The 144179-nt window shown below is 37.3% G+C and overlaps 1 protein-coding gene across 3 annotated transcripts; it reads right to left on the reverse strand.

Moving 5' to 3' along the window:
• Positions 1–35689: 35689 nt before the first annotated feature.
• FBXL4 (F-box and leucine rich repeat protein 4) lies at positions 35690–100785 on the reverse strand. 3 transcript variants are annotated; one of them, XM_063097437.1, is made up of 9 exons: positions 100687–100785; positions 86080–86197; positions 84849–85432; positions 75230–75575; positions 66672–66916; positions 59636–59849; positions 40413–40484; positions 37044–37356; positions 35690–36074 (listed from the first exon to the last, which is right to left on the reverse strand). In XM_063097437.1, the coding sequence occupies exons 2-9, from the start codon at positions 86131–86133 to the stop codon at positions 35911–35913; spliced, it is 1992 nt and encodes a 663-aa protein (XP_062953507.1). In that variant the 5' UTR covers positions 86134–86197; positions 100687–100785; the 3' UTR covers positions 35690–35910. The 3 variants fall into 3 exon arrangements, with proteins under 3 accessions (XP_062953507.1, XP_062953508.1, XP_062953509.1); XM_063097438.1 differs by lacking the exon at positions 86080–86197; XM_063097439.1 differs by lacking the exon at positions 100687–100785 and having other exon boundaries at positions 84849–85379; positions 86080–86153.
• Positions 100786–144179: the final 43394 nt, after the last annotated feature.

The raw sequence follows: 144179 nt of genomic DNA on the forward strand, positions 1-144179 counted from the left end.
CAGTGGTTAAACTTTGGTCTTCTAATTGTTTTATTTTTTTTTTTCTAACATAAAGAATATAACCCAGGAACTTAATGGTGTATGCATAAACTATGTTTCGTAGCACACAAATACCCACATGCATACATAGAATATCTCCACTTGGTAGACTGGTTTTGTTTTCACTGGCTCATTTTGTTTATCGAGTCATATTTAGGGTTCCACACCCTCTTCTCCCATAATTTATTACAGAAAATACCAGTTTGGTTTGGACAGCTTTTTCCCCCTCTTTCACTAAGGAAGCCAAATGAAGTGAAAAAAAAAAAAATGCCAATTTTAATCCTTCCTTTCTCCCCTTTGTTAATAGTTCTAAGTGCATTTTTGACCTTATCTTGATGGAAAACGGTTAACTACCAACACAAAAGACTCTACTGGGAAGTGTAGGTGAAAAACTTAGCTCTATTGAAAAGAAATACCATTAAACTGTGATCAGTTAAAATTTTAAAAATAATCAGCACAAAAGGGCGCTAAAAGGGAAAACACTTTTTATTAATCTTAAAAGTCGGGGGCTTTTTTCTGGTTAGGAATTAGATAAATTTTTATTTTAAAAAATTAAATTCTTATTACCATAAAATTATGGTTCAGCATCAGATTAGCATTGCACTCAGTAGTTAAGGTTTTAGGAAATATGCTTTATATTGTCTTTTCAAACACATGTGATTGTTTCATTTTCAATGTTTTTGCAAGATAAATGGTGACTTATAATGGGCATATTTATTTGCCTGTATTTCATTTCCCCCAATGAATGTCACAAGGAGATGGTCACGGAGCTGCTTCAGGGTGCATCACGCTGCTTGTTCCTGAGGTGTGGGGACTGGTCTTTAGTGAAGCAATCCAGAGCAGGGCAAATAGCCAATGGTAAAAGGAGGAAATGAAATTTCAGATACTTATTTCCAAGTAGGTAAGGTCGGAAGCTGGAGTTCAGGGGATGTGTCTATAACTCCTCTAACTCTCAGGTTTACTAAGATGGAAGTTACCACTGAACCTTACCACTATGTATATATGTTTAATATCTGTCTTTTGAAATGCAGAAATAGTTTAAATGTTTCTTTGTCTATTTTTCTTTTCTTTTCTTTTTTTTTTTTAATGCTACCCAGGGAAATATTTTCATATCATTTTTAAGTGGCCTGCCTCAATGTATATTTATTTCTTTTGAAGCAAAAAGGTTCTGGAAACTGTTTTTCTGTAGCTTTAAATGAGTAGGTAAGCAAAATCTATATGGGATGTAATTTTTTTGTTCAGTCTCTTTAAAAATACTTTGTTTTGGTACATTTGGTTGTGCTTGTGGGGAAAATAAAAACGCAGAGATCCTTATATATTTATGTTAAAGTAATATTTTATTATCTACATAAAACAGAAATGCACAATACCTTCATAGTTTGTTCTAATTATTGAAATATCTTTATTTTATTTTTAAAGATAGTGCCAACTTTTAAGGGGGAAGAAACCATAGACCTAATACTGAGTTGAGTTGTGTGTGAAACACTTCCCTTCCTTTATACTTCATAAAGTTTGGAATAAATTTTATGCATATCCTGCCAGGTTTCATGTTGATAACTTTCAGAGGTTTTTTTTTTTTTTTTTTTAAGAACTTGAGACTACTATTCTGAATCACTTTTTTTTTTTTTTCAAAAATGGTAATTCCCAAATCTTTCAGTCACTATGCATACAGCATTAAATTTAAGTGGTCTTTGGATCTGAGCTATAATTTGTTTCCCATTTCAGGGTCTGACAAAGAGATGTTTGCCCCTTTTAACCCTATGTAGATATCCCTGCATCTTCTTTCCAGGTTAACTGTACCTCATCAAATTGTGCTGTTTTGGAGAGTGTCAATGGAACTAGATGGACTTTAATCTCTACCCACATGTCCTCACGTAATTTGGGATCTGCAGAAAAGCAGGGCTTAGTTAGGGGATTATTCTTCTTAATAATTAACAAATATCTTTCAACAAAGAGTAACCCTGATAATATGCTATAAGTGTGTTTACCAAATGATTAGAGGTAGATCCTATATAATATTACTGTTAGGTTAACAGAAAAAAGATGGATTTTGCAATGGTTTGTACAATAGTGTCTGTTTCTCATCAGGCAGACAAACAGACTCTAAAACAAGAAAAGAAAAGAAAAACACATAGAAGAGACTGGAGCCGTAAGGCTAATAACAGATTTTTTCACACAGTCTTAGACAGAACACTACATTTACCAAAATCAGTTTTAAAGTTAGTGAGAATTCCAAGCAGTGTTGGGTTAGTTTACAAGTTTGCTGATGTAAAGTCCTCCTTGGAACATCTGTTTAAATATAAATGTCCCTTTTGAGAGGTAGTTTCTGGGCTTATTACATCTGATCATCTTTTCTAACTCCTAGTCGATATTACATGGGTCCCAAACAGATTCAGCCAAATGATCTTATCAATAGTCTGAACGAGAAGTGACAGAAAGAAGAAGTGTTTTGTGACCACAGACATGCTGATGGGTAAAATGTTTAAGCTGGGTATAGATTTGAGTTCTGGGTCAATATCCTTCTCCACCAAAGGCAGAAAACAAGCAGCATCTGCCCTCTGCAGGGCATTTTAGTGGACCTTGAGAAGGCATTTTTGTTCTTAGCCATAGGGGCCACTGACTGGAAACTATCACATGTTAAACAGATACACTGTGGTTTTGACCCATGCTTACCATTCAGATCCTAAGGCTACTCAAGATAGTTTCCACACCAGTTTAGGAATGAATTACACACTTAAGGTGCAAAACGTTACCATTGCCACTGGGAGAAATTTGTGGAGCAGCTATCCCTAAAATGTTGGCTAGCCACAACAAAAAAAAAAAAAACCCTTTATTTTCTCTAAAGACAATAATAATGCAGAATATGGCCATCCTGAAAGAGCTCCTGTGTTTTCTTTAAATAAGTCACTTTTTAAATTTATAGTATAAGATGAGGGAGAAACAATCATGTGGGAACGAGTTATGTGAAGGTCAGATAGAGGGAATGGCCACAAATAATATTATGCTTGGCACTTCTAAACATTCTCAGTTCCCACGAAGTAATCTCCTTTATATTTCAGATGGCAGCAACAAAAGCACTCTTCTCTTCCCTTTCCCCTCCTGCTCCTACCAATGGAGGCCACACACTGGTTGGCAAAATTTTCTGGTGAAATAGCTTTGATAAAGGCACTCATTTTTCTATCTTATTTTTCCAAATACAACTAATAAAGAGATGCAACAGCAATAATAGGGGAGAAATGGCATTTGGGTGCATTGGTATCTGCACAGTGTGTCTATATGCTGCATTCATTTGCCTTGCATTTGCCTTATTATGGAAGCAGTTTGGGTAGTGCTGGGGAGTGGGGTGTGATTATCTCTTTGTTGATTTTTCAGTCAGTTCCTAGAACTCTGTTCTAGATTCTATTGAATTCCTACTCAAGTTAAAGAATGAGGCAAAGAACAGAGCTTGGACAGAAAAAGAAAGAAGGATGATGACGTGAGGGTCAAAGGTAAAAGTGTTTCTTTGGGTTTGCTTGTACATGTCAGTGAGTAAGGCAAAGGGACAGTGTTTATTTAAAATGAAAGAAAAAGCTGCACCTGAGGCACTATGATTCTTGACAATATGACTAAATAGGATGTACAGATAAGTTTTTAGGAAAGTTTACTTTTTCAATGAGGCAGTCTTTTAGCAGGAGACAGATAGTGGTAGGAAAGAACTAGGGCTTCTGCTACCCATTCACTCTATCTGGTTCTGGATGGGAAACAATACTAAAGTGTCAGGGGCCTGCCACCCAGCTAGCAAATCATGGAATCAACTGGCTCCTGTATGCAGAACTTGGGCAATTGTTATTTCAATGCCCCCTTATCTGCAGGCAGGCATGAGAATGCCAGAAAATGGCTTAGTTTTCTTTAAGGCTTTGCTTGGTTACGGAGATAAAGAAACAATCAAAATATTTTCACATTGTTCTGGTGGTGTTTGGTGGAAAGCTAGGAAATTTGTTTCCTTCTTTAGAAAAAGTTAATTCATTTCATCATGTAGTACATTTCCTTTACCTTAATAACACCTCTGCTTGGCTTAGCTGTTAGAGGTTTTAAACACAGTATCATACCCCATCTAAACAACCCTGGCCTCCCTTATTGTTCCTAGAACTCTGATTGTTGGTAACATTAAGATGTATTTCTTTCTTTTTCTTTTTCTTTCTTTTTTCTATAAAAGGCTGAAATGTTATTTAATACACCAGTAAAAGTGCATATACATCTTAAAGTTTATTCCTTCCACGTCTTTCTGAGTTTTATGGCTCTTTGTCTGGGTTGGGGGTGGGGGTGGACTTCCACATGCGGTTTGTGCGTGAAGCGCTTGGGCTCTGGAGTGGAGTGTAGTTGGCGGCGAACAGCTCTCGGCTCTCAGAATGGGGCGCTGTCATCTAGAAAAAAGAAAATAAATGCCCCACAAAGACGTACTTGTCACCGATTTTAGAAAGACAGGGGAGCATTAGGACCGCATCTGAGCGATATGGAGAGGATTTTGACTGTTATGAATTGTATACGATTAACTCTCGGTGTGCCGAACGACAGCAGTAGGAAACCTCGCTGTGGAGTACATTTGAATCTGCGTCTTTTTAAATTTGGGTTATATATTTTTACTTCCACCAGGGTTCCCTCTGGGTTTGTTGTTTAAAAAAAAAAAAAAAAAAAGCCACACACCAAAAAAATATGGCCATGGAGTTGGGCAGTAGAGTGAGAAAAAAAAGTTTCTTGTGGGGTTGTAACACAAAGTAGCCATTGTAAATCACTGGGCTTTAAGGTTTAGGCAAATCTAGGCAGAAAGTGTTGAGAGCTCCTTCCCTCCTCCTGTTAAGAAATCTCATTCCGTTCAGAGGAATTTTTGTGACCTTTAATGTTCCATAACACATGATTCTGGACAGAATTACTTGACATTAATAACTTTTTGTTGATGCTGTTCCCCTAACAAATACTCCTTCAAGTTGTTGCATCGCCCGGGCAAGGCGGGCGAGTGTGCTGTGGGCCGCCGGCATCTGCTGGCAGCTCTGACGCAAAAGAGGCGCCCTGGCCTGGCCGCGCGCCCCGCACCTCGGGGGAGCCCCAGCGGTCCCCAGGAAGGCCCAGACGGCCTGGCTCGACGGTGCAGGGAGGGCAGAGAAGTGACTGCAGCCGGCCATTCCCGTCACTCCCAGCTCTGGCCTTCGCTCCGGGACTCTGCAAACAGTCCCTGAGTGCCTTCTGGAAATCAGGGATTCTCTGTGGCTCCCTGGCTCCGACGCCCGGACTCCCGGGGGAAGAGTCGAGAGCTCGGACGTCGAGGGCTATTCCACCTCTTCCCCTTCCCAGGGAGGCCCTGGGTGGCGTGGACAATAGGTGGATTCGCCCATCTGAGGCTGTGAAGTTGGAGGTGAGGCGGTGGTTAGGAGAGCAGATGCCTCGGGTATGGCCGTCTTCCCAAGGAAGCGGGATCTAGACGCAGGAGTTGGCAGGGCCTCTTTGGGGGCGCGCGTGTCTGAGGCAGAAGTGAGGTGGGGCGGTGGGGCGCAGGGGTGACAGGGGGTCGAGGGCCCAGACGAGAGTGAATCTCCTAGCTTTCTGCCTGCCCGGCTTTTCCGCTTGACTGTGCAAAGTCGGGCCCAGGACATTGCTCCCGCATGGCAGAAGCAATCTTGGGAGACGGTGCCCCAAGAGAAATAAGGAGAGGAAGCAATGCAGGAAAACTGGGGAGGAAAAGGGGACAGCTGTTTGGGAAGTAGAGTAATATGGGCTTTTCCTGATTTGGGGGGAAGGGGGGCAGGGAATAAGGAGGACAAACGAGAGTTGGGGAGCAAGTTCTGAAGCATGTTCAGCTCCCACCCATCAAACTTCTGGCTTTGTGACCTCAGCTCCCTGCCTCCAGTGGAGAGGAACCTACTGTCTAATCGCCGAAGCATGGAGGAAAAACGAATGTCCAAATCCCTGGCAACCGAACACTCCCTGCTGGGCCTAAAGTCAATTGCCAGCAGAGGAAAGTCAGGTCCCCGGAGAAGGGAACCAGGGAGCCCCACTGGGCACGCTGTCATCCATCCCAAGCCAGACCTGAGGACCACGAGCAGTGAGGGCCGGCGCCCCAGGACTGGAGGCCTGGCGTCCGTCTCCGCGGGTTGGGCACTCGTAGCGCTGGGGGACGCCCCCCTTAATCCTCTGAGGCCCCTGAGAAGAGTCTCCCCGTGGGAGGAAGTCGCTCCGCTCTTAAAAAGCCTTGAAGACCGGCGCTGGGAGTACTAACTCGGCCTTTCGCCTCCTGCAGGAGGTGAGGCCGGGCAGGGGACAGCGGCGCTTGGGATCTGGGATGTGCGGGGGGTCGCGGGGACGGGAAGCTGACTGGGGAGGAGTGAAAAGGCGACCAAGGGCAAAAGCAGCGGCTCCCGCGGGGCGCAGGTCTGTGCTGGCGCCGGGCCTGGCCTCTGCCGGGCGCGCCGGCACCTCCCGCTTGTTCCTGCCGCGCCCGCCCGCGGCCACTCACCGAGCCCGGCGGCCAGCCCGGGCGGGGTCGCACGCAAACAAGGATGCTTCTATTTACTCGCCTCTGCCTGTGGATTTCTAAGACATTCAGCAGGCACAATCATTAAACTAATTTGTATTTGATTGTTTGGGCGGACGGAGGGTAGTTTTATTGCGCTAAGCATTCAAGCAGGCACGCATCGCTGATTACCAGTATACATTAAATAAAGTTGTTTGTACACATTGTCTTACCACATATAGGCAGAGGCTTATTATTCTAATTACTCTAATTAGTGCATTGAAATGTTTTCTACTTGATTTGAGGAGACAGTGATTAGTTCTATTACTTCTTTTAACTCGTATTTTATGGAAAACTGTTGGTGCATGTTCAAATTACTTTATTTGCCCCTGGAATATAACGCTGACCCAAACGCAGTGAACTACACGGCCCTTGCGGGGCCCCAACTTTGATGTGGGCCTCGGCTTCGAAGAGGCGTCTGCTCTTTTCTGTTTCCCTCCCACCGGCGTAGCCTTGTCTCCCGGCGCCGGGCCCGCCGCCCCCGCCCCGTCCTGCACCCCAGATGCGCGCCCCGCTCTGGCCGAGCGGACGTGGATCCAAAACCTACTCCGAGGCGGCATCGCGGGCCTGATGCCCCGCTAGTTCTCCGGTCTGATTACTTTTAAAAGACTCCCTTAAGCATATTTTCCGTGAATCTGTTTCTCGAGCTTTAATGTTACTATTAATTGATAAGATCAGCTCATCAAACATACTATTTCGATAGGGAATTGTAATTAAAACCTTAATCCTGTTTGAGACTTTTTTTTTCCTTTAAATTCCTTTTTCTTACGGAAGGGGTGCAAAGTTCACTATAAAAAGTATTATAACAGGGAGATTAATTCATTATCTAAATAACAATCTTCGCTATTGATCCGACGTACTTTCCGCCACCTTTTGTGTTGGTCCGGGAGGCCCTTAAAAAGGAGACTATGGCAAAGCAGAAGATTTGGACCGAGACTCGCAGACTCCGATCGACTTGGAAAGCGAGGGGTCCGTAGATCTCCCCCCTTAGCTACAGTCCGAGGAGGCTTCCGAGGTGGGTCCCGGCCGGCCCTGGGGATGCCACCGGGGAAGCGAGTGCCAGAGCCTCGGGCCTGCGAGCTGGGCCTCCTCCGCGGTCCTCTCCCCTCGCAAAAGATCTGTGCAGTCCTAGGTAAATATTCGACTGGGTCTGCTTCTACTGTAATATTTAAACTCGGATTATCCCGTCTCTAACTGCGCGCTCCTAACCTTTGCGGGTGGCTGGGACGTAATAAATCCTGGCGGGGTCGGGGCGCTCTTCCCGCCCGCCGGGCCCTGCCCCTCCGCCTCCCGCCCGCCGGCAGCAGGCAGCAGAAGCCGCGCCAGAGCGAGACCAGCGCCCCCCGGCAGCTGACGGCCGAGCATCCGGGACGCTCGCAGGCGGGGGACGCCGCCCTTTATCTCGCCCGAGGAGTCCCCAGGGGCTGCAGATGCAGAAGGGCAGCCCCGCGGCGCCCCGGAGGAGAACGAGCCCGGCCTCCCGGGGCGGCAGCCCCAGGCGTGAGAGGGTGCGGAGGGGGCAGGGCCGGGAGTCTGGGCGGGGTCACTGGTGCGTGGCGGGGCTGGGGGAGCAGACGCCGTGCTAACCCACGTCCCCGCCTCGCACGTCCCCTTTGAAAGAGGTCGTGGCCCTAGTTTGAGAAGAAGCCGAAGAATTTCTGAAGCGAAGAGGACCGTTTGTGCTCCCAGATCAGCTCAGTAGTCCGAGATGTTTCTCTTTTCTAAGAACCCCCCGCCCAACAAAGTCTCTTCCCCCCACGCACGGACTTGTTATGTAACAGAGTCTCCCCGGCTAGTTTAACTGAAGAATAAAGGACACCCCAGCTCCACCCCGCCGCTCCCCTCCCGTCCCTCCTCCTCCCCGCTCGCTTCCCTCAGTGCATCTGTTCTCCCGCTCTTGGGACTTCGCGCCCAGGACGGCTGCAGGCCTTAGCCGAATGGAGCTTTGGCGCCCCGCAGTGGCAGCGGTCAGAACTACTCCTGATTTTATAGCCTAATCCGTTCAAATGTTTTGTTTCAGATCCAATTCTCCTTCCCTCCTCTCCCTCTTCACTCTACGTTCTTTCCCTCGACACCTCCTAGCCAAGCCCTGATGAAGGTGACCCGGCATATGACTGGTACAAAAGTTTCTAAGCGTCCAGTCGTCGGTAATTCCTGACTAAGGATTTAAACGTTTCGCCAGAGGAGACCATACATTCTATACCAGAAAAGTTCCCAAACAAATGTAGAAAGAAAGAATCGCTCTCCCAATCCTTAGTTCCTACATGTCTGAACAGTAGTAGGCAAGTCTTGAGTCTGTCAGGCAGCCCCAGCTTTTCAAAGGCATTAAGACCAGACTATCAGATTAGAAGCCATGGTTAAGAACAGGTAGAATGTTTCAATCAGGAAAAAGAGAGTCCAGTGAATGTTATTTTAACCCAGCCCAGGTTTCATCTGAGACTTCTTCCTACGTAGTAGGTTTGTTTAGTTTCAGGGTTTAAAAGTGATTTTTTTCAAGTGGGTCACTTGAACAAAGAACCATCCATGGAAGAATTTTCCAGAATAGGGAAAACATCCCCCCAGAAACTCCCACCAAAGATATCAGTTCAGCCGGTGGAGTTGAACTTTGCTTCCTTCAGAGACCAGTGAATTAGTCCTCTTCCAATACTATGGGCCATTTTCACCAAAAATAGTGTTTTCTTGTTCTGCCTTTATCCCAAGTAACATCACAAGGACGGGATGAGAGAGGACCTGGACTAGAGTTTGAACCCAGCAGTACTCATGGAAATGGCAATGGGTCTGCAGTCAGAACCCATGCGTTTGTCTACCCCTCTGTGCTTACTAGCCAGCTATCTGGGAGAAGTCCGTTGACATCTCCAAATCTCAATTTCTTCATGTGCAGATGTAGATAATACCACTTTTTAAAATCCTTCCAACAGGGCTGAAGTAAGTTTCAAATGAAATAATGTACCTGACAGCATTATAAAGTGCGAGTCCAGCGTGAAGTGTTACTGTTGCCAACTCCAGTGGAGGCCTCTGCTGTGACTGTCCAACGAGAAATGTTTTCATCTTAACAGTAATGCTACAGCCTTATGTGTATCAGTGTGGGGAGAGAAATGCAGGGACAGTCATCTCAATTGCATTATCCAGGAGAGGCAGCACCGATTCTGATTAACTTTAAATCGGGGCTGCCACTCACAGAACTTTGTGTTCTAGGATGTTCAGGCCCTGGCTTGTAGCTAAAACCATCATTAGAGCCTCCAGCGCCACGCCAGTCATGGCAGCGATTGTAGCTCCGCTGTGATGTGAAGGCTAGCCCAGTACTCCTGCAAACCACTGCATTTCTTTAACATCTTCTAAACTCTCGACGTTTAAAGCGTCCTTCTCTGGGTGTCATTTACCAGTGTAGCAGCCTGCATTAGTCGGAAGAGTCTACTGGGATCACACACTGACAACCAAGCTCACGTACGAAGCAGCAGCAGCAGCAGCAGCACTAACCACCAGCATCCTATCATGAATGGCACCGGCCTCCCCCCGTGGAGAGCTCCAGCGGTGGAGAGCCACATCCAGTCACTGGACTTGGAAATGTGGAGCCCACAGGCGCCCCCCGACACCCGCGAGTCGCCGGGAGGAGCGCTGTGAAGGAAGCCGGTCCCCACCGTGGGGTACCCTCCGCCTCTCGGGGGCCCCGTTCCATTGAGAAAGGCCTTCTGCTTCTCCAAGGGCCCTTCCGCGGGCGGAGGGGGTCGGGTCCCTCTGCCACTTCGGCAGAGGAGGAGTGGCCCAGGCCAGTCCCTCCCTTCGCCTGCGCGTGGAGGTCCCCTGGGGTGCCCAGCCGGGCATGGAGGGAGGTTCTCGGCGTTTCCCGCCGGCGCGGAAGCGGGGGTTCCAGGGTGGCCAGGCGCAGCGGCGCTGTGTCTGTGCGCGAGTCCCCGCGCGGGCGACCCGAAGGCGCGGGCGGGCTCCGGGCGTTCGAAGCGCAGGCGGAGGAAGGGTTTCTCCCGGGGCCGCTCGAGGGCCGGGCATGCCTCCCTCTTCGCGTTGGCAACGCGGAGCCGCCGGGGCTGTCTCCTCAGGAGCTCACGCAGGGCGGCTCGAGGCTGTCGGGGACCAGGGCGCCACACCGGGCGGGGCAGCGGGTCTGGGCATCGCGGGTCCCTTCCCTCCCCGCACCCAAGCAAAGCCACCTCGCGAGACCAGCAAGCGGCCTGGCCAGGAAGGGACCTACGGCCTACGGTCCCTTGCCCCGGCGGCCCCAGCCCGCACCCGACGGCTGTCACCTAGTTTCCTTCTGAACGCCTGGAGGCCTCCGAGGCTTCCCTTGTCGCACCCCACGGGAGTCGGGAGAGAGGGGCGGCTGTGGCCGACTGAGGCACCGAGGGCAGCGCGTCTTGCGGACAGAGAAGGGAAGTCGAGGTAGGAACCCGGGCGTTCTGGGAGCATGCAGGTGCAACACGACCAAAGACTTAGCACGAGGGGCACTTCAGCCCTGTTATGGAAAAGGCCAAACCACTAGGCCCCAGAGCAACAGAACTTACTACCAAGTGCGCGGAGTCCCTGAACCAAGACGTGTGGGCACTTCTCCCTGCACCAAAGCGTGGATAATGCAGGTACGTGAACACACACACGTTTCCAAAAGGTCAGACCTAAGTTCAACGACTGGAATTCTTACAGTGATCAAAGCTAAGAGGGAAAAGTCATTTAGCAATCTTAAAAAAATTTTTTTTAAAGGAAGAAGGCGGCTTTGACAGAAGGAAGAAAGAAGTGGAGTGGGCACTCTAGGTGGGAAGCCAGTGACACATGTGAGGAAAAGGCCGAGGGCGAGCAGGCGTGATCGGCTGCGCCAGAGAGCAGGAGCTGGCGCCCGGCAGGAGAAGGCTGCTGAGGAGCCAGTGTGTGGAGTTAGTTAGGACGGTCTTGAACAAGTTTTAATTAGATTTAAAAGGCAATTAAAAGCCACTGTAGAGGAGACCTGACTCAAAGTGGTGAACGCTGACTCAGGGAAGTCTGAAAAAGGTAGGTACCTGATGGTGCCTGAATGGGGGTAGGGACTTAAAAAAGGAGAGAAAAAGAATGCTGAGACCATGATTACATTTTGAGGGAATCAAATAGGCAAGGATAGAGAGATAACAAAAGAGAATTTGAAGAAATTGTGTTCAGTTTCAGATTGATAGTTTCATTAGTATCTTTTTCTCTCTCTCACGAGTATCATGAAGCCATCAGGATAGCGGATTTTTCAGCAACATTTATCTATTTTTTAATTTCAATTCAGAAAATTTGTATTAAGTCCTCTGCTCTAAATGGTGTCTCTGTAACAGAGAGAATATGAAGGAAGAGAAAATGAGCATAAATTAGAGGCCACACATTTTTCACACACAGTAGGCACTTCCATGGTGTAGAGAAATCTTTATAGAAGAACCAGAGCCAGGCTTCCAGTAACTTCGCAGAAGGAGGCCTGCTTGAGCCATATCACTTCTTTTTTTAATTTATTTTTTGCCACATAATTTTATCCAAATCTTTGTTTCCAATACAGTTAAAGAAAGGAGTCTATTTTAAAGAAATCTAGAAATAAATTAAATGTCCCTTGTTTAACATGTCCAGCCAACTAAAACCATGGGGGGGGGGGGTTAGAATACATTTGTTTATGTTTAATACTACTTTTACAATTAAAGCACAAAAACCTCTCTCAAAGATTTCATACCCTTGATAAGATAGGAATGGTATACTGGAATACTTTGAGTTAGGAAAAAGGAAGGCAATTTGAATAAAGACCAGTGAAATTCTAGTACATTGGTATTATCTTGAATATAGTATAAAGTAATTGAGACTTCCTGGTTTTAAATACAGAGCATGAGAAAAACTGAAAGCTTTTCCTCTAAAATCAAGAACAAGACAAGGATGTCCACTCTCATCATTTTTATTGAGGATAGAACTGAAAGTCCTAGTCAGAGTGATGAGGCAAGAAAAATAAAAGGCATCCAAATTGGAAAGGAAGTCCTCGTTTGTATAGTGGTTAGTATCCCCGCCTGTCAAATTGGAAAGGAAGAATTAAAACAGCCTCTTTGCATATGACATAATCTTGTGTATAGAAAACCCTAAATACCAAAAACTGTTAGAACTAATACGTTAATTTAGTAAAGTTACAGGAGATAAAATCAACATACAGAAATCAATGGCATTTCTATACACTAACAAGTTATCTGAAAAAGGAATAGAGAAAACAATCCCATTTGCAGTAAATCCAAAAAAATAAAAAGTAAATAAAATACATAGGAATAAATTTGACCAAAGAGGTGAAAGATCTCTACAATGAAAACTATAAAACATTGATTAAAAAATTGAACAGGTCCAAATAAGTGAAAAGACAGCCCATGTTCATAAATTGGAAGAATTGATAGTATGAAAATGTCCATACTAACCAAAGCAATCTACAAAATTTGATGCAATTCCTATCAAGATCCCAGTGACATTTTTCACAGAAATTTTTTTAAAAATCCTAAAATTTGTGTGGAACCACAAAAGACCCTGAATAGCCATAGCAATCTTGAGCAAAAAGAACAAAGTCAAAGGCATCACACTACCTGATTTCAAAATATAATGCAAAGCTATAGTAACCAAAACAGCATGTTGCTGGCATAAAGACAGACACATAGACTAATAGAACAGAACAGGGAGTTTTGAAATAAATCCATGCATTTACAGTCAGTTATCTTTGACAAAGGTGCCAAGAACACAAAATGGGGAAAGGACAGTCTCTTCTGAGAAAGATGATGAGAAAATGGGATATCCACATGCAGAAAATGAAATTGATTTTTGTTTATCACACCATAAACAAAAATCAGCTCAGAATGGATTAAAATGTAAGCCCTGCAACTATAAAAATCTAGAAGAAAATGGGAAAATCTTCTTGACACTGGTCTGGCTGGGCAATGAATTTTTTTGGATATAACCCCAAAAGCACAGGGAACAAAAGCAAAAACAGACAAATGGGATTGCATCAAAATAAAAAGCTTCTCCGCAGCAAAGGAAACAATCAACAGAGTTAACAGACAGCCTACAAAATGGGAGAAAACGTTGGCAAATCATACATCTGACAAGAGGTTAATATCCAGAATATACAAGGAACTTAAACAACTCAACAGCAAGAAAACAAATAGCCAATTTAAAAAAAAAAAAAAAAAAACGTAGGCAAAGGAGTGAATAGACATTTCTCAAAAGAAGACATACGAATGGCCAACAGGTATATGAAAAAAATGCTCCTCATCATTAGTTACCAGGGATATGCAAATTAAAACCACAATGAGATATCATCTCACACCTGTTAGAATTACTATTACCAAAAAGACTAAAGATAACAAGTATTGGGAAGAACACCGAGAAAAGGGAACCTTTGCACATTTTTGGTGGGAATGTAAATTAACACAGCCATTATGGAAAACAGTATGGAAGTTTCTCAAAAAATTTAAAAATTGAACTATATGATCCAGTAATCCCACTTCTAGGTATATATCCAAAGGAAATAAAATCAGTATGTCAAAGAGATATTAGCACTCTCATGCTCATGCCGAGATGTGGAAACAACCTAAATGTTCATCAATAAATGAATGGATAAAGAAATTGCGATGTGTGTGTGCATATATATTTATAATGGAATACTATTCAGCCTTTAAAAAGAAGAAAGTCCTGTCATTTGTGACAATATGCGTGAATATTTTGCAAATGAATTAAGTCAGGCACAGAAAAACAAATATTGCATGATCTCACAGGTGCATTCTAAAAAAGTTGTGCTCTTATGATTTATAATGATGAACATGCTAATAATATTGATTTGATCATCACATACTATACACAAATACTGATAGTCAACTCTGTACCCAACAAATATGTATAAATATAATGAAAAACTAAAAATTATATTAAAAGTTGTGCTCATAGAGCAGAGAGTAAGACGGTGTTTGCCAGGGGCTAGGGGTAGGAAGTTGGGAGATGTTGGTTAAATGGTACAAAGTTTCAGTTAGGATGAATAAGTTTTGGAGATCTATTATACATCACGATGACTATAGTTAATAGCAATTTATTGTATGATTGAAAATTGCTCAGAGATTAGATTTTAAATTTTCTCACCACAAAAAAATAAGTATGTGAAGAGATGTATATGTCAATTAGCTGGATTTAATCATTTTATAATATATACATATATCAAAACATCATGTTGAACAACATAAATATATACAATTTTTATTTGTCAATTATACCTTAGTAAACCTGGGTAAAAAAGTAGGCAACATTAACTGACTTCCATATAATTTCTCTTCCTCTTCTGTATTCCACAGTCAATGTAAGTTGATTCTATTTTCCACCTCCTATTTAAAATCAAACTAAACAGAGAACCTTAATTTTTCTATCTTAGAAGCTCCCTAAATAGTATTCAGGAAAAAAAAAAATCTTTACCTGAAAATATTGTTAGAACTTAATATTTGTAGGGAACTTGGAAAACATAAGGAACTATTTTCTGCAACAATTGTCAGAATAAGATTTAGATCTAATTTGTTAAGGAAATTAAAGTTTTCTAGACTCATTTTGCAAGCATGTTTTTCAGATGCAGACATGCTACTCCCACACATACCTCCTTCATATTTTAAAAGATATACCATAAAACAAACCTCTCAGGTGCAACTAAGTGAACCAGAGAGGCTATTGGTCCTGAGTTAGAAGGTGTATGTATACAGTAGAGGAGCTGTTGACACTGCCGGCCTCTCTGCTGTTATTAGTATAATCTCTTAATTTAGAAGGAAGAGAAAAAGGTGTTATGAAATAGTACCTCTTGGGGGGCTGAATTATCAGAATTGTCTGTAATAAGGCAATAGTTTAGAAACCAATAAAAAAAAGTCTATTTCTGAAAGAGCTTCATGTAGCATAGATTTGAATAATATTTTAATTGGCTGATAAATATAAAATAGAAAATTCTTTTCATAATTTGCAGTATTTCACATAGAAAGAAAAATGTAACAAATACAATAAATACCTATATACCTATCTCACAGTTCAAGAAATATGAGAGTACTTCAAAAAGTTCATGGAAAGATTCACATTATATTTTAACTCTATTTTTCCACAAATTTTTGAAGTACCCTCATAAAATGTCAGCGTATTATTCCCCCCTTAGTTGTGGCTCATTGATCACCTTCTCCTCTCTTCCCCACCAGAGATAACCACCATCCTAAATTTGGTGTTTACCATTTCTATCAATGTCTTTATATTTTTACACACATGTTCATATTCTTCAGAGTTTTTCATGATTTAAAACTATATAAATCATATAAAACTTTTGAATAAATCACACTTCATAGAAAATTTTTAAATATCTCAAATGCAAAAGACAGGCAACTTGAATATATGCTAAACTTTCCAGACTTATATAATGTAATATTTTGGTTCAAACGCTAGTATGGCTCTCACAAACCAGTTAGGTTTTCAAAAACCAAAACACTACAGCCCAGAGTAAAAGGCAGAATGGAGAATAATAACAATATTTATGTTTTGCCTTTTTTAATAAGAGCAAAACCTAGATATTTTACTAATTATCAACTTAGATGTGTACATATGTCAAAGAAAATAGACTAGCATATGTGTGTACTTAAAAATAACTGCATGTTCTAATAGTTTCCATTTCAGAAATATTTAATTCCAGATGAAAAGCATTGTTTTTTCATTTTGAGGACTTCTATGAGTATCAAATGGTTCAGAAAGAAGTCTACTGTTAAAAGAAAAACTTTAGGGCAGGCTGGTCAGCTCAGTTGGTTAGAGCAGGTATTATAACACCAAGGTCAAGGGTTCAGATCCCCTACTAGCTAGCTGCAAAAAAACCCCAAAACAAAAAACTTTCATAAATTTTATTTTAACAAATAAAATTTAATAGAGTTTAACTGAGCAAAGAACGATTCACAAATTGGGCAACCCTCAGAACGAGAATAGGTTCAGACTGATTCTAGGGCTGTCATATGGTCAGTAGCATTTATGAACAGAAAAAGGAAAGCAATGTGCATAAAACACAAGTGAGGTACTGAAACAGCTAGATTGGTTACAGCTGGATGCTTGTCATGTATTTGAACCTGGTTTGAACAGTTGGCTGCCCTGATTAACTGAGACTCAGCTACTTGTTACAAGGGTAGGTTACAGTTTGTTTACACATCAAGTTAGGTTACAGTTCACTATATCCAAATAAACCTTTAGGCCAAACTTAATTTATCACTACTGTATGTATCAAGGGGGTTGGAAATAAGAAGATGTAATAGTTTTTTCCTCCACTTATAAATATAAACAACGGTGTGGTAGATTGTTTCCAAAGGTGGTCACAACAGCCTCCATCCTGCACACTTCCTGTAATGAGATTCATCAGTCCTCTGATCAAGTGGTAGAGTTATTCCAACTCTCACCACCAGCCCTACCTAACCAGGGCTAGTCCTTATTTTGATTAAGAAAATACATCCATAGAAATGACTCTATGTGGTTTGCAAGGCTAAGTTTTAAGAGACTTTGCAACTTCTATTTTTGCTCTTTTGGAAATGCTGAGGCGAGAGAGAAACAAGCTGTTCCAGCCTACAACCCAGCTGAACTCGAGTCCAGCCAATCACCTAGTTAATGCAGTCACAAGCGAACATGGGCAAGAAGAACAGAAAAATTGCCCAAGCAATCCACGGGATCATGAGAAATAAATTATTATTATGTTAAGCCAACATAATGAGGTGGTTACAATGCAGCAATAAATAACAGAAAGAGTAATATGAGACTTGCTTTGTGCTATAGGTTTGGCATATTTTGCACCATAAGATCGATCAAATCATAAGAAAATTTTCTTAAAGAAATTTTCATAAGAAAAAGGAAGTTTTACCAGTTCTGTGTCATCGTAAAACTCAACATTTAAAGGTTCTTGGGGTTCCATTCCTGCCTAACTCATAGTCCTTCAAGGTATGTTAAATGTGAGTAAAGGACTTTATACTAGATGAAAATTTTCGAACAACCAGCCCAATGACAGTTTGACACTTATTGCTAAGTGTGTGAGAAATCCTGAACTACTCTGATATCAATATTACTTATAATTGCTACAAGGAGTTTATAATCCAAGGACGCAAATACATACTGATTTTCAGAAGAACAAAAGCCTATGAATATTATGTGTGAGCTGACTCATTTCAAATTCTTAGTTGGAGGAGAATTCAAAGCTAGGAGAAGTAATGTAAGAAAATGATTTAGGGCCACCCATGGCTCACTCTGTGGTGCTGATAGCACACCAAAGCCATGGGTTTGGATCCCATATAGGGATGGCCGGTTCGCTCACTTGGGAGAGCGTGGTGCTGACAACACCAAATCAAGGGTTAGGATCCCCTTATGGTCATCTTTAAAAAAAAAAAAGAAAGAAAATGATTTAGCAGTATATAAAAAAACGAGAAGGTGTGATCTGGCAGAAAGAAGTGGGAATGGTACTTTATGTAGGGAACAACCAGAAAAAACAAAGGGATCTTGCCCTTTGTAGGAAATGGATGGGAGGAAGACATGCTTATAAGAACATGTTTATGGATTCTTTCATTTGCAAGTAATGGAAACTAAATCAAACAGGCTTAACAAACAAACAACACATCCAAATAAACAAAGAAAAGGAATTTATTGGATTATATGACATAAAAATTCTGAAATGACTCTAACCAGAGGAATTAAAGGGGATCATCAGAACTGAGTCTGGCTCTTCTCATTTCCTGGCAGGTAAATTCATTGCGGTGACTAGAATGCGTGATAGTATGTTAGGTTTATAATCTGTACTACCAGGAGCCCCAGATTGAAGAGTTCCACCTGAGGTTCAGAACTCAACTCATCGCCCATCTCTTTAAATAATCACTGTGTGTGTGTGTGTGTGCGCGTGTGCGTGTGCGTGTGCGTGTGCGTGTGCGTGTGTGTGTGTGTGTCCAAGTTGGGGGGGGGAGTGTTCCAATGCTCTGATAACCAGTCCTCACTTTACACACCAACCTCTAAAGCCAAGGAGTTAGCCCCATTCAAATCACATGTCTTGAGAGTCTTAGAGGGGTGTTTTCCCAAAGAAAATCAACAAGTGGCTGAATAGAAGAGAAAAAAAAGGAATACAAAAGTGTTTACTATAATTAATGTACTTTTAGTATAGTAATGCTTATATTTTGAATATCTGAAGGATAAGACCTTAAAGTAAAGGAACTTGTAGAGTTATTTTTCTTTTCTATCTTAGCAACTTAAAGAAATAGGTTGTACCAATACAGTATGTAGGTGAGTTACAAAAGTGAGGATTATTACCAGTCTGTTAACCTACAGTTTCCATCTTTCTTATTGTGTAGATAACAGACCTTCCTAGGAAACCACTTTTAGAAGATTAAAAGGTTTCATCTAAAAAATGTACTTATTTGAAATTCCACAACATTCTTAATGAAAAAAATATTATCTGCATAATTACATTAAATGGCTTCTGGAATATATTACCACTAATGATGCTAATAGAGTTAGTCCAGATGCAAACTATAAAAACATCCATTACCTTTTGTCCTTGAAGGAACTTCAAAAATTGCTTTTGTTCTTGTAAGAAACCTCTTAATTCTGTACTATAATTTCTTGTATTTTGTTTTGTAAACTTTTCTACAGAGCCTTAATATCTCACAAAGCTTCTGAAATGATTCTAAAAATATATCCCATAATTTTGTACTTTTTCTGTGGCCCAATTTTATATGCCATTGATTTAATCAATGTAGTAGCCAAGATATTTAAATCTGATTTTTTTTCCTAGCATGTATTCAGCCTACAGATGTTAGGCAGCTTCATATGTGACAAAAACCATTTTATAAAAAAGAAGTTAAGTTACCATTATTGGTAATACATAAAAGTTGAAAATAGATTTCATCGTGCATCAGTATTATGTTACCTTATAGAACTAAAAAATGTCTGCAGTGATAAAGTATTTAACTTAAAAAAAGCAAAAGCCCTACAAAAATGATGTTTATTAATAAATAAATTATATGCTTATAAGTTAGGCAAGAGTATGGATATAGAAAAGTCTACACAATTAAAGCCCAATGAATGACTAGATCTCTCAGATAAAGTGTATATCATGCAAACTTCTGTTAACTTTGAGAGATTGCATGTCATGGACATGAGTACATGTAAAATGTTTTTAATCAGTTGATAAAATGTCTTTATTTTTCTGTATATAATTTGTAGGTCACAAGATTTTTTGGCTTTGTTGGAAAGTGTATTAGTTAAGACTCTTCAGAGAAACAGAACCAGTAGGATGTATATATGTAGAGAAAGTGACTTATAAAGAACTGGTTCATGTGATTTCAGAGGCTGGCAAGTCTAAAATCTGCAGCGTAGGCTGGAAGGCTGGAGATCCAGGAAAGCCAAAGCTCTGAAGTTCCAGCCTGAAGGGCAGCAGGCTGGAGAAACAGCATTCCAACTCAAGTTCGAAGGAAGTCTGCTGTAGAACCAGGAAGAGTTAATATTGCAGGTGAAGTCTAAAGGCAGTCTGCTAGAGAAATTCTGCTCTGCTCTGGGAGGGCCAGTCTTTTTGTTCTCTGCAGGCTTTCAAGTGATTGGGTAAGGCCCATTCACATTTTAGAGGGCACTCTGGCTTTACTCAAAGTCCACAAATCTAAACACCCAGAAATATGTTTGACCAAATATCTGTCCACCCTGTGCTCCAGCCCAGTTGATACATAAAATTAATCATTACAAGTCCACCCCTTCTCAAGTTGGCATCCATATGCATCTCCTTAAACCATACTTAATCACCATGTAAAGACAAGAACAAGATCTACTTTTACCTAACATGTACAACTATCCTGTGTACAACAGAAAACACACTAACCCTTTTCCCAGAAGAGGATACTAAGTCCTTGGATGATGTTCATTCTTTCCCTTGATATCTCATAACTTAAATACTACAATGTAAAGTTAACAATACTTAAATACTATGAAATAAAGTCAGTGCATCTTATATTACATGATAAGTGGATAAGAGAGGGAAGAAAACAAAGATATTTGCTACACACACACACAAACACTCATAACAACATAATGATGAAATACTCATGTGGTCATAACTGGTATTCATAACTACCTTCTCCCACTACCATTTATATTCCTTTTGCCTTCAGCAAACATATCAGCTGCTTGTGGTTCTTTACCTACTTGAGTGGCCCAAACTTTCGTTCCTGAAGGATCCAGGCCATTAGTAGTACTGCCAGGATGGGGTTGTAATTTTCCATTGACCTTAATCACAGGGCATGTAATACTAAGAGATGACCTAAGGGATCTCCTGTATTGCACACATATACTTCCTTACCTCCATTGTGGAGTAGTAGTTCAATTTCCCCTTGGTATTCAGGATCAGTCACCCCGGCAGCACCATAACTCCCTTTTTTGCCTGTTGATTCAGAGGTATGAGGATCCCAAAGTGGCCATTCCAGTTCTATTAAATTATTGTTGTGTTTCCTGATGGAAGCCTTCCTCTCTTTGGAACTAAGACCTCTAGGCCAGCTGAGTATAAGGTCACAGGAACAGAAGAAAAAAATTTTGCTAGGAGATCACTAGGGATAATAGTGAGTGGTGCTATTCCCATTTCCACTCAATTCCTGGACTGTAAGTCCTGGTTGTAGGAGAAACAGCATCATATATTGGACACTGATTCAGAACATGTACAGCTACCTGGAGAACCTTGTCCTAGCCCTGCCAGGTATTGCCACCCATCAAGCTGGCACTGTAAATTCTCCAAAAGGCTATTCCACTGTTCTATCATGCCAGCTGCTTCAGAATGGTGGGAAACATGGTAAGACCACTGAATTTCATGAGTCTTTCTTGATCAGAAGCAATGCTGTGTGGAATACTATGATGATTCTTAAGGCATTCTGCAAGTCCACAGATGGTAGTTTGGGTGGAAGCACTGCATGCAGGAAAGGAAAATCCATATCCAGAGCAAGCATCTATTCCAAAAAGCTGCCCCTTCCATGATGGAAGCAGTCCAACGTAATCAATCTGCCACCAGATATGGTTATGTAAAAGGTGAGATCTTACATGTTAATTTAGGATGTTTCTACTGGCTATAAAATGGTACAATAACCAGTCAGATTTGGGGGGAGTTGATTTTTCTGTGTGCTAAACATAGGAGATTTCATAGCCTGGAGTCAGGTGACTCTAAATAAATTATCCATCATTTGGAGAAATTTCTGGGTCCACTACTCAGCTTAAGAGTTTGGTGTTGAGCTGAAGTTCCTAGGACAGTGTTACTTGAGCATTAGCCCAAGCAGATCTGAGGATCATCTGACAGTGTACTGGCACATAGGGCATCTCCAGGCACTAGAGCAGGGAGAAAACAGTAATTTGGAAATCTAGGCCAGGGAGGGGGAAACATCCAAATAATTGGACTGTTTTAATGTGGCTCAATCTTATTTCACTAAAATATTTTATACATCTCAACAGCTATTTTTCTTCCTTTGGTTTTCAAAGTGCTTTCAACCTATTGTCAGTTCTGTTCCAGGCAAGCATACTTTATGGCATAGAAACCTCTACTTTAATATATTATTGGCTTTAGAGGACATGTATCAGAAGATGCTGAGGAAAGGATATCCTTTTAGTTGATTTGTTTTTTAATCAAGAAGATTTCCAGTTTTCAAAGGAATTCCTGAATGTTATTACTCACTCCTATACCTATTTCATATATGTATCCCATAAAGGTAAGTGCTCAGTTTTATGAAAATGTAAATCTGGTACCTTTCACCAACATTGATTCATAGTTGGAGTTTCATATTTCAATTAAGTAATTAAAACTTGTTGAAATGAAATATCAACTTTAAATTGCCATAATTTAAAATAAAGTATCACACATAATTGAAAAATAGAAGAAAAAAATGGAAAAAATAGTTTGCAAAAGGGGTGATAAATCTGAAAGCAATAAATTAAAATGACTTTCAAAATAGATGGGAAATTAAGAGAAAATAAAACTGCCTTTAAAAATATTACCTATTTCATAAAACTCAGATCTTAGTAGTCTTGCCTTATACTGGCGACAGGCCAAGATGTGGATAATCTTCAATATTTGTTCAACAAATATTTGAGTACCTACTATGTGCCAGGTACTATTCTAAGCCCTGCAATACAGCACTGAACAAAACAAAGTCCTTATGCCTGTAGAGCTTAAAATTATAGAGGAGGTGGATATAAATGAATACATAATATGTCAAATAGTCATCAGTGCTATAAATAAAAATATAGCAAGTTTCAAGGGCTAGTGATTGCTGGGTAGAGGGGAATATGCTATTTTATTCTGGAGGGTCAATAAGGGCCTCTGTGCACAGGCAAAATTTGAGCAGAGACCTGAAGGAAGTGAGAACTGGAGTGGTGAAGACATGAGGAAGAGCACTCTAATCAGAGCATTTCAGCAAGAAGCACGGGTACAGAGATCTGGGAGTGGGGGTGGGGGGGAAAGCCAGGGATCTCACCTCCTGTAGGTAGCCAGAATAAGGGCTTTGGTTTTTATCCTGGAGGGAGGGATTTAAGCACAGAAATGACATGATCTGACTATGTTTTAAAAAGAGCACTATTGCTGTAGAGATTAGATTGTGGGAAAACAAGGGAAGCAGCAGAGAGATGCATGCAATAATCCAACTGGTAGTTCTAATTTTGTAGTATTTCATTTTGAGATTGAAATATCCTGAATGTCTTTGGAGAATGCTAATACTAATCAAAGCACTTTCACTTCAAAGGAACATTAAAATATTTTGGATTCCACATTTCTAAAGTTTATGTATGAAAATAATTCAGTCACTTACAGAGGTCCAGTACATTAAATGTGGTGACAAAAATAAAAAAATTCATGGAAACAAAATACAAACTCCAAATAAAGAATTTATAATTGAGAAGCATGGCATTAACAATTTTAAGCTGTTATACTAAGTATGTAGTATCCCAGTATATAAGGTTTTCCCCTCATTATTACCAAAATAATTTGTCTACTTCTTAGACTGCTTTGGACACCTGGGGTACTTGTTTAAAATGTAGTTTTTTGGGTTCTATCTCCTATCAGAATCTCGAAGAGCTTGGGGACTGGAAATCTGCATTTTAAACAAGCTCCCAGGTACTTCACTTCTTACATATAATGATGTTTAAACCAGCAAATCTCAGAGTAACAGAAGAGCATTTTAGGGACTTGAATGTTTTAAAGCCTGGTTAGTTTGAATATTAAAATTAAAAACAAGGAGAATCTTATTCTATAACATTATTTCAAATCCATTTTTGAATAAGGTGAGATGAATAGAACTAAAATTTCATTGCTCTGCCATAATTCTAAGAAAAACAATGAGATAAACTAGAATACAAATTGCAGAAGAATATGCTTTGTTAATTATACAATAAAAAGGCATTAGAAAGAGAGCTTCATAGTGAGAATGACCTTGTGGAAAAACTTTATTTCACAGATGAGGAAATTGAGATTCAACATTAAATAACAACTAAAAAGAAGCATAGTCTGGATTGTGGATCCCTCATGACTCCTGCTTCTTCCCTATTGCTTTCATTGCTAAAACCATCAATGATCTAGGAACATTTATATTATATTTTTTTTTTATTTCCCACAGAATTAGACAATAGAGATATTTGAGAAGATCCTTTTATTTTCCAAAAAATGAAATACAAAGAAGAGTCCTTCTAAAAATTCTGAACCTAAACCAATGTAATAGTAATACATTTCTTGTCTTTAAATTAAGATGTTGTTTCCTTTCATATTATTTTGACATATTTTGGCTATTGATAGTGAGCTCAAATATTTGTTGGACATTGCAGTACCTTGGGAGTTATTGTTCAGAATTACTTGTTCCTAAAACCTTTGGATGTGACTTACAATGAACCCTATAGAAAGAGTAGCCTTACTGTCCCATGACTGGGTTTGGCCACATGACTTGTATTGGCCAACACAATGTGAGCAGACTTGATGAGCACTGCATCCACTTAGATGCTTTTCAGTGCATCTCACGTTGCTGCCAGTTCTCTCCCTTCAGTGCCCTCTACCATTAGAAGGACATACCCCAGGTCATACCTTCTCTTTCAGTTGGGGTCCTGGATGGAGTAAACCTGAACCTGAATTGTATCCAGCAGCACAGCCACAGTAATCAACCCACAGGAGCCAACATATCACATGAATGAGAAATACATGCTCTTTAAAACTACTGAAGTTTCCGAGGTTGGTTGTTTCTCATAGTAGCCTAACAAAAGCTAATACATAAATGTTCTCAAATCTCCCAAAGAAAAATATCAAAAGTAAAAATTTTGAGGATTTTAGACCAAGTATCTTTGTTATAAAAATGTGTAAATATCTTATCAATGTGCCTGCAAACACATTAGTGATAGAATGTTTTTATGCAGTTCAAAGCTTGGTATATGATAGGTACATATTTGAATTATGGTCATTTGTGTGAGGAAAATAGGTGTAATGAATCTACGTGACAATTTCATAATGTAAAATTGCACCAACATGAAGGAAGGAAATGTCACAGTTTATCTGGGGATATAATTTTCAAAGCCAATGAAAATATAAGGTAGTTTTTAAAAATTATAAACCCACAAATACACAATGCTGTATCAATTCACATGACTTACATCAGTTTACATCAGCAAAAATAATTTGCTTCTCCTTATAAAGTCTTTCAAAGCTTTTCTTCTTAATATTCTTAATTTTCCTACTTATGATTATTGAATATTTACTTAGAAAAATTATTTTAATTTTATTCTTGCAATGTATTCAATGGCAAAGAGGAATTTCACAGATTTTGAAGGGCCACTAGACTACCACCACCTCTGGGGGAAAGCTAACTACAGCTTATTATGCCTATTTTTCAGAAATTATGAGATCAATGCTTAATAACTTCATCTGTTAGTGGTTACCTGGAACTGTTCATATCAGCTCGAAGGAACAAAGTGTGCACATCTCATCCCAACTCAGCATTGTGACTTCACATGGACAGCTTGAAATCAGCCATGGTGGGAGTACTGACGTGACAAAATTGGAAAGCCCTACAAATCAGGGTTTCTTTTCTCCCAAGAGTTGGCAGTTAAACATTTATTAGTGTATTGCTAGGCTTAAGAAATTTACTTTAACATTTGGTACCTTGATCTTGAAAATATTAAAAAATAGCCCAATTTGTATATGGGGGGAGATTTAAGGCTACAGACTTACAACTGAAGCTAGTGGGTTGCTACAGAGGTTCAGAAAGATGGAGGAATGCAGACTGATGATGCTAAAGGAGCACTTTCTACTCATACTCTAGGTGCTAAAAACTGATGCACCTCAAGTAGGAAATGGACCCTTGATTTTGGCAGAGTGTATATAGATTCAAAAGCAGAAGACACTTTGAAAGAGGCAGAACAGACCTCTAACAGTCTAATAGTGTTCCTCTTTTCTGTGTAGATGCTCATGGTCAGACACACACTGCTGACAGTGAGGATAATATATGCTAGCTTCATACATTATAAGGTCTTTCAATTTTACAAATATTTCTAATTATAAAGACTGAGGAACATTTATTTTAAGTTTTACTGAGTGGAATTATTTCTAGGACTTTCAAACAAAGTTTCTGTCAGCAAAAACATCTCAAGATAATGGCGTGCCAGAATTTGTGTTAGTATTCTAACAGTTCTCTGACTTTGTTGTAATCTTAGCACCAATTTATTAAATATCCTATAGAAAGCATTGCAGAAATGTAACTTCCCACTAAAAAAAAAAAAAGCTTAACAAAATAAACACATACTTAACTGGAGAGACTGAAATAAGTATTGCATGTGTGTGTATATATATTTAACTACACATAAAAGTTATCTATTTGGGAAGAAATGATTCTCATAATAAATTACCGCTTTCCTTCATTCTCAGACTTGTTTTGTTTTTGGATTTTCGGCAGGGGGGTGGGGGGCAGCTGGCCAGTATAATCCTCAGACTTTAGCAAAACAGATGCAGGTAGTGAATTGCTACTACATGTTAAAAAAAATATATATATATTACATATAAACATTTTTTAAATAGTCAATGACTGGAAGTTAATTTAAAATTTCTACTTTTTTCTATCACTATACAACGGATGATTAAAATAGTTTCTGGACTAGAATAATATATAAATTAATTAAAGCAACTTGACAGTAAAATCCTACACACAAATGTAAAAAATCATCAGATGATCTTTTAGGCATTCCCAATGATTAGACTATGATTTGTATTTCACAGAATTTTAGTATACCATAAGTAAACATATAGTCTAAAAATCCAATATATGAATAAAAATTGAATTTAGAAATTATGGGTCAAAATAAAAAGCAACCACACCATCAAAGTATTTGTCAACTTCCAAATCTTCTTAAATATAAAAATATTTTTATTAGAAACAAATTACAATGCAAGGATGTTAAAAGTCACCCTAGTGCATACCTTTCATAACACACTACATAATGCTCTTTAATGGCATTTTCCAAACTGTTCTCTGAAAAACTAAAGTTTCCAAGAGATGTTGGTAGGTATTTCACAGAAGACTGAAAACCATTACAAACCTTAACTTACCCACCTTCACAGTATCCAGTAGCATTTTAAAGACCTCCAAGTTCAGCAGTAAAGAAACCTGCCTAACTTTGTTTAACCTACTGTATACCACGCTTATTTCACCACAGAATTTTTTCTTGGCACATAAACATTTTTGAAAATTGCTCTGAGGGAGGAGAGGGAAAGGGGGATAGAGAAACTGGTAAAGAGGCATGAAAATCAACTACATTGTATACTGATAAGTTAAAAGAAAAAAAAAAAGAAAATTGCTCTGTGGTTATTCGTATGAATTCTCTATACCCAGTCCCCCTACCCAATCTGTGTCTGGCTATTAATATATATTGCCAATATATATATTGACTAAAGAAATAGACGAATGTCTTATCTTGTGTCACTCATTCCATCACAGCTCACCAGAAGTAGTTTGGGCATGACTAAGAACTGTGGAACAACTTAAGAGCTAATTAGTGATGCAGGGATTGGCTTCCACAAAAAGCAAATACGTCATGCTTTATAAGTAAAAGGAGGAAAACACTGTATCAAACTTTGGTTTGTTTTAAGTAACAAACCAAATAAACTTTTAAATAGATAAATCTTAATTTGGGGGAATTATTGAGAAGGGAGAAAGTAAACTAACAGTGTAAACTCAGTGCAGTTTATTTAATTGTGGACTCCTGTAATTTTAAAGTTTAAAATGCACCATACCGATGTCATTTCATACCATGTGGATGGATTGTGAGTGTTCTGCACATAGATGATGGTTCATCTTCCAGGCTTATCCTCCTCTAATTTCATAGGGGATGCAACAACCTATGTATGTACCCAAACCTGTCATTCATTCAGCAGTGCCCTGAAGTGATCAATTTTGAAAGTGAGCTAATGAGATACTCAAGATTATCTTTTTCTTTTAAAGTACAGAATAATACAAACAACAGAAATCACTAGACATTGAACAGCATTTTTATGTAAATATATAATATTTTTTTTTTCTTAAAAGATGACTGGTAAGGGGATCTTAACCCTTGACTTGGTGTTGTTAGCACCACGCTCTCCCAAGTGAGAGAACCAGCCATCCCTATATAGGGATCCAAACCCGTAGCCTTGCTGTTACCAGCACCACACTCTCCCAAGTGAGCCACGGACTGGCCCTCTGTAAATAAAATTTAAAACATCCCAGTCAGTTGTCTGTACAGATCTTCATTTGTAACAGAAAAAGTTGTTTTACCTTTGGAGTATTCTATTCAATTTATCTGATCATATGACTGCTTTGCTTTTAAATTTTTCCTTAAAAGTTTTAAAACTAAGACTTCAGTAATTTACATTACTTTACCAAATACATAAAGATCTCCTTCTGAAAAATGTCAGTTTTGACAGAATTACATTTTTCCTTTCAAAATGTAGTCAAATAAATCGTTAATAGTATTCACATATACACAAATTTAAGCCAAAAATTCAGGCTTACAGGCAAAAATCTTGAGTAAACTTTCTGCTGTGCCAAAGGAAAAAGCTTAGCCTGTATTCATATTTATGAAAAACGTATAAAAAAAAATCATGATCTCTGATTAAGGTAAATGACCCTTAGCAGAATGTTAGCTATTGCCAAAAAGCTATTCTAAGAGCTATGGTTTTACACTTGCAGACTAGTTCCTAGCAGTTATTGTCATTAAGCAAAGGAGGTGACGACAGGCAGTTAAGGGTCATTGGCAAGATTTTCAGGGTAGTTAAAAAGAAGTTCCTCTGAAGTATCAATATCAAATGTGTTAAAGGGGAGAAAACTAGATGCAACGCTGATAAATGGCTTTGAAAATGAAAATTACTGTCAGTAATAGGCATTCTTTAACACCTTAAAGTAAAAACTGAAAAACCATTTATTATTAATATACACGGTAGCAAAAGGTAATTCTTACTGACTCTCCTTGGTTAGTAGTATTACACTTGCAAATAAAGTTTTTAGACTTCAGCTATTCCTGCAAAACACCAAAAAATAAAAATATCTCCGCAACCAGTTTTTCTTTGCTACATATTGGCACTCAAAACTAAGCACTCAGGGAGTTCAAGTCAAGATGGAGGAATAGATGGTCCCCAGCATCACTCTCTCCCAGAAATCACCTAATTTACAACTATAAAAATGTAACATCAGCCAAGCCGGGGCCATTGGAGCTCAGGGGAAGAGGAGGAGAGACCTACAGAGTACATGAAGGTGGGAGAAGCCACGATGAGAGAAAGAAAAAACTGCTCTGACCATTTTGTGCCACAGCCACTTTCAGGCTGAAATTGCTGAGCACACGGAGCAGGAGCTGGCAGAAGCCACAGCTGTGCCCTTCAGATGGAGTTGCTTAGAGGTGAAAGGGGAGAAGAGGGCTTTGGTGGCCCCAGGACAGCAAGACCACTAATAGGGTTCCCGTGGACCCACATAAGAATGAGGAGCCACAACAACTGAAAAAATGGAGCCACTCAGAGGACAGTGAGTCATCTCAAGGGACTGGTGCATGGCCCGTCCCACGGGAAGTGTGTGCAGCATGGGCAGTGGGAGAGACTGGCCCACAGGGAGATCATTGGGGCACAGCAAGGATGGCTGATCTGCCACCCAATCAGCATCGGACCACTCAGAAGACACTGGTCAGGAATATAGAATTGCATGAGGTGCAGTTTGATGAAAAGACTCAGGCCCAGATCAGAGTTTCTACACAACCCAGGTGCACCAAGTCTCTGGAGAGCCAGAAGTACCTAAAAAGTCAACTGTTATAACGTGTGCTGCACAAAAGCCTCCCCCAGGGAACCAGCAGCAAAGCAGCAATTTAGCTAAACCACAGAGCTCAAGTACCAATCCCAACAGGAAGATCCCCCACTTTAGAAGCAAGCAAAGGACAAAAAAATTAGTTCCAGCTCAGACACACCGCCATCACCTCAGGTCTGCCTAGGGATCTGAGGCCTGGCACCAGGGACCAGAGCCCCCTCCCACAACCAGGCACACCACCAGTGCCTTGAGAGCCGCCCACAACTAGGCACTCCACCAGTGCCTCCAGGCACCCCCCCCCCCCAGGACCTGAGGCATGGAGCCAGGGACTGGACCCCCCCTCAACCAGGCACACTGCACCAGTGCCTCGGGGCCCACCCAGGGACCCAAGGCATGCAGCCAGGGACCAGACCCACCCTCCCACAACCAGGCACTCTACCAGTACCTCAGCACCCCCCCCAGACCCAAGGCATGGAGATGGTGACCAGACCCCCCTCCCACAACCAGGCACACAATGTCAGTGCCTCGGAGCCTGCCCAGGGACCCAAGGTATGGAGCCGGGGACTGGACCCTCCTCCCACAACCAGGCACACTGCCCCAGCACCTCAGGGCCCACCTGGGGACCTGAGGGATGGAGCCAGGCTCCAGACCCCACTCCCACAACCAGGCACACTGTGCCAGCACCTCAGGGCCTGTCCAGGGACCCAAGGTATGGATCCAGGGACCAGACCCCCCTCGCACAACAAGGCACACTGCACCAGGCCTTGGGGCCCACCCGGGGACCCAAGTCATGGAGTTGGTGACTGGACCCCTCTCCCCTCAACCAGGCACACCATGCCAGTGCCTTGGGGTCTGTCCAGGGACCCAAAGTATGGATCCAGGGACCAGATCCTCCTCCCACAAGAAGGCACACTGTGCCCGCACCTCGGGGCCTGTCCAGGAACCTGAGGTATGGAGCAGGGGACCTGAACCCCCTGACAACCAGGCACACCACCAGCACCAAGGAGCATGCCCAAAACATCACCTGCATGTGGGTGGCCCACCACAGCCACCACAATAACCATGGCTGCTGCGAAAGGAGCTAGATGCCCCAACCACCACGCAGATGGTCCGCCAGCCACTGGAGTGCACTGACACAAGGAGAGTCACCAGCAGAGATAAAGAAGAGGATGTCTCTCTCCACAAAGCCATTCCACAGAGACAGAAGAAGCATCTGCTCTATGATAATATTGGGGGACCTGATCACACCTCTCAGCATTGGACAGGTCATCTAGGAAAGAAGTCAACAGAGTAACCATATCCTTTCAGAAGGAGAGAAGAAATGTAGGGTAACTAGAGGGGGGAGGGGGGTAATATTAGACAAAGTACATAAAGAATAAGTATGATCTGTACAATAGATATGCTAGTACTATTGATTTGATCAACATATCTCAACCTTGGACCCCCAAAGTATGTATAATCAATTTTGATTCAATAAAAATAAAAACAAACAAACAAACAAAAACCCTAAGCACTCAACAGGAAAGGAAGAATGTTAATCATCTATACTGTGTACTTATCAGATCTTATTTCTGAGCAATTTACATTGAAAGGATCATTTACACTCTCAAACAGGGTCAGGAACATATCTCTACCTATTACTAGCATCTGGGAAGATAATTTACCTTAGTAAAATGCTTAGAAAAATAATTATACAAAAATTTAAGTCAGTTGTCAAAGTTAACAATGAGTCATTTGGCTTCAAATTTTAATGAACAGAGTACATAAATTCTTTCTTGTTATAGTAAACACTTTTGTTTTCTCTAAGACAATAAAATACTGTTCTTCATTTTAAAATCTCAATGGTAAAATTAGAAAGATAACAGTAGAGAACAGGCTTGAATGTAGTTTATAAAATTAGGAATGGTCAAACGTTGATTTACTCGTTGATTTGAAAATACCCTATAGCAGGGGTCACTAATTTGGTCCATAAGCTAAATCCAGTCTGCTCCTTAAGAATGATTTTTACATTTTCTAATGACTGAAAAAAAAAAAAAAGTTAAAAGAAGACTTGTATTTTGTAACACATGAAGATAAGGTGAAATTCAACTTTCAGTGTCCATAAATAAAATTTTATTGGAACGTGGCACACTCATTCATTCTTGTGTTGTCTATTTCTTTCACACTGTAACAGCAGAGCCGAGTAGTCGCAACAGAGACTTAGGTGAGTGCTCTCATCATTTTGCACTGCTTGGCACTCTATAAATTGCAGTGGTGCACTTATAACACCAGCATTTTGATTGTCACACATATTGTCATAAAACAGTATTTCTTTACATTTTTTATTACAAGTGCATATCCATAATGTCAAAACAAGAAGAAGAAAAAAACAGAAAAGTAGAATTCAAGTGACATGTTTTTAAGACACAGGATATGGATTATATTTTGATCAAGTTAGATGGCAAAGCATGGTGTTAACATGCAACGACATTGTATCTGTTCTAAAAGAATACTATGTATGTTGGAATTACCAACTACACACTCATCACAATATTCTCAATTCATAGGAATGCAGTGGTCAGAAAAATTAGAAAATTTTAAAACAAGATATCTCTTCGGCAGAATTAATTTTCAAAAATATAAAATGAAAATAAAACTGCAGCCAAAGCATGTAAAGCCTTTTGCCAATGGTGAAGAAATGTGTCCAGAGTAAACTATTAAATTAGTCTTTTAGCAAGAACAGTTGCTTGATGAACTGAGAACACTGGAAACAAGGCCAAGAGTCAATTAAAACAACAAGGCAAATGACTCTGGTTTTCCTTGGCTCTTGATGAGTCAGCAGATGTTACTGATATTGCCTAGTTATACTTTATTTGATGAATCAACACCAAGGTTGAAGTGACTGAAGAGTTATTTTCTATGAAATGTCTGTGTGAAACAATTACAGACATGAATATTTTCTAAAAAAGTTAAAACATGAATTCCATAAATCTGAAGTAGAATCTGCTAAGATGTGTTACAACTGGTGGTGGTAAAAATACGTAGGGAGCAAAAGACCTCACTGGCTAAATTTACAAAGTTTGTGAAAAATGTAAGGTGTTTAAAGTCTATGGCTATTTACTGTATTATTCATTTGATGCCATCTTTGTGTTTTTGAACTAGTAATGTCAATGGTGAACTTAATTTGCTCTCATAGATTTAACCATCAACAGTTCCATGATTCTTTGTCAGATATAGAAACTGAATGTCCTGATTTGCCCTACCACATAGCAGTTTATTGGCTTAGCACTGGTAGGACTATTGTGAGTTTTTGAGCCCAGGACTGATATTGACAATTTTCTGAAGAAGATATGCCCTCAGCACTATTATGGAACACTAAATGGCTTTGGATTTAGCTTTTGCTGTAGTTTTGATAATGTTTTGTAAAGAACTCGACCAAAAGTTACAAGGCAAAAAAGTGTTTATATGTGAAACATATGTAATTCTGATGACAATATCTTTTGAATTACAAGTAAAATCAAACTGCTTTATACACATCCCATGCTATCAAAAGGTAAGAAAAAAAGCAAGATCACCATTCTCACATGAGTTTGTAGCTCAAACTACACTTCCAGCAGCATTTTTTGGATCTTTATGCAAACATAAATGAAATTTCAATTTTTCAAAATGTATTTAACTGTGCAATTGAGGAGTTTCCACCTAACCTACAGTTGCAAGTGATTAATGTGCAATGTAATAACTAAAAGGTAAATATAAAGAAAACAAATAACTAACAATTCTATCAATGTCTTCCACTAACTTTGAACCCCAATTAAGTGAAATGTTATTCTCCCCCAACGTATTTAATTTTTTTTGTTAGTAGAACTATATTACCAAAAATAAACTGTTCTCAATTATTATGTTTTGAATTTTGTGAATAAAAATTTTGAGGAAATTTGTTCTCTCTCTAGTTATTTAAGTACCTACATAATAATCTTAATCTTGCCTCTTATCCCATAAAGCCTAAATTATTTACTATCTGTCCCTTTACAGAAAAAGTTTCCTGCTCTAGAACCAGAAGACACCCTGGACACTTTAAAGCCAGATGGTCTGAGTTTGTATGCTGGCTCTGCCACTAGCAGCTGTATGATCATGAGTAAATTCCTCAATCTTTCTTTACCTCAGTTTCCTCATCTGTAAATGGGGTTAAGTAATGACATCTATCTTACAGGGTTGTTGTGAGAGTTGAATTAGTAAATAAAAAGCATCAGAAACAGTGCCTGGCACAAACTAAACATTAACCTAATGTTAGCTGCTAGTGTAAGATAAAAGCACAACTTTACACAGCTTGCAGTCAAATTATGTATCTCCCCCCCAAAAGGCCCACTGAATAAAACATTTAAAATATTTACATACATTCATGGATGAAAACAAAATCCCAGTGCATGAAAATAACAATGGAGGATAACCAAGCCCTTTTTCAACTGGCCCTTACTTCTTCCAACATGTTGTCCAACATGATCACCACTAGTCTCAAGTGAGACTAAACACTTGAAATGTGCAACTAAGAAACTGAATTTTTAATTAAATTTAACTAAAATGAAATAAAATAACCACATATGGCTAGTGGCTACTGTATTTATTATACAGACAGTTCTGTAGGATCACTCTAGGGTATGTGGATGTTGGAATATAACATTTTGCCTCTGCATTAGTCTGTATTAGTCCATTTTGTGTTGCTATAACAGAATACCTGAGACTGGGTAACTTATAAAGAACAGAGGTTTACTTGGCTTATGATTCAGTGACAGCTGTATCTGGTGCAGACCTCAGGCTGCTTCTACTCATGGTGAAAGGTGACAGACAGCTAGTGGGTACAAGCAGATCACATGGCAAGAGGAAGCAAGAGAGAGAGGGGGAGGTGCCAGGGTATTTTAAACAACGAGCTCTCTCAGGAACTAATAGAGTGAGAACTCACTCATTACTCCCACCACCTAGAGAGAGCATTAATCCATTCATGAGGGATCTGCCCCATGTCTAAAACTGCCACACTGGGGATCAAATTTCCATATGAGTTCTGGGAGGACAATACATCCAAACTCCATCAGCCTTGAATAGAAAAATGACTTTTATTAACTACACAGTTAACATTAGTTTTCTATTCAAAACAGCCCTGCCTTTCATGCCAAAAAATATTTCTCGTCTACTTTCTTAGTAGCAGAACTAAATCAATTTTTGTCCACCTCACAGCCCTCACTGTAGCTGATTTCTAATTATTTAAGGTGCTGGGGTATAGGGGGGAAAAATGCACACACACATATACATATATAAATGAAATCCACACTTTTTTTATATATACAAATAAAATCCACATATAATTCAGAAGCCTAAAACCTTTCTCTCTGGCAAATTTTCAAGGCATCTGCTTAATAGTTGGAAAACTATTTTGTTTAGTAGTGTACTTCTTGTTCTTGATTATGCCCATATTTGTTATATTGGTATAATCTAGCAGTAAAATGGAATCCAGAAGAAAAGTGGGAAAACTGCAAATTTTCCAGTTGAACAGTTAATGTATCAGCTCGAAAAAATAATCCTAACAGATGGAAAAACAAGTCTCTCTCCCAACTAGCTCTGATAATTTTGCACATATCAAACAAAATACTTGCCAGGTCATAAGGCTTACTAATAAGACATCCTTACGTGGAAATGTGAAAAATAAACTTTATTTTTACATAAACATCATGATACTTTATTGCTCAAAGTATTCCTTTAAAGATAAGTTAAAATGTTTCCATATGATTATTCTATTAATCATATAACTATTAACTAAAGCATAATACCACTGGTTAACAAAGAATATCAGCCACTCATATTCTTGAAGAAAAGTGCTTGCAATATTTTGTGAAAACATGTGCTTACATTTTTTCACAATTTAATGGACAATTTCACATTTTTCTTTCAAATCTACAAATGTCTTAATTCTTACCATTATAAAAATTAAACAAAACCAGCCCCCAAAAAAACCCTACCAAGGGATATGAATTTTATTACAGAATATATACTAAGTCACTGAGTAAAGCTCTTTTTTATGTGCACTTTTGGAAAGCTTGCATTCAGTTCTAGCACAGCTCTGATATCAATCTGTGAACAGAAGGACACATCAAGTAAGGAAAGATCTTTACAAGATTCTAGGAGTTTTCTTAAGGATGCCAGACTTACCATTCTGGTTCCTGTTTAAAAAAACAAAACAAAACACCGTAAGTATAAATTTATATAATGTCCTAATAATGATAATGTCCCTTTAGTATTAACTGTTTGAAAAATACTTAAGGGACCTTTTAAAAACTTAAATGTATTTTTTAAAAACAAAAGATTTCATATTGAAATAGTCCTGTTAAAAACAACTGAATTTTCCCAGCCAATTTGGCATCTAGGACCTGAATCTTGTCAATACTCTACCCACCATCTTCATTCCTACCTCCTACCCTTTTAAATCAGCTCAACCAGACTTTCCTATTTCTGTCACCCCAGTTCTAAATGGTTTTCACATCACATTTGATGTGAAACATGCAAGTGCTACCAGAGTTCACAAAGTACCAATTGTGTAGACAACTATCACTACTGTGGCACTGCTAGCCCCTCTGGCTAAAGTAAGAAGTAACAAAATCTCATAATGTTCCTTGCTGATGAATGCAGTAAGGATACAAGGAATCCCAGAATTGGAAAGGATCTACAACAGATCTGCCTGGTGTAGAAGTAGTCCTAAAAATTAAAAGTATTGGGGATAAAGATTTCACAGCACTCCTTAATCAGAAGTTTAAATAAGAAGCTTTTTTAAAAAATCAAACTTGAATTCATTATACAAACAGCCTCATTTCTTCTTTTCTATCCTTAATAAAAATGCAGAACACAGGTAATGTATTTCTCATTCTTCTAACTAATCCAATAATTAATGGTTATTTAGAACTTTTGATAGGTCCATCCAACTATAGAATTCTGTTTTTGTCCTCAATATTTTACTTAAGTAGATAATATTAATTATTCCCTAAATCAATCTATCTTGTACTTCCTATCAAGTAATCAGGACAAAATTTTTATTGTATCTCAGAAATTTTCTTTTTCCCTTGAAAAAAGTCTGAGATTAACTTTTATGTCATAGAAATAGGCTTGAAAAAATAAATTTACTATTGAATCCTTACCTAATATGTCCAGTTGCTGTAATCTGGTACAATTACTTGCCAGTTCTTCAATGTCTGTGTCACACACAGACCTGTTAGCTGTAAGAAAGAGTTTCTGCAAGTTTGGGAGCTGGCGTGCTAGTCTGACAAAGCACCCGGTGCTGCTCTGCAGAGTGGGGCACCAGCCAAGGTCAAGTTCCTCCAGAAGTGGACACCCAGAAGCCAGTTCTGCTATTCCATTCTCAGTAATACTCTTACATCTCCACAGATCCAGGGTCCGGAGTTTTTTACACTTGGCTCCTATCATGCTAGCTATCACATCATAGTCTTCAATCTGTAAATCAAACAATCCAATCTTTTACATATTCTGCTCAGAAACTCACTGTTTAGAGCAAATTAGAACATTCTTAATCATCTCCTACTGTTTGCTTCCATGTAAACATATCCACATTGTTAATACAGATCTGCCCACTTATCTCACAGATTTGCCACTATTTCATAAAACAGCAAGAGTAATAACTTACTTAAAAATCTATTTAACAGAACTCCAGGCAGAGGATGTTAATAAATTAAATCCCAAAGCAGTCTGATGTCCCAGTCTCTCATGAAGAATCTGAGGATTATGTGTTATCTTTTATGCCTACCACTTTGACCTTGCTGCTGCTACTTGTAATCATGCCTAGTTTCTTCTATTTTATATATGATTAATACATTTTGGTAGATACTAAGATCTTCCTGATACAGGGGTGCACTTGGTAGGCTCTAAAACACCATGAGGAAATGCTGATAGTACTAATAATGATACTAGTTTTGGGTTAAATGCGGTATTTGGGGACTAAATATACAATCTGAAAAAAATTTAGATTATAATATGTTAATCATTGTCAGTTACTAGAGGTGTCTAATACTTCACATGATTACAGAATAAGTCCCTACTAATCAAGGACTGAACATTTCAGTTCTTGGCTTTATATGCTATAATAATGTTTCTTTAAGTAGGATCTTTTTAGAAGTTCATTTGATTTTGTTATAATCACTTATCAAAATTATTACCAGAAGTCAAAAGGAAACCAAATAGTAAACATTTACAATCATTATTTCCTTTTGTTCATTTGTTTTGTTAAAAGAAAACTTTTAGACAAATTACATGTATCATAGTTTAACTGAACAAAGGAGTAATCACGAATTGGGCGGTCCCCAGAAACAGAACAGGTTCAGAGTGACTCCAGGGCTGCCACATGGTTAGATAATATTAATGAACAGAAAAAGGAAAGCAATATACAGAAAACAGAGGTACAGAAACAGCTGGTTTGGTTACAGCTGGGCGTTTGTCTTATTTGAAACTGGTTTGAACAGTTGGCTGCCTGTGGTTGACTGAGACTTGTCTACTTTTTACGAGAGCAGGTTACAGTCTGTTTACACATCACATTCATTATGTCAAGAGAAACCTTTAGGCCAAATTTAATTTAACAGTTTATTCATATTTTCAACAAATATTTATGCAACTACTATGTGCCAGCACCACTCCAGATGCTAGGAACAGTAGTAAACCAAAAAAACACTGTCCATGTTTTTGTGAAAGACATATAGACTAATAAATGAGCAAAATAAATTCAGAGGGTGATCCTTATCTATTCTGTCATTGCTTTCCATTACCACGGATAAAAAACTTTAAATCAAAGAGATGATCAGCCCCCCACCTGACAGAAGGCAGGAGCATGCCTGGGGACCACAGCCCCCACCACTGCCACAAACGGTGCTTTCATATGGGTAGTCCACCACAGCCACCGCCACACCCACTGCCACTGCAAAAGTGGCTAGCTGCCACAGCAGCAGCCATGGCCACCATGCAGGTGGCCCACCAACCACTTGACAATATTGACAAAAGGAGAGTCACCAGAGGAGTCCAGAAAAAGAGGAAGTCTATCTCCTCAAAGCCTACTCCAGAGTAAAAAAAGAAGCAACAGCTCTACCAGATGACCAGACATCAACATAGAGATACTAGAAATATGAAAAAACAAGAAAATATGACACCACCAAAGTAATACAATAATTCTCAAGTGCTAGACTGCATAGAGCAGGAAAACCTTGAAATGACTGAAAAAGAATCTTGAGCAATAATCTTAAGGAAACACAATGAGATACTTGCCTATGTAACAACTTACTAAGGTAAGAAATTGACCAGAGAGAATCTAGTGGGCTCCCAAGATTGCTTCCAGAGACCAGGATGGCCTGAGTCCATACTTGACATTTAATAAGACCTAATCACCATGATTAATGACCATGGGAACACAGATAAATATGTCATTATAAGACGCTTATCTAGTTTACATTGCCAAATCTTGGAGCATCACTGAAACTACTGCTGAGCTCTAAAAAATGTGTAAATGGGATCTGTTTTAGGTCAGGCACCCTGACCACTGACTGCAAGCCTAAGGTAACAGAAGAACTTCTCTGAAATCTTGTAATCATCTTGCTTATTCAGGTCTTCCTACTAAGTGGATGTAAAACTGGAATGGTTTGAGGATCTCCTAAATCTGCCTGTGTTAGAGGGGGGAAGGGGAGAAGTGAAGAGGAATGGATTGCTCCACTGTCAGTTATACTGGAAGATTCATTTCCGGTGAGTATGTGTGTGCATGCACACATGTGCAAATACATGCACCCCTCCCCAAGAATTCTACTGTCCTTTAAGTTTCAGCACTATTTATAAGCTATATAATTATGTAGTTTAGACAAGAAAGATTTATAACTCTTCCCATGAGTTCTCTCGAGGACACAAAAAAAATCATAATTTTAAATATGGAAGGACTTTAAAGCTTACCTAGTCTAACAGACCCTAGGCTTTTGGATTTCACAAGCCAAAAAACTTTCCAAAAAATATGAGTTCCAGTGTAGAGTGTCAATCTTTTTATTTTGCACAGTAAGGACAGCAAAACAAATGCAAAAGCAAATAAAACAAACCTACCTACTATCATCAACATTTTCAGGAAATAATCTCAAAATTTAGAGACTAAAATTAGCCTTGTGAAAAACTTACTAAACTATTAGCATTTGGGGTATGACTGACATCTTACTTTGTAAAGAAATGCAGAGACGTAAATAGCCTGTCTGAGGTAACATTTGGCTTGGGGCAGAACTGAACTCTCCCACCACACTATACTCCTTTCCTTGCTCTTGTAGATAAATAATGTCAGTGTTTCAAAGACATACTCTCCAATTTAAGAAAAATGTTTGAAAGTGAAGTATGAAGTAGTTACCACAAATATGAAAAGTTGTGAGTGGGTATAGGTGGCATGGGTATGAGTGGCATGGTGTGGGTCAGGATAAAATTTAACCATGGGAAGAAAAAGAGAAGAAGCAATTGAGCATAAAGAATTTTCAAATACTTACCATGACACAACTGCCCAAACTGAGGTGCTGAAGCTCTGAACAGAAGTTCAAAATGCTGAGCAGTGCTGTTTGCTGCCATCAGGGACCACATCAAAGGCAAATATGGAAAGTGAATGAAAGTGAAACAAAGAGAAGAGGTCAATTAGACATTAAAGGCTGTCACTGCTTTTCCTGAAATACAGCTCAAAACCTAAGTTACAGATTCCACAAATGCCATTTAATGAGTCCCCAGATGCTCCACCATTGATTGGCTTGGAGTCAAGGTAATCATTACTAGTCTCCATGTTAAGTTGTCACTTTGTATATGTTTTCTCATGCTCTAAAGGTACGTATATTCCCCATGACCTCTCAGTTCATTTCCCAAAGGTAAGCAATTTGAAATTCTGGTTAAAACTGATTAACAAGACAAGCTAAACCACCCTTTCCCCTCACTGTCCCCTGCCCCCAAATACCCACACGGTGCTGGTGACACTCCTGAAGAACAGTGGCAGCTCTGACATTCACTGATCAGCTGCAGCCTGATAGAATTGCCAATAGAGTCACCCCAAATCAGGATTGAGCTGGTGACTTTAATGTCAAAGGATTCTCTTTGCTGACAAGGATACGAACAACCATTGAGCACCTGTCAGTAGCAACGTGCTGACTGAAACTTATATAAACATGTACTTTCCAGTCATGTTCCTGCCATTTAAGCCCATCTATCCTGTGCAATGAAAACGGTCTCACCACTAAAGAAACCCTAAAGTATGCTAGAGTGCTACATAATCATGGCACCTAAAATATCTTTAAAAAGTCATTTCATTTCATGACATGCCTGCCATGAAAAATTGTAAAAAAACAAAAGAATGCAAAATATTCAAATTTCCAGTTTTTCTTTTATGAATTCAGGAGAAAACTATTCAAATTTACATGATAAACATTTGAACTAAATCATATCTAACATAATGAAGAAATCATAGAACCTCTGTTAAATCTGTTCCAAGCGCACAGAGACTGAAACTGAAAAATATCAGTTGAGGTGGGGGATGAAGACTGTGTCAATGACAAAGCAAAACATTTGGCCAAATCCCAGATAAGGTTCTTACTGAGAAAATAATAAAGTATTTCACATAAAGTAAGGTCATTTAAAGCAAAAATAAAATAATAGTAGTTATAACAGGCCCTAGAGGGATATTAAACTTAAGTCTAATTATTTCATTGTTGAGCATTTCTTTTAATTTAAGCAAAAAAAGTTTATACTGATTTTATACTTAAGTTTCCACATAACTTATACCAGTTACAAGACAATCCCATGTAACACTCAGAATGTTCACATTAGAAAGGGTATATGAAGATAAATTAATTTGAGTTTCTCTACAATACTTAGTCATTTCAACTTACTAACAGATAGGGACAGGCCATTAGGTTTTGTTTTATAAGATTTTCCCATGAGCAATATCCAGACCATATTGGAGAGAATTTTTAGAGAAGATCCCATATATCCTTGTGGGTAAGAAATTTTAAATTAAAAATATATACAGACATATACATACACACAGATACATACATGTAACTCATGGAACTTGTTTGTTAATTTATTTTAAAATTATTTACTATGAAGAATCAGATGAATTTCAAACATGCAGACTAGTATAGGGTCCAATAGAATATCCATGTAGCCACCACTCAGATTAACTCTTAATATTTTGCTTTCTTTGATTATCTACTTTTGTAACCCTCCATCTATTTATATATTTCCTCAGAGGTAATCCTTATCATGACTCAGTGTTTAAAAACATGCTTGAAAATTATATAATTTGACTACACATTATGTATCAATAAGTAGCATATAATATTGTTCTACATGGTTTTTATATAAATGATATTATATTGTGCATATACTTCTGCATGTTCCTCATCAGCAATTGTGAAAGATTTGTCCATAAAGACTGTCCATACATACAGCTCTAGTTCACTGATTTTTAATGGTTGTATGATATTCCATTATGCAAACATACTACAACACATATTCTCATTTGATGGATATTTAGTTGTTTACAATTTTCACCATCACAAACAGTATTAGAACAAACATTCTCATACATGCTTCCTGTGTATTTATAGGACAGTACAATATTTCTCTAGAGCACACACCAGAGGAAGAATTTCCAGGTGTTTGGGTATGCTACAAGTTTATTAAATTTTGCAAAATAGGTCTCCTGAATGCTTGAATCAATTTATTCTCCCACCAGCAGTGTAAGTGTGTTAAGTCTCCCCACATTTTTGCCAACATATGGTCTTTTCATTCTTTTTAACATCTGCCTATCTGATGAGTACAGAACAGCATAATTTACATAAGTATGACTGCTAGTGAGGTTAGGATCTTTCATGTTTTCATATGCTTATTGGCCATTTGTACCTCCTGCTCTGTAAACTGCTTAATCATATCCTTTGCTGATTTTTCCACTGGGTTGTTTCTTCCTTCTTGATTAGTAGAAATTCTTTATTTATGCTGGATAGCAATCTTTGTCCATTATAACCATTACAAATATCTTCTCTAAACCTGAGACCTGTCTTTTCACTTTGTTTACGGGATCTTCCGAGATGTGAACATTTTATATTTTTAATATAGTCACATTTATCTTTTTTTCCCTTATTTGTATTCTGTTATTCTTAGTCTATTTATGTTCCATAATTTCTAATTCTTTTTAAAAAGATGTTTTCTTTTACTTCTTCAAACTCTCACCCCAAACCCTACCCTTTTTAAATTCCTCCTTGTCTTAGGGTTATGTAGTTTGCCTCCTTCCAACACCAGGATGCCTAATGAAGGTGTAGAGGTCCTGCCTTGCAATAGCACAGGGTATACTGCAGAACCAGTAGAAGGCATGGCCAATGCCAGGTCACTATGTACTTTTTAGGATATCTCCCCAGGCAAAATTCCTCCTTTCTCTAAGACATCTGAAACCCTGGGATAGCTTGGACAGCAATGGAACACTGCCACCTAGCTCTAACTGATTATCCCCAGGCTGGGACAATAAGATTCTCTGGATACAGTCTGAGATAAATTCTCTGCAGAATCAGTTCTTCTAATTAAAAATAAGAGTAAGACAAAAAAATTTACTATCAAGAACATCATATTAACCTGTGTGGACCTTTCCTTCTTGAAAGCATACTATTGCTTATTGTCTATCTTAAAGATTATAACTTTAAGGCACAATCCTAACAGCATATCCTCCTAATTCACTTTTGTACTAAGAGTCTAATCATATATATCTAGAAAACATCTTATGGAATGGTAGTTGCATTCTTTGGGAGAATTTCATGTCTTAGAAGAGGAATTCATGGCGTACTATACTATCTTACAATAACTTAAAGACTATGCACATTAAATTGGGAATTAGAAAATCATTTAGGTCATTAGAGAGAACTATCATTTTTTTATCTTCACTAAGGAACTAATAAAGAATAAAAGAGATTCATGTTGAATGATATTACTCATCTTTGCTGAATAAGACATACAAGATCAAATGCTGAGACTAAGATAAGGGGAAACGGAGGTGATGTCTAAAGGAAAAAACAATGATAATCTTGGAAGAGACGCTGTGAGGAATGTAACAAGAAGTCAAATAGAGATAAATAAAAGACTGACAGGCAGCATTGAGGTGACCAAGCACAAATTAACACAGTTCCATGGCTTTCTTCAGCAGAGTTCATCAGTGATAAGCCAAAGACTACAGGAGTACCCAGGTTCACAGAATACATGTATGAAATCAGTTTGCAAGCTCTCTAAATCCAGTTAACCTATTTCCTCTGAGAATATCTTTAGAATATTCTTTCTCTATGCTGTTAGCATTCAGAATTAAAATATTGCTATTGATGACAAAGCAAAGAGGAGAAACTATGGAGAAACCAACTCTTCATTTCCAGATATAGAAGGACCTGATTTGGCAGAGACCACAGACTCAATAGTTCAGAGCAGAAGCTGACAAATTACTGCCCACAGGCCAAATCCAGCCCACCACCTGTTTTTGTAAAGTTTTATTGGAACACAAGGCACACCTATGTATTAATGTATTGCCTATAGCTGCTTTCACACAACAGCAAAGTTGAGTAGCTATGACAGCGACCATAAGGCCTACAAGGCCTAAAATATTTATTATCTGGCCTTTCACAGAAAAAGTTTTCCTACCCCTAAGGAGAACAAAACAATTCTCTATAATAAGTATATGCAGTACTTCTACACATCTAGAACACATAAATGGATGAATCAAAGCTATATTATTAAGTAAATTATAAAAAAGGCATTCAGAAATAAAAAGTGAAAAATTTTAGGAACCTTAAGACTGAAGGTTAAACTTAGATTTAATACTAAACTCATTCAACAGAAGCATAGAGTAGTTCGATAAAATTAAAATATAATTTAAATAGTTAGATTTAATAATGCAAGGCAGCATAATCATTTTCAAACAAGTTTGTAATTTTCAAAGACCAACCTTATTTAAATCACTATGGAAAGGAATTCACTAAGGAGTGACTGGATCAACGATAATTTGTTCTACAGAATTATCAAAACATATTCAAGGTGAATGCTGTCATCTGGTAGTAGAACATATTTTCATAAAGAACTAATTATTTTACATTCCACCTAAAATCTACCTACTAATACTGTTCTGCAGCTTCAAAACCCAATGTATAACTAGAAGTAATATATTCAACATCTCTCCACGTCCAGGTAAAGAAGCATAAATAGCTTTTTAACATGGGACCAAACTGGAAGAGTAAATGCATAATTAAATGTCCAAGGAGATCAGATGACACTCAGCCATTTCAGAGAGTAAAATGACAAAAGTAAAGGAAGATATAGCAAAATATTGTAACAGGTTATGAATGAAGAGAAGAGACAAGCTCAGTGTGAACAGTTTTAACTAATGCAATTAAGTAACAACAATTGAAAGCATGCTTACGGGATCCAGATTTTCAACTATCCACTAAAACTCAGAAAAGGATTGTAGATTCTTCCAATCCAAGAGCATGGGATATCTTTCCATCTTCTTGTATCCTCTCTAATTTCTCTCAGCAGTGGTTTGTAGTTCTCATTATAGAAATTTTTCACCTCCTTGGTTAACTCAATTCCTAAGTATTTTATTTTTTTTGGTGGCTATTGTAAATGGGCAGGCTTTCTTGATTTCTCTTTCTGCATGTTCACTATTGGAGAAAAGAAATGCTACTGATTTTTGTGTGTTGATTTTGTATCCTGCTACTGTGCTGAAATCATTTATCAATTCCAACAGTTTTTTTGTAGAGGTTTTAGGCTGTTCGATATATAGGATCATATCATCTGCAAACAGGGACAGTTTGACTTCATCTTTTCCAATCTGGATGGCCTTTATTTCCTTCTCTTCTCTGATTGCTCTGGCTAGTACTTCCAACACTATGTTGAATAGGAGTGGTGAGAGTGGGCATCCTTGTCTAGTGCCTGTTCTTAAAGGAAAAGCTTTCAGCTTTTCCCCATTCAGGATGATATTGGCAGTGGGTTTGGCATATATGGCTTTAATTATGTTGAGATACTTTCCCTCTATACCTAACTTATAGAGGGTCTTTGTCATGAATGAGTGCTGAACTTTATCAAATGCTTTTTCAGCATCTATAGAGATGATCATATGGTCCTTGTGTTAGAGTTTATTAATATGGTGTATCACATTTATTGATTTGCGTATGTTGAACCAACCTTGCATCCCTGGGATGAATCCCACTTGATCGTGATGAATAATTTTACGTATGTGTTGCTGTATTCTGTTTGCTAGTATTTTAGTGAGGATTTTTGCATCTATATCCATCAAGGATATTGGCCTGTAGTTTTCTTTTTTGGTTATATCTTTACCTGGTTTTGGTATCAGAATCAACATAGTGAAAATGTCCATACTACCCAAAATGATATACAAATTCAATGCAATCCCCATCAAAATTCCAAAGACATTTTTCTCAGAAATGGAAAAAACTCTCCAGACATTTATATGGAACAATAAAAGACCACGCATAGCCAAAGCAATGCTGAGCAAAAAAAAATAAAGCTGGAGGCATAACACTACCTGACTTTAAGCTATACTACAAAGCTATAATAACCAAAACAGTATGGTAGTGGCAGAAAAACAGACACACTGACCAATGGAATAGAATAGAGAATCCAGAAATCAACCCACACACTTACTGCCATCTGATCTTTGACAAAGGCACCAAGCCTATTCACTGGGGAAGGGACTGCCTCTTCAGCAAATGGTGCTGGGATAACTGGATATCCATATGCAGGAGAATGAAACTAGATCCATACCTCTCACCGTATACTAAAATCAACTCAAAATCAATTAAGGATTTAAATATACACCCTGAAACAATAAAACTTCTTAAAGAAAACATAGGAGAAACACTTCAGGAAATAGGACTGGGCACAGACTTCATGAATACGACCCCAAAAGCACGGGCAACCAAAGGAAAAATAAACAATATCAAACTAAAAAGCTTCTGCACAGCAAAAGAAACAATTAACAGAGTTAAAAGACAACCAACAGAGTGGGAGAAAATATTTGCAAAATATACATCTGACAAAGGATTAATATCCAGAATATATAAGGAAATCAAACAACTTTACAAGAAGAAAACAAGCAACCCAATTAAAAAATGGGCAAAAGAGCTAAGTAGGCATTTCTCTAAGGAATATATACAAATGGCCAACAGACATATGAAAAAATGCTCAACATCACTCAGCATCTGGGAAATGCAAATCAAAACCACATTGAGATACCATCTAACCCCAGTTAGGATGGCTAAAATCCAAAAGACTCTGAACGATAAATGCTGGCGAGGTTGCGGAGAAAAAGGAACTCTCATACATTGTTGGTGGGACTGCAAAATGGTGCAGCCTCTATGGAAAATGGTATGGAGGTTCCTCAAACAATTGCAGATAGATCTACCATATGACCCAGCTATCCCACTGCTGGGAATATACCCAGAGGAATGGAAATTATCAAGTCGAAGGTATACCTGTTCCCCAATGTTCATCGCAGCACTCTTTACAATAGCCAAGAGTAGGAACCAGCCCAAATGTCCATCATCGGATGAGTGGATACGGAAAATGTGGTACATCTACACAATGGAATACTACTCAGCTATAAAAACAAATGAAATACTGCCATTTGCAACAACATGGATGGACCTTGAGAGAATTATATTAAGTGAAACAAGTCAGGCACGGAAAGAGAAATACCACATGTTCTCACTTATTGGTGGGAGCTAAAAATTAATATATAAATTCACACACACACACACACACACACACACACACACACACAAACCGGGGGGGAGGGGGAGAAGATATAACAACCACAACTACTTGAAGTTGATATGACAAGCAAACAGAAAGGACATTGTTGGGGGGGAGGGGGGAGGGAGAAGGGAGGGAGGTTTTGGTGAAGGGGAGCAATAATCAGCCACAATGTATATCGACAAAATGAAACTTAAAAAATAAATAAATAAATAAATAAAACATATTTATGTAAAAAAAAAAAAGAAAAGAAAAGGATTGTAAAGGAATTAGTCCACAAACACCAAACACCAATGATTACAAAAGGAGGAACACTGTTTGTCTTCCTCCTTTCACAAATGCTCTCCTATTTGTTTAGCTATTTTATTCCTCACAGTGTCCTTGGTAATGTCTCCAAATATTCAGATGCTACAATGACTACTTCTAAAAAGAAGGATTTCAACTTCAAAAACAGTTTTAGTTAGTGAAATGATGGATAATAGAGGTGAAAGTTTGGTGTAAGCAGATATGAAGTATCATGCAGCTATAATTATTATTAATGCTTTTACCTGTTACAAAAAAATTTATTAATAGGTGAAAGAATGCACAAATTCAAATTTTCATTGACAACTTTTAAAGAAATGCTACCCATAAACTTTCTAACTTCCCATCCTCCAGATTTCTAAAGTGCTAAGCAAAAATACTTAATAAATATGATAACTGATGTTCATTTTACTCACATATAACTTTTAGATAGTACAAATTTATGGGTTAGTAGTTATATTTACGCACACCCTGTACATCTGATAACATATCAAGATTGTTTCATCGATGTACACAGTACTGTGTTTGCTATTTTACATTAGTATAAGTTTATAGTTGTTATAACTAGTTTAAGACTTTTTTTGCTAAGTATTAAAAATTAATTTTTCCTTATCTTTAATAAAGAATGCAACTCTTGATTATAACACTCATTACAGGAAGGTAGGATTCCAAATTCGTATTCCTCACTGTAAAACATGAGTTTTAGAAAGCATATTGATGAAGGGACATATAATAACTTTATACATTACAGACATAGACTAGCTAAAATAGAGACTAGTGATATCACATGACCATAAACAAATGTACTTTTACTGATCATAATACATTCCAAACACATCAGAGCATTACCTCCAGGTAATAAAATGGGATTTTATAAAAGTATATTCATCAAATGAAAATTCATAAATTTGCATAACAAATACCTACCTCCAAAGAAGTCCTAAGAACACTATCACTCAATTATTGGAATTTAAAATACACATGTATATATATATATGAATCTCTCTTTCTCAAATTTTAATTTTTTTTTTTTTTTTTGCCCCAGTGCTCCAATCACAATAAATTTGGCGAAGGGGAATATGGGACAAAAGTTGAAGTATACTGAGAACTAAAGTACGTGAAAGTAACCACATGTAGAAATAAACAATCATCCTTCTGGAATTTTTAAATTCAATTACTTTAAAGAGATTTGCTATGAACCATCTAGTGAAAGAGAATATTGTTCTCTTTTATACAGTTTAAATATGCAATATGGTATAAATTATGTACTGATGCATAATCACAACTTGAAAATACTACTGTCTTCTATAAGTTAAACTTTAAGATCAACATTACAGGGGGAAGTTAGAATTCTGACTGATCTCTTAAAAAAAGGTTAAAGATCATAAATGATATAAATTAATGTCTTACACATTTCTTTGAGGAAAAAAAAGAAAAGTTTTCTAAACCTAAATGTAGATGTTTTATAGCTACCTTAGACCACAGACTCAGAATTTTAGCTCTAAAGTACAAGTTTTGGTGATAATTTGTCAAATTCCAATAATGCACGTGTGTGATGAAACAAAATCTAAGACTAAATGTTCACACACCTTTGCCTTGCCATGCAGTCTCATTTCAGAACCTTTTTTTTACCACTGTAGTGGATCTCTCCTACAATTATAATTGAATGCATATTTCCTCACAGATAACTAAACTGATCTACTTCTATAACAACCCATAATGGATGATAGCAGAGATTTGCAGTCAGAAAGACATGGCAGTTTCCACACCAGCTGGACTTGACAGTAACCTTATTGAATACATAAAGAATGTTTCAATCACAGGGGTAAGGGTTGGACTGTCACAGAAGCATGTAAACAGAGTCTGAGGCATACGCTGCTTGACACTATTCACCTAAACGATACCCAGCTAAGACAGTGCTCTGTTCCAAACACTTTACTCTTCCAAAAGCACATCTTTCCTTCCTGTTCAGATAAAGGTGTCAACCTGTTCTGTGCAGATGCTTTTAAGCATTTAAGTCACATAATTAATTCTCAATGTCTCATTCTAAGCTCACCAAACAAGTCTTATAGCTGTAATTTGGCTTCCTTTAGGACATGCCAATGGTGAGAGAACAGCTTAATCAGTCATCTCTGATGAACAGTATCCTTCCCAGGCAGATTTCTTATACCTGGTTTACTGGTCACTGTCATGATTGTGCTTGATAATGAATCTGTCTCCCAAGAGATGATGTCCCTACTCACTGCACTGACAAGTCGGGCTTCTTCACGGTAACTGAACCACAACCCTTCCACTCAGGTCACACAACACACCCCCATCAAAAGCCTCATATTCCCATTGGAACTTCTATAAGGCCTTCTCAGGATAGAGAAGTATAGAAATATTCTTGCCTGGAGAGTCATAAACTGAGGACTCTAAGAAACTTTGTTAGTTTTAGCATATGATAGTTAACAAATTAAACTTATGTTACTAAAAATCATAATTTCTTGATTCTGTTTAAGAACAAAGTAATTACTAATATCCTTTTGTTTTATATGTTATCTAGCTAAATTAATCTGTCTGAAATAGACTGCATTTTAGATGACAGCAAATGACAGTCTACATTAGTCAATTTAGGTGACCAAAGTAGGTTCTTCCTATTTCATTTTCTCTTCTTGGTCTTAGTTATCAGGACTGGCCTTGTCAAGTAAGAGACCAATCCCCTTCACTTGCCATACAAGTTTGGTATTACAGTCGGAGTTTATTATTTGCATTGGATCTACTAAAAGAAAGGCCATCCCTGCTCTATGTACCAATATATAATAATGTGTTCTTTAAATCAAAAAAGCATGTAGTAAAGAGACCACTACATCTGCATGTCAGAAAGCAATTTTATGGCACTAAATCATATCGTACTCTTTTCAAAAGACAGTGTATAATCTTTTGTAGGAAAGCCCTGGTGCTTTCAATAGACAGGGTGGTACGCATTTTTACTTCTCTATACACTGCCAAATAAACTGGCACAGAAAAAAGTAGCAGAGTGCTGATATCCTGAAATCCAACAGAGTAAATATTAACTACTTTTGTTGTCCTCTAGTTCATGAATAGCTCATGAAGATGAAGGCAGAGGGGTCCTTGAAACTATCGACACAGCTTAGTTGGCCAAGTAAACAGTTGCTGAACCACATTTATGAATTACTGTCATATACTACTCCCCTACAATACCTATAATCAGTTTTCACTTCTTCAGATTCTTTCAATTTATGCTCTATCATTCTTGAAGTGAGGCAATCAAAACTGAATGCAGGTGTTCCATTTATAACTTCAACTTTTAAAAAACACTCTCAGTTTTCTTGTCTGCTGCTAAGCAACAGAATGACATTCTTACTGAGCTGCCTAATGTGACCCACTCTCATCCCCCACTCCAGATATTTTTTTTCCCCAAAGAAAAGGTAAACAGGCTCAAATTTCAAACAGTAATTGAGATTGTTTTAGTACAAGCAGGACTTAAGACTCTTCTTAAACAGTGTGTTAAAAAGTTATTCTTATGCCATCTTTTACAAGGTGTATTAGTTTTCTAGGACTGCCACAGCAAAGTACCACAGAATATATATACTTTAACCAACAGAAGTTTATTTTCTCACAGTTGTGGAGGGTAGAAGTCTGAGACCTCTCTTACTGATTGGCTTGTAGATTGCTATCATCTAGTGTCTTCACATGGTGTTCCCTAACTCTTTGTGTCCTAATTTGTTCTTCTTATAAGGACACCAGTCATAGTGGACTAGGGCCCACCCTAATGAACTCATTTAACTTTAATTATCTCTTTAAATACCCTGTCTCCAAATACAGTCACAGTCTGAGATACTGGGGGTTAGGATTTCAACATACAAATTTTAGGGAGATTAATTCAGCCTAGAACATAAGTATTTATGAGTAGGTTGCAGATATAGGCCCCTTTAGGGGTAAATCATGTCTTCTACTTAAAATGCCCCTGTAGGGATAAGAGCCATTATGTTTTCAACTTATTTTCAAATGGTTCTGAAAAAAGATTACACATGTAGTAGAGGAATCTGGATGGATCAAAGTATATGAGAAATCTTTTTTTTTTTCTTTTTGCAACTTTTCTATAAGTCTAAAATTATTTCAAAATAAAAGTTTTTATTTTTAAGTATTTAGAAGTCTATTTAGTGAGTTAGATTTTTATGGCCCTACTCTCACAAAAATACATCACCATGTATGGCTAAAGTAGTGCTTACAATCAATGTTTATCATACATAAGAACTTTATGAACAGAGAGGAAAAGGGATAGAACCAATGTCCTTCCAATCATTACAATACCTAACTCTACTATAATTGTTTCTTTGCCACAGACGGTAGAAGAAACTAAATACAAGTAAAGTTTCTTTCCTAAGTTCCCATCTCTTGCCTAAAGCATTTTCTATTCAACTCTAAAAGATCCACCAGATTCAGTTAAAAAAAAAAAAATTCCCCTATCTGCCAACCCATTTCACTAGTTATTCTGGGATCACATAGTAGACAGGGCCAAAAATCTCAGCTCAAGGGTCATTTCGTCTAAAAAGGTTTTCCAACACAGAGCACCTCCAACCAAATGCAAACCTGTGACATGACATTGCTGGCATGTATTTGGGCTTATCGTATACAAGTCCGCTCTGTCTCTCATTAATGTAATAGTATCTTGTTCCTTACTATGCATATATTTACTGCTCTGCACCTACAAAATTCAAAATACCTATGCCACTGCTCCTGCAAATTTAGTGAGTTTTTTTGGCTGATGTTATAAGACGTTTGTATTTCTCTGATGAAGTGATTTTTCACTGCAATCCTAAACACATCTAAAGAAAGAAAAAGATCTCATGAAAATAAATTAAGAAAACCAATGGAACTGTATTTTACTACCTTATAAGGCTAAAAATTCTGAGCAACCATTGGTGCAGGGAGGGACCACAGAGGCATCCCAGCATATAAGGCTATTCTAACCATGCCACGGTTTCATTCTCCTGAGGTCTCATTCTTATTGAGTAATCAGGCCTGAAGCATGCCTGGTTATGGTTAATCACTGAAGAACACATCACCTAGCTATCAACAACACATCATTTTATATGCCAAAATTATTTTGAGGATTATCTGTCCTAATGCTGCTCTCCATTATAGAATAACATTGAAAGTAAGCCTATATAAACCATTCCCTTGAAGCGGCTCATTATGTATTGATTCTACAAACTTTCTAAGTGTAATTTAAATGTTTCTAAATATAATTTAAATAACTAAGTATAATTTATAAATTCAGAACAACTAAGACTTCAAACTAAGTTTGTTCATAATAAAAATAAAAGACAAAAATTCCATTTTCCTCTAAAAGATATTTGAGACAAGAACATATTTATAAAATATGACTTAATAGTTTGTATTTTACATTGGATTATAATGTTGTATATGTTAGTTACAATGTTATATTTCCTCAGCAATTGCAAATTAAAAAAAAAAAAAAAAAAAAAAAAAAAAAAAAAAGAAAAGGAATATGTAGTGAAAAAAAAAAAAAATCCCTATTTTAGATAGAGGCAGCCAAGCTACTAAAATAACTACCATTCTATGCTCTTACATATCTTACGATTTTAACTACAACACCCAGGCCACAAGACCTAGGTTCAAATCCTGACTCTAATTACTGCTCTGTGCCACTGGGCAATTTATTAATCTTTTGAGACCTTAATTTCATCATCTGTAAGAAGGGAATACCACCTCCCATCACTGGACTGGTATAAATAAGTAATAATGCAAAATGTCTAGGACAGCAAACAATATATTTGGTAAGTTTCCCAAACTCTGGGGCTAAAACCCAGGTCTCCAAAATCTTCTAAAGCTTTATTCACTATGCACACAGACTTCCTTAAAATGGCATAAATGTACTGTTTACTATGTACTATGTATGTTTAAATGTACTATGTTTATAAATGTACTATGTTATATATAAGTACATAAAATTTAACTCTGTTACATCATAATTTGACCTCTCTGAGGTAATATGTTAGATTCGGTATTTTATGATATTAATTTTTACTTATTTTAAAATTAAGAAAAACAAGAGTAAAAGTAGCACTGGATAATTTGTAGTTCTTTTAAAACAAAATGACCTCTCTCCAAAAGCTCAAATTCATATCTTCTTTTTCTTCTCATATACTTCCTTAGAGCAAGCAGAGGCATTTGAAATCAGTTGCTGCTCCTGCTTTTCAAAACAGACTCTATAACATCTGAATGTACTGCCAGTGATTACATGGAAGGTTTAGAGAGAGACGAGCCTCCTAAATCTTGTCTTCTCATTCCATTTGCTCTCCTGTATCAGCATCATTAAGTGCAGGATTAAAAGGGCACATGTATTAAAGGGAGAAGGAAGTGACGTAATGCTTTGCTTAAGTGACAAGAGAAATGTTTAGAAATAGATATGAATACCAATGCTGTGGCTTCTATCTGTTAAAAAAAAAAACAAAAACAGCTGACTGTATTGCCTTCTCCCCTTTTTCCTCTGAGTTACTTAGTGCCCACATGGGAGTCTGATGTAGATCCCTAGAATGAAGAGATAACAGAAGTGAGTCAAGTATAGGTGGAGAACACTGAATACAGAGTTGGGAAGCATTAAAAGAAAACACTGCCTGGGTAAGTTTTGCTTAATTTTAAATTTGCCATTTATAGCACTAAAATAACATCAATTTTAATTTTATTGTAAGTCAACTATAGATCAATGAAAATCAATTTTATAAATTTTCACATATTCAATGTCTGAAAAACTGTGGAATATATAAGTGATTTTTATGGTATTTTAGCAGATGGCCTAATAAAAAATTTAATAGAAAGTAACATAGGTTACAACCTAAACTTTATTTAATGCATTCATACAATGATTTTACAACTTTAAGTAACTGAGGGAAGCGAGAGCTGATGCTATCTAGACTTAGGTACACATGTATAAATTTCCACTCTTGACACAGAAAATCTTCTCAATCCTCATAAATCACACCTTTTAAAAAAATAGAGTCATATTCTATCAGTCTCTTGAAGCTGTAAATTTAAGAAAACTGTACACTAACGATTCTCTGACACTTAGATCATGTTAATAAATAACATTTCAAAAGCATCTCATGGGATATATTTTCACAAAACATCACAAATGTAAGATGCCTGGCAAGTTAACATGACTTTTTTGGTTTTTACCCTATTTTTCTTCTCAAAAGCTCACTTAATAATTAAGTATGCTATATTTCTTCTCAAAGTTAAACAATCAGAAAATTTTTAAATGAGGCATTATCTTGTTCAAAGGATCTCAGACTTTACAGTATACAGGCAGATAAAATGGTAAATGAATCAATGAAAGCAAGTATGGCATAATTTCAGAATGGACAGTCCTACCAAAGAAAAGGTAACTGACAATTTTACATCCACAGAAATGGTGAGTCATTTCACCATAGACCAACGAAAACATGGGCTAATACCATCCTTAAACTGGCATTCAGGGACAACAGTCCCCTTATTTTATAAATAAAAAAATCTAGCAATCTGAGACTATGTCTTAATCTACATCACTAAGCTTGTCACTGGCAGATGCAGAACTAGAATCAAAAGTCTTCTTCCCTCCAAACCAGCTCACCTATTAAACTCTAGCTAAACATTCTGCCCAAAACTGAGAATACATTAAATATAAGTTCTCATACTCACATACTTTAAGACTTCCACAGATTGGAAATAAAGGTATGTGCTAAAAAAAAATGTAATTACTCTGATCTACCACTAAAAAGACTATATATGCTCAGATGCTTTTATAGGTAAATTCTACTTAACAGATAATTTCCATTTATTCATATTATTCCAGATCAAAGAAAAAGATAGGGAGTTTCCCAATTCATTTTGCTAAGCTGTCACAATCCTAGCCCCAAACCTGATAAAATAGAATGAAAAGGAAAACCATAGCTCAGTCTCACTTAAGAAAGCAGATGTAAAAAATACTTGTAAATATAAACCATAATATAACATTTACTATGAGCCACACAGTGTTGTAGACACTTTACTTATATTAAATCATTTAATCCTCACCACAACCTTTTGAGATGTGTGCTATTATTACTTCTACTTTACAGAAAGGAAAGCACAAGGAGTTGAGAAATTTCCCCAGAGCAACACAATTAGTAGTAATAAAGTCAGCATCCAGTCCCAAGCAATGTGGCTCCAAAACATAAGGAAATCAACCTAGCTATGTATTAAATAAAAAACATATAGAGACTACCCCAGGAATGTAAGAACTGTTCAATATAAATCATTATATTCATAAATAAAAGAAACAAGATGAGAGTGTTAACAGAGGCTTAAAAAACCTAATATACTACACATCTTTGATAAAATATTCTTAATCAAATTAAAAATGATAAAGACTACCACTTATCACAAAGCAACATGAAACAACATATAAAAACAGTAAACTGCAAGAGGAGTTGTCTGCTTAGTTCACTACTGAAGTTCCAGTGCCTTAGTTCACTACTGAAGTTCAGTGCCTAGAACAGTACCTGGCATCTAATAAGTACTCAAATGTTTGCTGTATAAATATAAAAAAAAAAAGAAATATCAAAGACATTCCCACCATATTAGGAATAACACTGTTAAACCTGCTATACTCTATTATTCCACATTATTTATGAAGTTCTACTTAATGCAGTAACATTTCCTACACTGGAAAACATAATATTGTAAAAATAGATATTTGGTCTTCATCCCTCCTAAAATCCTAAAGTCCAAAGTGCTGTCTTTTTGTATGCTAAAGAGTTGACTGATGGCTGGCAAACCCTCGGTAGCTTCAGGATGAAGGCCGGTCACCCACCAGAAAGACCAAAGCAGGACTAGAGGGTTGGGACTTTCAGCTCCACCCCCCAACCTCCTGGGAGGGAAGAAGGGCTGAAGGTTAAGTTGATCACCACTGGATAAAGATCTAATCAATCATGCCTATGAAATGAATCTTCCGTGAAAATCCAAGAGCACGGGGCTGGGAGAGCTTCTGGATAGCTGAACACATGGAGGTTCCTGGAGGGTGACAGGGGGGCATGGAAGCTCTGCTCTCCTTCTCCCATACTTCACCCTATGCGTCTCATCTGTATCCTTTGTAATAACCTTTATAATAAACTAGTAAATGTGTTTCCCTGAGTTCTGTGAGATGCTCAGCAAATTAACTGAAACCAAGGAGGGGGCTGTGGGAACACCATTTTATAGCCAGTCAGTCAGAAGCACAGGTAAAACAACTTATAGCTTGCATCTGAAGTGGGAAGCTGTCTTGGGGATTTAATTTGTGGGATCTAACACTATCTCCAAGTAGATAGTGTTGAAATTGAATAAGAGGACACCCAGCTGGTGTCCACTGTGGAAGTGGTTGCTTTGCTTTTGGTGAGGGTAAATCCCCACCCATTTGATCACAGAAGTCTGTCTTCTGTGATAACTGTTGCTAAGAGTAGAGAAAAAACACTTCAGGGGTGTGTGGGTGTGTGGGTGTGTGTGTGGGTGTGTGTTTTAAGTATTCAGTAAGATAAGCAAAAACAAGATATACAAAAACAAACAAATTGTCCTCTATACTAACAATAAACATTTAAAAATATATGGAAGAGAAAACAGCACCTGAAACTGTAACACGCAACAGATAAATTTAACCAGAAAGATGTAAGACCTAAGTGAAGAAAACTATAACATGTTCTTGGATGTAAAACAAAACCTATATGAACAAATGGGAAGCCTTATTACAGAACAAAATGGAATATACTGAACACACTTCTAATAACATCCTTGCTGAAAGACATATATGGAAGAATAAATACACAAGAATTTACCAAAAAAAAAAAAAAAGGATTTACAAAGAATGGTGAGAATGGTGAGAAGTCTTCCTCTACCAGATAACAAAACGTACTACAAAATTGCCATGATATTACTACTGCTCCTACTACTACTGTTATTAGTAGCTAATTTTAAATATGTACTGTTTGCTATGTTCCAGGGACTAAGTACTTTACATGTAACTTAATTCTCACAATAACCCTATGAGATCTGTATTTTTATTATCCCCATTTTAGAGATAAGGAAACTGAAATACCAAGAGGTTGAATATCTTGACCAAGGTAACATTAAAAGACAAGCAAGTGTACACTACAGTGGGAAAATCACTGGTATATCATTTTGGAAAAGTAATTTGGTTATCTTTATTCATTCACTTAATTGAATGTATTGAGAATCAGTCTTCACCAAGTACTATTCTAGATGCTGGAAACATGGCAATGAAAAAAAACAGACACAGCTCCTACTATTATATCCTAATATGAGAAGGCAGACAGATGATAAGCAAGAAAACAAATACCAATTCAGAGAGTCATAAGGATGCTAAAAAGGAAATAAAACTGCGTGATAGGAAAGAAACAAACTAGAAGGGGGACTACTTTTCATCAGTGCCCAAGAAGCCATCTCTAAAAAAAAATATTTAGGTTGAACACTGAGCTGAAAAGAGGGCAGCCTGTATTGAGCTGGTAAAAACATACCAGACAGGCAGAAGAGCAAAAGCCCTGAGCCAGGACAAGGACAGAATGTTCAAGGAACAGAAAGAAAGCCAACTGGCCTGCAGTAGAGGGAAAAAATATATGACAGAAAGTGGGTGTTCACTATAGGGGCCCAGACACATACTCTTTAACCAAGCAATACCACTTCCAGGACTCGATCCTACATCAACAATAGCATGTATATATAAAATTACACACAGAAGAATGTCATTGATAGACGGTTTGTAAAAAGAAAATGACTGGAAAAACTAAATGTTGATCATTTGGGGAATGTTGAATAGATTATGGTATAACATACACTACAGTTAGTGAAAAGAGTTAAGATAGTACATCTACTGACCTGGAAAGATGTCCTAGAGATATTATATGAAAAAAGCAAGTAGACTAATATATATGACATGATTCCATTTTTTAAAATGAGACTTATGGGGGCCAGCCCGTAGCTCACTCAGGAGAGTGCGGTGCTGAAAACACCAAGGCCATGGGGCCATGGGTTCGGATCCCTATATAGGGATGGCCGGTTAGCTCACTGTGTGAGCATGATGCTAACAACACCAAGTCAAGGGTTAAGATCCCCTTACCGGTCATTTTTAAAAATAAATAAATAAATAAAATAAAATAATAATAAAATGAGACTCATAACAATTGTATTAGAAATTTTAACCCCTAAGTCTGGTCCTGGATAAATTCCATTTTTCCCTCCTCCCCCACCAAGCAAATGTAACCCTTGCATACTATCCTCCTCTTTCTCTAATTCATTCCCTGCTAGCACTTTATCTCACCTCAGTCCACTACTTGTTTCTTTACCAGAGAACATGAACAGCATCACAAAAATTTTAAGAACACAAAGAAGAAAAACATTTCCTTATAATTTAAAAACATAATGGACTCTAAATAACATTGAAATGACTGGATCAGCTCTAATGATTTTAGTCAGATGGCATCATAAGCTTTATTTAAAAATCAGAAATCACATCACAAGCAACTAAAGACAACTAAATATTCGGTTGGCTATGACACTAGCAAAGATATAAATGATGAATTATTCTTACTTCTATTTTTGTTCGATAGAGAACAAGTCGTTTAAGGCTGCATAATTTGGCAATGTGGTTGAAAGCTTGAGGTGGTAGTTTATCACAGGATGAGAGATTTAAGTCCTGCAGATTTGGACACATCTCAGAAATAACTTCCAAGCAAGTTTCATTAAGGAAGTGGCTGCAAGATAATTCAAGTCGTACTAATTCAGATCCACAAACCTTTAGAAACCTGTTAAAAAAAAAAAAAAATCCCTGTTTTATAAAATTTTATGAAACTAAAATTATTTTTGCAAGAACTTTAGAATTACATCAACTCCAAGCAAACATGCTTAGAAGAATGGATTTCTATTAGGGAAAATGTAAAATTTGTTTCACTTAAATTGTCATTCACTACATACTGAAATATGCACAGTTAGACTAAAATAACTCAATCTGAAAAGACACAATGGATTCACATCATTTAAAGAGTCAGCTAAGGCTAAGTGGACAATTAAGAAAGCAGAGAATGTAACTGAGTTGGTAAAATCAAAACACAAAACATAACTCTAAACTCTTGGAAGGTATTTCCCCCTTAATGGTACCCATTCAGTACTGTAAAATATATTTTGAGCACTGCACATGAAGTGACAACTTTAATTAAATGACCTCAATCAGACTAGCCTCCTCTCAACTCAGAAAATTTCTAGGTTGGTTTAACTGCACTGCTGAGATATTCCTTGTAGCTGTTACTATTTAGCACCTGGACTGCTTGATGTTGAAATTATTTCAAAATAGCCAATTGCAGCTTCACATAAAATACATAGAAATAATCTAAGGTAAAGGACATAAAATGCTTTATCAGAATAGGAATCACAGAATTTATCTTAGTTACATTACAGTTGGGGGAAAAACAGTCTTGTCCTTATGATCACCACCTGAAAACAATCTAAAGGTAAACATGAATCTAGGAGTATTCGAATCCATAAAACTTTATCAACTAAACAAACTGAACTCTTAACACAGTGCACCAATTATTACTATCCAGGTCTCTTGACACAACCTGACCCATCAGTGTCACATCAGTGATCTGCTGTCACTTAATTTATGCCACATCTTTTTTTCCTGAATGACTTAATAAGATTATAAATACAAATAAAAAATAAATTTTGATGAAATCACATCACCTGTATAAATAAAGGAAGTAATACTGGACTAGAAATCAAAAGATAGACTTTTTTGCTCTGTTCCAATACTTCTTTGGAAAAGGCATTTATCCATGTCTCAGCATTCCCTCAGCTGTAAAAGGCAGACTTGTAAAAGTAACAGTACTCACCACACTACCTTGTGAAAAGCAGTTTGTAAAGGTCAGAGCACCCCACAAACATTAAAATGTGAGATAAATCTTGGTCAACTCACATTTAAACAACAAAATTCAGTTGCTATTCATTTATTTTAAATATGGCAAGTAACCCAGTAGCCCACACATCTTATTTAATATATTTGCCACATTTCAGACAACCGCCCACTCCTTCCTTAAAATTCGGACACCCCTCATGTACCTCCCTCTCCTGGATCTCTTCCAGCCCTTCTCATTTCTGTTTCCTTTGCTAGTTGTATCAGTCTGCATTAAGCATTCATTCATTCACTCATTCAACAAATATTTATTGAGCTTCTACTACACCCAGGCAGTAGTCTAGGCAACAGGGAGACAGCAGTGGACAAAACAAAGTCCCTGCTCTTTTGGAGCTTATTTACATTTTGGTGAGAGAAGGAGACCATAAACAAACAAACAAGTAAAATGAATACTGTATTAGAGAGTAAAAAGTGCCAACGAGGAAATAAAAGCAGGGAAGGGCAAAAGAAAGTGTCAGGAGTGGATAGAGTGGTCAGAGAAGCCTCAGTGAGGTGGTGAGTGAAGACTGAGGGAGGTGAGAGGGTGAGCAAAGCAGGTATCTGAGGAAGAGCATTCCAGGCAAAGGGAAAGGTGAGTGCAAGGGCTCTGGGGCAGGATAATAAGCAGAGTGAGGAACAGTATGGAGGCTGAGGTATGCAGGGGGCACCAAGTGACAGGGAGATGAGGAGTAGATTAGAAAGGTGAGGGGGCCGTTCATGCAGTGTGTATCACTATAAAGACACACAGTATACTATACTTTCATTAAAGACATTATAAAGCCACACAATATACTACACTTTTATTTGGAGAAGATGGGATTCCCACTCATCAGAGGTTTTGAAACCAGAAGTGATGCAACCTCCTTGTGTTTTACCAAGATCACTCTGGTTTTTGTGTGGAGAATAGACTGAAGAGGAACAGGGGCAAAAACTGGCAGACCATCAGGACACCACTGAAATATTCAGGGAAGAGAGGATGGCACACTGGATCCAGGTGGTAGCACCAAATGTGGTGATAAATATTCAGATTCTGGACCTACTTCAAAGGTAGGCAATATATATTAAATTATGACATATTACCTATACACTAAATTGAACTCTATCATCTATTTCCCAACCACTATTTCTCTCTTAACCACAATTTCCTTACAGCTGCCTCAAATCCTTTGGCAATGGAACAGATCCTTGGTGTACGCAGTACTCAGCACACTGTCAGGCACATAAAAAACAGTTGATGACAGTTGGGTAAATCTTCCAATTGTGAAAATTCACTTAATAAACTTAATTTTTCTCTATTCTTGAACAAACTAAGTTCTAGTGACTCAGGGTATTTTTCCCTTAATAGGGTCAAACTATTCCCAGGAAATATGGCAAAATTAACATTTTTACCTTGAGTACACATAGTAGTTATGGAGAGTTCATTATTTATAAGCTACCAGTCTAGAAATGGATGTAGGGTTTCAGAGAATTAAAGCATATCCTATTTTGATTTGATAATTCTAAATTATTTGCAGATCACAAAGTTAAATGAGTATATTAACTCAGAATTAAAAGCTTTAGCCATCTTATCTAAGGTCTTCATTATTTGGCAAAGCATTTTGTTCTACATTTCTTTTTCATATTTGACTTAGAATGTCTTGACATCCTTTTCTCTTTACTCTCATTATTGATCTTTTCCCCTCCAAAGAATTTATAGAGTGCTATCGAGCCAATTATCAGAAAGCCAACTGTTAATAGACAGTCGAAAACTTCTCAAGTTGATTTAATGAATGATAGAATTTGAAAACACAATAAAGATAATGACTATACCTATACTATCTGACGTACTCCCTCTCAAAATTCCTATAGTGCATATTTTTACTCTGAGCAGATCTGGTCAAGTTTTATTTTAATGCATAATTACGTATATGTTTTTGTCTAGGCCAACTACGTATTCATCTCACTGTGATACTGGTCAGTTGAAAGGAAAACTATAGCCTCTTTATTTCCTGCAGTCTAGTCACTCTATATTGTAAATTCTCATAATATATTTCTTGATATTGAAGGTTTTATGGGAAGACCTAAGTTCAGATAAACAATTCCAAATTAGGTCTCCTGCTATGAGAAAAGGAGTCTTTGGAGAAAAAATAAATTGCTTATCCTTATGAGGTGAATTAATTTGCCCAGAGTAATACAAGTACCTAAGAAATAATTTACTAAATGTTAACTTGCACCCTTAAAATAATTAACATCACATGAATGAACAATTTAATCTGAGTTTACTCTTTACAAAATAAAAGACAGTAATCCTCACAACCCACCTGAAGTCTCACAATCCACCTGAAGTATAAAGGTAAGGGAAGAATTAGATATAAATGTCCATAGCTTCTGCTTCCTAATCTTATGTTTTGTTAGCTGACCCTCACTAAGTTTTATAAAACAGTGTATTTAACATAATTTTAATTCCAAATAACTTGGAACATTATTTAATATATATCATCCAAAACAAAGACATTAAAAACAAAACTTCCTGTTTAACTATTATGGTATTATCCAGCAATGGTAGAAAGAAGGGGAAAAAGTCTTAAAATTGTCTCTACTCTCTAGGAGTTGACAATCTAAAAGAGACAACTGTATAAAATATAGGTAGACAAGTGAATAAATATATGAGTGGGCAATAAGCTCTTTATACCATAAAACTGTAGCTCTGTGTCAAAATATCTAATAAGGTTATTGAATACAGAAAGCATTCAAGAATGTTTCCTGAAGGAGTGAATATAAACTACTTCATGCAAGTAGAGGGGTTGGGGTAAAAACCCACACATAGCCAAGGTAGAAATCAGGGTGATTCAGCAACTATCTGAAGACAAATGGTCATGGAAAAATGAACCTAAGGCTTTTGAACAGAATGATGTGATTAATCTTTAATGCACAAACAAGCAGCGAAGCAAAGGAATATCCAAGGCTTTAGGGGACTGTATTATAAAAGAAAAGTGGAATTATAATAGACATGATTTTAATGAGTAATGATATGCATGAGTAGTACTCAAAGATGCACATCACAAAACTGTAGCTGGAATAGGATTTTAATAACTGATTAAAAGTTTTAAGTTATCTTTATTCCAATTTAACCTATTTCTCTGCTATTCTGCATACAAATTCCTAAAAAGTTCTTTAAATCCAGTTAAACAGTTCTAACTTGTGAGCATAAGGTTTTTAAGCAACAAAAATAAACTACATCAAACTTTTTTCCAAAGACTTGCTCAAAGAGCAGTTCATCATCACTGTTCTCTAGTTTTAAAATGTACTTTTTTTCTTTAAAGTAGTATAAATAAGTCTTCTTCACAGTAATGAGCATAAATAGACCATACTTATTCATAGATTATTCATTAATAATCAAGCCATGAATATTTATTGTTTATTCTGGGAATGCTGCCTACAAACCATAATGACTACGAATTCAGCAGTCAAGTCAAGGGGCCAACAGCAATCAGTAGGCAAAACTCTAAAATGCCCCCACCTCCCCCCAAAATTCTCTCTCCCTGTTATTTAAACTTTTTCTTTCTTTAATGGGAATAGTCACTACGCTTAAAGGAATGCTATCAGGATTTCTTTACCAGATGAAATACTACAGTAAAATATGGAGAACTCAAATTTATGTCTGCATTGTTGTGACTATTCAATCAGGCCCACAGCAACTAATGTGGGTGAATTGAAAACAGAAGATGAATTGCTGGTGAAAAAGTAGATTGGAGCTCTAACTTTACAAAAGAAGATCTTTATCCATTACCAGTCTAAAATTTATCCTTTTCGTGTGTGTGTGTGTATTATGGGGATCTGAACCCTTGACCTCAATGTTACAACACTGAGCTCTAATCAACTGAGCTAAATGACCAGCCTACCAGTCTAAAATTTAAAAAATAGCACTGCTAAGTTTTCGTCTCACAACTGATGTTTCTTCTCATGGATGAGAATGAGCTACATTAAAAAAAAACTTCTAAAAAACTGATTTAATATTACCGTGGTCATATGCAGCACTTGGCCAAAGAAGGTGGACTTCAGCCATTCACTACCAGTGCTTTCTTCAATGTCTACGATTATCAGTTGCCACCCTGTTATTTTATTTATAAAAATATATAAATGATATGTTTATATGTTTATCTTTATATCTTTACCTTCCCTGTAGCCTGAAAGCAGGAACTAAATAATCTCATAATCTCTTCACATAGTCAACACCACCCATGACAATCCTTGCACATAAAGGGTGAAAATAAACAGTAAATTCCTAATAGTGGAAACATTGTAGAAAGAGCTATGAGGGTAATTAAAATACCTTGCAGGTCCTTATAATGTACTATAATGCTTACTGACACCACCTGTTCTATCTGCTCTCATATTCAGTCAGTCTTGGTTTATGATTGACAGTACATGCTGTAAATACTCACAGTCATCACTAGCTTCAGTTCTTGGTCCTATTAGCAGAGAAGGAAATTTGCAGATGAAGAATGTGTGTGTTGGGGCAAGGGAAAGTAGGAAGGACTAAATTGTGTTTCACTGGCCAGCTGTCAAATGTCTAGCAATGAACCCCATCCCCTTGTTCTATTTCTGGCAGAAAAGAATGAAACTCAATGCATCCATGGTTTCAACATTTGCCACAAGTCTTAACTGCTTGTGTTTATTTTTTACTCTGATGCATAAACTATCAGTGTTAGCATTTATAACACAATGTTACCATTTCAAACATTATTACTTCATCCAAATCTAATAATACCAAATATTTATTTCTGGAACTGCATCTTTATTTTTATAACAGAAGTCAAGAGGACAAGGCTCCACATACAACTTTCTAATTCATAAACCACTGTTCAAGAATGCATCCATGGGGGATATATGTAGGGATAGCTGTAATTCATTTTTCACTTTCAAAAATAGGATAAAAGGGTATTCATTAATTAAAAACAAGTAATTTCCCCAAAGTTTCTACTCCATTATTTAACTTTATGAAAATGATGGGATTATATGTAACATACAATGAGAGCAACCATCAAGGTAAAGAGAAAAACACCTGTTTGTATCATAAGAAAAATTACTATGGCATTACTAAATGAACATGCACTTGTGTAAGCTTTCAAATGTTTAACAGGTGACATTTAATAGCAAGGAAAGTAAATGCTTAAATAGAAAGGAGCAGAAACACCTGGGCAGGTCTGCAAGCGTGGTCGTCTATTTAGCATGCAACTGCCTTTTCAGCATAATTAGTTTAAATGAGCTTCTAAATTTGGGTGATATATTGCACATGTAATTAAGATTTAATTAAAAATGTTCTATAATAAATTGTTTTCCATTTTTGACAAATCACATTAGAGAGGTAGATTTTGATTTGGAAATAGTTTTTTAAATGTGTTAATCACCTGTGCTGAAAATATGAGAAAGAAAAAAAGCTGTGTTGAAAGTTACTTGGGATTTAAAAACTATTAGGTAAAGGGTATAGTTTCCCTTCATATTATTATTAAGCTTAGCTGAAGAGGATGGTAAAACACATTCATTTTTATAAGCAGCAGCATTCTGGACATAATGATACACAAAATGGATTTACTTCTATAAAGTACATCGTATAAAATTTCAAACTTTTATTATGAAAACTACTACACTGCAAGTATAGCCTGCTGATGAAAAAACCTCAACAATGCTTTGCACAAACCTGCTAAATCCTGCAATAGAGATGAAGCCCCTATTGCCAGTCCAAGATAAATTAAGCCACTGGATGAGAGTACATCGAGTCTGTAGAAATTCCAAAGAGGTGTCATTCAGTTTTGCCCAGTATGGTTGCAGATTGAGATGGATGTATTGTAGAGGATCACAGCAATGCTGGTTCAGCAGTTTGCACGTCTGTGCCAATCTACACAAGTCTGGTAGTGTAAGATGATTCAGAATCAGTTGAATGAGCTGTATAAAAGAGAAACCAAGATCATCGAGAATGAAAAACATATGACTTTATTAAGAACATAGAATGTGATTTAATAAAGAACAATAGTGTCAAATATTTTATGACAATATTTTCACAAAGTAAATAAATCAACATTCAACAGAATTATCCAAATGTGAAGAAATCATATGTGCATAAGACTATATTGCATTTCAAAAGTGTTCCAAGTATGCTCAGCTCATGCTGACTACTCATTTTCTAAGGGTACAAAGATATATTTTGGTAATCTATTGAATAATACGATTTTTCAGACTTGACATTTACTGAACATCTACCACATGCCAGACACTCATGATAGAAAAGAAAAAGTTCCCGTTCTCAGAGTGCTTACAGTCCAACGAGGATTGGTAAGTACAAAGACATGTTTTAATAGCTTTGAAAAAGAAAAGCACCGAATGCACCTAGAGCCTCACACAAGACATGGGCCTAACTCTAAAGTGAAAGTGTACTTATGCCAGGAAGGCTTATCTTTAAAGGGCGAAGAGAGTCTAGTGGTAAGGACCAGGTTACAATGACCTTCACAGAGGAGTTTGGATTTATCCTGAAAGCAATAAGAAGTCTTGAAGGGATTTAAACTGCAGAGTGACATGTCAGGTTTGTATTTTAGAAAGATCTTGCAAGGGGTGCTACTGGAGACAGGGAGGGAAACCAGCCAGGGGGCTAACACAGAAGTCAAAGAAAGAGAAAATATGGAGCCTGCTTAAGACAACTGGCAGGGATGATGGAGCAGCAGCAGATACAAAAAGTATTAAGAAGGTGGAATCAACAAGAATTTTATCTCTAATTCAAATTTTCTCCTTGAACTAGTCCAACATTTGTTTTTTCTTAATGGTGAACAGCTGGGGGCTTCTAAACTAGGTTTTAAAGAACTACCGCTTAAATAGCCTATTCTGAACCAAGAATCATAGAGAAAAAAGATCAAATATTTGCCAAATGTTAAAAATCTTATTTAGATGAGAAGGCTGAGTTTTTTATTTAATGCAGTGTATTTATCTAGCTAATTTTTTTGTTTTATAATTATGCTCTTTAACCTAAATGCTCTTCAATTGCTTTGACTATCTAAGCTTAATTTGAACTAAGATTTTTAAAAATAGCACTAGGGAGGGAGGGGGGAAAGGAGGGAGGGAGGGGGGAGAGAGAGAGAGAGTTATAAAAACAGAGAAATGTAAGGAAATTTTAAAAAGTAGTCCAAAAGCTGACAAAGATTCTGTTTGACCAAAATTTAATCTGTCTTCTGAACCTTCTCCTAGGCCCATCTGTGCACTTCCTTGTAAAATTCAGTTTTAGCACAGATCCCAGTTAAGTCAGTTTAGAAAGAACACTTTTCCTCTCTACCACCCCCCAGGTAATGAATGTCTGATCACCTGTCTTCAGCAAGAATCCTGTTATGTTGGTTTATCCAGAATCCCCCTTACTTTGATGTTTCCTCATAGTAATTTTCCATCCCTGGACCACCAACTTGCTCCTTGGCTATAAATTCCCATTTGCCCATACTGTATTAGGAGCTGAGGTCAATCTCTATCCCCCACTGCAAAATCCCATGGCAACGGTTCCTATATGTATTGCGACTGAATAATTATTTCTTTAACAAATCCCATCATCCAGATAACCCTGCTGACATGTAAAATATTATACCAAAAAAGAAAAAAAAAATCCAGGTAAAAAATTAGAAAGACCAAACACTGAAGAAAGATAGAAAATGAGAAGTTTCTCCCTTTCCACCCCCATTTCTAAATCTCCCCAGAAATAAACATTGTTAACAGTTTTTCTGATCTCTTCCAGATAAATGTGTATGAAATTATACTCGTAGATTTGGACTAAAAGAATGATACTAATATATATTGTCCAGCACTTTGCTTTTCTTACTTAAAGATATATCCTATAGCTTTCTATATCTGCACACACAGACCCACCTCATTCAATTTCATAGATGTAACATCATAATTCAACTAGTTTCTCATTATTTCCTGTTTTTCCTCTTGCAAATAATGCAATATCATTGTCTTTATTATTTATTATTGTCTTTATGTGAGTATGTTCATCTTGGCAAACTTTGCAAATATATCCTTAGGGCAAATTACATGTATTTAAAAGTTTTGATTTAAGTGCAAAATTGCCTTTCAGAATGTTCACATCAATTTATATATCCACAAACTATATAAAAGTACCCATTCACCTACATCCTAGATAGCACTGCTATCAAACTTTAAATTTTGTCATTCTGAAAGGCAAAAAAAGAAAAAAAGTATGAGACTTTTTTATTTGCAGCTCTTTTTTGTTTTAACTATAGAAATTTAACCTTTTGCCAAGGGAGTTTCCCGTATGTTTCCTTCTTTACTCTTGCTCTGTTCCTGGACTCCATTCTGTTCCATTTATCTATCCATTATTTCTCCCACAATACCCCTCTAGGTGAAATAAATTAGTTTTGTTCTAGATTTTTAAAAGTGTGTGTGCTGGAATGCATTGGATAGTTGGGTTGCAAATGATAATAAGGACTAATGCCCTTCCTCCTTTTCCAAACTTTTCCTAAGCATTTTCATTTTTTTTTTTTAGATAAACTTTTCAATTAAAAAAAATTCTGTTTGTATTTTGATTATGACTTCATTAAATACATAGACGATTTTAAGGAAAACTGACACTCTGACTTTATTGTTCCTTCCTTCTCAAGGGCATGGTATGATTTATCATTTAATGAACTTTTATGTTCCTAGAGTTCTTAAAGCTATTGATTTTTGTCTATTAACTTTGTAACCTGCCAACTTACTTACTGTTCTTAATAGTTTTCAGTCTATTATCCTGCGTATTCTTATATATAATCATATTGTCCGCAAATGACAGTGATTTTACAGCCTCCTTTTCCAAAAGCTGTGCCTTTTAATTCTTTCTCACATCTACTAGTATTGGCCAGTACTTCCAGAACAATATTAAATAACATTGTTTCTTTTTCCTGACCTAAATTTGAATGTGAGCCACATATGTAATTTGTGAAACACATATGCAATTTTTAATTTTTTAGTTGCTACACTTAAAAAAGTAAAAAGAAACCAGTGAAATTAGTTTTGGTTTCTGCAATATGTTAAAAAACTGTCATGTCAACACGTAATCAATGTAAAAAGTATTAGAGATATTTCACATTCTTGTTTCATACTAAGTCTTTGAAATCCTGTGTGTATGTTACACTTTCAGCATATCTCAGTTTAGACTAGCCATGTTTCAAGTGCTCAATATGGTTAGTGGCTACCACATGGGACAATGCATTTCTAGTGTTTTATAATTAAATATGAGATAAGCTTTTGGTTTATAATATTCAGTAGAAGACAATTAGTAGATAGCTTAACAAGTATTTATTTTTTAAAAGAAATAGGTAAAAATTTGGATATCTATCTGGCTGTCATTTGTTAACTGGCTCTGTACAATAACTGAGATGATTATAGGATTTTTCTCCTTTTGACCTAGTACCATGGTATTTTTAAGATTCTCTAATATCAAAACACCCTTGAATTTCAGTAATAAATCCTGAATGATTTTGTTGTATTATCCTTTTAAAATAATTCTACTTGCCATTATTTTATCTAAGTTGTTTGCATAAATAAAATTGGTCTGTAGTTTTTGTATGCTGTCTTAATCAGTGTTACACTGGCTTCATAAAAAAGTTGAAAACTTTTTTATGTTATGAAAGAGTTTAAATAATATAGGAATTGTCTGTTTTTGTTTGAAAGAACCTATGAAATCATCTGATCTTGGAAACAGTAGGACTTTAAAATTTGTAGAATTAATTAAAATTTTGTTGTTTTAACTACAATAATCAAAAGTTATTTCAGTAGAATTTTTAAGCAGTTAGTGCAAAGAAACAACCCCCCTGTATCAGAAGATAAATAATTTACTTTTTGCAGATAATTTAAATAACTCCCAGCAATTTCTGCCATGGTTCCAAAATAAGTCACCATATTAAAAGGTGTATATTGTATAAAAACATTGACATTTAATATTACATTTTAAGTAAATCTCAAAATAGAAAAAGAATAATGAAGTCACCAAAGCCATGCCATGTGAAAAAGTACTTTTGGATTTTGATTTAATAAAAGATAGCAGGTTTTAGGCCTACGGGATTATACCCATTAATCATCACTTATCTAGTACATATCTAGTATCTATCAAAACCTGTTTTTATATAGGAGCTCCTAGTATAATGTACCACTGGATAACCCCATGAATATAGGACATGATGTGTTGAGAGAAACACAGGTGATCTATCTGCCCTCAAAACTCATTCCACTCATAGCATGATTATTTTCAACTAAAGAAACATCACATTATTTGACATATTTAAATGTGCTTTTTTCCCCTTTAATAATTTGGGTTACCTTCAGAGTAACTTTTTAAAAGAGTTTCTCTTTGCACCCACTTTGAGGTCATTCAGTGTTTTGCGGCATTAACTCTTCACATGGTACTCTTCTTCCATCATGGCTAACGTCCCTCTAGGACTACCAATTCTATCTTCTGGTTTCTTCTACAGGACCTTGTTTTGTTGATTAAACCCTCTGCATATAGGGTTTAAGCCCTTGAAGCTTTCTTTCTCTACCGGCTCCTTCCCTTCAGCATATAGACACACTGAAATCTCTCCCAACCTTCCTGCTCTCCTGCATCCTCCACCACTTAGCTTTATCTCTTCCCCTTCAAAAGGTAAGTTAGAGCAGATCACAGCTGTAGTAATTTCATACTCTCCCTCATTTTGATATGCTCTTTTTTGAGTATGACACAAAGGAGTGGCATATTAGCCAGGATGTCAACTGTCATTCTATTACTGGTTAATGCTCTTTCCATGTTACAGCCCATAATTAGATACATTAACAGAAGTATTTTTCTGCTTATACCCAGAGATTAAACACTTTTTGTCTCTGCTGCTGCTTCTCCTTGATGCCAGGGTTTTATCATTCCTCGCTCTGCAGTAATGGCTCCATTGAACCGATCATGATAAAGTCTTATCAAAGATCTCTCAGTGACCAAAACCATAAGGCACTTGTAACTTAACCTTCTGCAGCAATGTGGTTGACTACATCTTTTTATGGTTTCTGTCCCTTTTTAGCTTGCTAATGCTTTGGTTTTAAGTCTCTGTTATCTTTGTCCCAAGTCCCTTTTCTGATTTATCTTACTCTCCGGGATTCTTAGATGTTAGTATTCCCACAATTCTATTCTTAGCCCTTTATTCACATACTACAGAGTTTCACTGGTCTGCTTCATCGACCATGGTGGTGCCTCTCTCCACTTTAGAGCAGACTTAACTCAAATGTAAACTCAGACTTTGTTTCAAACTCAAATAGCAACAGCCCACTGTCCTCAACCAGACAAGTCTGCTTAGATGAACCACAGGCACCTCAAAGTCAGTGTCCCCTTACCACCTTCACCCACAGTTTTATGATTAAAGGAATATCCATCCACTGAGTCATTCCAACTTGAAACCTAAAAGTCCCTCTGATGTTTTGCTTCACCTTCACATTCACTAATTATTTTTGATTACTACCTTCTGAATCTCTGGAATATTCCTCCCACCTCATCTCCTCTCCACCATTTCAATTTCCAAGGCTTCATCATTTCTTGCCTCAATTATTCCAATAACTTCTTCACTGGTATCTCTGCCTCTCACTGCCTGTTCTATTCTTCATTTACCACCAGTGTAATCTAAAACAGAAATCTCATTTCGTTACTCTCTTCTTAAATAAATAAATTAAAATTAAATAAAATAAAACCTTCAATGTTCCCCTACTGCCTACAGAAAAGATTCACAATCTTTTTTATGCCATGACACATATGAAAGTCAAAATTCATGTGAGACCAAAACACCTGAGCAATTATTTTAATTGGCGGCCAAAGCATATGCAAAAATTATGGATAATTTCTGGAATATTAGCTATGATTCCACATCTCTCTTTCCCACTCCAAAAGAGTAAATGAAGAACACAAGAAAGTCACTGTGAAATTATTATAGCTATGATCTTGAATCTGCTCTAATTTTTTTAGCAAAAGTAAATTATTTACAAAGTCTAAAGTACCTGTAACTCCTCCACCCCCAACTAACTTTGCTGTACACTGGAGAAACACAGTACCCTGAAAACCACTGGCTTAAGGGATAAAATGCAAACCACTTGGTAAAATCCAGAAAGCCCTCTATGATGTGGCAGAGGAGACCATGCACTGCCAAGGCTAGGGTGTCCCACTCACTGTCATCTCCGTGAATGGGGTTGTGCACTGAGGCAGGCCCGAGGCTCCGTCCAATTTCATCTCTTCCAGCTTCCCCTATCAAGTCGTGTGTTCTGGCCATACTGAAACACTGGAGTTCCCAAATAGGTCACACGGTTTCACTTCTTTTTGCCTTTGCACATTCTCTCCCCTCTGCCATTCATTTGAATGCTATGTGTCTAACATTTTATCAGGCCTGGATAAAATTCAATAGACTTTTAAAAATATATTTGAATTTAAATTTCTATTTTATAGTTTTAAGCAATGGTGATTCACTCTCCTCCAGATGAACTGCTTCCACTGCTGCCAGGACAGATCCTCCTCAGAGCCCTGAGGAACAACACTATCAATATCTCAATCTCCTCTCTCTCTAACTCGACTCTTCCTTCATCTTTCTCCCTCCTCCCATTAAGAACAGACAGTCTTGTCCAATCTGTGAAGCTTCCTTTTTCTAACACGAGACTAGACTCAGAAGACCTGGCTGGGATCCTGGTCCCATGGCTTACTGACTGAATTACCCTGGACCCTTAAATGTATCTTTATGTGGCAACTTTAGCTACTTCACAGGATGTACCATAGCGTTTTAATCATAACCTGTTGTGCAAGCATTACAGTTATTGTGATTGTCAGGCATTCAAGAGACAATCTTATTGTTCCACACAAGTTAAGCTACCTGTGTTATTAGAATTAAGTCTGAAATACTCATCAATTTAAAAGGGGGATAATCTAAGTTGGTTAAAATTTGAATCTATAAATCTTTCTTAAAAGAAAATCGGTTATATTATTTTTAACTACACACAGCAGTTTTCAGCAGGAGACAGAAATGGCTGGCCCTTGAGCCTGACCAGCAGCCGTCCTCAGCCCTGGCCAACTACTGTGCTCTCTCTCCTTCCCTGATCCCCTTTTCTGGAGGGTTCCCCCACCCCCCACCCCCACCTTTGTCCTCAGACCCTAACCTGGAACGCTTATTTATCTATTTATTTTAGTATCTCCTCATATCTTCAGATCATTTGAATCATTTTGGGGACCTAATCATGTACATTGACAAGTATAAATTATGATTTTTGGTTTTGTTTTCTGTTATTTTTTAAGGATTTCTGTAAAACAAATCTATTTAATTTGACGTTGGTGTTCTATCTGATGGCTGAAGATAGCAGCAGGATTTTCTTTCATATATTCATTTGTTTCATTTGACTTTTTATTATTATTCTTTATTGTCTGTTTTTTTCTTCCCCATCCCTGTCTTGAGATTTCTCTGCCACGTTACTGGAGGTTTCAAAGGAAATAAATGTTTCATAGAAAAAAATAATAATAATATATGCCTGGCCCTACTCCCACCTCCAGGGGATATTTGGAAACAAGTGGGGAGAGGTTCTGGTGTCACGTGGCTGTGGAATGTTACTGGCATCTGATACCTGGGAAACAGGGATGCTAAATATACTACAGAAGTGCCCCTGTTGAAAAACACTGAAAATAAGACTTCACACTAGACGCAGAAAAAGTATTTCCAGGTAAAGGCATTCTGTATATGCCTATACCAAAAATTATAGTTAGAAGAATGTAGAATAGAGTTAGTACAGAAGAACAAATGACACTTAGAGAAACTGTGGATTATTATATAGAATAAGCTTTCATCTCACAACCTTAGCAATACTTTTTTTTTTAATAGCAAATCATCTTTAAAATAGCTGGTATAAAGTTAAGCACATATTGCCCATACTTCCTTGTATAATTAAGAATTAGAGTTTAATTTATTATTGGTTTATGTATTTGGTTATGGTTAATTAGTGACATAATATATATCATATTTAACAGTTTATCTACAATCACTAAAGTCTATCCAAAACAAAAGCAAAGAAATGGGCTAACATAATTTTGTCTAGTTTTTCCCAAATCAAAATACACAACATATCAGATTATGTACACCTTACCAATGCTCTAGTCCTCTGATATCTAGCAAAATAAACATTAATATCTAAACATTTAAAAATCTATAGGGTCACGTCCAATATTGCTACTGAATATTTTTGGCTTACCTCATAGGGTAGTTTATCAAAATATCCATTATTTGGCCATTCCCTGAGGGCAGCATTGCTAAAATTTTGGTTAAGATTGTCCATTCCACAACCATCATTTTCTTCATAGTCATCTTCTTCTAGATCGTTCATGTCAATAAGTGAAGTACTGAGAGAAAGCACTGGTTTGTCCTTCATACCATGTAGCACAACTGCATCTAATTCAGTGTAATAATCCAGAAGAGAACTATTTACTTCCAGTCGTAAAAGATTTGTGGGAAAATTTATCTGCTTAATACAAGGTTTAAACTGGCGAGCCTGGGAAGCATTCACCTTCGTAGGTCTTTCTGACCACAGAATCTCCCATCTGCCAAAGAAACAAACTTCCCTATAATACAGTTTACAATGAGATCTACCAGTACCTTAAAGTTATGGCCCCATGCCCAATGTTACAGGGTAAAACAAAGTCATCAAATAAGTTGATTAAAATCGAACACAAGTACTGTTTCCAGGATATGAAAAGCTTTAAAAAACTAAATACCATAGTGTCAAGCTAGGGCTGGGTCTGGTGCTCACAGACCCCTCAAGCCCGTTCACAGACTGAGTCACAAACCATTCACATGCAGGTCTATGAGCTAGGTAACCAGCAAAGAGGTCCTTGGAGCCATAGGATGGAGAGCATGCCCACGTGGGGCAGACACCTGAGGCAGTAGACACCAGCCAGGTGGCGGCACCACCCATGTGCACTACCTCCACCCACACACAACTCATTTACAAAGAATGCGCTGCACCACCCCCAACGAGACCTAAGGTGAGGGGGCCTGATTAAATTATTCTATTTTGCCAACACATAGACCTTATTATTTAAATTATTTTTTAAGTAACAAAAAGTTCTTTTTTGCAGATTTCACATTGGTCAGTTTAAAAAAATATGAGGAGTCCTCAAAAAGTTCATGGAAAGCTTTGTATTATCTTTTAATTCTATTTTTCCACAAACTCTTTGAAGTACCCCCATTTGTAGTTAGAGGTATCTGAAGAACAACACCAATTTACAGAAGAAGTAAACTCAAGGTAAGAATAAAGCACACAGGATAATGCTATCCTGTGTGTACGTCCTAAACCAACTGCAGAACCTAAACTGATCATCCTGCCCTACAAAGGTCTCCTTCTCCAGCTTTTCCATTTCTGTTATTGGCCTCATACAAACTCAAAATTTTCACGTTATCTTTAATTTTCTCTCTCATTTATCCAGTCATTAAGTTTTGTTACATTTTTCAGGAAATTGCCTGCCCTTTTCCTGAAGTTCCATTTTTGTCATTTTTAGTCATCCTCGTAGCCTCAGTACCTCTAGGGTACTGCAACAGTATCTAGCATGGAACAGATGAATAACATTCTCTCCTATCCCTCCAAATGAATCACCACTTCCCAGCCAATTAGTCATTACTTTCGATACAATAAACTTATCTCCACAAAATAAACTTATTTCCACCTTTGTGTCTTTATTCATGTTATCTTCCTCCAATGAAATGCACAACCTGCTATCTGCCCATCCATTCTTCAAGGCCTAACTCATATTCCATCTCCATTTGTTTTCTCATAAAATTATTTTCCAAAATTATTTAAAGATTCTTCATAACATAGTATCATCATGTACTTAATTCTCTCATATATGTCAAAATTAACTTTCTCTAATATTTTTTCTAAGAGAGCAGTGAAAATTAGAAACATAAAAATACTTCAAAATATCTTTACTGTATTTCTAATTATTTACTTTGGCTAGCAACATATTTTAATAAAGATTTTATGTCAAAAAAAATACGAATATTTTTAAGTCTCTCAATATATACTCTAAACTGATTACAAAAATCTTATGCCAACAGCATATAATAACCACTGAAAGCATTTCAAGTTTTTTCAAATAATCTCTTTTCAAAAATTTTTTCAAATAATCTCTAATTTCATAGTGAACCATATCTCTTTATGATATAATTTAAAATTCACTGATTACTAATAATACTTAAAATGTTTTTATATATTCATTAATCATACAAGGTCTTTTCCCCCAATAAATTGTCAATTCATTTCCTTGGCCTAATGACCTACATAGGTCATTAGGAGAGATCTAAGTAAAAGCTGACTAACCATGGCAAGGCATATAGAAATGGAAGTAGACAAAATAGTGTGAAATTCAGGGGAGAAATCTGAGCCAAAACTATGGAAGCCATCAACATATAAGTACCCTAAATGGTCTTTAGGCCAAGAAAGGGCCAAAAAAGGGCAAAGAGCCCCAATCTCAGAAGAATGGAGAAGGGAAAGTATGGTAATTTCTACCTTCAGGAATAAAAGCAGAAGGCACAAATTGAAAAGCAATTCTAGCAAACATATCACCAATGGAATCAGGAACCACAGAATAGGGAACTATAACAGTAGGACTGCTTACAGTTTCTAGAACCTTTATAATCATTCCATATTTTTATGTTTGCTGATTCTCTCCTGAAAATTAGAAATAAAACCCATTAAACATAAAGAGGTTGTGAGCATTTGTATTCAGAGACAACATGAAGGTAGGAATGGAGAGATTAGTCACACTTCTATAACCAATCTTGGGAGGCAGAAGAAGAGCTCCAAGGAACAGAGCAGGTCACAGTAGGTTTAGAGAGGAAAGGAAAGCAGGCTGGGCATTTCTTCCTGTGATGAAGCAGAAAAATAAACTTGGAGTGCCAACTAGACCTAAGAAGTACCCCTAGAGATTACCCACAAAAATCTCAAGGCTCCTTAACAATGGAATTGATTTGAACACTCTAACACAAATCTATACAGTTAAATAGAGTAAGTCATGTAGGTTCAGGGGAACAGAAGTAAACTAAAACAGTGTTTGTGGGAAAATGCATACCTGATTTTGAATGGCCAAGAATCACAAGGGAAACTGTGGAATGTATGACAAACTGGTTTTACTCAGCCTTTTGTTGCTGCTGCAAAATGACACCAGATGATGTTGGAGGAACACCTCATGTCCAAAAAACAAAGACTATTCGGGACCCTATGAAATAACTGCCTATACTGATTCATAGTATATGTGGAATAAACCAGTCTATTTTACCACGTAGCTTCTGCGAGGGGTTTTGTGAGGCTTAACACCCACTGAAAAAGTAATACTGTATGGAAACCACCTCTGCCAGGTGCTTTGCAATAAGTAAAAAAGTAGACAGTACATGTTCTTCATATATAGTTTGAAATGCATTACCTGTATAATGTAAATTAAATTATAAAATTACAAATATAAGCTTAAAGAAATGAATTGCTTAGAGCATAAATATTCCATTTTAATAATGTATTAATCTACTAAAGTCCTTTCTACCTTGCAGAATATGCAAAATAGACAAGGTTAAGATGATGATTTAAACTGAGTTCCTTAACATTTCTAGTATGCTTAAACATATCAGTATTAATGCTATTTTAACATCATTTTTTCTTCTGACTTCTATATTGCATGAACATTTTATATTTAGTTACTCATATATCAGAAGTTGTAGAAATGATAGCATACTTAAAGAAGAATATCAGGATATTATAAGTTTTTACAAAAATTTTTAAATGTCTAAATATAAAAAATTTCCAAGTAAATCATTATTTTATTTTATTTTTTCCTGATAATCTAAAAAGTAACAAGGAAAAATGATAAAAAGATAGAAATTATTTTATAGGTCTGTGGACACTAGAATTAAGTTAACATTAACTACAAGACCACTACAAATTGATTTTATGATATCTGCATCAAAGTAAATTTTTTTAGATGAGGCTTTTTTTTTTAAATTTTTTTAAAAATTCTTAATTGACACATAATACTTGTACATACTAATAGGGTACACAGATATATTTCAATTCATATATACAATGTGTGATGATCAAATCAGGGTAATTAGCATATCCATCATTGCAAAAATTTATCATTTCTTTGTAATGAGATCATTTGAGCTCCTCTCTTCTAACCATTTGAAAACATACAATAAATTACTGTTAGACACCTAGCACTACCATAGACCATTATAACTTATTTTTCCTATCTAGCTGTAATTTTGTACATTAAATTTGTGTTTAAATGTTGATTGTACTGAATGCCTACTATGAGTCCAGTGCTCAGAAACCATAAACAGATCACTCTGTCTGACTGTTGACCTGCTCTTACACCACAGAGAAATTCTCTTTAGGCAACCAGGAAACACCAGGTAGACAAAAAAGGAAGAGAGATGTTTCATTAATGGAAACAAGAGAAAACAAATTTTCTAACTTGTATTCAGGTTTGAAGTCAGGCACACAGGTGCAGAAAGCTTCCCTGTAACCAAAAATTCTCATAGTAAGCATATCTTAGTAGCCAGTGTAAACGAAGTTCTCCTGCCATCCCTGTTAAATTTTACTGGGTGAAAGTAAAGGGATAATGTGAAAGTCAATTCTAGGTGTCAACTTCATTAGATTAAGGAATGCCGAGAAACCTGGTAAAGCTATCTTTTATACGTGTGTTTCCGCAGAGATTAGCATGAGAGTCTGAGAGGAATGGGTGGGAAAGACCCGCCCTCAATGTGGGTCCATCCAATCCGCTCGGGTCCTGGAAAGAACAAAAAACAGAGAAAAAAAGTGAATCTCTATCTGCTGGAGCTGGGATACTCTCTTCTCTCCTGTCCATTGACATCAGAGCCCAAGACTCTTCAGCTTTTCGGTTCCAGGACTTACAACAAGAACACCATGGGCTTCCCTGATTTTGAGGTCTTCAGACTTGGAGTGAGCCATGCAACCAGAATCCAGTTTGCAGACAGCCTATCATAGGACTTTTCTTCACAATCTCATTAGCTAATTCCCCTAATAAATCCCCTCTCAGATATTCATAACATATCCTATTGATTCTGTCTTTCTGGAGAACCCTGACTAATACAGATACTGTAGGAAAACAAACAGGAATAAAAGAAACAAGTATTCTGATAGATGTACCTACTCACTCTCTACCTACAAGCCCATTTCTAACTGGAAACCAACAAACTGGCATTCTGCTTTGGAAAAAAAAAAAAAACAGTGAAGGGCCTGGTCAACTCCAACTTAAATGACAAAATCATGTTTCTTGGCCCACAGTGTCAAGGGGACCAAACAATGACAATTTTGTGAAATCATTGCTTGTGAGACGCTATCTTGGTGTGGTTTTAATTTACATTTCCTTGATGATTAGTGATTCTGAACATTTTCTCATCTATTTTTTGGCCATTTGTATGTCTTCTTTTGAGAAATGTCTATTCAGGTCCTTTGCCCATTTTTTAATTGGGTTATTTCTTTTTTTGCTGTTGAGTTGAGTCCCTTATATTTTCAGGATATTAGCCTCTTGTCTGATGTGTAGTTTGCAAACACTCTCTCCCATTCTGTAGGTTGTCTCTTCACTTTGTTGACTGTGTCCCTTGCTGTGCAGTAGCTGTTTAGTTTGATGTAGTCCCATTTGTGTATTTTTGCTTTAAGTAGTCCGTGCCTTTGTGGTCTTGTTCAAAAAAGCACTGTCCATTCCCATTTCATGTAGTGTTTCCCCTATGTTTTCTTCCAGTAGTTTCAGAGTTTCAGATCTTAAATTTAGGTATTTAATCCATTGTGAGTTGATTTTTGTGTGTTGTGAGAGATAGGGATCTGGTGTCAATCTTCTGCATGTGGATATCCAGTTTTCCCGGCACCATTTATTGAACAGACTGTGATGTCTCCAACTTTATTCTTTTTGTTCAAGACTGCTTTACCTATATGGGGTCTTCTGTGGCTCCATACAAACTTTATTCATTTTTTTCTATTTTTGTGAAGAATGTCATTGGTATTTTGATAGAGATGACATTGAATGTGTATATTGCTTTGGGTAATATGGACATTTTGATGATGCTAATTCTCCCAAACCATGAACATAGGATATCTGTTCATTTATTTGTGCCTTCTTCAATGTTTTTCACTAGTGTTTTATAGTTTTCACTGTAGAGGTCTTTCACCCCCTTGGTTAAATTTACTCCTAGGTATTTCATTATTTTGCTAGTTACTGTGAATGAGATTACTTAAATTTCTTCTTCAGCTATTTCATTATTGGCATATAGTAAAGCTATTGATTTTTGTGTGTTGATTTTGTGTCCTGTCACTATACTGAATTCATTTCTTAGTTCTAGTAATTTTTGGGTGGAGTTTTTAGGGTTTTCTATGTATATGATCAGGTCATGTGCAAATAGGGATAGTCTGACTTTTCCTTCCCAATTTGGATGTCCTTTATTGCTTTCTCTTGCCTTACTGTGCTGGCTAGAACTTCCAGTACTATGCTGAACAAGAGTGGGAAGAATGGGCATCCTTGTCTTACTCCAGATCTTTTAATGTATGCTTACTCAGCAAAGTAAATATTCTGACAACTCTAATGAGTTCCCTAATTTTTGTAATCATTATTATGCTTACTGGGTTACTGAAGCTGACTCCTCCCACCTGTGCTCCATTCAGATCCCCTGGTCAGTTCTGTGTGCCCATCCTCCAGATGGGCTTGCTTTGCCTGTAAGGGCTTGCACCTGCAACTTTCTTCACAGAACTACCTTGGGCTCCTGGAGCCTCTTCATCCAGAGAGTAGCATGTGCCTGGAAGATTTTCAGTCCCCTTCCTAACCCTCCAGTCCACAGCCAAAGACTGTGGTGCAGGAGTGTAAGAGCCCAGCGCCCTAGTGACTGGGACTTCACAGGAAGTCGCACCCTTGCTTGATTTTTTCCCCTTCCCTACCACACTTTCCCCACCACATTACCAGTTTCTCCTGGAGCATTTCCATAATAATTGCATAGGAATAGTCATCTCAAGGTCTGCATCTAAGAAGCTCGATCCAAGATATCTATGAAATCCCAAAGTCTAGAAACCACTAGTTTAGATCTTAAGAATGTCATTCCCATGTGTTCAGCCTCCAATAGCCTGTTCTCTACACTATTGGACTTCCCCCACTTCCTCAAACACCATGATCTCATCTCATGATCTCACTTTGAATGTGTTCTCTACCTTTCCTGTCTATACTGGAGCCACACTCAACCCTCATTCCTCAGAGAAGCCTTCTCTGAACCCCATAGATTAGGTTCTCCCCTCTGCCAATGCAGGACCAATCTTGTGGTCCTCTTCCAGGCTGGCCTGTAACTGTAAGCTCAAAGAACAAGAGCCACCTGTGTCTCGCTCTCTATTTTGTTCCCAGCAGTGAAACGGCAGACAGGGTATTAAATAAATGTTTCTGATTGTCTAAAGAAGTCCACCAAAATGTTAACAGTTACTGAAACTGGGCAGAAGAATTATATGTTTTTTAAAAAGTATATATTCCTTTTTTTATATTTTCTAATAATTTTTTTTTTACACTGAAACATCTTTTGATTTCGTAATCAGTAAAATTTTAAAAGGCCTTTTCTTGTAATGTAATAATATATATTGGTCAGATTCTTTTTGTCTTAAAATTTAATGTGTTTTCTGTGGGATAAAGCTAAAAATCAGTAAAACAAATCTGAGAAACATCTATAAATAAAGTTTTTAACTTTAATCACAATCACACATAACTCTCAGGACCCCAAGAGCATGATTTGTATTCAAAATCAATTAGGTAGCCATTAAGTTTTAGATTGGAGAAAAGGCATTACCTGTTTCATAGATCTCATCCCCAAATTTGTTTAGCTTTTTAGGAAAAAAGTGGATAACTATGTAGGAAAGAGACAAAGAATGACAGAGTCCTAATAAAACAATTTTCACATAAGAAAATACTTTTATTTCCTGAGAGGAAATTTCCTGTATATTAAGGAATGCTGGTTTTATGTGTTTTAAAAAAATGACTCATTAGTAACACTGTTCACCATGAACTGTCAATGTAGTTCTGAAAAGTAAAAGATTATACCTTCAGTCTCCACCTTAAGTTTAGGTGTACTCTGTATTTGTCTCCTGGTAGGCTGTAGAGGTGTTCCCTTAGATTTGAGGGGACAGAGACATCAAGAAAGCAGTGTGTCACAGAGGTGGTGGCTGATTCCTGCCCCCACTCCTCCTCCACTAGCAGCTGGAGTCCCACAGTTGAACAGGTACCCACCAACTGCTCTCAGGCTAGAATAAGCTCATAAGGACAGGGATTTTTGTCTATTTTGTTCATTATTCACTGACATATCCCCAATACCTAGAGCAATGCCCACCACATGATAGACACTAAAATATTTAATGAATGAATGAATAAAGTGATCTAAAGATCTAAAAACTGGTAAGAGCAGCAAGTAATAGAAAAACAGGTAAATAGTAGGATCATATAATTCAAGGAAAAGGAAATAAAAATGGCTCTTAAACATATGACAAGGTATTCCACCTCAGGGATAATAAAAATTTTAACAAAATTAACATGAGATAACATTTTTAACCTATTAAATTGCAAAAATATAGAAATTTATTAAGATACTCTGTGGGCAAGGCTCTGGCAAAACACGCATGCACACACATTGCTAGTGGGAATATAAATAGGTACAGCCCCTATGGAGCGAAATTATGCACTATGTACTAGAATTACAAATGCATACACCCTTGGTCAAACATCCCTTCTGGGAAATTTATCCCACAGATATATTTGCACACATGTGAAGTGCCTTTGATAAGGTTATTCCCTGCATTAACGTTTACAATAGCAAAAGACTGGAAACAATTACGTGCCCATCAATGGAGGACTGGCTAATAAGTTGGGGTACCAGTACACTATGCATTACTTGCAAATGTAGAAAAGAATGTGGAAGCTCTCTTTGTACTTATATGAAAAGCTCCAATATATACTACATGAAACAAACAAGGTACACAACAATGTGAATAGTACAATTATTTTTGTGTATGAAGAAAATAAAAATATATTTGTACTTGCTTGTATCTGCACAAAGAAACTCTGAAAAGATACAAAGGAAGCCAATAAAAGTGATTTCTTTGGAGGGATACGTCCTATGCACATGGAAAACAGGGTACGTGAAAGACTGCATTGTACTTTTTAGATTATTGACCTATGTGATTATATTACCTACTCAATTATATTTAAAACACCAGGAGGCTGAACCATAAAAAACAAGAGACAGGAGCTGCTATGCAAATTAATGATGTAAACAGGCTTGTGGGGAGAATGCATGAATTACTTAAAGCATCATTTATTTTTAAATGAATATGCTTGTTATAAAAACATCCACCTAACATTAAAGCTAATCCCATAAGGACCTCCTCTAAAGTATCACTGTGTAGGCCTATTTTAAGTTGTTCAAAGTATTTAGAAGCAATATCATGCCGCCTCTTTAAAATATCTTAGATGTTATATTTCCTACTAACTCCTCAGACTGGCCCATATCCCTAGAGTTCAAATTGTGCTTTTCATTTATGGTAAATTCTATGACATACAAATATCACAATCTATGAATATTACAGTGTGAGGTGTTACAGATATAAAGCATGCATTAAATCTTCATCTGTATAATCTCTTTCCTGTCAAAAAACCAAAGAAAATTTTCAAAATCAAATTTGTTCAAATTACTTAAGAGAATGCTTGCAATGAAAAAAAGACCTACAATATTAAAACAAACAAAACCTTTCAGCCATATAACTTAGGTCATTAAAAAATGAGTCTTACCTTACTTCAGCTGGTGGACTTGGAGAATAGGGATTTACAGAACAAGCCAAAATTCTAATGACTGCTCCAGGATGGTAGGTTTCCAGAATGTGAAGAGCTGTAGGATACACCTGTTCTTCAAAAGTAAGTTCCACATAGTCCTGGCTCTGAAAATTAGGTGGTGTCCTCTTGAATGGTAAAGAAGCACTAGGACACTGATCCCACCATGTTCCATAGGTTCGAAACACAGCTGTCTGAGTAAAGTCACCAGAACTTGGGAATACACTTGGTACACCTGCCAAATTCCACATGGTATAGGACATACTATTCTCACTTCCATAATGGGAACTGAAATCTACTACTTCTTTGGCATACTGGACCACCTCTGCATTGAGAGGGGAAGTCCGGCTATTTGATTCTATAGTCCTATGGCTGTTCATCATTTCTCCTCTTGCAGCTGTCCTAGCTCGACGTCGAAGGCATATATAATAAAACATAGTCAGAACTGTTAACATGGGAAAGACTGGTGACATCAAGATGTGAATTTTGACACTGCAAAAGGTAAGGTGTCCTCGGTAAGATGCGTGAACTCCTTGAAGAATGTTCTAAAAAACGAATGGCTTGGTGAGGTAAAATAATATAAGCAAGCAGAAAAATGCATGGATAAGGTAATGAACAGGCTTTATCCCCAATGTAATTTCCCAGAACAAAACTTTGAAAAAACAAGTTTTAAACTATAACTGTGAATCTCTGGTATAAATAATTTATCAAATGTATTTTAAAGAAACATAAATATTGTAAATGTATACAACTTTATGCTATATGGGAAGCAAAACTGTATTATAAAGCAATGGAAGATGTACAATCCAAAAAACCCTACCTTACATGAAATTAGAACCATCACTCAAGAAATACTAAGTCCCTGAACTTTTAAAATTAAAATTATTTAAAATAGTGAACCACTAAAATACTGCTGTAAATTCAAAAGAATCTTAGGTATTGCTGTTATTTCACATTTTAACAAATAATTCCCTATTAATTATTACTCTCCGCCAAACATGCTATGTACAGATTTCATATTATGGGAATATAGTTTTTTGGAGGTGACAGTTAATCCAGACCATCTAAATTAACTGCCTTACATATCACACATCACCAGTGTTTAATTTATAACTCTCAGCATTATTTTTTAGGGCAGTCCATGGCTGGCTGGCATCTGGTTTGTTGCCAGCAACTCTTAGAAATCACTTACTCCAGATAGAATGGTCACAGGATACACACAGAAAATGCAAAAACTGGCACTCATCCATGTGGCCTGAAATGTGCATGCTGATTTCAGGTTCAAATACTGAAACGTGACATTCTTTTACCTGTAAGATAAGAGTTTTGGGAAATATTTTTATTTCCACCTCAGGAAGTCAATTATCCCAAAAAAGATTATTATTATAGATAAAAAGCTACATATTAGATGCAGAACTTTCAAATCAAACAAGCCACAATTTTTGAAATTTTGTGGACAGTTCTGAATAACATATTTTTAAAATTTTATGACAGAATGTAATAAAGATATAATAATGATCCCTATCTATACAGAGGTTGCAAACCTATAGCTTTTGTTTCAAACTATGCCTGCAGACATATTTTACTGGGGCCCAACAGTGTTTTTAAAAATCTGATCTAGTTTGTAGCCATTAATAACCAAGAGGACTGCAAGAGGCCTAAATTCTCCCAGTGGCCACCCTTCTTCCCACACAGCTCCACTCATCTACGACACAGGCCTGGCCCCTGTCCTCATTGAGTAGCTGACCTCTTGTCCATACAAACAAGAAATCAAACTTAGTTGTTTCTGTACCTGTAAAGTCTGAAATTTAAATTCTCCTAAGTAAAAGAAGGGGAGCATACCAATTTTTCTTTAGTAGAGCAATGCACTAGCCTTCCAAAACTTTAGCACTACAATTACAAAACATTACTTGCATTAAATGTCTTCCCGCTCAAAAACCTTTCCTTACCTATAAGACCCAATCTAAATTGCCTGGTTGGTGTTTCAAGGCTCTCTTCAAGCTGGACCAATCTCTTCTTGTCTAACCCAGTAAATGCAGTCAAGTTCTAACTACCCTTCACATTTTAAGTCTTAATTCTTCTATAATTTCTTTCCCAACCATTTACTCCACATTAATAGGTTTATGCTCTGGCACCTACTGGCACTGCATTTGTATCAGATATATACCCTTGCTCCACGAGGGTCTACATTAGGAGTAAGTTTCTTGAAGAGACTGTAGCCAAAGATCTTCATTTCTCAAAGTACTCAATACATATAGCAGGCACAAAATATGTGACATGTTGACAAAAAGGTGATAAGCAAACAAAAAAAAAAATTATGAGTCTAAAATAATTTTAAGTCGTGTAATGGCTTCCCTCTGCCTCTCAATTCCAGCCAGATCCAAACACACTGAAATGCTTGATAAAATATAACCAGTGAAAGATTAAATAAAGAGCTGAGCTTAAAACAAGTGCAGAGAATACAAGGTTGAGAGAAACAAAGAGGAAAGTCAAAGAGCAGAGGGCAAGAGCTGAAGCTAACATGACTCCTAGAACCAAGGGGACTCTCTAACTCCCACGCAGTGAAGTTATTTCAAGGCACAGATCACATTTGGAAGGACCTTCATAAAACCAAAACTCGGAAAGGATCACCCTATCCATGGAACCAGGACTACGAGAACTTAGCTCACTAATCAGGAAGCTGGAGTAGGCATGACACCAACTTAGGCATCAGGGGCAAAGTCACCAGAGGAAATCAGAACTCTCTTACGTATGTACCACGCATAGAGTGTGGGCCTAAATTTATACTGCCTTCATGGTTTAGAATTCCACCCCATCCCCAAGCCAAGAAATGAAAAAAACAGTAGTCCTGAACTGGTAAAACTTTAGGACCTGTAGGGGCAAATGTGAAAAATCCTTGCAACTTATAGACTGGGATGCTTCCACAACACAGAACTGACTAAACCTTTATTAAAGATGCATCACAGTAAAAAATCAGAAAACAAAAAATGAACAGTGGTGAGGGACAGTCAGTAGATTCATCAAATGGAGGAATTTGCACCCCAAAAACAAGAAATAGAACAACTAGAAGAAACCTTTTTCTGGAGAAGGGTAACAAAGCATTTATTAAAATAAATAGTTTGTGTAGCACATGTTCCTAGGATATATCATGAGTCAATGAACCAGATTCACCTAACATCAAGTGAAGTATAGGTCATGTTATAAATGTGGGAAAACAATAACTACCTAGTTATATCACTTCTTTATTCAAACATTTCACCTACCAGAAGTATATATCTGTCAAAAAATTTTACAACTATATAAATGTCAAATCCTTAACACAGAAACTTGAAAGGGTACAGATCTTTCTTCTACCATATATACTTTATTTCAAAATAGGCCCCCAAGTAAATTAAGAAGGGTCACTTTTCAAAAAAGTTACTTGATCCTTCTCTTTCTAAAAAGAATTAACAAAATAAAGTTACACTGCAAAAAGTAAATTTAGGAAATAAAGAACAACATACAACAAGTATCCAACTAAATTGACGCATCAGCTAATTTGGAAGACTGTGGATGTTTTACTCCTGTAACTCTTCAAGGAAAGCACAGAAAACCATCTGCCAAGATGGATGGAAGAGTTGACTGTATGATCTTTGGACATCACTTCTCACTCCACAGTCTATAAGTTGTTTCAACTAAGCTCCTTCCACTTTCTTTATAAAACTGTGTTTATCAGAAAGTAAAAGTTTATAAAACGAAGAGACATCTGCAAAAAAAGATAGCATCATTCATGTGAACTCTCACAGTAATCCTTGGCAAAAGAAGATTAAGACAAATTGTGAAAGTCAAATTCTGTTTGACATACCAAGCCACAAACTTTGTTTCCCAGCTAGGTTTTACCATTGTAGATTATAGGAAAACATCAGAAGTAGCAATATTGTCATTTGGGCAATATTCTTAAGCTGTGTTAAGGTTAAGTAAAACTCTGCATTAACGCGACATATGTAAAAGTGAGTTATAAACTATAAATATGTGTTACATTTGTAAGTTCAAACTTCTTCAGTATAGAAATGTAAAATAGATGCTTTTGGTTTTTTGCAACTACGGATAAAAATAATCTTAGAGCTAATTTTTTGTGAAATAAAGCAAAAAATGACAAAAGAAATTTTTAAAAGATGGAAAAGCATTGTATGGTACACTGAAAAAGCAAATATATTTATTCTTTTTCCAGCAGTGCTAGTAAGAAATAAAAAAGGGAAATGTGCAAACCCATTGCTAACACCCTTCGCTGATTCTAAATTCCTTTCCAATCTACTAAGATGACGCATAAAAGTGTTTTAGGGGTCGGGGAGAACATATGGAGAAGAAAGGATAGCTCCCTCTACTTTTCCCTGGGAAATGAAGCTGAAAAAGGGAACAGAGTCATTGTCTTAGGACTCGTGGGTAACAATGACCAATGGAGAAGTACTGTCTGGACTTTTGCCAAGGTATGGAGGCAATTTGTGATAACCAATGAATATCCCAAAGGGCAATGAACTAAGTGCAAAAAATACAGTACCTCTATTTTATGAGGAGAATGGGATTCAAAAACAAAATGATTTTTCCCACCTGGTGCAAATAAACAAACATTAGTCCAAAACACTAAATTTGTCCAAAAGGGTGATTATAAAATGTACTTTTAGAGAAACATATTTTTTTTCTAGATCACTCAAAGACTAATTTTAAAGACTCTCAATATATAAAACTATTGTTTTCCATTTAACAAGAAGTCAGAATTAGAAATAGGGTGGTCATCATTGTATTTGTTGCTTAATCCAATCACTTATCAACGATTATGAGATGAGAAATTCTCCACAACACATCAAACTTTTTATACTAACACAATCAAGAAATATAAACAGCCATTTTAACTTGAGACTTTGAGATTTTTAATCTTGAGACTCTCATACTCCTTAGGAAACAACTTGCTTTATACGACATGATTTTATTATAATACAACTTTATTTTCAGCCACATCTTCCATATTATAAAATGCTTAACAAAATTAAATAATACAATTACAGAGAAAGCAATAACAGTGGAAAAGAGAAATTAAGAGGTACAGACAAGGGAGAACATATGTTTACTACTGAGATTTGAAGTGAGAAGGGGAGCCGATGAGGCGGAGAGAAGCAAGATGGCAGGCACTGCCGAGAAGACAGCCTGTGTGCCGACAGAGGGAAAAGAAGGCAGGCTGAGGACTTCCCATGCAATAAACAAAGGAGGCAATCAGAATGACCCAGGACAATGTAAAGGCTAGGTTCACAGCGTGAAGAAAGAACCTAGGAAACAAGTTTAAAACTCAAAAGAGAATTCTCAGCTTATATTAAAGTGAAAAGACATGGAAAAAGACAAAAATGGCAGGCAATAAGGCACAGGCATATATTGAATGCAAGTCATAAACCAAAACTTACTTGCAAAATAGCCCCACTTGTCAATGAAGTGATAGGAGAAAAGAGGGTTTAGACAACTTTGCAACATAGTACTAAAATGCAACAATGCATAACGTGATAATAAATCAAGGAAAAAGGCCAAAGCTTAAATGTTTATCTTCTCTGAACTCTGCTGAAATTGATCAAAAGATACTATTTTGAGGAAAGGACATTTTCTGGTTGCATCTAGAAATCAAAACATAAGGCTATGAAGGAAAATATCAATCAAGAAAAGAGTGGAATTATATCTGAACTTGGTACAGCATCCAACACTCATAAGCAGCCCCCTGGCCTGGCCTGCCCCCTCTAGGCTTCCACACAAACACTTGGTCTCTGGTAACTTCACAGTCTCCTCCCTGGATCTTCTTCCTCCTCATTCTTCTCAAACATATAAAAGTGCCATTAAAGGAAGGCTGTCTTTTTGATGACATGGTATACAAGAATATACCACCTACCTTTGGGCCTGCTTTCCCCTCTCCCTTTCACTTCCTCACACCCACCACCTAGCCACCAGAACCTCCACCATGCCCTCAACAGCGCTGTGACATCACGCCTCAGCTGCTTAAGTCTTCGGCTGAGGATGGGTGGCTCTGGAAGGCCCTCTTTCTTCCTATGCTTGGCACCCTCTTACCCCTCAAGGTCAAGTTCAGACTGTATCCACCCCCCCCCTTTACTTTGCTGTTATATATTACATACTATTTGCAATTTCTTACATGCTGAGATATTTCTCTACCCCAGTAGACCATGAATTCCTCAAGTTTACAGGATGTCTTAATTATAACTATACCCTTAGGGTATAGCTCATGCCAATATACACTCAATAAACATTTGTTGTTTTATGGAGACTGGCAAAGTAGATGGCATGAGATAAATAAAATAAACACATTTAAAATAAATATAGAAATAAAATCAGTGACTCTTTAAGATAAGGCACATGTAAACCAAAAAATGAATCAAAAAAAAAAAAAGTTCTATATCTTGATAGAGAAAAAGAAGAGGAAAATGGATAATAAAAACTGAAACACAATAGGTAAGAACCAAATGTATGAATTTCTTTGAAACCATCCAAGAAGGAACAATACATACACTGAAATTTTACAGTTCAAAGAGAATATAAAAAAGTGGTAACTTCTGTAGTACAAAAGCAGACCCTGAATACATAAAAGAGACTTGACTCTGGCCATGAAAAAACTGACTGAAATTAAAGATTTTTGAAAGATCCATGAAAGAGATGATTGGAGAGGTAAAAAGAATGCTATTTTCTCAAATACAATGATTTTTTTAACCCTCCAAAGCTATGTTAAGACCATAGGTCAATTATGGAGAACTGGAAAAACTATAGATAAAAAAAGAAGTTCTTAAAAAAAGTAATAACATAAGAGCTACAATAGAAGAGACAGGCCAAACGAGGTGATAATTTATGAGTAAGGGAAAAAGGCACATTAATATCGTGCTGATATTAGATGTGCAATGACAGAGCAAACACCAAGTGTTAGCAAAAGCATCTCTTTTTCTTATCCTATCTACATTCCAATTTACTATATGCTTAAAAATAACATGTTGAAAAAATGTGTCAGAAAGGAGACAATTGAGACTATTGAGACTATATCTTAAGACTTTGTATGCCTCTCTCTTCCTCTAAGTAAATTCTTCTCCAATTAAAACATTTTTATTATGACTATATTTTTTCATAAGGTCCCAATATATAATAAATAGTTGGAGTTCTTAACTGAACCAAGTAGATCAACAGGGAGCATAAAGCCTCCTATCCAGCTTTAAAGTTTCTTGAAAATCCAGGCAAATGAAGCAGAGGGAGAAGACAGAAGAATCAGCCAGGAAGAAAAACCTAGAGGCAGAGGAAAAAAATCTCAAAAACCAGAGGTAAACAGTACCTCTCTCTTCCAAGAATCAAGATGGTCCTCAAAAATGCACAGAAGTGATTCAAAAAGTCTGGAACCCAGTAGGCTCTTCAAAAACTTCTGCTAAGTTAATGAACAAATGGCAGAGACTAAGCAAAAGGTGCCTAACAGCCAGACTAGGAATGAATTTATCAAAAAAGAAGGGACAAGATAAAGAACCAATTTAAACTAGAGGCTGATAATGGTTAGTTCTGCAGAATGTGTTTCTCTCTCCTTTCTTAGACTTTTTTAACCAGCATATTTAAATTTCTGAAATATTTCATAATCAATCCTTAGTAGCAAGAAAAGCAGAAAAAGGAATTAGGGAATTAATGACAAAAAAAAAAAGCAGAGCTGTAGGATGTGTAGAATGGTGATTTTCTGATACAACAGATCTAGAAATCTTCTTTATGCCCAAGGTATTATCCCACAAAGTGACAAGAAAAGACATGTTTCTAATTACACAGGTATGATAACACAAAGTATCTTATCAGCACCGCACTCTACCGAGTGAGCCACGGGCCGGCCCTAACACAAAGTATCTTAGATACATATGTCACTATGCTATATTATCTGTATTTTACCTTTTTCTTCATTGTTTGACGGGTAATAATAAACCATCTGAATAAGAACTGTGAATCTAGAAGAACCTTAAACCGTTAGCAGATTTATAACATATATTTAACTAAAATACTAAAAATTAGGGATATCCAGTTGAGAATAATTTTAATAAACTTACTGGAGAGGAAAAATGACATCTCTATTAAAATCATACTAATTATGTGAATTTACTTTAGCCAAATATTAGCTATATATTTTTGTTCATTAAAATAAAGAACATTTTACATAATAAAAATACAGTGGATTTACAGTTATCCTGCCTAACAAAAATCCAAGTACAATATCAGAAGTCTGTCATAGTTAGCCAATATAGCCACAAAAGCAATGAACTAAAACAGTGTGATATTGATAAATTAAAACTTTGGGGTATAATTTGTATTCCAAAAAATGTACCCCATTTTAAGTACAGGTTTAATGTGTTTTGACAAAGACACACACCAATGTAATCACCAACAGAATCAAGATAGAGACTATTTCCATCAGCCCAAAAGGTTCCCTGGTGCCTGTTCCCAGTCAATCACTCCTCTACAACCTGAACAGGCAAAAACTGATCTGCTTTCTGTCACTACAAATCAGATTGACCTTTATTCCAGAGTTACATATAAATGAAATAATATAGTATGTATGCTCTTGGTCTAGCTTATTTTGCTCAGTATATCTTTGAGGCTTACCCATACTGTTGTATGTATCAGTAGTTCATTCCTTTTTATTCTGAATTGAATTCTATTATATGGATGTATCAGTTCACCTGCTCATATACATTTGGGTTGTTTCTAGTACCAAACTGTTTCCAAAATGGCTGTAGCATTTCACATTTCCACCAGCAACGTATGAGTTCCAGCTGCTCCACGTCTTCACCAAAACATAATACTGTCAGTCTTTAGCCATTCTAAAGGGTAGGTATATGACCATATCCTGTTGGTTTAATTTGCATTTCTCAGTTGACTAATGATGTCAAGTATCTTTTCATGTGCTTATTTGCCATTTGTATCTTCTTCAGTGAAATGTCTATTCTGCCCACTTTTTAAAATCAGGGGTTTTTTTTTTTGTTTTCTTATTATTGAGTTGTAAGAGTTCTTATACACTCTAAGACACAAGCTCTTTGTCAGATACACATCTTGCAAATATTTTCTCCCAGTCTGTGCTTGCCTTTTCATTTACTTGATAGTATCTTTTAAAGAGAAAAGTTTTCAAATTTTATTAAGTCCAATTTATCATTTTTTTTCTTTTATGGCATATTTGTGCATGTTCTAGCAAACATTTTACTGAAGAACAATATCAAGCATACTTTCAAAAAGGTGAACCCGAGGACAGATAGTATTTAATATCTTAGATCTGGGAAGAGTTAATTACAGATTAATTAAATTTTAAAATGATATAAATTAGATGCTGCAATCACATCCAAGCAGGAATGCAAAATGATTTAGCCACTTTGAAAAAGTTTGGCATTTTATTACAAAGTTCCATATACTATTACCAAACATCCAGCAGTCCTACTCATAGGTATTTACCCAAGTGTACTGAAAACCTATATGCAAACAAAAACCTGTACACAAATGTTTATAGCAGATTTATTCATAATCACTCCAACTTAGAAACATCCAAGATTTCCTTCAACAGGTGAATAAACAGTGGTACACCCATACAATGAAATACTACTCAGTAATAAAAAAGAATGCATTACCAAATTCGGGCAATAATATAGATGAATCTTAAAATGCATTTTGCTAAGTGAAAGAAGCCTGACCCAAAGGCTACATATTGTATGATTCTATTTATATGATACTCTGGAAAAGGCAAAACTTTAGGGAAGGTAAACAGATCAGTGATTGCCAGGGAGTTAGGGGAGGAAAGAGGAGTTGACTTCAATGACTATAAAGGGGCGGTACGAAGGAATTTTTAGGGTGATGGAACTGTTCTATGTGCTTTTGTTTTCAGTCTTTGTCTTGGACCAAAACAATTCAAGTTAGAGATATGATGCCCTAGTATTGACTTATGTGCATGCTAGCTTATTTGTTCTCAACCAGCCATCCTTAGAGACATCTACTGGCTGGCATGTTCTGCGCATTCACTCTGACCTCGGCAAAGACTGCTCCCACAACCCCAATCACTCACCTTGCCTTAGGGAACTACCTGTCCTGAAAAGAGAATAGTGACTTTCAAGACTTCAGAAAGATACCAGACTCGGAATAAATCAGTCAACACAGATTTGCATTTATATGTATGAGTAGAACTGGACATTTTAAAGACAGGAAAACAAGTTAAGCAATTATAGCAAATGACCTCCAATAAAAGTTAATGCTAAAATTAGGAAAATAGTTAAAAAAATAACTATTATCTTTAGTGTGAATTAATAGGTTATAGGATCCATAAAACAAGTACGAGCTAATTAGAAAACAATTCTAAAAGTTCTTAGAGATTAAAAACGTTGTCAGAAATAAATCGAAAACTAAAATGAGAAAAATAAATGACCTACAGCATAGGTGCAAGAAACTTAACATCTATGTTAAGATAAATTCAAGAAGAGACTGAAGTTGATTGAAATTCAAGAAAACGCTAGAAGATAATGTAATATTTCAGAAATTCTAAAAGGAAAAAAAACTGACTCAAACTCTTATTCACATAGAAAAACAAAACAAAATGAAAAATATTTCTGGACATGCAAGTATACTTCCCATAATGCCTTCTAAGAGCATTACTCAAGAAAGTATTCCAGTAAAAAAAAAAAAGAATTAAAATAAATTCTCAAAAAACTGGGAGACATAATATTCAAGTAACTGGTAACATTATAGTTAAATCTAAATAATTTCAGATATGGTATTGGTAAAGTTTAAAAGAATGGCTAGAGGAAAAAAAAAAATACAGAAGATGAGTAACGTAGAAAAAAAAATCAATAAAACCAAGAATGTAGGGGAAGAGGCAAGGGATCAAGGTCTTATCTTATTAAATGGAAGAAAGGGCGCAAGGAAGACTCAGTTATAGATTTAGAATTTCCAAACTTGCAGGGGAAAGAAAAAAAAATATGAATAGGCTAAATTTTCCTATTAAAAGACAAACCCTTTTACACCAGATATCCTTGTGATAGTACTGTTTTGTATTCTGACTGTGGTGGTGGTCCCAGGAATCTACATAAAATTGCCTACACACACATATACACATACACACACAGGAGTGTATTTAAAACTGTTGAAATCTGAATAAGGTCTATAGATTGTAGCAATGTCAACTTTTGGGGCATAATATTGTACTACAGTTATGCAAGATGTTATCACAGAGAAACTGGGTAAAGTGTACAGAGGAACTCGATCTCTATTATTTCTTATAATTGTATGTGAATCTACAGTTATCTTTTTTTAAAGTTTTTAAAAATAAAAAAAAAATGCCAAATTGAGGGGTGGAGGGAGACACTGGAGGGAGAAACAAAAGTCCAGCTATATGATGTTTCGTGTTTATGAGAGGCAAATAAGGCAAAATGATGTGAATGACTGAAAATATTCACATGGGCAATAAAGATCTATCAGGTACACACAAAACCCACAGAGATGGCTAGAGTAATATCAGATAATGTAGACTCGAAGGCAAAAATCATTAAATGAGGCAAAAACATATTTTATATTTTTAAAGATAAAATCCACCAAGAACAATTACCCATAGAAGTCTATAAGGATGAATTCAACCAAAATCAATAGTCACAGTAGGGAACTAACATATTTGCTTACTGATTTGTCATTTTTAAGAAAACAACAAATAAAAATGTAGTATTATACTAAATGTGTCAAATCAAAACAATAGGGAAAGGAAAGCTTATCAAAATTGTTTTGGGAAAATGTCCAGCAATAACATGGGAATATTATCCAATAGCAACCATTTTTATAAGCTAAATCTATGTTACAAAAACATACAATAAGGGAATATAAAAAGTATTTTAATAATCTGGGATGGAAACCCAGAGGCCATTAAAAAAAGAGTGACAGAACTGGCAACATAAATATAAAAAACTTCTATATAGCAAAAGCTCCTAAAAAGAACATTAAAAGAAAGAACAGACTATGAGAAAATACTAGCAAATGGTGTACTAAGTTATTAATAACCACAATATGTAAAGCACTATTACAAATCAATAAGAAAAAGAGGAACACTTCAACAGAAAACTAAGCAAAGGATATGATTATATAAGTAATAAAAGAATATAAATGGCCAATAAACATATATATTCAACCCCATCAATAAGCAAAGAAATGCAACATTAAAACAGTAGTAGCATTTTTCATCCAAAAAATTACTAAATGTAGGGGCCGGCCCGTGGCTCACTCAGTAGAGTGCGGTGCTGATAACACCAAGGCCCCGGGTTTGGATCCCATATACAGATGGCCGGTTCGCTCACTGGCTGAGTGTGGTGCTGACAAAAAATTACTAAATGTAAAAAATGATATCATCTTAGCAGTAAACATTGTGAGACAATAATTCACAGGTCTTTCAAGTTTCCATGTTTTATAAGCAGAGGCACTGATGGCCTTTGTTCCAGATTATCTTTCCAATGGTGTTTATAGGAGCAAACAGCTTTTCCCTCTGGAGCAGAGGGCAGGTTTTCTTTACTATCCAGGAAAATAAAGATAATGTCTCCCTTTAGGGCAAAAATCAGGCAGGTGTACTTGAAGACCACATGAAAGATTTAGGTTCCCTAAATTCAGGATTCTTCTCCTCTAACACAATCTACTGCATGTGCTAGTGTCACCTGGATCTTGTCATGTCATCTTTTGGAAATTGGGGCTCTAGGAAACAGCACAAGAATACGATACACTGGCTACTACTTTTGCTGTGGTTTGTCTCAGACCCAGGAGTCTCATGTCTTCTACCAGCATCCGTGAAACTGTTAGCTTTCAAATAAGGGATAATCTCAGACTCTTAACAACTCTTGGCAATGATACAGCAAAAGCAGCCTTCTTACAAATTGTATAAATTTACTCTTACTAACAACCTTTTTGAAGAGCACTATGGCAGAACCTCTCATAATTTAAAACACACATATAGCTTTTGACCCAGCAATTCTGCATCTAAGTATTTACCCTAAGGAAATAAACAAAGAGACAAATCTTAAATACAAAAAAATGATCCCTGCAGTTTTGTTTATAATAGAAATAAATTTGGAATATCCTAAATATCAACACGGGATTGGTTAATAAATTTTAGGTTATTCCTACAATGAAATTCCAAAGAGTTTTAAAAAGACAAGGTAGTGTTATATGCACTGACGAAAAAAGATGTTCATCAATTATTACAAAGTGGAAGCTATAAAAACTATCTATGGTACACTGCCATTTATAAAACAAATGTAGGGCCGAGCCCATGGCGCACTCGGTAGAGTGCTGCGCTGGGAGCACAGCGACGCTCCCGCCGCGGGTTCAGATCCTGTATAGGAATGACCGGTGCACTCACTGGCTGAGTGCAGGTCATGAAAAAACGACAAAAAAAAAAAAAACAAATGTAAACTTATACATCTATATTTTTAAAATCTGGAAGAGGAGAAAACAAATTATTAAACATTGACGATCTTTGTGGAATAGGGTTACTGGTAAGTGGGCACATGACACTTTCACTTCCTCCTTTGGCTATTTCTGTATTGATTTTCTGTTTTTTTAAGAATGTATATACATTTATTTTATGATATAATAAAGTTTTTAAGTGCCTTTTAGATCAACACCTGAATATGTATTATATTTGGGATATCCAGGTGGGATGATATGAAATACAAATAGACATGAGACTGTCTCAAGTATCACTTCTACAGGCATTTATCTCTTAGAACTGTTGAAACCAGGTACAGAATATCCTAAATCATAGCTGATGCAGAGACAGACTATACTTACTAAGACACAATACAAAGTCAAAAGACATGAAGATTTTGAATCAGGCTGCTTCTCTATGTACAGCTCTGAGGAGCAACTCTATGTGGCAAGTTCTGAGGGAGCAACACAAGGGATTTATTTAATAATGGGTAATAATTCAACTGACCATGGGTTAAAAAAATTAATTTCAAGAACAGGCAAGAAACTTTAAAGGGGGGAGGGAGACAAGATGTAAAGGAAGGGAATCAACTTGCCCCCACTCTGTGTTCATCCCCAAAATATTCAGTGACATCTACAATATGCCAGGCATTGTTCGAATCACCAGACATTAAAACACATCATAAAGTTAGAGAAAAAGAGCAGCATGGCATCACCACAGGAAGCCAGAGATCACGGCACAGCAGTTCAGAAAGAGTTCTAAGAATATGCTGGAATTAGCGCCTGTGAAACATACAGTATTTATCATTACAAAAAATAGAATTCAACAAATGACGATGGGGTCACTGGCTAACAAGAAAAAAATCACTATCTCACACTAAAATATGAATAAGTCCACTAACAACACTAGATAGAAACAGAGGTGGATATTTATATACAATTCATGTGTCCACAGGCCTTTCCTTCTAAAAGGACAGCACAGTTAGATTCATGAAGATGGAGAATACTGATCATACCAAAATTAAGAAAATGAGGCAGTAAGACTAACATTAAAGACAGAAAAGGCAGTTTTTGTTAATTGACCACAGGAGGAGGTAAAAGAAGCAGGTAACATTTTAAGATACCATTATACAGAGGACTATAATTGCATTACTGCATCATGGTGAGAGAAAAAATGAACAATCTCACATTGAGCTGACCTCTCTGATTTTCACGTAACAGAAGAGTATGAAAATGCAGGGTTCAGAAAAGCCAAAATTTACGACAACAGTTAAAAAAACAGTTAGTACTTGGAAAGGAAGTGTGGAAAAAAGAATCCAATTCAATGCCTACTATGGGGTGATGCACATTGCCACTAGAAAGACATGACACTGTCCCTTTCTCCCAAGAACTTAAAAATCTGATAAGTAACTATAGGAACGTTGATGTGTCTCGAAAATCTTCTACTCAATCAACAAGTACACTATATAGTACAGGACTACAGAAGCGTAAAGTGAGCTTGGAAAGAAAAATGTACCTATACTCTGAGTTTAAGAAACCGAGGAGTGCACGCAAGAAGCCAAAAAGGCAGTTTGTCTTTGTATACGACCAGAACAAGCAGCGGTCCCTGCACCTGGTGGTAGTAAGCCTTCCAGGGCATAAGGCCAGACAAGGTATCCTGCCAATGCAACTACCTGACCACAAGTTTATAGCATCTTAACTTTCTAATTATGCGTATATTTCAATTAGTAGACGCATCCCAAAGCTTTGTGGCAATGTGCAGTTGAGAAACCACGGAAATCCAAAACCACCCCGACTGCATGTTGACAAAGAGGCCAAGTGGGGGCATTATCACACCTCCAGGGGCACTCCTAAACATACAAACAAGGCTGCAGCAAGGCAACTGTGGCAGTCCTGAAGAAAGAAGACAAGGGCCTGGTTAGGAAGAAACCATCGGATGTCAGGAAAATAACGGCAGCAGGCACAGGAGCAACAAGTACACACGCGTGCACGTGGCCGACGCGTGGCGGCCGGATCAGCACGGCGCGCGGGGCAAGGTGGCCCGCAGACGCCGTGGCGGCATCAACAACCCTGCGCCGCGCACACGTCGGGGTGAGGCCTCACACCGGGGAAACTGACTGGGGCACAAGCACCGAAGCAGTTTTCACGGTCCCCAGCTAGCCCAGGAGGCGCGGCGCGGGCGGGGAGGAGCAGGCGGCGGCGGCGGCGGCGGCCTCTGCCGCGAGCCCAGGCTCCCCAGAGGACTGCGCGCCGCCCCGGCCCCGCCCCAGCGCGGAAGGAGGAAGACGGGTACCCGCAGCAGGGAGAAGTAAAGGAAGGGCCGTACCCTGCAGGGTCCGGGAGAGGCGCGCGCCGCGGGCTTCACCAACAACCCGGCGGCACGCGGAGGGTTGGGCGCGGGGGCGAACCTCGGGCTCTCGCCCCGGCTCTCCGCGACCCGGAAGGAAAACGCGGGGCCGCGAGCAGGGGCGGGGCCCGGGGAGGGGAGGCGTGGGGGAGCGGGGCCAGGAGGGAGGGGCCTCGGGACCGTCTTCTCCTAGGCCGGGAGGGGCTTCCTACTGGCTTCTCTTCCCTAGTGATGCCCTGTAAACGGCCCAGTTACTCCGCCCAGTTACTCCGTGGCAGTCAGTGGTTGCAAACCCTCTGCGGATCAATTCCTTGCAAGAACCGGCTCGCCATTTGTAGTGTAGTCCTGTTAAGACGGCTTCTCTCTAGAGTTGGCTGGTCAGGTGATGCATAGGTATGATGGATGGTGCGGATCCGCAGAGGAAAATGGACGTTATAAAGCTCTCTGAAGGCCTAATTCACCAAGTTTTCAAATCTTTTCTGCCCCAGATTCAAATCCTTCCGGCAGACTCATTTTCGTCCCAACATTCGGAAGCCTGTAACCACTACCTCTGATGAAGAAGATGCTCTTGTGGGTCTCCTTTACTCAGTCATTTTGATTTATTTTCCGTACATATTGTTCTTTCTTTAGTGTGCATCATATTTATCCTGTTACAAAGTTTACATTAAGATGATAAAACATTTTATAATGAGATATTGACCACACATTATTTGCTGTCTAATGCTCCGAAAGAGGCAAATAGTAAGGATATTTATTTATAAGATATATATGAACTGAGCCAATACATAACATGCAGCGTTGTATATAAAAATGGAAAATTTGAAAAGGAGTTAAAGCGTAATCCACATCCTCCAACCTTGAGTGTGGCCAGCACTCAGTGACTTGCTTCTGAACAATAGAGTAATGGAAAGGAGAGGAAAGTAACTTTATTTTGCAGAAATGTGGTAAACATTACCTTGACCAGATGAAAGTTGACACCATCAGTGGAAAGTCAATAGCATCACCCTGGTGTGGTGTGATAAGGAGATTCCATCTCTGATATTCTTCCTCAAATCCCATAACCGAGTCTAAGGTTGAGAAAACATCAGAAAACCCACGTGTCCTACAAAATATCTGAACACTTTCCCACAAAACTGTCAAGTTAATTAAAGGAAAACTGAGAAATGATGTAGATCAAACGGGGACTTAGGAGTCAAGACAACTGAATGCAATATGGTATTTTTAAAGTTGTATTTTATTTTTAATTGACAAATAATTGTACATGTTTATGGGATACAATGTAATGTTTAATACTTGTATACATTTGGTAATGATCAAATCAGGGTAATTAACATTTGTCACTCCAAAGATCTATCATTTCTTTATTGTGATATAATACAAATCCTTTCTAAAATCTGTTTGAAATATACAATATATTATTATTAACTATAGTCACTCTATGCAATAGAAGAGCAGATCTTATTTCTCCTATCTAACTCTGACTTGGTACCCATTGGCCAATGACTCCCCTTTCCCTGTGTACCCCTTCCCCCTAGCTTCTGGTAAACACCATTATACTCTTTACTTCTATTACTTAAACTTTTTAAGATGCCACATAGGAATGAGATCATATGATATTTGTCTTTCTATGCCTGGTTTATTTCACTTAACATAATGTACTTAAGTTCATCCATGTTGTCACAAGTGACAGACTTGCTGTTTTTTAATGTCTGAATAGTATTCCATTTTGTATATACACAACATTTTTTTAGTCCATTCATTGTTGATGGACACTTAGGTTGGCTGTTGTGAATAATGCTACAGTGAACACAGGAGTGCAGACATCTCTTTAACATACTGACTTCAGTTCCTTTGGTTATATACCCTGTAGTGGGATTACTGGATCATATAGTAATCCTATTTTTAGTTTTTTGAGGAACCTCCATACTGTTTTCCGAAATGGCTGTACTAATTTAAAATACCACCAACAGTGTATAAAGGTTTCCTTTTTCCCACCTCCTCACCAACACTTGTTACCTTTCATCCTTTTGATGGTAGTCAATCTAGCAGGTGTGACGTGATATCTTATTGTGGCTTTATTGTGTATTTCTCTAATGATTAGAAATGTTGAACATTTTTTCATGTATCTGTTGACCACTTGTATGTCTTCTTTTGAGAAATATCTATTCAAGTTCCTTGTCCATTTTTTAAACAGGGTTATTAATTTTCTTGTTTTTGAGTAGTTTGAGTTCCTTGTATGTTTTGAATATTAGGCACTTATCTGATGTGTGATTTGCAAATATTTTCTCCCATTCTGTAGGTTGTCTCTAAACTCTATTGATTGTTTTCTTTGCTGTGCAGAAGTTTTCAGTCTGATGTAATCCCACTTATCTTTTTGCTTTTGTTGCCTGTGCTTTTGAGATCTTATCCAAAAAGTCTTTGCTCAGACTTATGTCATGAAGATTTTTCCTTATGTTTTCTTCTAGAAGTTTCATAGTTTTGAGTATTAAATTTAAGTCTTTAATCCATTTTGATGTTTTGTTTTGTTTTTATGGTGAGACATCAGGATCTAATTTTATTTTTCTTAGTGTGGATATTCATTTTTCCCAACACCATTATTGTAGAGACTGTCCTTTGTCCATTGTGTTGTTGGCACCTTTGTTGAACATCGGTTGGCTGTAGATGGATGGATTTATTTCTGGGCTCTCTATTTTGTTCCATTGATCTATGTGTCTGTTTTTATGCCAGGACCATGCTTTTTTGATAGCTTTGTAATATATTTTGAAGCCAGGTAGCATGATGCCTCCAGCTTTCTTCTTTTTGCTCAAGATTGCTTTGGTTATCCAGGGTTTTTTGTGGTTCCATACAAATCTTAGTATTGTTTTTTTCTATTTCTGTGAAGAATGTTACTGGTATTTTGATAAGGATTGCCTTGAATCTGTAGACCTCTTTGGTAATATGGACATATTAGTGATGTTAATTCTTCCAATCCATGAACACAGTATATTCTTCCATTTATTTGTGTCTTTAATTTATTTCATCACTGTTTTATAGTCTTCAGTTTAGAGATTTCACCTCCTTGGTTAAATTTATTCCCAAATATTTTTGTTGTTGTTGTTATTGTAAATGGGATTGTTTTCTTGATTTCTTTTTCAGATAGTTCGCTATTAGTGTACAGAAATGCTACTGATTTTTGTATGTTGCTTTTGTATCCTGCAACTTTATTGAATACATTTATTATTTGTAACAGTTTTTTAGTGGAATCTTTAGGGTTTTCTATATATAAGATCATGTAGTCCGCAAACAGGGACAATTTAACTTCTTTTTTTCCAATTTCGGGTGGTTTTTATTTATTTATTTATTTATTTATTTATTTATTTATTTATTTATTTATTTATTTATTGCTTAATTGCTCTGAATAGAACTTCCAGTAATATTGTTGAATAGAAGTGGTGAAAGTGGGCATCCTTGTCTTGTTCTAGTTCTTAAAGGAAAAGCTTTTGACTTTTCCCCTTTCACTATAATGTTAGCAGTGGGCTTGTCATATATGGGTTTTATTGTGTTGAGGTACATTCCTTCTATACCTAGTTTGTTGAGAGTTTTTACTCATAAAGCGATGTTATATTTTGTCAAATGCCTTTTCTGCATCTTTCGAGTTAATCATTTGGTTTTGGTCCTTCATTCTGTTAATGTGATTTATCATGTTTATTGACTTGCAAATGTTGAACCATCTTTGCATCCCAGGATGAATCTCACTTGATCATGGTGAATGATCTTTTTATTGTTGAGGATTTTTGCATCTATGTTCATCAGAGATATTGGCTGTCATTTTCTTTTTTTGTTGTGTCCTTGTCTGGTTTTGGTATCAGGGTAATGCTGGCTTGATAGAATGAGTCTGGAAGTTGTTGGGAAAATAGAATAGTGTGGTCAGGGCCCTTGCCTCAGGTCCAGTTGGGTGTGGCTCAGCATCCTTTGTAAGCAAATTGTGTGTGTGTGTGTGTGTGTGTGTGTGTGTGTGTGTGTGTGTGTGTGTGTGTGTGTGTGTGTGTGTGTGTGTGGAGTTAGTGCGCATGTGTGCCAGTGTATCTTTTTAGTTTTGTTGCTATTCTTGTGTTCTTCTTCAGAGAGAGAGAGAGAGAGAAAGACAAGACAGAGAGAGAAAGAGGGAGAGAGAGAGAGTAGAGGTAGTTTTTAGTGAAGTGCGCCAGCGAGCATCTGCCTTGAGCGTCCACCCGGCCCAGCCATGCTTTCCAACCTATGGCTCCAAGGACCTTTTGGCCAGCTACCTCACTCATAGACCTGCATGAAGTGGTCTGGTGACCCAGCCTGGCATATGAAGGGTTTGTGACCCAGTCTGTGAATGGGCTTGAGGGGTCTGGGAGCTCCAAACCCAGCCCTAGTTCAACTTAAGAGCGCTATAGTTGGTGATGTCAACAGGATTTCAGACATTAGCCACTGCCAGACCACCACAGTTGGTGCTGTGAGCAGAATTCTGACAGTAGCCCAGAACTCTACAGAAGTAATCCCTTCTCTTCTATTTTTTTGGAAGAGTTTGAGAAGAATTTGTATTAGTTCTTCTTTAAATATTTGGTAGAATTCAGCAGTGATGTCATCAGGCCCTGGGCTTTGTATAGAAAGAAGCTGTCCATCACACTTGAAGATGCTACGTCCTGTCTCACCCAGTACATCTCTCAAAGATAGTATCACAGAAGGGAAACCAGAGATCTTGGTGCTGTAGATAATGTCAGGAAGCAGCTGTCCATCACACTTGTAGACTCTCCAATACACTTACCTATATAGATCCCAGCCCTCAGTCCATCGGGGAGGCAGTTGGGACTTTACTCTCTGCCTCTCGGTCAATATCTTCTGAAATAAAAAGCTTTTAGTTCTGTCTGGTGGGTATGATTGGCGATGCTATAGCAGCGAGCACTGAGACACACTAAGTGTGTCAGGTATTCCCCCAACTAAGTTGGCCTCTCACAAGTTGGCTTTTCGTAAAGGAGAATCCCACAGGACTTTTTTGTTACCAATAATAGTCTCTTATGATCCTTTTTTCTGTTGTATCAGCTATAATGTCTCCTTTTTTATCTCTGATTTTATTTATTTGAGTCTCCTCTCTTTTATTCTTAGTCTAGCTAAACATTTATTGATTATGTTTATCTTTTCAAAAAACATAATATGGTATTCTGAATGGGATCCTGGAACAGAAAAATGGACATTAGTGGAAAAACTACTAAAATAAGAATAGAGTGGAATTTGGTTTACAGTAATATACTGGTCAGTTTCTTAGTTGTAATCAGTTACTATTGTAATGTAAGATATTAACAATAAAGGGAAACTCGATGAGTGATATAGGGGAACTCTCTCTGTACCATCATTGAAACTTTTTTGCAAACCTAAAACTATTCTAAAACTAAAACTGGATTAAAAATAATAAATGAATTTATTAATACATAAATAAAACTGATCCTTTATGGGAGTCAGTGAGACCTGAGTTGATGCCTGTAGTATGCTCAAACCCAGTCTAACTACAGCAGTTTCTCATTCTTAACATAATTTCTAAATAAATTTTTCATTGAAGTATAAAATATAGTCAGAAAAGGACACAAAACATGAATGTAGAGTTTGATGAAAAGTGAAGGCACCCATGTGTTCACCACTCAGATCAAAAAATAGATAATTTCCAGCACTCGGAATTTCCCCCACATGCTCTGCTAGATCTCTTCCCCTTTCTTCTCCCCAAAGACACCCCTTATTTGACTTCTAACATCAGAGATTAACTTTGCTAAGTTTTGACCCTTAGGTAGATGGAATAATACATTGTACAGTCTTTTGAGTTTGGCTTCTTTCTTTCCACATTAAGTTTGTGAAATGTATTCATGTTGTTGAGTGTAGTGGTAGTTTCTTGAGTTTCTATTTACAAATATAACATAATTTATTTATGTATTCTACTCATGATGGACATTGAGCTGTTTTCAGTTTTGATTATTGCAAACAATGTTGCTATTAACATTCCTGTTTATATCTTTCTGGTGCATATCTTTTGCATGTCACTCCATACATTTTTATCTCCTCAATGTCTAAGAGATGTGGTAGTTGGTGCTTTGATTTTTTTGTTTAGTTTTGTTTTTAATGACACTTAAAGTACTGCTTGAAAAGTACATATGTTCACATCTAAAGAAAGAAAAGGCCTAGGGGAAAGTTCCATTTCTGTGACTAGACAGAATTTTGGCCATCATTGCTCAATCCACTCTCCCTCCAATCTTCTCATCTCAAGGATATGCTGCTGCCATGCTTTGCTTGCTGGGCAGGAGAGCCAACTGAGCCTAAAGAAAAGGGTTATGCTTATCAGTTAGTGATGGCCCTGATTTAATAACTGAACTAATGCCTAGTTATTAAATGGAATGTTGTTTGGAGCTGAATAGCATCCCACGCTGTAACAGCACTACTACAAATAAAGAAAGTCCCAACAAGGCTTAATTGTGCATGAAGTCACCAGCTCAGCAAGCTGGTTACGATCCATTCTATGTTAGCTTCAAAAGTTACAATGTTCTACTCAAATGGGGAGGCAGGCAAAGAAGCAGCAGGTTCAAAACTCTTCTTTGTCCCTAACTCTTGAAATACTCACTATCACACCATCATACCCTTCACTATTTTCAAGTTTTTTTTTTATCTTAAAATGAAATGCCTACTAATTATAAACATTTAGGACTATAAGTATGCATGACAATAAGATAACTATATCAGAGAGGTAGAGATATTCAGAACACTGCAGAGAGGGCCAAAAATGTCTTCACAATGAATTCCTCTTGTATTTCTATCACAGATTAATTTCCCAAGTGAGTTCTTCTCTCAAGTTGAGACCTCTCAGAAAATGCAACTCCATACATTTTCTGCATAACTCAGCCAAAATAATTTACCCCTTCATGAAATCTTAAGTTAACTAGTTTGTTGGAAAGTGGAGTTCAGTCAGTAATGTTAGTTCAAATTTTTAATGTGCCAGTGGCCAAAGAGCATGAGTAATAGCCAGTGGGAGTAATCTTTTAGTCTATCTTTTTTTAACTTCTTATAGTACATTAAAAGGTTTCATTTTAATATTAATGTAGAAAAATTCACAGCCATTAAAAAAAAATATAAGAATTTTAAGCAAGTAGAAAGCCCAAAACTCATGAAATCCAAACCTCCTTTTTGCAGATGAGGAAACTGAGGCTCAGAAAGGTAAATAAAATCCTCAAATCATAGTGTTAGAGGTGTCAATGAAACCTAGTTCTCTGACTTTAAATACAGAGGTGTATTTTTTTTATGATACCACATTACTGTACAATTCAATAAAAACATAACTAATTATGCTCCCATATTACCATAACCTTAAATTGCTGGATATAGCACAATGAAAAATGAAACTTGGCAGTAAGAAGACCTGTCCGTCCAGCTCTGCCATGTTAGTAACTCTGTGATCTTGGATAAGTAACAACTTCTCTAAGCTTGTTCTCACTTCTGTGAAATGTGCCTAACTCACAGGCACTGGAGAGCTTTAAAAGAGATCATATATGTGAAAGCACTTTGCGAGCTATAAAGCAGTATGTAAATGTATGAATATTATTAATATTTATTAAAACATGTTGAAGATCGGTAATTGAACTTTTCCAGCACAAAATGTCAGAATAGAACCTTCTTTCTAGTCTAAACCTTTTAATTGTCACCAGAGGAAAGAAAGGCATAGAAAGACTGGGTGATTTAACCAAAGATTTGTGGCAAGTTGCTCACAAAGCCACAACTTGAATGTACGTCTCCTAACTTGCAGCTTCCAGCGAATGGTTTCTAATATCCTTAATAAATGAAGACTGATCACAAGTCAGTAAAGTGGTTTAAAATAATCTGATATAACTTTAAACTAAATTTACACAGGCCTACATATATCTTGAAATATATTTTAAAAATAAAAATCTATCTAACTTTTTCTGTTGTGCTGTTTTCACTTGCGCTGTTCCTTTTTCTATACTTTGAATCATATACTTAAAAACTTAACATTAATAATCAGTGTTGGGGAATAATGTAGGAGGAATAGCACCTGGAGACAGAGGACAGAATAGAGCTGTTCCGGAGGTAACTTTATGCCGGTGTGAGGGTAGAACCCACAGACAGGGAAGTGAAGCTATGGCCAGGGCCTCAGGGAAGACTCATTGAGTCAACAATTCCTCTCCTTTTTACTTTTCTCTTTTTTTTTTTTTTTACTGACCGGTAAGGGGATCGCGACCCTCGGCACGGCATTCTCTGCACCACGCTCAGCCAGTGAGCGCACAGGCCGTCCCTATATAGGATCCGAACCCGTGGCCACCGCACTCCTAGCACCGCACTCTCCTGAGGGAGCCACGGGGCGGCCCTACTTTTCTCTTTTTTAAGTGGCAATGCTTTTGAAAAAGTTGCTGCGTATCTGCACTAGGCAGGTCCCATGGTCTATTCATACAGTGACATGGTGATCAATAGCAAAACAAAGATTTTCTGTCCATTGACATAAAGCAAGAGTGATAACTGTTTATTTGAGAGTTTCAATATGAATGCTCCGTATAAATCAAGGTTTTTAACCTCTTACAATTATTTTGTCCACAAGCGGAAGATTTGAGGGTACTGGATTATCCAGATACACTCTCAGTTTTCACTTATTTATCTGTGCCCTTGCAAAACTGTTAATGTTCCTTCCCCATGTTAACACAACCTATGTATTAAAAAATAATAATAAAATATAAAAATTGAAGGTAGTGATTTTCTGGATTAACCATCTCCTTTGAAACAAAGTCTATCCTGTTGCTGTTATTGAGACATAAATATTTTCCCCACATACTTAATATAAGTTATAGAACTTACACAATAAGTACAAATGACTCAAGAATAATTTATTAAGTGTAATTTAAAATAAAGTCTTTACAATAATTGATAAACCTTTATTATAATGTTTCTTCCAAACCCAGTACCCTTTGATGATGTACTTCCTTCATCCAGCAGCCTTTTATCTCTCCTGAATAGTTTGCAGATGGACAGGTAATCTGACAAGGAGCTCCTTAAATGTACATCTTTAAATATCACTCTTTGAGATGCTATAACTGTTTGGAGTTTCTTGGTTAGATTCTTCAGTGCCTTGCTGGAAAAAATTCCTCTTTTTCAAAGCCATTTAAAAGAAATAAAATGATTTTTTAAATAGGCTTTTTTTTTTTTCTTCTTCTTTCCCCTGGTTATAAATTTATAGCAAGTGTCCAGAATTTTGAGGAGAAATTGACTTTGCCTCTTTAATGGAAAATAGTACCAACTCCTTATTATGCAATATTCTTTTGTATTTTTTTTTCTTGCTTATCCTGTAAGCCTTTAATGGTGAGAAATTTGATTGCTTTAGAGTAGGGGTCTTTTCCTCCAAATCAAATGACTCACAAAGCAAGCCACTGAGAGAAGAAGAGGATGAGAAGCGAGGAGCGGCTGCTGGCAGCGTTTCCCCTTCCACCTGCTTCCTGTCCTCCTGTCCCCCCAGGATGCCTGCGGCTGCTAGGGCAGCACAGACAACTTGGAGATGGGCCAGACAAGATTTAACAGTGGTCGGTTGGGATCAATCTGCTATGGGACCAAGCACTTTATTTACTATTTGCTAAGTAGATTGCTATTCATATAGTGTTGGATCATTTTATAGGATGAGAGGTCTTGATCTAATTTCGTACTTGTATATCCTATTTCCCTAATAATGAATATTTTTCCATAGACTTTAGTGCAGCTAGAAGTAACCTTAATGCAATCACTCAAAGGTACCTCTTTAGGGAACTAACAAAGCATTTGAAATTCAAAAGAGTAGATTGTTGAGCTAGTTTCTTTGAAGGTCGTGTTGATGATGGGAGGGGCCAGGTTGGGCGATCACAACATCAATATTTTATTCTCCCCCTGGTAAGAATTTATTTTCACTTATACTGCAAGTTGGATCTCACATACAAATTGTATTTGGTAGTATATTCTATTCCAATTTTGTCTGTGCCTCCAACTGTGGATAGGAATCTAAGCAGGCGTTCTTTTACATGAAATGCCTGACAAATACCATTTGCAGTAAAAATAGTAAAGGTCATGTAGGCCAACATTTCTCAAACTTTAATGTGCTTATGAGTCTTCCAGGGATCATTTTAAAATGCAGGTTCTGATTCTGGGTGGGGCCTGAGTTCTGAATTTATAACAAGCTCCCAGGTGACGTGGATACCGCTAAACCCTGAAGTACATCCCAAGTAGGAAGCTTTAAGTGATTTCATTTGCAGAATATTATATCTAAACTATGACAACTTACCATGAGTAACTACTGATATTACAAAGCAATATCTGAACTTTAACTGGAGACTTGAACGAAGCAAATGGATAGAAGCTTGTTAAACATTTGTGTTGACCCCTTTAGACGGTTTTAGATTCCCTTGGGAATGGAAAGAGAGAATCCATATTCTATTTTTGTTTTACTGTAAAGGCAGGCATAAGATGATAGCAAACTGGGCATCTCTTTAGTCTCAACTATAGCTGGCCTATCTTGCAAGTAATTGAGAAACACAGTAGCCAACATAAGCAGAATTTTGGAAGCAAAATTTTGGCATGTGTTAAGAATACATGAACTTGACCAGCTTAACCTTCTATATATCAAAGTTCTAAACCAGTAATGTCACATCTCTGGCTGCCGTTTCATTCCAGCTCACCTTCGTTTTCACCAAGTGTGAGTACAGCACAATGCCACGAAAATGAGGGCATAAAAAAACCATCAGATTTGCTATTCACGGCATCGGCTCCCAGTCCAGACAGCTTCAAAGTAAATCTGAGCAAGGACTTGCTGTGACTTTGTGACCAAAGAATTAATGTTCTCATACCATTAGTGGGCTCTGGCACTTTATCAAACCTGTGATATTGACTAACTACCAGTAATTGCTGATTTATGGGCAAAGTTTTCTCAGCATTGTTTTCTTCAGGACTCTAATATACTTTCATCTTCTGGAAACATGTTGAATCAGTCAGTTCACGTTTTCTGTGAGCATTGCTGTTTACATATCTAAATAGAGGGCATCTTGCTCTTTTACCTGTTGCTGTTCGTAAGACCTTGTAGTACTTTACTTATGTTAAATTACCTGTTTAAAAACAAAAACAAAACCATATTTCTGTGCATTCAGGGAAGGCAATTAGCCAAAATATAGCATTTGGGAAATAAATTTTACTGTTCTATAATTTTCAAAAGCTCTTTACTTAAGTAGGATAAGATAATGATAACTAACTAGAAGAATTTCTAAGGAGCAGCTAGTCCAGGATGACAAATGGGTACCACTTCCAGTGCCAGAGGACAGAGAAATGCAGGCATATGTGCCTTTTACTTTCCAGTTCAGATCTAATACCAACCCTAATGTCCAGACCATGTTTTTCTTCTCTTTTCTTTTTTTCACTAGCTGTCACCCTCTACCTAGATACAAGGCCCAGCTTGCTGTCACCCTCTACCTAGATACAAGGCCCAGCCAGGCACCAAAATTACATCTGAGAAAGGATTAGGGTCATACCAAGAGTCCAGGACAACTCTACCAATCTACCAATTTTACCTCACCTCTGAACTTCCTCTACCCCTTATTTCATCATTTACCAGCACATGGGGCTCCCTGGACCCACATCCATGGCAACCTTTACCCTCCAGCATTTCTAAAGGGGCCCATATTACTACTGAGTGCTTTGTGATTCCACAGTCATGAATGACCATGTTACAGCAAACTTTAAACCACACTGTAGAGTGTTTATGACCAAGTCACACCTCACAGTAATTGGACACACAGATGTGTCTCAGGTTTCCATCCACAGTGTACCCTATTCCAGAATTGGGGCTTCAAAACTCCTGTAAGGTGCCTCTTCCATTGCTTTCCCCTCTTCCACATTCCTTACATATAGCATTGGGAGAGAAGCAGAGGCTGGTGACAGCACCATTTGGAACCTTACAATAACTTGAAAGTGCCCAAATATAGAAATACATTTTGTACTGTGTATTTCTGGATGCAGGAGAGCGCTAATTGCAGCCAAGACATCTAGAGATTTAGATCTCTCTCTGGCAGTATGACCTTGGCTGAATTACTTCACCTTTCTGATATTTTGTCAAGTGTGGATAATAGCATCTGTTCTTAAATGTGGTTAATCAAAGAAAATATGCAAAAGAACTGTGCTCTCTCCCCAGGAAAGTTCTAGTCTATATAAACACAAGGAATTATTAAGGTACTGATATTTTCAGGCTGAATTAAGTGTGATTAAGTTTTTGCACCATTAAATGTGCATGCTCGGTGATTCTGTTACTGGTGGGCTGATTCCTGGTATGTTAATGAAGACCTATGTATAGTTTTCTTGATTAACTCATGGCTCAGGATTTGTTACTTCAAGCACCAAACAAGATTCAGGTTTTTGAGTCATTGCATCCAATATCTCAATTATTCATCTTAGGAATTAGTGTAAAATTAGCACAGATCCCTGCTCATATGGAAATAGATGGTTATGTTAATTGGAAAGCTGTAGCTGAAAAAAACCTTGCATAATGAAAAGACTGATATTAATACCTTTGAATGGAAGGTGTATATCATATTGTTAGTAAGATATATTTCATTCATGTGTACTTGTTCTAAGCAATTATTTTATGTAGTTTATCTCACTTCCCAAGTAGAAGCTATTCAATATATCTAGCAAGTATTTTGAAATGGCAAAATGCTAACACATTTTGTAATTTATAGTAAAAGCTATGTTAAAGTATTGAAACTACTTTCTTGATCTTTTTTTTTAAATCATATTCTCCATCACTTTTGATAGAAAATCACAGTCAGCTGATGTAGGGGTTTATTAATTCTAAATCAGATCTGAATAATTAGTGTAAACTTCAACCAACTATCCAAATTAAACACCAGCTGTGTGTCATAATTTGCCATTACAAAAATTCCTTGGTTCTCCCAGGTAGGTCCCTCAGAGCCTGTGCTTATATACAAAGTTAAACCCAAATAGTGGGAACAATAATATATAGAAATACAAAAGGACATACCAATTTACACCATATGTAAATATATACACACTAGTGTATGTATATATGCACACACACACAAACATACACACACACACCTAGACTCAAGTCAAGGTCTCCCATCAGTTTAAAATAACTAAAGTTTATTATAATACATATTATATATATAATATATAAACCTTATTATATTATTATATTTCACCATTTCTTTTCATTTAGATATTTAACTCATAAATTTAAATCAACAAACTTGTATTGAGGATCTCTTATGCGAAAGGCACTATGCTAAATACTGTGGGAGAAATAAAGACTACAAAAGACCTCACTAGCCAAGGACATAATCCATGTGTACAAATAACTTAATCACAAGAAGGGGACTTAAAAGCATTGTAAACAAAATTCTACGAAAGCATAAAATAGGACAGGTTTGCCACTAGACCTGGCTACTTAAAAAGTTGTTGTGTTGAATTAAGCTAAAAAGATAGGTACAATTCCAGGGATTTCCAGGCAAAGGCAATGACATGAACAAAAGCATGCAGGGGTACTGTGGTTCAAACACTTGTCTTCCCCAAAATGCATGTTGAAATTTAATTGCCATTGTTACAATATTAAGAGGTGGGAGCCTTAAGAGGTGATTAGGCCATGAAGGCTCCACACTTGTGGGTGGGATTGGTGCTGCTTAAAGGGTGGGTTTAACCCCTCTTGTTCTCTCTCGCCCTCTCGCCTTCTGCCAATTAGCAATGCAGCAAGAAGTCCCTTGCCAGATGCTGGCACCTTGATATTATACTTCACAGCCTTCAGAACTGCGAGCCAATAAATTTCTGTTCTTTCTAAATTACCCAGTCACAGGTACTCTGTTATAGCAGTACAAAATGAACTAAAACAAGGGGGGGAAAGGGCAGGAAGTGTTTGGTGATGAGAGAGGGATTGTGGAGGAAACATCCCTTTTCTATCCGCAGCACATTATGATAATTTTACCTCCCTTTCAATCAACGCTGTGAAAACATTGTTTTTGAGTACAGATTGATAAATAAATAAATTCTAAAGCAGAAAGTGATTTTCTAGGGAGAATATACACAATGATTTTACTTCTTCAAACTGCCCAAGACAACTAAGGAAGGCATTCACTAACATTGTAACATTCACTGGGAGTCTAAGGGGTGTTTAAAAAGAAAAAAGGATCATCTCGTAATCCTGTGTTGGCAACCATCTGACGAGCCCAGCACACAGAGAAGATAGTTGCGAAGGCATGAGAGGCCATTAGGGTGAGAGTCTGTCAGTTGAGATTTCAAGTCCAGGTACCAGGCACCACGTTACACTCCAGCTGAAACCCAGTAATGAGGGGCCAGGGGGGTTTCAGATAAAAACATTGAGCAAATAATCCTAAAATGGAGGGGCTTCTCCAACCATTTGTAACTCAAAATTCTAGGAAGAGGACGGCTAAACATACTATTTTTCTACTTAATTGTCTAAAGGGCCTATTCCACTTACTGTGACTACATAACAAATTATTCCAAAACCCAGAGGAATAAGACAATTTATTATACTCACAGACTGTGGGTTAGAATTTTGGACCAAATGTTGTGGGGTCACCTTGCCTCTGCCCTATACTGTCTGGGGCCTCAGCAGGCGGACTTGGAAACTGACGGCTGGAATCATCTGAAGGCTCATTCACTTACATGTTCTATGGTCTGAATGTTTGTCCTCTACAAAGCTCATGTGGAAGCTTGATTCCCACTGTGGCTGTGGTGAGAGGTGGGACCTTTAAAAGATGATTGAATCATGAGTGCCCCCTCATGAACGGATTAATCCATTTATGGATTAATGATTAATGGCTGAGGGTTACTGGGGGAGTGGCGCTAGTGGCTTCATAAAGAGAGGAAGAAGCACGTTAGCATGCTCTTGCCCCCTAACCATGTCATGCCCTGTGCCTTGGGATTCTGCAGAGTCTCTACCAGGAAGCAAGCTCTTACCAGATATGCCCTCTTAACCTTGGACTTCCCAGCCTCCAAAACTGTAAGAAATAAATTCTGTTTTATTAAAAGTTACCCAGTTCCTGGTATTCCGTTATACACAACAGAAAATGGACTAATACACAAATCTTGCAGTTGGACACTGGCTGTCAGCTGGGAATTCCTCTTCACTTGGGCTTCTCCATGTTGTCTCCCTACAAAAGCACTAGTATGACTTAATTACAATATGGTGGCAGGATTCAAAGGGTAAGCGTCCCAAGGAAGAGAGCCAAACATAAGCTACATCTTTGGAAGTCATAGAGTGTTACTTCTGTCATATTCTTCTTGGGGAAGTGGGTACAAGTTTCTGCCCGGATTCAAGGTGAAAAAAAAAGACCTCACCTCTTGGAGAGAGGAGTGGCAAGGTTATGAAGAGTATGTGGAACCAGAAGTATTGCCATAGCCATATTTGGAAAATGCCCTCTGCCACAAGGCCCTAGAGAATTTATAGAACAAATACTGTTTGACTGTTTCTGTCTTCTTCTTCCCTTTCCTATACCCTTTCTAGCTCTTGTTCCTTGAATAAAGAGGGAAACAGAGGGATTAACAAGAAGCTTGGTTTTTGCTTAGGGAAATTATTAATAAAGTTTATTATGGGTTTTCAAAATTTAAACTCAATATAGATTAATATTCTGGAGCATGGAAAGGATAAGTGACAAATGTCTTTGGAGAGGTGGCTTGAGATAAACCACTGAGGGTTTTAAATGCCGCGCTGAGAATTTAGGTCTCTATGCTGGCCACAGGACATTGTTCTGTGGCAGTGGAGAAATGACTGCACCTTACACAAATGAACGACATAATCATTTAGGAAAATGCCTCACTCTCAAAGCCCTGGGCAGGGTGGATCAGAGTGGCAATCTTAGAAATCTTAGAAACAGAGAAACAAGGAGAACTTTTCTTCACTGACCTCCTCTTAACTGCAATGCCTCCTTAACCCCTGCTTTCAGTGTTGTCTCTAAAACCCACAGACTGTTATGCAGGGCACTCTGTGCTGAGACAGTAAGACACACTCCAGAAGTTCCTTGCATTTCTGCTCCTTTCAGACGAGTCGCTTGCTTAGCATATGTGTGTGTCTTTATTTCTATAGTTTTATGCTTAAACAGACCTAAAATCAAAATTGACAAGCCATGTGTCCTGATGGCCTCAGATGAGAGAGCCTTCTCTGTCTAGCAGGGTCTGGTCCTGGGCCTTCATTTTTCATCTGAAACATTCTTTCTAGGCAAACATTTCACAGCTTTAGCTAGCATACTCTAATATGCCAAAATGTATAATCCAGTTCAAACCTCTCCACTGAACTTCAGACTAGTATATATAGCTGGTTTTCAAACACAGCTCTTCTAGGTCTAGAAGGCTCTTGCCAGGTAGGTGGTGTTGGGGGTCTAGAGCAGAGGCAAGGAGAATGGGAAGGAAGGGGCAGAGATGAAAGACTTTTTGAAGGAGACTCAACAGTACTTGAACATTCTGTGAGCACAAAAGGAGAGCAAGAAGTTGAACAGATCCCAAGCTTTGAGCCCAAGTTCTTAGAAAGATATTCATCAGAAGACAACACCCAGTTTGGAAAGGGACTGATGAGAACACCTTTATTTGAATATGGTTGTTTTTAAACATCAATGTTTTTCGAGCTCTGTTCCTGGGCCCTTTTCACTTTTCATCCAAAATACTCTCCCTAGGCAAACTCATATCATGGCTTTGGCTAGCATATTCTAACTTTAGACTAGTATATACAGCTGGTTCTGAAACATGGCTCTTCTTGAATGCTCCATAGAACACTCATTGAAAGTAAAATTCAATATGTGCAGAGCGATTTATCATCTTCCTACTAACTCCTGTACCTTCTCCAAATTACCTTAACTGATGATGCCATCATTCACCCAATTGTTCAGGCCCTGGGAAATCTGGAAACCAACCTGAACGTCTCCCGTTACTTGACCCCTCACACTCAGTTGGTCTCTAAGACTTGCTGTTCTGTCTTTTATGTTATTTGAATCTGTCCCTTCTGGTCTCCTAACTTATTTTCTTGCTGTCATAACTGGTATCTGTGCTTTCATGCTTTCTCTCTTCTAATCTATGCCTCACATTACTAGGAGAGTTGTATTTATAAAGTGTAATATGATCATACTACACAAATGATTAAATCTCTTCAGTAGCTTCCCATCATCTATAGGATGTGGCCCAAAATTCTACAGAAGGTATGTAACGTACATGCACATCATGCTCTGCTCTCTGCCTCTCTCTCCAGGTTCACATTTAACCCTTTGCACCTTGTGATCAGCCATATGAAATCAGCATAAAATAACCCCACCCTCCAGAATTTACCATTCAATAATTTTGCACAACAGAGATTTTCAAGGCAGAAGATCTTCACTGGATCAATGAAGAGCATCACTGTCTGCTTCAAGGAATTTTTCAGGAAAGACAAAAAAAAAAAAAAACCTCAAAAACCTTGATCTAAACTTTCTGAATTCACTTTGAGAATGTTTACCTAGTATCATTCCACAGACAAAAATCCTTCAAAAAGAATGTTTGAAATCTATATTTTATTCTAAATATTTGGTTTGTGCATTTATAATATTTGCTTCTAGTTAACAAGTATATTTTGTATTTTCCTTGCATTTACTTCTGTGATTGATGTTGGTATTTTTATAGTACAAATAGGATCAAAACTCTAATTTGTAACATAATATCTATAGGATAAAAAGAATTTGTCTAAGCATGACTTGACTTCTAACTATCACACAAGAACCAATTATGCTGTCAGAAGTGCCCTATACACAAAGTTAGAAATTAAAAGGGAACAAAGAAGATATTAAAAGAACTCCAAGAAAATACTTTGCACAGCTCTATATTAATAAAATCTGAAAGAAGTGAACAGTAGTCTAAGAAAATATAAATTACCAAAATTGGCCCTTGAAGAGGTAGAAAACCTAAATAAATCAATTTTCGTGGAAAAAATAAAGTTGTCACAGAACTACTCCTCAAAAATGTGCAGGACCCAGATGGCTTTACAGATGAATTATTTCAAACTTTCCAGGAACAAATTGTTTCCGTGCTATATAAACTGGTTCAGAAAATAGATAAAGAAAGAAACTATCCCTATTTGTTACATGAAGTCAGCATCCATCTAACAAAGAGAGCACAAACTTCAGACCAATCAACCCTTAAAAGAGCTGACACAAAACTCCTAAATAAAAGATAAGCTCAAGGACTTTTCTTTTTAAATGTTAAAGAATGACCTTATAAATTAATTTTAGAAATGCAAGGATAGTTCAATAGTAGAAAACTTATTAATAGATCAAAAGAGGAAAACTATACTATCAACCCGTAATGCCAAAAGAAAGGCTTTTATTTCGGTAACTTAAACTAGGAAAATGCATGTATATTCCATGTTTGGCGTAACTATCATCTACTTTTAAAATGGTTGTAAAATGGTTAAACAAGAAAGCCCAATGACACCACAAGGTAACATAAACTCTATGCATTCCTGTACAGTGGAGGAGCTGTTTTAGTCTAATTCTACCTATTTCCTCCTCCTAGAAATGGAGATGCTCTGGAATTGACATCAACGGCTCTGGTATGAAGAGGTGATCGTATAATATGGACAACAGTGAACCTGAGCAGTGTGGAACACAGAAGGAAAAAAAATCATCGATCTGGTTCTACACAGGAAGAGTGACCAACTGAGCAGGACAGAAACCATTACCTTAGCCACACCTGGAACCACACTCGGTACACACTGACATTTTAAATATTTCTTTATAGTTAAGTTCATTGTACAGCCTGGAGGGTAAAGAAGGAGTGTACTCGCCCTGTTACCTAAGTCCATGAAGACCTAAGGGCCTGCAGGGTACACAGCCACTTTTTAAGAAGAGTTTCCCAAATTGTGTCTTCCCCCGCATACCCTGACTTCCCCTCCTTCAAAAGCTGATATGAGATGTGCCCCCAGCTTCAAGTGAAGGCAACCCTGACACTTTAGCCACTGCTGACTGGGGAAGAGATCGGTATATGAAGCAAAGGCAACCTTATAATGGAGCCAAACTCTGTCTAAATAATGCATTCCTTATGGACTGGTGGAAGACAGTTAGTCATCTCTTATGAAACCAAAGGTGTTGTCCTGAGCAAGGACGAGCTGCAGTTCTGCTTATTGACAGAGCAAGGACAGATTTGAAATATAGGGATATACTCTCGGGTATCATCGCCATATGCCTCCACAGATGTTTGCCTTTCCTCACACTCTCCCTTCTAGTCTCCACCCCTATTTCCTCTACCCCTAGCTCTTGCTGTTAGAGGAAAAAGGGCACAGAATCCATGAGTGGATTCTCTTTTTTAAAAAATAGAGCAGAAGGAAGAACTATAATCCCTAAATAGCCGTGAGGGGCAGGAGAATGTGTCACATAAAGGTGGCATGGGATGAGCAGAGATAACTGAGAGAGGAGGATAATGGATCATGAAGGGACAGGAGAGAGAGAGAGAGAGAGAGAGAAACTTGAATAAGAGAATGAGAAGCTGTTAGGAATTTCAGGCTAAAAAATGGGAGAGGAGGAGGATTCCAGGTGAGTTGCTGTGTACTATGTATCTCCCCTCTCAAATTTTGAGACAGAGTCAAATAAAGATCAGAATTCTTTATTAGGCTACTTATATCAAAATGCAAGATTTATTTAATAAGTGTGTTTAAATGTTCATAGACATGACAATAAGGATCTAAGAGCATTGAGCATTGGGATATAGAAACAAAAGCACAAGTCTAGTCCTGATCTTTCTGCTGTAGACTTGGCTCTGCCATTAGTACATCTTAGTCAAGTTACTCAGCCCCTTTGGTCTTCTGTTAATTTATCTGTAGAATGAGCAGGCTCAACTAGGTGGTCAGTTTAGAACCATAGTCCCTTACTACTCTAAAATTCTGTATTACATAGATAGTGAAATTCCTTTGTACTGCTGATATGAGAGCTGGATTTAGTAATAGGAAGTGCTCTTGCCACATTTCATTGTTTGAAGCTATGCATCATGGATATAGCCACATATGGGCAATAATGAGATAGATACATTTGTGTACCCTAACCAATGAGGATAGTAATCTCATTAATGAGGGCACCACTCTCATGACCAAATCACCTTCCAAAGGCTTCACCACCACATAATATAACACTAGAATTGTTTTACCTATGAATTTGAGGAGACACATTCTGTCTATAGCAGTCACGTAGGCATACAGTGGCACATGACTGATCTCAGCTATTCAGACCCTCTCTGCCCACCTGCCCTGAGCAAAAACAAGCATTTACCTTAAATCCACATTTTTAGGGTCAACTTATCTAGTCAAACTGCAACAGAATGGTACAAGCCTCAGGCACACAGAAAACACTTATCAGGCAGAATATTTCAAGGTCTCAGAGGTTATTATCAAGGAGCCAGGGGTTGGCCAACCCAGGAACATGCAGGGTTGGCCAACCCAGGAACACCCAGGCCTGCTGAGTTAACCCTTTCCTGCCCCACAGCTCAGGTCCTGAGAGCTCTCAATAAGAACCTGGAGCATACCTAATTAGCATTGTAAGAGCAAGTGCACTGTGACCCTATCTCAGGCAGCCTCTGAAGTAACAGAAAACTCTCACTAGATAAAATGCTGATCCTCCTCTGGGGCGATACCACTCCAAACTCCAATTCTTACCTCCACTCCACTGCACTCTGCCTAGAGAGATAGGAATGAAGCCCTTTACTGTTCTCTGGGTTAGAAATGCACCCTGTTCTCACCCACTTGATCAAACAGAGGCTAGGACGATTGAGAAAATGGATGCCAATTTAGGAGGCTACTGCATTCATTAAGAAAAAAACGGACTGAACTAAGATATTATCAGTGGGAATGGAAAGGAATTTAGATAGAAGTCATTCAGAGAGTAAAGCTGACATGAGCTGGAAAAAATTTAACATGATGACCATATTCAGGTTGTATGAAAGGACAAAGAATCTGTTAGTCAAGGGCTTCCAGTAGGGAACAGAGAGGAAGAAGTATCACTTAGTAGCATGGTTGACTACATATAGGAGGGATTAACACATCTTTATTAAGTTAAATGTCGGAGGAGAAATTTTAGAGAGATTATTCTGGAGACAATAAATCACAGGTCCTGGATATGGGAGAAACAAAGCCAAAGAGACCTTATTGAGGCTATAACAATGAGAACAGAAAAGGTATAAGCACTAGTGAACCTTCAAAATAAAAAGTCATAAACTCTGATGGTTTAATAGAATGCAGTATCTTAAGAGGTAAAAACTGAGTTAAAGATGACTCCAGTATTCCAACTTTTAATTCCTGGCTAAAGTACCAAAGTCACATGCCTAGAGTACCATGTATAAATAATATTTATTCTAATAAGAAACTTCTATTTGAATTTTTAGTGTATGGCTCAATTATTTTCCTCCATTTGGCACAAAATTCTCATTATCCTTAAAACCATTGTCTCCACTGGGAAAAGAAGTTTTCTTGCCCAGAATTAAGCTGATTGCCAAATTATCATTTGTGCTGACCATGTTTAAGTGCCATAGCTTTTGTTTCTAAGTTTCTCTTGCTCCCTGATGAACTGTAATTTAGTTTGTGTAACTGTTTAATGCACCAAGTTTTAAAGCCTGATTGTAACTTTTAGTTCAAGATGTTTGACCTTTTATCCACATTTAAATATCTGAAAAACACTTGGAAACCTCAGCTGAAAGATCAAACAAAATTCTGTCACCAAGGTTCCTGACCCTTCTACATTTCTGAGAAAAGGAATTAAGACTTCAGGCTTTCTTAATACACATTTGAAACCAAGATCATTGATTGAGGGCTTTCTGTTCTGCACTTGTCTCCTTGGCTCAGCTAACGTCAGTGTGAAATCTGTGGCTCTCCATGCATTACTTTCTCTTTATTCCTCTAACCTCTATAAAGTTCAAGAGACTTTCAATGGAATAAATGAGTGAAGAAATACAAGTCCAAATTTTGTTTAGGTTTGAGTATGTATTACCAAAATGATCAGGATCTCAAACTGGGACACATCAGTAATCCTAACAATAGCTAGGAGAGGATTTAATTAAATTTGGAAACTCACTCTTGTTTTCGTTTTGGAAAAACTGAAGATTTTCTATTTCTTTCTTTATACATGGAATGATTGCTTATTGGGGCCTACTGGATGCTAGGTACTTGGGATATATCAGTGAACAAAACTAAGATCTTTGACTAGTGAAGCTTCCACTAGAGTGGTGGTGTAAAATAGTAAGCAAATAAGTAAATTAATGGTCTGTGAGGAGGTGACTAGAGCTCTGAGAAAAAGAAATGTAGAGCAGGAGAGGGAGAAATGAAGAGAGTGGGGTGGGGTAGAGGAGCTGTTATATTCAATATAAAGATCAAGTAGGCCTCATGGAGAAGGGGAGATAGGAGGATAAGCCTGAAGGATGTGAGGGAAGTAGCTAGAAAGATATCACGGGAAAGAGCATTCCAGGCAGAAGAAACAGCAAGAGCAAAGACTCTATGCAGGTTGGTGCCTAGAATGTTCCAGAAATAGTAAGGAGGCTGGTGTGAAGGAATGGAGTGGGCCATGTGAGTAGTGGTGGGAGAGCTCATTGGAGCAGCACCACGGAGTTGAAGATCAGCAGGGCTTTGGAAGCTGTTGTAGGGACTCCAGCTTTACTCCTTGCCTCTTTTGTTTGTTTGGTTTTTCTTTTGTTTTGTTTTGTTTTTAGTTTGCTTGTTTTTTTATTTCATTTATCACATATTTTGAGGGAAACACTGTACTCCAGGTCAGTTTTCTACAAATTTATTTGTAAGGATTAAATACACAAATTGTGTAACATGTAAGAAATACATTTTCCATCTCAACCCAGTCCACAGGCATACATGAGTGGGTACCCACGCACATGCGCGCACACACACAGACACACACAAAACTGAAATTATGTTTCTTCAACATGTCTATCCTAACTACAGTTGAGCCATCTGATATTTTTCTAGTCTATGTCCTTTTTTTCTTCAGTTCTTATTTTATTTTAATTTATCAATATATAATATAGTTGATTTTAGTGTCCCTTTATCAATTCCTCCTTTTCCTCCCTTCTATTCCTTACCCCCTTTTGTTTGTTTTTCAATGACTTTGGGAGGGGGCCTGTTAGGAGAGGTTGTAGTCTGTTGCAAACACAGGTATTTGTAGGCACTCAGATGACTCTGCTGGCAAACTCAAGGCCTTGTTTCTTTTTTTCATGCCCCAAAGAATTTTCTGCCAGTTAAGCTTATATTTTCACCATCCCTCTAAGACATTCATGTCTATTTCTACCTCTTTGCCCTCGCACATTCCTCTTGCACTCCAGTTTGTGCCTGTCTCCTGGTAGCAGAGTCTTCTCCTTGCTAACTAGTGTCCACCTCAAGGCTCATCCATCCTCAATGATGTTTTCCCCAACTTCACTTACCCGTTTTTTCTCATTGACTCAGTGACTTATATTTTATCTCTTGTGTTTGCTGTTTTTTGTCGTTCCTTTATTACATCACCCTTGTTACCCTTTTTTTGTAGAGAACATGCTTCCTGAAGCCCGAGATCACGTCTCCTACTTCACCTATATTAACTACCATTTGCAGAGTGTTTATGTCATATCAGGCACTGGTTATACAGAGATAAATAAGATTCCATCCCTATCTTGGAGAAATTCAATCTAGAGAGAGAACAACTGGTACATCAATAATGACACAATCAATATATAGCTATGTTTCTGATTGTGACAGTACCCTGAACAGAGAGGAAAAGAGGAACCAGTGTGCATTAGATGCCAGTTACTGAGCATATTCACACACAATATCCCATTTAATCTCTCCAATAGTCTGGCAGACACAGGTTACAAATCTCATTTAAGATGAGGAAATTGAGGGCCAGAGAGGTAAAGTGACTAGACCATAATTAATTACTCAGGTGGATATTGTCAGTCCTGGGACAGGAACTTGGCTTTTGATTTTTGCTTAACTACACGACTCTTCCTCTTGCCTGTCATTCTTTACCAGTGCAAAGAACACAGCAACTAAGAAATATGTTTTATACCAGCCAAATAAAATAGCAATTAATTTCATTTGTCTTTAGGTTGCCATTCAAATATAAGAGGATATCCATAGTAAACATACTTTATCTTATAAGCTTCAATATGGTCTTTCCTCAGATTTTGGTTTTAAAAAAAATGAGATTTAGTTGTAGCCATATTTTCCTTTTAAAGTTCCTATTATATGTTTGTTTAAAGATCAGTTGTGAAACAAAAATGTCAAGTTCAAATTCTAACTCTGCCTTTTATTCATTATTAGTTATTCAATTTAGTGGTCTTAGGTCACCTCATTTGTAAAACAGATCTATGAGGAAGATTTAATTAGTATTTTTAAACATCCGATACTATGTAACTGAAAATACTAGTTTAGTGAAAAGAATTATAGATTTCTGTGCATGCATAGAAAAGGCTATAGGATACATGCATCAGACAATTAGATGACTTCTCAAGTAACTGTTATAGAAATAAATGAAGACCATTCAAATGAGAACAAACAAAGGCTATTTATTCAGAGCTTGCTATAGTATAGCAAGGGAATCAGCCACCACCACTGGCATTCTGGCAAAGACTCAAAGGTAGGCAAAGGAGTAGGAAAGCTTCATAGGAGAAAAAAGGGAACCTTAGCTAAAAGTAAGGAAGCTATCAGTTATTAATAAAATCCTGGCCATTCTGGGTCAACTGTAACAGAGTTTATTGTTTGGCTTCCAGGATCAGTTGTTAGAGATAGTGGTCTGACTTCCTACAAGTCTGACTAATAGCAGGCTGTCTTCCTGGGCTGGTTACTACAGATAATGGGTTGGTTTCCTGGTTTTGTTGCTACTGTTTGTGGGTCAGAGTTCTATTTTTGTATATTCCTGGCCATTGCCCATTTGTATATCCAGTCTCTTACAACAGGTATGTCAACAGTTCATTTAGCAGGTGTCTATATTTACAGCACTTTAAGTGTGCTTTAATGGTTATTTTTTAATTTAGTTCCAGAATTATCTAACCGATATAAGTACCAATTTTTCTAAGCATTAACCTCATTAAAATTGACATATTAATAATTTGAGTGTTTTTTCTATCTATATTTTATATATTTTTTCTATCTATATTTATATATAGATATATAAATATATATTTCTTTCTATCATTAGATGATTTATGTAGGGTAGAAAAGTCGTTGTTGGATTCTAAAGAGTTTATTAACATTGTTAATTACCATGGCTAATATCGTTAATTACCTCTCCAAAAAAAGTTGGACCGACCTGTAAGTATTCATATTCTTCAAAGTCTTACAGAAAATGAAAAACTATAACTGGAACTCAAGGTGCTATAGATGAAACAATATGAGATTTCTGGAAAATGAAACCACGTTTTAAATTCTTTGTGATAAAAATCCTTACAGTCGACAGAAAAGGTAACTCAGATGTGTGCTAAGAGAATCATCAACATTGTGGCTTCAGTCGCTGTTCTCTTGGACTCTTCACATGAATGTGGCCAGAAAGACAGTGGACTTTAGTTGTTTGTCTGCCTAGATAATTTCTAATCAGTGATGCAACCTTCCCCCACTCTCAGTTCTCATTGTTGGGGCTGAAATGAGGTTCCCTCTACAGCCCTAGGGGGTAGACCCAGGCATAAGCCAATCAATACATCAATTTTCACGACCACAATGATTGGTTCAAAAGGTCTCTTGACCTAAACTGGTCCAATTAAAGTAAATCTCAAGATTTTTAATGAGAATGCCTGAACAAATACCCTCACGTTTTTCTGTTGGGTGTGAGCTGGGAAGACTGTAACCCCAAGGGCAGTTGACATCTTGCAATCACAAGAAGAATGCAAGTGTGAGAATAAGATCCACAGAGAAAAAGCATAGACCAGCAGTGAAGAGAGAGAAACCAGACAGCAACCAATGACATTGTTTGAATCTGAGTGCAGTGTTTTTTACTTAGCTTTATAGTCTTTTCCTAATTATAAAATAAACATGGCAAAGCATAAAGACTGCATACATGAGGCTAAAGAAGCAAATAATCCCATCTCTCATAATCCTGTCATCCAAATATGAGGAAGCTAATATTTCAGAGGACAGAATTTCAATAAGCAGAGTTAACTGGATGAAGACACACTTATAGCTGGAAAATGAGGGGTATGTTGGAGGAGCAGATCAGAAAAGTAAAACCATATCACACTAATCAGTAGCAATATACAGAAATTACCATGCAAGATGGGAATAATTTTTTCAGCAAAAGCCATGTGACAAAGATGGTTATTTCTTCAAGGAGCATCTATAACCGCAGACCAAAAGACAAGATTTGACTAGAGAGCACAAAAAAGATGGCTGGTCTTGCCCAGGTTTGATTAGACGAATTCACACATGGAATCTCATTGTCAGTGAAAAACTTCAGTCATTGTTCTGAAGGGGAATGCTCTCAGAAGGCTTTCCATCAAGAAATGTGCTTCTCAGCCTGTACAGAAAGTGAAATAGGAGCTATGTCCTTACTGTGATTTCAGGACTACAGGTTTTCTGTTGATCAGAAAAGTGCTTTCACTTTGGGCCTTTGATATGCCCTCTTATTACCTAAACCAAAAGCTTCCACCCCAGAGGAATTTCAATGAGTTAAAGAACAAAGCCTGGTGTGCATTAGTCCTAAAGATAAATATATATATATATATATACACACACACACAAAATTTATATATATGTATACACATATATTTATACCCCCATATATATATATATATATATATATATATTTTTTTTTTACCTCTATAAGAAATAAAATGTGACTGAGCCAGTGTTATGTAAATGACCAGAGGTAGTTCCCGTGTACTAGCTTAAAATGGTCCCTGCCTGGCTGGGACCATTAACCCAAAGCCCATCAATGCCCAACTCAAATTCTAACACATCTAATTGCTTTACATGTTGTCCAAATAAACATATTTTTAGCCAAGTAGTGTCTACCTACTTTACATACCCCATGAAACTGCACCCAACATCTGCTAGGCATAGATAAGACAAGGCCTGCAGCTATAGAAGATGTCAAAACACTGTTGCTCTTCAGAGTTCTCTGACCCAGAAACTCCTCACTTTGCCACTAAGCAACACCACCTAGACGCATAAGCCCCCTCTCTGATTTCTCCTTCTCCCTTGGGAGTTCTCTGCCCCTGTTTCTCTTTTGGGTGGTGGCATCATGCTGCTGTTTCTGGAAGGTCTCTTGCTGGTAGGGACTTCTCCTCTCATGTATCCCTGTCCAAGCACTGCCCAGTAAAGCTTGTTTTGTGTTACGGTGTCTTATGATCATGTCTCTTCCTTGTTCAAACCAAAAATTTCTGAACTTACCAGAGCCAACTGAGTCAGACTTTTTAATTCATTTGTACAATCTTGTGCAGAAGAAATGTGTTTTCAAAATCTTACTAATGAGTGCCGGCCCTGTGGCTCACTCGGGTGGGTGCGGTGCTGGTAGCACCGAGGCTGCGAGTTTGGATCCTATGTAGGGATGACCGGTGCGTGGCTGAGCGTGGTGCAGACCACACCGTGCCGAGGGTTGTGATCCCCTTACCAGTCAAAAAAAAAAATCTTACTAATGAAATACATTTTATTACATATTAATACTAATATACTTCTTCTGCTGACTCAACCAAGTTCTGAACTGACTGAGAGATGAAGGAGTCAGGGGAATGGTGATCAAATTTCCGGTGGAACTACTGAAGAGAATGACATTCATGTGTAACAGCAATGTGCTTTCTAATGCTGCACCCAGAATTAAACATATTTATCCACTCAGTCTCAGGAAAAGCTGGAGATCCAAACTTCCCACTCCAGGGGCAGATCAGAGCTCATGCTTTCTCCATGCTTATGCACCCCAAAGTGGTATCCAGAGAAAGGGGTGCAGTCTTTTCACAAGTGTATCAGTCAGAGAAGCCACTGAGTGATGGGGAAGATACAGGCCAAGAGTTTCCTAAAGGATGGCTCTCCACACAGAGAGAAGCTGGGAATGGGTGTTCTCCCCTAGTAATCATATTCTCTTTCGTGATTGCAACTTATCATAAAAGTGGAAATGTTTCTGTGGAGAAAGTCTATATCCAAGATGATATGATTTTACTAGAGAACCACCAAATGTTCACAACCATACATTTATAGGAGGAATGCTATTATTCCTTCTGATAAAATGCATATTTAAAATCCTCAAATTATATAAATGAAAATGACTAAATTTATTTTTATGTTTTGGGTCATAACATATAAGCCTAAAAATATGTCAGCTTAACTCAGTGATACACAATGGACTGATAAACCCTAGTTTCTATGAAATTTTTATGTTGTATTCTATGCTAGGAAAACAAACCACAGTTTTCGATTTGTTTAGAAACTCTTCTAGTGATTGTAGTTACTTCTGGCTTTTCAAAATAAACAGTTTCATCTTGGTTCTAAGAATGCAGAGGCACTAAACTTTAGCAGTAGTGATAGCCAAAAATGTATCAACAAAGGAAAGATAAGCATGTGTGGGAACACATCATGCTAAGTTTCTCCAAGGCAAGTTGTAGTATGATGTTTATCAAGTCACAACCTTGGTTACAAATTCTATAAGTTTACATATCTGCCTGGCAAGCTTCTGTATTATGAAGTATTCTTGTAAACATCTATGGGACTGAAATGAAGCATGCAAGACTTAAGTCACAGGAACAAGAAGGAAAGTTTTGAGCACATAAGAATAAAGGGTTATATAAGGGTGCTGTGGCTTTAAACTGTCAGCCCTGAAACCCTGAGTGTGTTGTGACACTGTTGTGACATTTAAGAAGAGTTACACCAGACAATTTAGATTTCACTGTGACATATGCTGTATAAATTCTTTAATGTTTAGCTTATCTTGCACTAAACAGCAGAAGAATACTTAGTAAGTGCAAGTAGGTCAACATCACTTTAATTTGCATTATCAGTTCAGAAGAACATTTTACACTATATGTGTTGTGATAAAAACACTGTGTCATTTCTGTCACCCAATGCAGAGTATTTTTAGGTCTTTGCACATTATGTGTAGAGATATTTGGTATTACCTTTAATGTAACTTGCCATCTGTGTTCTAGTTTCTAAGCATTGGCAGAAGTGAGCTAAAAGCATTGGCCAAACTTCAAGGGGTTAAGATTTTTCCTAACAAATATGGACTATTTGATATGAAAACCATCATTGTTTGATATGTCAAATAAAACATTTGTCAATCAAAAGTCTTTAAGCACTGGGCTATGTGACATTTACTCTTTTATAAACCAACAAAGTCCCTGGTGGCATGCCTTTTTTCCTCTCATTTAAATAGTGGTAGGAGAACAAATCATACTTCAGGGCAAGTTGATAACTGCCAGTCACGATTCCTGCCTTGTTTACTATAATGAGGAGGGTAATAAATGCATCTGACCATTTCGGCTGGCATTTGCATAGATGAATGATTTGTCCAGTCAGTCGCTCTCCAGTGATTTGGGTCTTTTTGTCAGCACAAAGAGCATTCAGTCTCTCTGGAATTTACAGCAGCCAAGCTCTCATTAGCAAACATCCTTTACCATGAATGATTCAAATAATTACCACTGAAATAATAAACTGTTTCACAAAAACATTTTATTTGATGGCTCCAAACATCAACTTTTCTGAATTGTTGACATTCAAATAAGCCAGAGAGCTTCATTGTTAAGGAACAATGGTGCTCTTGTTAAAGGGTGGGCATTGTTTTACCTCCAATAGACCTCTAAACTTGGCTGGTTATCAAATGCGTCCCTTAAACAGCCAGCCAACATTCTGGGTAATCAGGGGGCATGTACCAGATGGAGCAGTTAAAACTTTACATATTCAAACTCCAGGAAATATTCTTTAGATTTTCTTTTGAGGTTGCAAACCTAGAACTCCAGATTAATTAACAGCTGCTACTTTGTATCTTTTTTGCACCTATTGGAGCGAAACAATATTAAATGTCCTCACTTATACTAAGCTATTCAAGTGCGAGTTCTTTGCTGTAATAGTATTCTATGTGTATAATTAAGTGTTATTTGATATAGTTTTGGAGTTCAAACAAATGAGCAAGCAACAATTATACCTTATTATGATCTTCTCTAGTGCATAGCCATAGGGTCGCTCTCAGTGCATTACAAAATTCATAGCACTAGGCAGGCAGCAGTTCCTGTTATCAACTTTTTTTACCCTCTGTGCCATGCATAATTTAGAGAGTTTTATTAATTTTGAAGTAGTTTAATGTATGCGCATGTTCTAAAGATCTAGGTAGATTGTATGACTAAGTTTAGCTTTCATAGAGCAATTGTTTATGCATGTAAATGTCTGAAAAATATTTTCCCTCGAATCTTAAAAAGCTGTGGTTTCATTTAAATAGATTAACTGGCAGATTGCACCTTCTTCCTTACCTGCGAGGAAAAATTCAGGAAGAGAACGAGTGGAATATATTTCTGTGCTTTGCAAATTTCCTCATTGCTTTGCTTTCACTTTCAAATTTAGACATGTTATATATAGCAAGAATGAAAAACCATCAACAATACTGAAATACCTTGATGTTCATGCAAAATTACAACATGATATAGGAAAATCATGATCACTGGTAAGCAAAATTTTAAAGTGTTAACTGTGCAGAATATTTTAAAGATATTAATAATGCCAACTAGATTATATAGACCCCATAGTCTCACACCCAAAGAAGTCAAGGACTTCAAAATTGCCCTTCAAGATGTGCCTGATACATATGGCCACTTAAAATGGCATGCAATTTCCTAAGCTTGCATTTCTATCTTGCAAAGATAGATGCAAATTAAAAACATAAATTTTTATACTTAAAATAATTTGCTTTACTTTAGTGGGACGTGGTGTCCAAATTCTCAAGTTTCTCCTTTGCCGCTGGCTCAGAAGGTTTTATTCTGAATGATGTGTTTTTTTTGTTTCCCCTTCCTGATGCTGCCTGTTCTGGTTGGTAATCATGGTCAAAGCTACAGAGCCCATTTTTCATTTTGTTATTTTGCTTGTCAAATCAAAGGTCAATAGATGATGAAGAAACCCCAAAATAGCCCAAGAATGGCGGATTTTCCCCCAAGTTTTCTAACAGAATTTGGTGTTTATGAAAGTAAGGGAATAAAGAACTGGCTTTAGCCATAAATCACACAGGCAAGAGCTTTCTAAGTTTTGCAGTTTCGCTTCCTAGTGCCTGGAGGCCCAGAAAAGAAAAGCAGGCATTCTACCGCTCATAGTGCCACCCTCACGACCTCAGGGCTGGGGGCATGTGAGGACAACTTTTGACAACAGCTCATCATTTATGACTGCAGTTGTTGACAAAGAATAAGTGAACCCTTAACTCTTTAGCTGTGATTGCTTTCAGACATCACTTGATGTACTAGAGATGTAGAATCATAGAATGTTAGTGCCAGAAGCGACATAAGGATCACAGTAAGCAGTGGAACTGGTACTTGAATCCAGGCCTCTTGACAGCTTAGGCAGAGATTGCTCTCCTAGACCATCATGATATGCCCCAAAGGCCCAGACCTTATTTGTGAGTATTTTTCTCCTCACAAGTTTACACAGGCACATACCCTATATATGTATGAACTTTTGTGTTAATAAAAATGACAACACACAGTGTCACCAAGTAACAAAAGTGACTCTTGGTCAACTCTTTAGTGATGATGTCACTATAGGTATTTGGACAAGAATCACACATGGTAGCATTGTTGGTTCTTCCTCAGACACCAGCAGGAGTAATTTTATTTGTTCATTGTTTAACAAATATTCCAGAAACTTCTACATCAAGTTGCTGAGATGTTTTAAAACCCAGATCTTCAGCTCATGTGGGCAAATATTGTTTTCAGTTCCATTTGGAAAGGAGAGGCAATAGTCCCATAGTTCCTTTTGAAACAGTTAACGCAATCGCTTGAGTTGTCTCAAAATACTGATGTATTGGATGTCACGCTTTGGTTGGAGGATTTAGGCAAGTATTTTGTCTTTAACCAATGCTCTGGTAAAACTGAATTTTGCTTTAAGCTCTGTTATGGATTGAATTATGACCACCCCCCGCTTCCCCCACAATTCATGTGTTGAACCCCCACTGCAGTACTGTGATCTGCAGTACAAATGCAGAATGTGATCGTATTTGGAGACAAGGCCTTTGAAGAGATAGTTAAGTTACAATGACACTGTTAGGATAGGCCTTAATCCAATCTCACTGATGTCCTTATAAAAAGAGGAAACTTAGACACAAAAAGAGCCATGAGGGGTGTGAGGGCACAGAGAAAAAAGCATGTGAAGTGGAAGCATGAGGGTTGCCATCTGTAAGCCTAGGAGAGGCTGGATGGTTTAAACAACAGAAATTTATTTTCTCACTATACTTAAGGGTGGAAGTCCAGTATCAAGGTACCAGCAGGGTTGTTATGGCAGCCGAGCAGACTAATACAAGCTTCTTGAACATACAAGTTTCTGTAGTCTCTGAAATAGGCCTTGTTGGGCCCTCTACCTGAAATGTGTTTCCTCCCCTTCTACTTTTTGCCTGCTTGCTCCTACTTATTCTTCACTTCCTGGCTTAGACTTCACTTCCTCCAGGAAGACTTCCTTCACTGTACAGCTCAGGTCCAGTGCTCTCCGATGGGTCCAATAGCATGTCATACTTATTACACAGCACTGAGCAGAAAAACTAAGTTTGCACTCTCGCAAGCAGCAGCAAAAGGCTAATAGGTTTGGCATTTGACCCTGCTTTGCCCGATTTTAATGGGAAAATGCAATATGTTACAAATGCAATATGCAAAGTGCTCAGTGACATTGTTGGGTGTTCTTCTGTAAGGAAATCAAGAAAGTTCCAAGTACAAGTGTCTTGTACTAGCTTTGGTGAAACATTTTCTTGGCTACGTTTGGTCCAAAATAAAGTATAAATCTAAGAATTAGAGTTACAGTGGGCAAGAAAATTTGCAGCCAAAGGGTTGGCCTAATGTAAAGCAAGACATGGCAGCCCACAAAGGAGAACAATGTAAGTGAGAGAAATTTGGGGAAGTTTTCTGTCAGAACACATATACAATGGAAAATCACCAACTTTAGAAATAGACTAAATAGTAATGTAAAAGTGGGATGGTTAAAGTCTTGGACTTAGGCCTTCAGACTTGCAAAATTCCATACCATACTGATGGTTGATCTACTAGAGGCACATACACACATAAACACACACATATGCATACACAAACATGCACATATATGCACACACACATGCTCGTACTTACACACCTATACACACACATACTTGTTCATGCACACATGTGCACATGCATTTGAGGGAGAGGTTCACTGGACAATCCAAAGAAGGAGCTGTCATCCATCAACATTTTATCTAGTAATATAAAATTTTCTGTTCAGCCTTTATTAGCCACTTTGAGACTGCTTTTTCATATTCAAGCTGATGTGGAAAGTCTTCCAATTGGTCAGTACTGAACTAAAGCAAGAAATTTACCTACTAGAACTACCTCTCTACCCTAAGTTCCCTAAGAGTAGGAGCTGCTTCTATTGCATTCACAGTGCCCAAATGACACAGGACCTTGACCTTAGAAAGTGTCCAATAAACATTGCTGTTGAATAGAAATGAACTAAATGAGGAAGAATAAAGTACAACCAAGAGAGAAAGGAAGAGAAGAGCAAGCTTGCTGATTCTCGTTCCTTCCTCTACTACTTGACTTAAGCCCCACAGGCTCTAGGACTTGCATTTACTCTTTTAGTGCTTGAACATCTCCTAAATGACCATGGTTTTGTTTTTCGTTTTGAAAGACATGGATCTGTGTCCAACTTTTCAGAGTTAGAATGACAAATTCCACCTTTCCTAGGTTACTAGATAAATATACTACCACAACCCTTCTGATAACTTCTAGTTGACTCTAATTATCATGAAATAATTATAGGTGCTTTCTCCTGTTATGTGGAATAATGGCCTCTCCCACCCCTGCTTTTGAACTTATTCACTAAGCTTTAATCATCACAAAAAATTTATTTATGCAAGGAAATAGCAAGTTATTCACTCAGCTCATTTTATTCACCATTGTCTTCTGATTTCTTCACACTACTTAATTTAGCAAGTCAAGGTGAAACAATTAGTTTATCTCACCTTGACACAGCTATAGTCCACTGACAAAACATGCTTTTGACATTCTTGTTGGCTACTTCTTCTGTAGTAATAGCTATCTCCTGAATTACCGTTAGTTGGTATTTCCAAGTCAGAATAAGTATGTGACCAGCAGGTAAATCTGGTCGATAGTAAATCAGAACAAATAAGGGCATCAAAGAAAATGTCATCTCTTAGGGCCACTATGCATGATAAGGCATTGTTTCAGATCAACATCTGCTTTTACTCTTCATGATGATAAGAAAAGGCCAATTAACACCCGCAGTTTAAAAAGATGCAGCTTCTTATTTATCTAAGACTCTACTGCTAAAAACCTTGCCAGATTTACAATTCTAAAGACAACAGCTTTTTGTAAATGTGTTTTATTTGCAGTTATAATATCTACAGTTAAATCAGTTCATTAAAAATAGAGTTGTAAACTCTCTCCCAAGCTGCCATATTTGAGCATTTAAAACAAAAATGATTTAAATTTTATTCTTATACTGCATTTGGGTAGAACTGTGACGTCATCTAGTACATAAAATGATGTCTTTAAATAGAAAATCATGCTTAATTAAGATAGAGATTAGGACCATGTAATTTTTTTTTTCTTTATAGATATTTTTATTATTCTTTCTTGCTTTTACTTGTATTTTACCTCTATTACAATTTATTTTTTTTTTAATTTTTATTTTTTATTTTTATTTTTTTTTAAATTTTATTTTGTCGATATACATTGTGGCTGATTATTGCTCCCCATCACCAAAACCTCCCTCCCTTCTCCCTCCCCCCTCCCCCCCAACAATGTCCTTTCTGTTTGCTTGTCGTATCAACTTCAAATAATTGTGGTTGTTATATCTTCTTCCCCCCCCTCCTGGTTTTTGTAATTTTATGTTACACAACTAGTCACTCATCCCAGGATTAAATACACATTGTCCCTAAGCACTTTACCATGGTGGTATTCACTGCACTTAGCATCTGAGTTGTTACCTGTCTGGGTCTCAGGGCTAATGAGCAACAGTATATAGTTAATGAAAAAGTGACACCTGCTTAAGCCCAGAAATAACCATATATTACACTCTAGCTGCAAAATCTTCAGTCTGGGTAAAAGCAAGCTCTATTTTGCCTTTTGAATTATATTATTTCTTACAGCCTTACTTGGCTTCATTCTTTTCACAAGAAAGGTAAGGGACTTTTTTCTTTTGATCAAAACTGAAAAGATTCTAGAGTTTCCCCAAGGCTGTGTTGTGGAATCAGCCCTGTGAGTAAGGGCCAGGGGCAGGGCCAGGGGCACAGGACAGAGAGCAGGAGATCTGGGTCCTGCACTCCTAATTGTGTGATTACGGTTGTCTCTTAATCGCTCTCTACCTTTATGTCTTCATTGTTAAAACAGGAATACTAATAGCCATCCTGCCTGCATAGTTGTGATGAAGATCAAATGAATTAATAAATGGGAGAGTGCTTTGGAAAAGTTAAAAGTGACACTCAAATGTTAGTTATTCCTATTTGGCTTTCATATTCTTTGGAAACCCCATTTTTAACAAGGCTGTCCTGGAAAAGTAGCTGTTTCTTGAAATTCCATGAAAGCTTTGTCTTTGTATTGACTCTTATGAGTTCCTTTGGAAGTTCAGCAAGTTTCTCTGTTCCCTACTTTTCTGTGCATATATTGCCCAAAGTGATTCAAGGGCTGGCCCCCAAATGGACAGCTTGCTCTGTACATGGTCTGTTCGGTGAAGACTTGTACTACAGTGATGAGATTAAAAATACATATGCTGTTTAGAGTGTTTTTCAGATACAAAAGTAACATACTTTCTTAATAGACAATTTTGAAATGATAGTAATGCACGAAGAAAGAAAAAAAATGTAAACTACCCCAATCCTATTACCCAAATATAAGCATTGTTATTATTTTTGATGTATACATGCATATCCTTCAAGCCTCTTTTCCATGCATGTATAATACACATTGTATCCTTGACAATATATATGTTATTAGGGACTGAATGTTTGTGTCCCCTCAAAATTCAAATGTTGAAGCCCTAATCCCCAGTGTAACTGTATTTGGAGATAAGCCCTTTACGAGGTAATTAATATTAAGTAAGGTCATAAGGGCAGTCCCTGATCCAATAGAACTGATTTCTTTTTAAGAAGAGATAAGAGAGACACTCCCCCCAATACACAACCCTATCCAAGCTGTTTGAGGTTTCAGCAAGAGGGCCTTTGCCAGGAACCAAATCAGCTGGCACCTTGATCTTGGACTTCCCAGACTCCAGAACTGCGAGAAATGAATTTCTATCATTTAAACCCCCTAGTCTATGGTATTTTGTTATGACAGCCCAATCAGACTGATATATATATATTATACACTTCTATATTACTTGGGTTCTGTTCACTTACATGTATATTGTAAACCTTTCTACATGCATTAACTATTCTACAATGTGATTTTAGTGGCTTTAAAATATGGTGAAATACAGATACAGCCTACATTTTTTAACAATCCCCTATTGTTGGACATTTTGATGACTACATTTTGATGGACATTTTGGTGTACTACAAATAACGCTGTGATAAATTTTCTTGGATATTTGTTTTTATGTGTAGCTTTTGTTCCTCAAAATAAAAGTGCTGGATTTTTAAAAAATGAATATTTTTAAAGCTTTTCATATATTTGTAAAAATGTCCTCCAGAAAGATTGTGTTGATTTGCACTCCTACTGATGGTTATTTGAGGTTGCCTATTCTTAAGAACTCTCACCAACAATAGACATTATCATTGTAAGTGACATTTGTCAATTTGAAGGCAAAAAGTTATCTCATTGTTATTTTAATTTGTATTTTTAATTACTCAGCTATTGAATTATTCATATATGTTTGTTTTGGATTTATTCTATAGGGATAGAAAGAATCTCCCTCTAAACATATATTATTACAACTATGAACAATTTTATTACTAAAAAATTTAATTTTTTAATATGTTAGATACTTTGTTTTATGACACATACTTTACCACATGTGGAATACACCTAACCCAATCATCAGTCCTGCAGTTTTCAGCATAATTGACACAACTTCACTGCTTTGACTTTAATGATTCTTAGGAAACCACAGAAACATGGAATTTTTATAGGTTTTAAGGAAACTGGAATTTAAGACTGAATTAGCTTTGTAAAAAATCCTTAATTCAGAACATTATGGAATGCTTCAAGGTAAATGATATGCTGGTAAAATTACAATAGAATTTCAAAATAAGTAAGTTTAAATTTATTACCTGGGTATTTTTTCCCCTAGCCTTAATGATCTACTCTTAATCTTTATCATGGCACATAATAGATGCAAAATAAATATTTGATAGATGACTGAATGGATTAATGGGTGAATCGTCTACTATTTTTCATTTTAAATAGAAGCAAATAACATCTAATTCTATTCTAAGCCATTTTAAATTAATGACTATAATCCCATCCGTTTCTTCCCCTAATGTAATCCTCCTTTACATTCTCTTCTGTAACGTTCAATTTGACTTTTTTTCTTCCAACACCTCCTGAAAGGCCATCTTACTAGAAACTATTGAGTAGCTAAAGTTTCAAGCATTTATTCTTTTAGTTCAATAACTAAATGACCAGTTAGTTCTCTGGCTAAGTTGCAAGTAAGAAGGGAGGAAGTTAGAGAAAGTATGGTTCACAATTTCTCTAAGTTGTATGGAGAACAAATGACATGGAAAACTCCCTATTTAGTCTATTGTTTAATTAGCAGTTGCCATAGAAAGTTTGCTATAACTTGGCCCTGGAAAATTCTTTTTTTTTTTTTTTTTTTTTGAGCATGTTACCCCAGGAGGCTTTTTGGTCTTTATTTTCTTTGACTGAGACTAACCTTGATCTACACTACACTTTTTTCCATTCCCAATGAAAATATCTTTTTATAAAATTAGTGTCTATTTTGTGGTGGTTTATGAAGAGGCAATTACCGAGAGATCTAACATTTTTGATACAGTTAAAAAAGAGTTAAAAGAAATTTTCTTCAAAAAGACGAGTACAAAAGTACTCCTACATGTACTAGGCTTTCGAATGCCTCAAATATTTTCATGAATGAGAGCCCTTTTGGTTATTTTCATTATAGGAGAAATTCTTTTATGGAAAATTCAAACCAACAAAGGAAGCTCAGATTGCAGTTCTAACATTTTTTAGCAGAGTTGACCAAACATAAGTCCTAAATTGACGTATTATGAAACACAGTAAATAAGGTTTCAAAGGCTGGCTAACACTGCAAAGCTTTTTGAAACAAACCTCTCCTTTATGTATCTATCTCTGGGAGTTCATGGATCATGAGAGGACATGGAATTTGAAGGTCTCTGGTTATTCTTACAATAGCCACAGCTAACAAGGAGCTGGGCAATGAGGATCAGTCACTTCCTGTAGAATCATCTATGATAAATTGTCCCCATTGCCAGCTTGGAACTGGAGGAGCTCTTATGTTGCCTGACCAAGCAGAGTTATTAAAAGACTGCACCAGCATTGTGAAAGGATAATGGCCAATGGATAAACAATTCAACTCAAACAATTTCTGTTGAATCCTACTTTGTCCAAAGCACAAAGATGGTAGTGTTGGCAGCTGTAGCATAGGCAGTGGTGGTGGTGATTGAGGTGGAGGTGGTGGTACAAAGAGATACAAAGAGGAATGACCCAGTTCTTGCCCTCAAGTGTGGTAAGTGCTATGATGGAGGGCTTTGGGCTATAGGAGGCCAAGGGCTATGGGAGCATAGAGGCAGGAGATGTCGATTCTACAAGATGGGGAAGAGGTATGGACTACCCAGGAGAAGCCCAGTGGCTCTAGTCTCAGGGTACAAGAGATCAAAATTAAACTCAGTGGAGTGAGTCAAAAGGTAGAGGACAGTTTTAGAAAGAAAGAGGTCTTGGCGGTGGCCAAAGGAGTATAGCTAAGACAGACTAAGCATTAGTCAGTGAAAGAGACAGACACGCAGAAAAAGCAAGAATTAGGGCAAGCGCAAGGCATTCAGTAAAACCTAACTTCTATCAGGTTCCTATCCGTAATACTCTTCCTACAGGGAGAATGTTTGCTCCATCACTAGAGTGTAAGCTCCACAGAGACAGCCAATTTGTCTGATTTGTTCATTGCTCCCCCCACCACCCCAAAAGTACCGGGCACTAGTAAGCCTCACAAAAATATCAGCAGAAAGAATATACTAACATGTGGTGGACTACTTATAGAACCAGAAGAGAGGCCTGTGTTCTAGAAGCTGGGCTTTGAGGTGGTAAGACAAATTTGTGAGCAGTGAATTGCAAGAAATGTATAGGATATAATGAGATATTGATTAGAAATTTTCTATTCCTTTGGAATTGGCCTCTAGGACCCAACACTGAAACTAAAGAGGAATCAATTATCCCATATTATAAAGAGATCAGAAAAATTGGAAACAAATACCTTCTCAGAGCTTATTAAGAGTTGGCCAAATTGGCTGTACTACTACAGGGAAAGGGGATTCAAAGGAATCACTGGAGTCACATGTCATTAGCTCAGTGGGGAGTACTGTGTGGGTTTTCTTTTTCTTTCCTCCTTCCTACTAGTCCTCAATTTTTTTTTTCCAAGTTAGGAAAAGAGCTTTAAGAGAATTGCTTGTGTAGACTGAGGTTGTCTGTAAGAAGAGACTGGCCTCTCATTTTCTGATTGCACATGCACTATGCAATGTGCTATTCTGGGTGCCTTTTTGAGTAGAAAGAAAAGAGAGGGATGGCAGAGTGGGGAGAGAAGACTAAAGACAAGTTGTGGTGTGGCAAGGATGGTTGGGTTCTCCATGGATCAAACGGGCACACCAGAAGGTGGCTGAGCTTAAGTCAAGAGTGAGAGGACATCAGAATCAAGAAGAAGTGGGGTGTATTCCTAGAGATGAAAGTAGATGCATTGGAAGAGATGAGCTGAGTAGGCTTCTGTATTAGTCCGTTTTGTGTTGCTATAACAGAAAACCTAAAACTGGGTAATTTATAAAGAACAGAGGTTCATTTGGCTTACGATTCTGGGACAGCTGCATCTGGCGTGGGCCTGAGGCTGCTTCTACTCATGGAGGAAAGTGGCAGGCAGCCAGCGGGTACAAGCAGATCACATGGCGAGAGGAAGCAAGAGAGAGAGAGAAGGTATCAGGGTCTTTTTAAACAACCAGCTCTTGTAGGAACTAATAGAGCCAGAACTCACTCATTAATCCCGCCCCCCCCCACCAGGGAGAGCATTAATCCATTCATGAGGGGTCTGCCCCCATGACCCAAACAACTTCCAGCACTGCCACAGTGGGGATCAGATGTCCACATGAGTTTTGGAGGGGACAACACATCCAAACTCCATCAGCCTCCAAGGTCAGGGCACTGCGTGGGGGTGGTGGGGGGTGGGTGTTCAACATCTTTGTAGGGCTTCCCCAAAGAGCAAGAACCCTTATTGCAGAAGATCTGGAACATCTTCATCCCATGAGAGGGACAGCATGTGGATGCCTGCCACCCAGAGGACCTCATGGCCAGTCATTCTTGGCCCAAGAAGCAGAGGCAGCCAGGAGAGGGCCATGGCTACACTTCGGTAAATAAAAGATCCTCATCCCTTTCCACTGTCCTCCTCCCTGTATCAACCCCTGGGAGAAGGAGGGAACCCAGTAAGAGAAGAAGCCAAGCCCCTCTGTCAAAGCCAGGCCAGTGCTGGGGAGGGAAGAAGAGATGAACACTAAACTGGATATGAGAATAAAGTTTCCAATTAGAATGGACTTTTTCTTTTTAATTGAAACAGATTGTTGAAGACGTTGTTATGGACTGATGAGAAAGCAAGATTTGGCAGAATGTAGTTAAAGGCTGTGAGTTGGGGAAAAAATGGTTATGTTTCTTCTCTGTCTATAGCAGACTGCTCTGCAATTGATTATAGGTGTGATCACAATCTTTCCTCCCTGGAGAATCAGTGAGGCTCTCAGCTAGGAGGGGTAGGGTGGTGTTGCTATTCTAATGGTAGCTGGCAGCCATGTCTTTCATTATCCTGATTCTGCCTTATCTGTTTAACATGTCAGTGCTTCATTCAACAAATGTTTACTGAACACAAACTACTAGGAAGGAGGCCCTGTCCTAGGCACTGGATATACAAAGGCCAACAAGACAGCCATGGACTCTGCCTTGCATCACAGATCCACGCTGGAGTGTGTGGGGCTGGCCATTTCCTTGTACAGAAAATCACACACGAATCACATTGTCTTCTCAACACCTTGCAGTGGTTCAAAGTATAGGTTTTAAAATGCAAAGATTTTTGCATTACATTATACAGGCATTGAGACATTTTTATTGCTTTTTTAAATTCCTTTTTGCAACTACATAGTTCCAAGCAATCATGAAAGGCTAGAGTAGGGCTTGGCAAATTTTTTCTCTAAAGGGCCAAATGGTAAGTACTTTAGGCCTTTCAGGCCATAGTCTCTGTCACAACTCTTCAACTCTGCCTCTGTAGACGAACATGGCCAGAGACGATACATAAATAAATGGGTGTAGTTATGTCTCACTCAAAGTTCACTTATGGCAACTGAAATGTAAATTTCACACGATCTTCATGTGCTGTGAAATATTTTCCCTTTTAGAGTTATTATAAAAATGCGCAAACCATTCTTAGTTTGTGGGCTTTACTGTAAAAGAACAGGTATATGGTCTGATTTGGCTCACAACCCATAACCTGGGGCTAGAGGCATGACTTTTCATATGCAAACTTTTTTGCAAATACCTCCTACTAAATGCTTGCTTCTTGTTAGATTGGTGAGTTTCTCTTGTCCATGAATATCTGCGGTGCCCATGATGAGAATGGGATTAAAACTCCCTAGGCTTCAGTTTTCACATATTTTTCTCGGTTGAATATGATGTGGAAGATTCTCTTCCCCTCTTTCTCAGAAGTTCTTTCTTTGTGGAATATCTCCACATATCATCAGGTTATCACTTGTGTTAAAAGTGTTCTGCTTGCCTGATGTTCTACTGTTTTGAGCTAACATAACATTCCCTGGAATAAGTCATGTTTCTTCCCACCTCAGGGCCTTTGCTTATGATACCTTTTGGTCTGCAATGTTCTCCTGATAACTGCCACCCTTCTTTACTAGGCTGACTGCTCTTTAATCTGTTTAAATTTCAATTCCTCAGAGAAGCATCAGACCATAACTATTTTTGTAATGGTTTGATCAATGGATGTCTTCTCTTCTAGAATATAGCCTTCCCAAAGGCAAGGGACCCTGGCTCTTCAGCCCACCACTGCTTTCCTGTGCCTGGTATGGTGCCTAGTGTGGTGCTTGGCCTGGTAGTAGGAGGGGTTAGACTCTGGGGTTAGACTGCTTGCTAGGACACTGGTGTCAGCATCTTCTCACTGTATCATCTCTCTAAGCCTGTCTCCTCCTCTGTAAGCTGGGATAAAAAGTGCCCTGACTCGGTAGGGTTATTGTGAAGATTTAATGAGACTGTATACGTAAAATGAGTGGCTTAATGTCTGACACACAAGTTATTATCCACAAAATTGTTGTTATGATAGGCGTTCTGTAATTATTTGCTGAACTGAAGTGACAACAAAAGCCAATAGTATTAGGTGCCCACTATGTGCCAAGAACCATTGAAACAGCTTTACATTTATTATTTCATTTCATTCTTTCAACCACCCTATGAGGAGAGTACTACTCTCAACTCTATTTTACTGATAAAGGAACTGAAGTATGAAGAGGTTAAGAAACTTGCTCGAAGTCACATCATAATTAAAGTGGTGATAACAACTTAAGGATCTTCTCAGGTCATAACATATATTCTTTGGTTTCTAATGGGTTTGTTATAAATACTTTCTTATCTTTAATACCCTCTTTTCTGGCCAATACAAAATTGTTAGAAAACAGCATCATCTTATAGGAAAACATTTATTTTATATAGATCTGTCCTGAAAATACATAATTTTAAAAAGCACAATCAAGTAACTGAGGGACCCTCTTCTGTGGTCACATATTATTTTCCATAATTCAGTAAAGTGTTTCATTTTCATCAAGGTCATTTTATTGTTTGCTTTATTGGACACATGCAAATTTAAAGGATATCTTCAAATGTGCCAACCTTGAAGTACATAAACACCACAGCATTGATGTAAATATAAATCACTTACAATATATAAAAGAAAGAATCCTAGGAAAAGTTCGATTGAGGGAAAAAAATCACAGACATCTATATTTAGCTATATTCATATCTACCTATGTAAATAAGTAACTGTCTACTCATAGTCATAAATATGTAATTCAGCAATGTTATAAATTTGGATTCTTAACTTTGCACAG

This window comes from Cynocephalus volans, chromosome 5, assembly GCF_027409185.1.
Source record: "Cynocephalus volans isolate mCynVol1 chromosome 5, mCynVol1.pri, whole genome shotgun sequence".
Taxonomy (NCBI): Eukaryota; Metazoa; Chordata; class Mammalia; order Dermoptera; family Cynocephalidae; genus Cynocephalus; species Cynocephalus volans.

What these genes read in the sequence shown, in the direction of transcription:
- FBXL4 (XM_063097437.1), bottom strand. Translation starts at nt 86,133, where the DNA reads ATGAGTGCCAGTTTTTGCATTTTCTGTGTGTATCCTGTGACCATTCTA. An exon ending in AGTCCACCAGCTGAAGTAAG is followed by an intron (nt 75,576 to 84,848) that starts GTAAGACTCATT and finishes TTTCTTTGGCAG; the next exon opens with ATGGGAGATTCTGTGGTCAG. An exon ending in GTTTGGGCAGTTGTGTCATG is followed by an intron (nt 37,357 to 40,412) that starts GTAAGTATTTGA and finishes TTTGATTTACAG; the next exon opens with ATTGAAGACTATGATGTGAT.